Genomic DNA, 104,125 nt, shown 5'->3' with positions numbered 1-104,125 from the left:
CCTCTGCCCTAGTTACATCATGTCATAGGCATTATGAATTGTGATACATTTATATCTAGGACTTTTAATTATATTCATGATACTAATAATAATAATAACTAGACCTCAGGTTTCCATGTATTTGCATCTTTTTTTTAATGTCTTTCACGGTGCTTTTCAAGCTGCAAATGTGTATTCCTATACCTACTTACCTATTATAACTAAAAAATTAACTTAATTGAAATAAAAACATAGAAGGTACCTACTACGCAATATAAATAATTTTATTTTGAACTTTATAACTGGTAATCATCATGGTAATTGTGGTTTTAAATTAGACCAGACTAAAATTTATCTTTATATCACACCAACCAATTCGCCGATTTAATTGAATACAACTTTAATCGAAGTATTACAGTGTAATACTTCAGTAGAACAGGGTAATTTGTCAAATTTAATTTTTACTCATTTGTTTATACTTATAAACGTACCTATACACAATTAGGAGGTATCAAGTCAAAATGGGCTCTTGGGATGAGATTACAAATCTCCAACGTACAAAATGTCATTATTGCTTGTTCGGCTCTTCACAATATTGCAATTGACTGTAATGATGGAATGGCAATGGATGATATGCAATTAGGTACCTGATGAATTAACAGAATTAATCAATACACGTCCACTATTGAAAATCGGCAAGATAATGCTACAGCAAGATTAAAGTTAATGAATATTTCTCACATTTCTAAAAATAATAAATAAAATATAACTCATTATTTTTCAAAGGTAGGTAACGTAAAAGAATAACAATACATTTTAAGCAATTGTAATAATTTTCAATAGTAAAAATAAGAAACGGTAAAATTGTACATTAACAAAAAAATTGAACAGTAAACAAAAAAAATGATACTAATAATTTGGTTTAATCTAATTCATTTTATTTTAATTGTCTTTTTTACGAAGTATATCTAAAAATACCATTTTTGTACCAAGTACTATATTCAACCTGTTGAAGCAGTGCTGTAGACAGGAATTTAATTTGGAGGGATGTATCATAATAATTACATGCTTGATTTATAATAAATACACATTTACATGAATTAAATGTTGTAAAAATGGGTTGCAGCCTCTATCCCCCTTCCCATGTGCTAAAGACGAATTGTCCATATCGGTCAAATTTGTTCACATAGCGAGGTACACAATCCCTGATTTTCCATTATAAGTTATACACTAAAATCACGATACACCTATTATAAATGTTACATTTTATATTTTTTTTTGCACAGGCGCAGTAGGGTTATATATCTAAAAATTGATGTTGGTTTATCTGAAGATATAAAAATTGACTCAAAAAATAAACTGGAATATTCTTAATAAAAGTTATATCAATAGAAGGAATCTTGAGACTTTGAGCGATTTTATGCCTTATTTGTACAACCCATAAAAGTAGCTAAAGGATAGCTCACACATGAATTTTTTTCAGCTGATGGTGGTCAGTGGTCACTATCTGAATGGTACACATTTTATAACTAAGACCATACATGGACTATACAAAGTAAAATATTTATTTGTATAAAAAATTAAAACATTACATTTTCATGAATGCATTTATTATATGAGTGACAACTGACAATCGACCAAGTATTATGCACCCACTCCACCAGACATTTCTGGTCGCACCTCAAATCACCCAACTATGAATACAACAATTAATATAAAATATGGGATGACATTATTTTTCTTTTAACAATTTCAACTATGTCATAAATGTATATTGATTTTTTCCCACAACTCAGAAACTGAGAATAATGAATGGTTATCTAATTTATTTAAACCTGTTCGATTTTATAATAAATAAACTCAATAACTTATGACTTATTTACACTATATTATTGACATAATATCATAGTAATTTTTTTAATAAATATTAAAAATTACAGAATTAAAAATGGGAGTTGTGCACACACAAAGGTCCATGTTTTTTTTATTGTGTTGAGAATTGTCGTTTTTATTAGTTCTTAAATGTATGATAATTAGGGCCCGGATTCATATGCATTTGCATGTTTTTTCTAAACAGTTCAAAAAATAGCTAGGTAAGCTACAAGTTTGAATCATATAACCAATAGATCCGAAATATTAAGTTTTATTTTGCAATATTTTATTGTTTTTTGGCATGTACTGCATATTTATGTATTTTACGATTTTTTAATGCATGTATACGGTTTTTAAATGCATAATATGTAGGTAATATTTAGCTTGTCTTAATTAAAATAAGGTATTTATAGTTAGATTTATGGTCCATGTAATTTGATGAAGTCGCTTTTTATTTTATCTGACTATCTGAGACCTATCGGGACTAGAAGTAATCTGGTATTGTGTAGGTTTTCGTGAACAATACATTAGTCGTGTTTTTCGTGTTCCGTGTGTGCTTAATTTTCATTCAATTTAATTTATTTATACTTAAATATTCATTTTTCAGATTGAAATTATAATATGTTTAAATAACTACAAAATATGAATCGTATAAATATAATATAATTTTATGTAAAATATAAAAAATAGTAAAAATAAGACTTTTTTTGCATATTTTTTATTTAATAGAGTATTCCTACAAAATAATGAAAATAAGAACATAAATGCCTATTTCAAAGTTCATATTTCTGAGGTTTTTAGAGCATATAAAGCTGGGCCCTAATGATAATTAATAATTACATAATTTTTTTGCTACTTTAATTATTTAATTTTTGATTATGAACAGATTGATGTGAGTATGCTAATTTTACAATAACGTGTGTTTTGTTTGTGTATGTATAGTAAATAATGTTGGGGAAAGAGTACCAAAAAATCATCTAAAAATAAAATATAAATCCAATTTATTTTTTAAAAAAATTCTTGTATAAATAAAATATAATATTTATAAATTAATAAAATTTTAATAGGTCATTTCTTGGCTAAAGACAATCAGGATAATAAGTTGATTTAAAAAAACACAATAAAATAACAAAACGAAACAACCAATAATATGTTTTAGCAAATAATTTTTTTTCTTTTATACTTCGATGTAGGATATAATAACATTTGAAACGTATCATTGCTTATTAATGCATAACATATCCCCTCCTCCCCCCCCCCATTAAAAAACCGAAGACATGACATACCTATCAAATATTATATTCAGATCATATAATTAATTTTTATCTTATTATTTTTAATATTAGAGTGAATTTATTACCTATTACAAATTACCTTACCTTTAAGGTAAGAATTTTTTTAATTAAAAAAAAATATTTTTATTAAAAATAAATTAGTTACAATTTATACATGAGTACAATAAGTAATGTTTATTACAAGTTAAAAGTAATGAGAGTAATTGAATTGGGGAGGCACTAATGTAAAATGGCATTAATAGACATTAATGTTGAGTACCTTTTCGTACTAGCTGAGGAAAACTACTCTTTGGTTGTACAGTATTAAATTTTGAAGCAATATAAATAAACGGTTCAAATAAACTAGTCCGGTCTAAAGCATTAACTTCAAAATGCTTCATTTTTTCTCTAATAGACCAATGGGAAGCTCGACTTGAAGGACACTCTAAAGTTGGAGCTTTGATATCCATTTCTCGCATTCTATGGCCAACAATGACATAAAATGCCTAAAAAAATAAACATAAAATGTATTGTTTGGTTAATCTCAAGAATGAGAAGATACACTAGGTATTTAAATTTCTACTATATTTACATCTTTTTTTTCCTTATTCTTATCAATTTCTTTTTTTAATGTTACCAAGCAATCAAATGTTTCTGGTCGACTTGTATCATATACTAGTATAAAGGCATCTGCAATGGACGCATACTGTTTAGCTATTTGACCAAAAGATAACATAAGTGAAGGATCTGGATTTGAATACAATCCAACCTCAGGTAACTGTGTCAAATCTAGGCCGGCAGTATCATAAAAACGAACTTGTTCACGTATCTTTTTGTCAGTTTCTATAGAAGCATGGTATATATCCTCGATAGTAGGCCACAGTTTCTATAACCAAAATTAAACAGCAATAATAAATAATGACAGTCTACTATGTTCTAATAAACTCACATAATTTTTGCTAAAATGTCCATAAATAGCTTGTTCCAATATTGCTGTCTTACCAACACCTTTCACTCCAAATACAACGACACGATAATTTTTAACCATTTTTAATCATTCGGTTTAATTAAAATTAAAAATAGTTACAATAAAGAAAGTTATTGATGTCATAAGTCATAATAGATATATTAGGATAATAAAATCTGGACATAGACATTATATGTGTATATCATCTAAATTATTATTTGATGGTAATTTATAACATTGATTTAAACGTGAAAAAGTACCATTATAGTTATAATCATGACAAATTAAATTTAATTTGTCATGGTTATAATTTCATAAATTTTTTTAAAAATTCAAGTTTACCTACATTTCATTCGTTTGATCAAGACGTAATCTACTAATCTAATCATAAGCAAAGATATATAACAATCCATAGACACAGACTAAGATAATAAACACGTCCGTGTATAATTGTATAATTGTATCATTCTATGATAAAACAAATCTACATTTTAAAACACAAAATATATTATTATACGTTGTTAATACCCAACAATAATAATAATATTTAAATGAATCAAATAGAAATTTAAAATTTATAACATGGTTTTTACTTTAAATTTTTTAGAACAAAATAACAAATCGTAGTCTAAGCCCTAAGGGAAAATCTATCGGCCATCTCGTTCCTAACATCAATTTTTAGCTGATATCATAAACCGATATTTTTGTTTACACTTTTATCTTGCTATGAAAGTTTTTTAAAATAATATGGATGTATAGAATATTATTTTTATAAACACAAATTTGAAATAATCTTGACAGCATGTCGGACGACGAAGAAATTACTTACGTAAAAAAACAAAAAACAATACACTACGGCTCATTAGAAGATCAAGAACGTGCTCGTTTATCTGCTTTGGCTTTCACTGAAGGTGACGGCGAATCAAAAGCTGTAGGAGGAAACATAAACGTATCCAACGGTAATATATTAAATTAATTACAATGAATCTAACTAAAACGAAATGCAATGTAGGTATTTTTATCAAATTATTAATTACACTGTTGTTGTTTACAGAATATTTTGATTTGGAGGATGCTATATCTAAAGACAAACAAGCTTTACTTGAAGAATTTGAACGTAAAAAGAAAGCTCGGCATGTGCAAGTTTCTACTGATGACGATGAAGTTAAAAAAAATCTCAGGAAGCTTGGACAAGCCATATGCTTGTTTGGGGAAGGACCAGCAGAAAGAAGAAATAGATTGAGAGAACTGCTTTCAAGGTATTTACTATTTAACATTAGTTTATGTATTAATTGATGAGTTACTATTTCAATAACATTAGGATTAACATACATTTTTAAATATGTTATAGAGTAGGAGAAGATGTTGTAGCAAAAAAACCAGAAGAAGAAAAAGAGAAACGACAGCAAATCAAAGATCAAGATACAACCTGGTATCATGAAGGGCCACCTTCACTACTAGATGCACGTTTATATATGGCAGGTATGTAATATAGATTATACTATACATGTACATATATTTCTAAATAACATTAAAATTGTATGTAAAATAATATTTTTATAAACAAAGAACTTTTTCTTATATTATTCATTACTATTAATTATTTTAGAGTATTCACTGTTAAGATCACATTTTCGTTTGGAAAAGCTCAGAGAAGAAGCTAGTATACCTGAATCAACACTTACAGCTCGCTTACAGGATTTACACAAATACACAACATCTCTTTCTATTTATTGTAGTCAGATTGGTGATACTAGACCAATTTCATACTGCCGATTTAGTCCTGACTCGCAGTTTATAGCTACGTCATCTTGGTAAATTATTTTTTTTATGATGAACTTTTTTATAAATTTCTATAAGAACTATAGTTTTAAATATTGTTGTAATAAAACATTAACTTATTTCAGGAGTGGTTTGTGTAAATTATGGTCAGTTCCCGATTGTTCTTTAGTTCAAACATTCAGAGGACATAATTGTAATGTCTGCTCTATCACATTTAATCCGCATGCCGGCACTGCCGACAATATCTGTGATCTCGTATCATGTGCCAGTGATGGTTCTGTTAAACTGTGGTCCATGGATAGGTAAGCTATTTTACTGTTTATTCGTGTGAAGTATGTAATGGTCATTCAATGTTCTAATTATGCTTGTTTTTAGTAAAAAAGAGGAACCTGTAGCAGACCTGGAAGGTCATGCACCCTTTAGAGTGTCAAGAGCAGATTTTCATCCGTCTGGTCGATTTTTAGGAACTTGCTGTTTTGATAATTCATGGCGGTTATGGGATTTAGAACAAGGGGAAGAAGTTCTCCATCAGGAAGGACATTGTAAACCAGTTTATTGCATGTCATTTCAATGTGATGGCTCAATCGTTGCGACTGGGTAAGTATCATTGTTTATTAATTTTCTTTAATATTTTAATAAAATCCTTTTTCTAGTATCAATAGGTACCATACTCTAATTCATTATTTCTTATCATATGTTAATAGGGGCTTGGATGCTTTTGGCCGTGTTTGGGATTTGCGTACAGGAAGATGCATTATGTTTATGGAAGGTCATTTGAAGTCTATATATAGTATAGACTTTTCTCCTAATGGGTAATTTTTTATTTAACAAAAACTTATACAAAACAATAATCAACTAAAATTAATTTAATTTGAAGTTACCAAATGGCCACCGGTAGTGAAGATAACACATGTCGTGTTTGGGATGTTAGAAAAAGAGCATGTCTGTACACTATTCCAGCTCACATGAGTCTTGTTTCGGGATTAAGATACCAACCTGAGGGTCATTTTATAGTCACGTCTTCATATGATAACACAATCAAGGTACTAATAATAAATAAATTGTTAATTATTTTGATAAAAATATTTAATTTTTATAGATTTGGGCAAATAAAACATGGCAAATGTTAAAAACACTATCTGGACATGACAACAAAATAATGGGAGTGGACATATCTCCAGATTCTAAATATATAGCATCTTCATCATATGATAGAACATTTAAATTATGGGCTCCTGAATACTCGTCATAATTTTTGAGCTTAACTGATTAAATAATAATTATGTTATTTTATACTTGTTAAAATAATATAGTATTAAATAAATTGCATACTACATTTTTTTTTATCTAATATTTCTAATTTTTGCTATCACTGCCGCTACTTTTGAAGCAGCAACTGATGATGATTTCATTATGTATTCATCACTTTCTAGTCTTAATAAATTCATGATTTGGGTAGTAGTGTCATTGAGTTTTACTCCAAGTTCTTCTAATACATATCCCAAGTATTCTGAAATAATATATGTTTAAGTAAATAAATTAAAAATTGGTAATAACATACAAATCAGCTACTGATTATGTGTTGTATACAAGTGTAATCTAAATGTCCGTATAACATAAGGTTTAAATTTTAAATTAATTTGTTGTAATCTTATAATTAAAAATATATTATTTTATTTAACAAACAATACTTATGTGACAATTTAAAATGCACTGAAAATGTATGAAATTTAATCAAAAAATGTATACAGCTGAAATCCTTGGAACCAGTCGACTACATAGATTAACCAGTTGTATATTTTATAAGCTAACATATTTATATTGAATTAATCCTTAATCATCTTCAACATTTTAATAGCAGTTACTACTAACTTAGAAGGTATTAAAGTAACACTTCCCCATAACATGTAATGAAAATTAATTGCATTAATATAGTAATGATTACCACAATTTATAGATAAATGGTAAGATGAAAAATCAATTAATTTAGTTATTTAACCTATTCAATATTCTATTATTGTGGCATCGTCTAATAGAAAATTAAATTTATTTACAAAAGATTTACCAATATCTGCAGCTAGTTGTTGAGCAGCCAAATTATTTATTTCTCTTAGTGACTGTATCTGTTCTACATATACATCACATGTATTTCTTGCTAGTATCCTTAATAAGACATTTGTAAAACTTTCTTCCAGAGAAGCATCTGTGTAACGTCTATCGGATAAACTTAAAACTACAGTTACTGCTTCATTATCCCGAACTAAAAATGGTTCAACATGCTGTGGAAGTGTTATTAAATACTGTCCAATCTATTAAAAAAACAAAAAAAAAATGGTTTATTTAATATTATTTATTTTAGAAACATATGAACATAATTATTTATTATCATATATAAATATCAAATGTATTACTTGGGTAATATATTCTCTAGGAGAAAGTCTATGAGCATCAGATGTTTCCTTATTAAATTTTACTTTTTCCAGTTGCTCTAAGTAAAACGATATTGGCTTAAATGATATTTTATAAAATGTTTGATATATATGAGAACACAATTTTTCTGTGGCTTGAATTGATTCTTTAAACAATTTCCAATCACTATCTATAAATAAAATTATACCTTTTATACAAAAAATTAAATACAAAAGGTATATGAAACAAAAAAAAATGTAATAAATTAACAAAGCATTGTGTATGTAAAAAAATTAAGGTCCATTGATAGAAGAACTCCATGTAATAATAGATAATACAAACACTTAATCAATATTTTTAAACTATTAAAGCTTACTAATGCATAACTAATAATAAAATAATTTATAAATTGAAAAAAACATACCACTTTTTAATAAATCAATAACATTTTTCAATTCAATTTGCCTATCTTCAACTAATAAATATTTTGAAACATTTAATGCTCGTTGTTCATTTGTTAAAATGCAACTTTTAAATTCGGATTCTATAAAATATAATTCTCGTAAAAATTCTCCTAAAACACAAAAACAATAATTTTAAGTATTAAATATATAGCAATAATTCTAGGTATTTTGAATAATCACCAGAAGATTGTAAAAACTTTAAACATATTTGAAATAAATTCCAGTTTTCTCCGGGTTTCATGTTAACTAATATTTTTTTTAATACTTCTTTCCCTCCTTCAATAACGTTAGAAAATATCCTCTATAAATCAAATTATATCTCAATAAAAAAATTTAAATGTGGTGTGTTAAGAAAATTATTTTTATTACATTAATAGCAAAGATCATTTCAGGAAAAACACAGTGGCTAAAAACAGCACTTCGACGTTTTGCTTCTTCTGATGCTCTAAAAACAGTTAACTGAGCCTGACCAAAAGCTTGAACTACATCTACTAAATCATCTTTATTTAATGCAAAATTGGTGATTTTTTTGGAATGCTCATATTCAAATTCTTTGTAAGAAACAATTTGTGGAATCAATGGTCTGTATATACTTGTTAATATGTTATCCCAATTGAATGAATCACCTACACAAATGTTATGTTCAATAAAATGTAAACCAAAATATAAATAAAATTCTTACCAATTTTTGAATCATTTTTAATATTTTTAATAAATACGTCAGTAGCCAAAAATAAATCTAATATTAAAATAAGTGGTTCTTGATGGTTTTTGATAGAAACGTCGACCAATTCAAACATTGGAAGTTCTAATATATTAAACAAATCTCCATATGATAAAATTAATTGACATTCTATTTCAAGTTGTACTTCACTAGTAAATAATTTTTTGTACAAAATCATCTGTATAATAATTTAAACTAATTAAAATTAAAATATTCAAAAATAATAAATAATAATTTTATTATGTATAACTTAAGAACATTCATACAAGTTTTGCTTATAATAATAATTCACACTATACTAGTATCACAGATACTCTGTCCAGCAAGATAACATACTAATTCTGCACACATGAACTGATGGAGTGATAGCCGAAGCCTAATATTAAACTCCAAATAACTCAACTATTTTGAAGCTTATTTTAGCTGGGTTTAGTATGGGGCTTGGTATGGAATTGAGGATAAGCAGAATGAAACAATTTGTGCGTTTTCTCACTAGACAGTAAAAAGTTCCCAAATAAATGTTTTAATATGATATTTAAAGGTATAAAACTTTTGCAAATACATTCGTATATTTTAACAGCAGTGATGAATTTTAAAGTAGTTTTTAGGCATGTGACACAACCATTATAATATAACCCGGCCATTGTATATAATTTACAGTTGATGAATTGAATAAACTTAAATTTATATAATTAGTAACTTACCTGCTGCTTTTTACATTCTATTAATGCTTCATAAAATGCTTCAAAAAACATTAAAGGATTTTTAGAATACTCATTGGCATACATTTTTGACGACCACTCTTTACGTAATCTGTTTTTATTACACTTTAAATAATATTTAATAATCTGATCATGTTTTTCTAGATTGGTAAATATAGTTACATAATGCTTTGATTCATCTGTAACATGCGTTACAAAATATATTTTATACATATATCTATATATTACATGAATATATCAAATTATTTTAGAAACTAATTTTTCATACCAATTTTTTCATTTTCAAAAGCCACATTAACCATTGGAATCAATATTACTTCAAATTTACTTTTTAGCTCTTCTAACTGATTTTTTCTTTCTTCATAATCAGAATTATTTTCCAAGACTGCTAAAGAACGTTGCATTCTAATCAACCTATTTGTTACTTGGTCTATTTCTCCATTATCCATTAACTAAATATAACACATTGCCAATATATTTTTTCTGGTTAAAAATGAGTTATTAATTCTAATTACAATCTCAATATCAGTAATAAGTTTGGTCCAATTATCCGCTTCTTCCAAAGCATTTTTGGTAACTTCCATATTACATTTGATTCCATCATACAATTGAAGTTTCAATAATGATTCACCAGTGTTACTTTTTACCTATTCAAAAAATTAAAAAAAAATACAATTAAAAATATTGTTTTATCTTGAATATTAAATTTGGTTGATTACTGTATTGATTTCTTGTTTTAAATCAATAATTTTTTGTTGGATATTTGAAGCTTGATTTTCAAATTGCTCAATGTCATTGACAACTTTTGGTAGAGAAGAAAGAACTTGTATTGTTGTTTCATCAAGTACCTCATGTACCTGTTCTACACATAATTGTAACTTTTTCAACATAGATGGGATTGCCTATTATAAAAACAAATATTTAAACGCATATCATATATAAGTATTTTATTTTATTTTACGGCTGTGATATGGACATCAGTATCCATAATCATAAGTACATAAAATATTCAGTTAACATATAACACTCTAACATATAATTCACGTCTAATGTGTAGACAATAAATAATACATAATAATGTACTTTATATACTTTATACACACCTCACGACATTGATCTGGGGGTTTATCCTTTAATGTATTATTAATCCAATCTACAACACTAAAATCTTTTTCTGAAAATGATGAAATATTCTGTAAAAATAAAATGAGATAAACATATCTTACAAGCTATTTATTAAAAAACTTTTATTTTTTTTTGAAATCAAAATTACCATTGTAATTAAATACTAATGATCCCAATTCCAAAATTATGTACCAATACAATCGAATAGCGTCTAAACCCTAAAATATAATTAGATATTATAGGAATATTATACTTGAAAATAACGTCTATAAAATTAATATTAAATCACCGTTGTAGTATGGTACACTAAATTGTACCGCGGAATAAATTAAATGTTTGTACTGTAGTAGTATTGTAGTAGCACAGATTATATTATAATAGTCGTATAGTGTAGTTGACAGTAGTTGTAAACGGTTGATGGATGGAAAAATAAATAACAATCGCTAGATATTATAAAAAATGTCAAACCAATCCCAAAAACAACCACGGAATAAATTGAATCTAAATATATTAAAAGAACTAATAATATTCATCACGGTGGCACACAGATAAGGATTATTATATTTATTATTATCTATGGGGGTACTTATCTTCACCAGCTGCAGCTTCCGTGCTATTTACTGACTGATAAGCGATAACGGTGTACTGTTGACGCCATCTACACCCACAGTCTGACATTAATATTCAAGACAACTGTTATCTTGCGACGGCCGTTATCGCCTATCGGACATCCAGTTGGAACTTACTTGGGTCTTGGTAGTAAGTTGGTGACTAAATTGATATTTTCAATATTGTTATTATGCTTAAAAAATTAGAATACGCCGCCGCGGTGATGCAACGATTGAACTATACCACCACCGCTGCGATTCTATGTAAATTGCAAATAGCTGATTGAATCGGTTCGACTATATTGTTGTACACGCACACCAAATTATTCCACCGCAATAACCCCGCGTCGGGCAACAGTTTTCGTCCCGGTCCGTCGTCGCCGACACTGATGGTCGCCTCCGCCCGTTACAGGTTAACATGATCAAGAGGTCCAACGCCAAAGAAATGTTCATCATACGCGCGTTGGAGAAGATTCTCGGGGACAAGGATGTCAAGAAGTCGTATCACGCCGAGCTGCGGAAGGAATGCGAAGCCGCACTGCGTGAGTGATATTTTTTGAAATGTGAATGTTTGTAACTACAAAATTGATCTATCCATATTTTTCCTGCGTTTTCTAGAGAGCATAAAATCTGAGTGTCAAGCCGAAGAGAAGACGGATGCATCATCCGCCTTGCCCTTGCCCAAAGATGGCAGCTCGGCCATATCAGCAGAAAAATACTTCAGACCATTTGAATTAGCTTGTCAAAGTAAGTCGCCCAGAATTGTCGTAACTTCATTGGACTGCTTACAAGTAAGTCTATTTATTTCTTATTTTGTGAGTACTTACATAACGATTAGTGAGTTGTTAATGTTTCACTAATCGATTGTTTCAGAAACTCATTGCATATGGTCACTTAACAGGCAACTGTACCAATGACACGGGCAAGCCACTGATTGATAAGATTGTAGAAACCATCTGTGATTGTTTCACAGGTTGTCAAACAGATGAAGGAATTTTATTACAAATCATTAAAGTAAAAATATTCACCATTTTACTTTTGTTAAATTGGGTTTTTTTTAAAATAATGTTTTTCCAGGCCCTGTTAACTGTAGTTACAAGTCAACACGTTGAAGTCCATGAAGCAACAATCTTAAAAGCAGTTAAAACATGTTATAATATTTATTTAGCCAGTAGAAATTTAGTTAATCAAACAACAGCTCGAGCAACTCTCACCCAAATGTTGAATGTAATCTTTACTCGCATGGAAATGCAAGCAATGGAAGTAGATGTACCAAAATATGAGTCCGAAATTGTAGAGTTGTGTGAAGTTGATGAAACAGTACAGAGTGATGACTCACTTAATATAGATATCGATGAAAGCATTATTTATGATATTGTAAATGATATATGTGATGCTGCTATACAAAGTATTGATCAAGGTAACAAAACAAAAGAACTAGCCCAAGATATTGTAAGATCCATGTCGCAAGTAAGTAATTAATTGTTGTTGAATTTATGGTAAATATTTTTCATTTCCTTAATATTTGTTTAGGAGAGTTTGGAAACTACAAATGAAGCTGAATGTAAAACAGTTGCATCTTTTAATCATATTTTACAAAAAGATGCCTTTCTAGTTTTCCGATCTTTATGTAAATTATCAATGAAACCTTTGCCTGAGGGAACACCAGATCCAAAGTAAGAATATTTATTTAATGCCTAGTTCAATAATTTGGATAGTTTGTTTTTAATAACTTATTTTAAGGTCTCATGAACTACGTTCAAAAATCCTGTCTTTACATCTTTTGCTATCCATTTTACAAAATGCGGGACCTGTGTTTCGCACCAATCCGATGTTTATAACAGCAATCAAACAGTTTTTATGTGTTGCTTTATCTAATAATGGTACATCATCTGTACCTGAAGTATTTGAACTTTCACTAGCTATATTTTTATCTCTGCTATCACGATTTAAAACACATTTAAAAATGCAAATTGAGGTAAGTAAAAATGGAACTCATGTTAATTTAATATAATTACTAAGTTAATAATTTTTTTTAATAGGTGTTCTTCAAAGAAATATTTTTAAATATTTTGGAAACTTCAAGTTCAACCTTTGAACACAAATGGATGGTGATTCAAGCATTAACACGTATTTGTGCTGATGCTCAAAGTGTAGTCGATATGTATGTTAATTATGATTGCGATTTGTCTGCAGCAAATCTCTTTCAAAGGTAAATAATAACTAATAATGAATTAAAGTTCTTTTATATATATAATCATGATAAATATTATTGTGTTATAGGTTAGTTGACGATCTTTCTAAAATTGCCCAAGGTCGTCAAGCTATTGAACTAGGTGCGACTCTAAATCAAGAAAAATCTATGCGTATTCGTGGACTCGAATGTTTAGTGTCAATATTGAAGTGCATGGTAGAATGGAGTAAAGATTTATATGTCAATCCTAATTCCCAGACTAACCTGGGTCCAGAAAGAAATGTACGCGAATATGATGCCAATGAGTCAGCTATTACTCAAGACAGTCTTAACTCACTCGATGGTAGTGAATCTAGTTTAACATCAAATAGTTCGGGTAACAAGGAAGCTCCTGATATGCCACAACAATTGCAAGTGCTTAAACACCAGAAAGAAGTCTGGGAAACAGGCATACTTATGTAAGTTTTTATAATAGTCATATTAAAATCAGTTGCGCTTTTGAAGGTTAAGCAACGGCGCAAAACAAAAAATTTAATTGAATAGTACTTCATATGTATGCTGTTAAGCTCGCCATATGTCCAAATCTTTTAAATAATTTTAGATTCATTCATGACTTAGTTAAAGTTCCCCTTTTTTAAATACATAAATGATTAAGAGAATATCAATGAATTTAAGTTTTTCTGCCCGTGGTCAACAAAGCCAAATCAAGTTAAGCAGATTCAATCTTATGTAGTTAGCTTTTTTAACATTGAATGAATTGACTACTATTATCAAATTTAAAAGTAAAAACTATCTGTGTTCTCTCATTGATTTTTTGATAATTTAAGTAAATGCTCAGCCTTGGTAATCCTACTGTTTTGTTGGTTATCCCTTAACGACAATGTACATGTTAATGTTTTCTTGATGTTGGGGCTTATACACATAAGTTGTCTTGATAGAAAAATAAAGACGGAACCACCACTGATTTAAATGTAAAATATTTGCTGATAAGTGATAACTAATAATATTTTAGGTTTAATCGCAAGCCTAAACATGGTATAAATTTTCTTCAAGAACAAAAGCTTCTTGGAACTAGTCCTTCTGACATAGCTGAATGGTTTCATGTTGATGAAAGATTAGATAAAACAGCTATTGGAGATTTCCTTGGAGAAAATGAAGACTTTAACAAAGAAGTAATATAATAATAATTTATTGTTTATATATCTTAGATCATATTATGCAATGGATAGAATCCTGTACAGCATACTACATAGTTAATGCCAAAGTGATCAACAAATCTTGCTGAATGTTTAATTATAACAAAGGGTTATCACTTGTCTCTAATTCATCACAACATATAATATGTACCAGTAGGCAGTTGATAACCTGATTGAATTGTTGTATGAGCTTCAGCTTTAACTTAGGAATGTAATGATAGTGTCAAATATTTAGGCTACAGCTTTATTTAATTTTTGTCGTCTCCTGCATTTCTCCTTAGGGGACCTAGAATGACGCATTTGTCTGATAGTAAACGTTAATTTTCTTTATTACCAAAATATACTACTCAATGAAAAAATAAAAATAAAATATTGTACCTAGATATTATTATAATAGTAGATACATGAAATTTAACTTTAAAAAAGTATAATCATTGAATCAATTATAAATCATTAATTATGTCACTAATTTACCCAATTTCAGTAAAATATACATATTTTAATTTATTTATAATTTATACATAAATATTTAAAAGTAATCATCTTAATTACTTAATACAAAAATTAATTCACCTGTGAATTTTTTTGAACTTAAAAAAATTTGAATGAGTCAAAATATGGGTAGGATATTTTACAATGTTTAAATTAGTAAACCCAATATTAGTAGTATTATTTTATTCTTGCCATCTATAGAAAATTTACTTGATAAAGACACATTTTATTCCGAGTAACTTTTCAATTGAATAATGTCTAAAAAAGGTTTCTAATTTCTAACCCTATAATATAAGTAGGTAGTAGGTCACAACACTAAAAATGAACAATATATGTTGATTTAAAATTTTAATAGTTGCCAGTCGGCCTATGCATCCACCTGAAGAAATATGATGCCCTATGGTGAGGGGGCATGATATCCGTGTCCCCTGGCTACAACCACTGATCTATTTATTGTATATTATAATTCAAGATGTATTAAATAGAAATTTATAATTAACAATTATTACTATCATTATTATTAATAAATTTATTTTAGGTTATGTACTATTATGTAGATCAAATGAATTTTGTTGGCAAAGATGTTGTGACAGCATTGCGATTTTTCCTTGATGGATTTCGGTTGCCGGGTGAAGCTCAAAAAATTGATAGATTATTAGAAAAATTTGCCAGTAGATGGTTTGAGTGCAATCCAAAGTAATTGTTTTATGATAAAACATTTTTTAGCAATCATAATATGATACAAAAAAAATTACATTTATGTTATGTTTATTCTCAGCAATGGGCTCTTTGACAGTGCTGATACGTTGTATGTGCTTTCCTATTCAATCATTATGTTAACTACAGATTTGCATTCTCCACAAGTCAAAACCAAAATGACCAAAGAGCAGTATATAAAAATGAATAGAGGTAGTTGTATATCTGATAACAAAGATTTACCAGAAGAATATTTAAGTAAAATATATGATGACATTGCTGGTCATGAGATTAAGATGAAATCAACAGTAAAACCAGGAAAACAATGTATGTATTTTGGATGATTAAATCTATGTTAATATTCATATTTAATTATTTATTACATATATTAGTAATACCAAATGAAAAGAGACGGAAAGTATTATGGAACATGGAAATGGAAGCTATAGCAGTAGCGGCTAAAAATCTTATGGAATCTGTTAGTCATGTTCGAGCACCATTTACTGAAGCTAAACATTTGGAGCATGTTAAACCCATGTTTAAGGTTTGATCTATTAGTCAATGTTTGTTTAAAATTATTGTAATCAAAGTTCGGCACTTCAAACAATTTTATTTTCGGCTTTATATATTATATCATGTCATTACAAGTTCAAATATAACATATTTTGTAAAATCTTAATTTTGCTTATCTTAAAAGATTTTTCTAGCTCTATGTACTAGTTTTTACCATATTAAGATTATACAGACTGTAAAATTAGTTTGGCTCTTATTAATGGTTTTCAATTGATTATTTTAGTACTTATTATGAAGTTTTAAGTGCTTATTTTAATACATTTTAAGGCTGTACGTCTCAACCCTGATTTTTGTACAACTTTTATTTAATTTATAGATGACATGGACACCATTTTTGGCAGCATTCAGTGTTGGTTTACAAGATTGTGATGATCTAGAAATAGCTATGTTGTGTTTGGATGGCATACGTTGTGCTATAAGAATCGCCTGTATTTTTCACATGACCGTAAGTTTGCATGTCATGCTTTTTTTGTAAAAATTAAAAATGTATTTATTTTAGTTGGAGCGAGATGCATATGTCCAGGCTTTAGCACGTTTTACTCTATTAACGGCTAATTCACCAGTGACTGAAATGAAAGCTAAGAACATTGAGACAATAAAAACTTTAATAACTGTTGCATATACTGATGGCAATTATCTAGGTACTTCTTGGCTTGATATTATCAAGTGTATCTCACAATTGGAACTTGCTCAGATGGTTGGCACTGGAGTTCGACCACAATTTTTATCACAAGTTATTAGCAAAACTTATCCTCCTATTGAAGCCCTTAGTCAAAAGTTAAACTTTACTACATTAGACTGTAAGTTTTATAATAATTATTTTTAATATATAAAGTACTTATGTTTTTTGGTCTTTAGCTAGTGGAAAAGGATCAATAGGCGAGACGAGTAGTCAGAGTGTTGTAGTTGCTGTAGATCGTATATTTACTGGTTCTACGAGACTTGACGGAGATGCCATTGTGGAATTTGTCAAAGCATTATGTCAAGTGTGTAGATTTTTTGTTAAATTATAACATTGAATTTGCATTAACAAATTTTGTCTTTTAGGTTTCCATCAACGAATTAGCCAACTCCACAAATCCCCGTATGTTCAGCTTGCAAAAAATTGTTGAAATTTCTTACTATAATATGGGGCGTATTCGACTTCAATGGTCAAGAATGTGGCAAGTACTAGGTGAACACTTCAACCGTGTAGGCTGTTATCCAAATGAAGATATTGCAACTTTTGCTCTGGACTCGTTACGCCAGTTATCCATGAAATTTATTGAAAAAGGAGAGTTTGCTAACTTTAAATTTCAAAAAGATTTTTTGCGTCCATTTGAAATAATTATGAAGAAGAATCATTCCCCAACCATTAGGGATATGGTAGTTAGATGTATTACTCAAATGGTCAATTCACAAGCAGCTAACATTAGATCTGGGTGGAAAAACATATTTGGTGTATTTCATTTGGCGGCTTCTGATCATGATGGGGCTATTGTTGATATGTCATTTCGTACAACACAGCATGTAATCAGTAAGTAACTAAAAAATGGCTAAATAAATGTTGCAGCATTTATATTTTTATTTTATTTTAATAGACTTGTTTTATAAACAAAATTGTATAATTATGATGGAATCATTCCAAGATGCTGTAAAATGTTTGTCTGAGTTTGCATGTAATGTTGGTTTCCCAGAAATCAGCATGGAAGCAATACATTTATTGCGTACATGTGCAGATTGTGTTCATGATAAACCTCAAGTAAGTTTACTATCGAACAAAATCGAATAAGTCCTAAATCATATTGCATATGTTCAGTGGTTGTGGCGTGGTGAATGGGGTTATGATGCCTAAGCGTCATGGTACACATTTTTTGGGGGAGATAGAGTGATTGGATATATTATGGTAAGCAATAACATAAAACAAAAATTTTCATAAATATTTTAATCACATAATCATTATATATTATATCAAGGGGATAAAGAGTGGGTAGGTATTGAAATATATTCCGTGCATCATGACTTATAAATGTTCACCATGCCACTGCATTTTTTGTGGTAATGTACTTAATATTTTGATATTATTTTGTTTTAGATATTTGCAGAACATTTTTCTGAAGAACCGTCTTCTCTAGAAGAAGATGGTGTATGGGTACGAGGATGGTTCCCATTGTTGTTTGAATTGTCATGTATTGTTAGTCGATGTAAACTTGACATACGAACACGTGCCTTAACTGTACTTTTTGAGTTGGTTAAAACTCATGGAACTGTGTTTAAATTAAACTGGTGGAAAGACCTTTTCAATGTGTTATTCCGTATATTTGATAATGTGAAACATCAAGAACACAGTGTTGAGGTAATAAATTTTTAGGTATATCATAATATATGTATCAATTATAACACTCATTTAACAATTAAAATAATGTGTATAGAGGATCGAATGGATGACAATCACTTGCAATCATGCCCTGACATCAATTGTAGATGTTTTTACACAGTACTTTGACATATTGTGTGCTATACTGTTGCAAGATTTATATGCACAACTTCAGTGGTGTATTCAACAAGGTATAATGTGTAAATCTATTTATTCCAGTTTTAAATTATTTTATTGATTTATTATTTTATATCATAGACAATGATCAGTTAGCTCAGTCAAGTACATACTGTTTAGAAAATTTAATAACATCTAATGGTTCAAAATTTGATAAAGTAAATTGGGATTGTACTTGTCAGACAATTGTATCTATGTTTGACAGTATGATGCCAAAACCATTACAAGAACAAAATCTAAGGTCCGAGGTATGTATATTAAATGTTATTAATTATCATGATAACTGCATTGATGCATTATTAATTGAATTATTATTTATTAGCATGTCAAACCTGACACCTTAATAACCGCAAAATGTGCTATTCGCCTTGAGCTTATCCGCACTGTGGACAATATTGTGTTCTTCCCCTCCACATCACGTAAAGAAGATCAAGAGTATTTAGCATTAGCTCAAAATACTACAATCAATCAGAATACTGAAATACTTGAACAACAACAAGAGGAGCAAGGAATGTATAGTAACTTGAGTTCTGAACATTTGTTTATGTTAACTGATTGTCTATTGCGCGTTCATAATTATACCAAGCAATATAACTACACATTATTGCAAAACATTCCACAGCGAAGTTACGGTTAGTGATAAATTACAAAAATGAATTCTTATTTGTCATATTTTATTTATCTTTATACTTCTATAGTCAATGACGATATATCAAATATGTTGACACAAGAAACTCAGAGTGTAGCTTGTGTACTGAGAATAGCACTGAAAGCTATATGTGATGAGTCACGGCGTGTGCACTGGACACATGCACAAAATGTGGCTAGTACCGTTGTAAATGATTCTTTTCAGTATTATTTATCATTGAACAATCATTACCACAAAACTTCGTGGAATCCTATTTTATTGCTCATATTTACAAAACTATACAAATTACCTGAAGACAAGGTACATTCAAATTATTTTAGCTCAATAATATGATTGTATTTATAAAATTAAATGTTAATTATTTACAGTTTGCTGTACAATCTTCTACACACTATCCTCTGTTATGTGAAATGATCAGCATTGATTTAAAACCTGAATTGAAGACTGTCCTTGGTAGAATATTTTCACGAATTGGACCAGTTTTTAAAATCACGTAACAATACATTAGCCACAGAACTGTTACATATTTTATTATATTATTATCATCAATACGAGGTTATTGCTCACTAATTTATTATAGTCTTGTAATACAAAGATTATGATCACCAGAGCAATTTAACAGCCAATAGCATACACCCATTGATTACAACTATAAATAAATAAATAATAAAGAACTCTGTGTTTGTTTTTACTTGTATTACTATTTTCAATTATTATTGTTAACTTTGCACATTATAAATCTATAAACATTGTGTCGAAGTGTATTATTATTTATTGTGTCACTTGTTTTTTCTAATGAATGTGATTATATTAAATGTAGGTATAGTTAAATCCTTATGAGTTATTTTAATATCTTTAGTTTTTAATTATTGTATTATCTAAACTATTAGAATGTGCTGATAAAACCGTCCCAAAATATAATATAATATATTTTTTATCTTGTGAATTTTATTTTATGAGAATTTCACTTTGTGAAAGTCACTGATTGTTTACTATGTGTCTTATTAAATGTTTGTTATATTTTATATGTTATCGTATAATTTTATTTAAAATATTATCTACAATATAAAATTTGAATTTTTTTTTAAATTTCTGACAGTTCGCTCATCGAGCATAGCTATTATTTTAAGTTATACATAGTCAGACTATGGAAGAAAGCCAAAACGATAATTTAATATATTTCCTAAAATAACTTATAAAGAAACCGGGTAAGTGGATCTCGCTCTTCTATACATTGAGTGTCAAGGAAGTCGCTGTTATGGATGGTGTTAAATTTGAATTCAATGATATAATATCATAGTATACGAAAAACGGTGCTGAACAGAGACAGTATGTCAGCCTAGGATATTTTTTATTGTTATCACTTACTATTAATACAGTAAAATGTTAAATATACTGTACAATATTTAAAGCTTACTTTTTTCGATTTGTCGCAAAAATTAAAACAACAAATATCCACTTAATCAAAAATCCTCACACAAACTTTCAAGTTGGTTTGTTGTATATCAAAACAAAAAAAACACTATTAGACAATGAAGGGCAAACGGATACCAATCTGCTTTACAGTATAATTAAAGAGATTCAATGTAAGTAACAGATTATGGTCTGTGAATGTATTCAATTTGAATTTAACTTGTACCATTTCAAACTATTCTGAGAGGTCGGTTAGCCCATATTAAGGGTATTTTAAAAAATAATAAATAAAAACACATTGTTTGAGTATCATTTCATGATACGATTTATGATATAACTATTTAAGTAACTTATTTTACCATCACCATAAAACGTTTATTTAATCTGATAACTTATGAGCCACAAAATTATAAATCACTCATCAAATCTAATCATATCGCTCTGCTTTAAATTAGGTGTCTATTAGGTCGATATGATGTATTATCTATAAACCTCGAGGGGGATTGGCATAAAAAATGCGAACTTTTGAAGGCAACTGTAGTACACGCAATCTGAGATTGGTGTCAAGGTTATTATCAGAGGCTTGTTTGCGGGGCTAAGGGGGCCATGGCACCCCCGTATAAATTTCTGGCTAAGACGCTGGCTATGATTAATTCAAATGACTTCTTCCACCGTCATTACTATAAAAAAAAAACGTTTTACTGTGTAAACAAATTTCTTTATTATTGAACAATTTACAATAATTGTATGTTTAAATAACATTATATGAGAGTAAAGCACTCTACGAAAGTATATTAAAATTTTGAATGGTTGTAAGCCGAAAATTGAAAAAAAAACACAGTAGAGGTGCAAATTTTATATTTTTTTATATTTTTATTTTTAATTTTTTTATAATTTTTTTATTTTTTTTATTTTTCTTTTCTTATTTTTTTTTGGTGTTTGTTTTTTTTTTATTTTTTTTTATTTTTTTTGTTATTTATATTTTTTTTTTTTTTTTATACATTTTTCTTCTGTCTTGTTCTTTTTTTTTTATTTGTTTTTTTGTTTTTTTTTTTTTTGACTTTTACTTTCATTTTATTTTTTTAATTTCTTTTATGTCTGTTTCTTTTTTTACTTTTACTTTTTTTGTTGTCGTTGTTTTTTTATTTTGCTTTTTTATGTTCTTTATTTTTTTTTATTTTCTTATGATGTTTATTTTTTTTTTTGTTTTTGTTTTTTTCTTTGTTTTTTTGTTTTTCTTTGTTCTTTTTTTTTTTCTTTTTTATTCGTTTTTGTTCTTTTTTGTTGTCGTTTTTTTTTTTTTTTTTCTTTTTCTTTTCTTTTTTTTTTTTTTTTTTCCGTCTTTGTTGTTTATTTTATTTTTTTTTTTTTTTTTTCTTTTTTATTTGTTATCGTTTTTTTCTGTTTTTCGTTTTGTTGCTTTTGGTTTTTTTTTTTCGTTGTTTTCTTTTTTTTGATTTTTTTTTTTTTTTTTTTTCTTTTTTTTTGTCCTGTTTTCTTTTATTTCTACTTTCTTTCCTTCTTTCTTGTTGTTTACTTTTTTTTTCTTTTTCTCTTTTTTATTTTTTTTTGTTTTTTTTTTTGCTCTTTGCTTTTGTTTTTTTTTTTGTATGCTTTCTTTTTTTTTTTCTTTTGCTTAGTGCTTTTTTTTTTTCTTTTATATTTTTTTTTGTGTTTTTGTTTTTTTTTGTTTTCTTCTTGTTTGTTGGTTTGTTTGTTGTTTTTTTTGTTTTCTGGTCTTTTTTTTTGTTTTTTTTTTTTATTTTATTTCTTTTTTTTGTTTTCTTCGTTTTTTTATTTCCTTTTGCTTCTTTTCGTTTTTCTGTTTTTTTCGTTTTCTTTTTTATTTGTTTTTTATTTTTATTTTTTTTTTTTATCTTCTTTGTCGGTTTTTTATTTTATTTTTTGTTTTGTTTTTGTTTTTTTTTTTTTTTTTCGTCTTCATTTTTGTACTTTTTCGTTTATTTTTGTTTTTTTTTTTGATCTTTGATTTTCTTTTTTTCTTTGTTTTTTTCTTTTTCTTTTATTTTTTTTTTCTTCTTTTGTTTTTTTATTTTTTTTTTGTTCTTAATTTTGCTTTTTATTTTTTCTTCGTCTTCTTTTTTTGTTTTTGTTTTTTTTGTTTCTGTCTTTTTTGTTTTTTTTTTTTTTTTTTGTTTGTTTTTGTCTTTATTATATTTTTCTTTTTTTCTTTTTTTTTTTTTTGTTCTTGTCTGTTGTTTTTTGTTTTTTTTATTATTTTTTTTTTTTTTTTCTATTTTTTTTTTTTATTTTTTTTTTTTTTCTTTCTCCTTTTTTTTTTTTGTTTTGTTTTTTTTTTTTTTTTTTATTTTTATTTTTTTATTTTTTTTATTTTTTTTTTTAATTTTTTTTTTTGCACCTCTACTGTGTTTTTTTTTCAATTTTCGGCTTACAACCATTCAAAATTTTAATTTACTTTCGTAGAGTGCTTTACTCTCATATAATGTTATTTAAACATACAATTATTGTAAATTGTTCAATAATAAAGAAATTTGTTTACACAGTAAAACGTTTTTTTTTTTTTTTTTTCGTATTAAAGAGTACGATTTTATTTGTTTCAACAGAATAATGGACTTTAAAAAATATTAACCAACAATATTGTTATATTACGTACCAAATATCAATAAAATATATCTTGGCTACATGAAAGTAAGTTTATAGGTGTAATGAGATTTATTCTGCCTCAAAACATGATGATACCAGACACAAAAATCAATACATTAATCGCTTGACTCAGGATCTTATATAAGAATACTAATAAGTAATAACACTAATAACTATTGTTTGTGTTTTTTTTTAATCAACACCACGAGGTACCTATACTGTTTTTGTAAAAGTGTAGGTACTTAGAGTAAAGCTACTAGAAACTGACGAGAGACGATCGAATCTGTACATGTTGTCCATTGACTGCAATATTGCATTAAGCTATCATAACCTTTGTTGAAGAAAATTGATTAATAAAAAAAAATGTCCATAAACAGCTCAAAACGAGTTAAAATATTTTGAAAAGTATATGCGGACCATAAAAAACCACAAAATAAACATATATTGCAAAATGTCAAGATTCTGCTGTCATTAGTTTTAAAATTATAACTTCGAATATATAAGAAAATCACTCCATGATAAATCGAGTAAATTACCCAATGTTGTAAAAATCTGAACTCATAAATATTTAATTTAACTTTCCGGTAGACAATTTTTTTTTTTTTGATAAAAGTAGACAAACTATGGAGAAATCATATAATCTGTAGGTATATCTAAAACCTATAATAATTTTATGGTCATCTTGGCTCTCACAATATATTGTATTAAATGCATAATCGTGAATCTTATCAATACCTATATAGGTACTCACGTCATGACGTATAGTCACTTATAATATTAAACGTATCTAGTTTACAAAAACCAACGCTACAGTGGTCTGTTTCAAGGGTCGCTCGATAACTATAACTATATGATAGTGCAATTTTATATCGCCGACGTAATATATTTTAAGGAAATGTATGTAATTGTATAATATAACATTTCTGCAATATATATAATAATTATTTTTATAATTTAATTTTATAAAAGTAACATTGTTGCTCTGTGTATATAGATAAGTGACGTCTGTATATATTATACACTATAACAGTAAAAGCACAAAGATAAATCCATAATAAATATGCATTATATTAAATATTAATTATGTATAACAATATGAAAGATCTTGTCTAGTAAAGTAAGAATTCACTCACATTTAACTATCAGAAATAAATTTAGATAACTTTATTATGATAAGTGTATTATTAACTGATTTCATGCAACGTTGCACAAAACTCTAAAGGCTTAATTTTATCTGCAATCTGCACCTATAAAATACAAAAAATTAGAATTAAATACATTTTTTTTCAATTGAATATAATCATAGAACCAATAATTGTTACTTATTTTAATTTTATATGTGTGTATTATAACTATTTTAATAATTAATACCTTCTTTGGTTTTCTTATTACAGCTCACTATAAACTGGTACATATAACCTGAAATAACATGCATTAGATTCGGGTGGGTATTTATTATTATTTTATAAGCAAACCATTTGCTTTAAATGTATACAGCAATAAGTAACAAGAATTGTAAACGCTTTACAATTAAAATATTTATTACATTAAAAAACAATATTATTTTAAACAATGATTATCAATTATCATAATGTGTTTCAATGAGCTAAAAAACAGTCATGTTTGAGCTAACCTTAAGCTACATATAGGGGTTGAAAAAATAAGATATAAATACACTCTAAGTCAAAAGGAATCTATTGATATAACTTTTACTATGAAAATGGTAAAGTAGGTTTAGAGTCTATAAACTTCGGTTGAACTAACATACTTTTTAGCTGTAAAGTGTGAACGAAGACTCACCAATGATAAGATATAAAATACCTATAGTACTATCTAGTCATCTTGGTATTTGTGGTTTTAGTGTATCTTAGTTCACGGGCAAATCAGCGTTGTTAGTATTCTCTGTGTGAACTAATGTAGCCCTGATGAACATTTGACTGTGGCACAAATATATTATGTATTGTTTTTATATTTTACTGCACCAACTATGTAGACATGTAGTAGAATATAAGAGTAGTAAATATAAACAATGAATAATATATTATCAAAAATAGTTTTTATATACAACAATCTAAATTCGAAATGAAATACTTGCTGCTTTTGGCATGTCCATCTATCAAATTATTTTTCCACAATTTAATTGTAATGAATAATGATAATATGAGTTTTCAAAGAACAACGAATGTTTATAACATTTTTTAAATCCACATAAGAAGAATAGCAGGCTACCTGCTGAGAGATAACACTTCTTACATGTTTATACACCAATAAAAGGTGCAAAACCATTCAATTAAAATTTTAAAATTATTGTGATACATAATCTATTTTAAATACTTGCATTTTGCATATAATGTAAACTGTAAAGTAAATATTCAACTTACTTTTATACATATAAATAATAATTGTACAGTAGAAAAGTGATCACATTATTGTTAATTTAGAAGTAACTGAATATTATTATATTATTATCTATAAACCTTGAACCCCCCTCCCCTAAAACATATACATAGAGGAAAATGCACCAGTTGCCCTCACATATTACCAACACTATTATAATGACAAGTGCCAACCCTTAAAATAATGCTGATAAATATGTAAATAGATGAAAATCAAAAGAGTACATAGTAGATACCTTGATACCTATAATATATAAATATATAATATATATATTATATTCATTATAAGCGGCATACAGGGTAATTTGCCACAAAAACAGTATACAATTTGAGATTTTTTCAATTATATAGGTAATGAATGTTGTGTTAAAATTGTTTTTTTTTTCGACAAATTACATTGTATGTCATTTATAATATTCTATAATTATATTATGTATTATATTTATTCTTTTTTATATAAATTATTTATTGTTTACATATTTACCTCTACTATTTTGCGGGTTGATACTTGGTATTATTAAAATTGTGTACATTATGCTTAGGTGCATCGGCGTATTTACAACTTTTTACAGGGGGTTTTTTAATTCTAACATTTTATAGGTATTAATATTGATCTATATTAGAAAATTGTTATTTATTTACTGTATACTTCGGTACGCCTTTGCATAAACATCATCTTCGTGGAGCGCGGAAAAAAAGCCCAAAAAAGTAATCACATACCACGGAAATAAAAGTCCACGCGAGAGCCATACAATTGTACCAAGTATTTTATATTTTGTAAATATTTCGTTGTTTAATGATTATAATTCGAAAAAGCATTATACAATAATACTTAATAGTAGGTACATAATGACCATAATGTAGACATCAGATAATAATCATAACTAATGTCTAATAATAACTAATTGTCTAGTAACTGACGTCTGACACTACTAAGATGAATTAAAAAACCAAAAAAACCCCTTGTATTATAAACAAACTAATATTATTGGTACTAGCGCCTGTTTTGTATTGACTTGTTATATTATTATCTTTAGAGTTGTGTAATTTTTGTATAAATGTAGTAGTACAACTACATAAGTCTACATTTACGATTTACCTAAGGATATTTCATTGTATGTTCTGTATTGGGTATATCATTAATTAGGTACCTAATGACTCGATACGAAACAATTTATAATTATAAATTATAACTTAAAACACAATATGAACATTAATATTTCAAATTTGTTCCATGGATTTTTTTCGGTGGTGTATTTATTTTGTTAGGGCTTTTTTTGGTTAGATCTTTTTCCGCGATTCCGTCTACATTGTATTATAATATAATACAAAATTAAAATTTTAATATTATTAGTTATCTTTTTGTTGCAGGGACCAATACCCCTGGACCTCTTCCCACATAATTACGCCATTGTGTAAGTGCAACTGGTACATTTTTTAAATGCCGAAAACAGCCGCTGGAGGGCAACTGGTCAACACCTATTTCAGATAATAATATTATACAACAATCCTGTTAATATCTGTATTCTGTATGCCATAATATCAGATTGTCTAGTTATAAATTTATAATTCATTAGAATATTTAATTCACTATCCTAATTATTTTTTTATATTTATTCTATATTGTTATAATTATTGGGCCCATGATTATAATATAAAATTATTATCATTGTTGAGTGATAAGTGCGATAAATGTTCGTTTTCCAATTTCCAGCAATTGTCGGTGGAAATGTGGAATTGAGAAATGTGAACAGTGAATACAGAAACAATGAATTTAGTAAATTCAAAATTGTGATCAAATAATTTCAATAGTGTAACGCGGATATCGGAAGCAGCTCCACTTTGATCACCACATGGCTAAAACCGATCATCGACTGAGGCAGTGAGGCGCCATTCTTTGGATCGTTAATCTGGATTGCGGTTTATTGATTTATTATCTTCGAAGTTTTATCGGATATAGAATGTCGTATCGGCCGCCCAATATTCCAATAATTCGATTTTTAATGAATGTTACAATACAATAGTTTGGATATTGGTATCACGAATTCATGACTTCACAACACTTGATAAAAAATAAAGATTCAGTCCATTTTATCAATCCTAGTCCGTGGTAACTACTAATTTACAGTAAATAAAATATCTTTAACATGAGCTGAGCTTTCCCACTTTGTAACTATTTGCTGTCCGTTAGGTACTTACATAAATATATTATCTTTGTGTGTATTGTATTGTGTTTACCATTGATGTGTGTTGACTTATATTTGCTACTGACTAACTGCAGTTAACGTCGTGGACAGAATGATACGATTGTTGTACAAGATGTCAATCACACCCCCTAGTGAGGGATGCTGATATGCTATGACGTCGAGTGAGATTCTCTGAAAAAAAGTACGACTATATTAATACCTAGTACTTACGATAATTTATTATATAGGTACGTTTTATAAGCAATACAATATCCTTAATTATTTTAGTATTGTACCATTATTGCGAATTATGATGCAGTACAATGTCAATTGTAAAATAATGCTATCTATATCACACTTTTGGATTCCTAAGGAGAAATGAGCATTGTTATATTAGATATATAATTGTATCTGAGCTTTCCAAATTTCCAATATTATAATGTTATGCACAGATACTCACACAATTGTCATAACTCATTAGTACTTATTATTTTGTAAAAATGTTTTTAAAAATAACTGGTTACGTTCTGTGTTATTTGGATGGTCTTAATATGGTTACAATAAATATCGGGGTAAACTTCCAAACTGAATTAGATTTTAGATGACTTAACTAAAATTATTGTCATATTTGATAACTTTGACTTTGTAATTTAACTTGTTAATATTGCTACAACCATATTTGTTGCTATATTTAATAAATATTTTTACAATATAGTAATATGTAACAGTAATAATTGTTCAAAGTGTGTTATTTAATTTATGGTCATCTAATTTGTTAAAACCAGAGAGGGATTTAAATGTTTAAATAAAAATCTAACTTACAACATTTGCTGGTTAGTAACAGAGCTTCAAAACATTATTTATAATGTTTTAACAGAAAATAATGAAAACAAATAAACAAGAACATGAAAACAAAAAAAAAATCAAAATCATTAATCATAATTAATGATTCAAAATAAACAATAAACGTATCTGTAACATAAAAGAATTGCAAATACCTAACGTTATTCAAAATAAAGTTAGTGCTTTTTTCTTATGTCAAACTTATTATAACTTTTGTTTTTTAGATATGTAATTTTATTTAGATACTTTATCCCTATTTGATGTATTAATATTGAATTTAATAGAATATTAGTTTATTTCTGTGTTTTTTAATTTAAATTAGGTACAGAACTGCAAGCTTGTGGTTTATAGTATAGGTACACCATACTATATAATAACATTATTTATTATGCTATTTCAAGTTTTATTATTGCTATAAATATTTTTTTTAATAAAATCTATTGTTTCATCTTTTATGCCATAATATTTAAGTAATATTTGATACCTAAACTAAAACTGAATTGCCGGTTATACCTACTTACTATAAAGTAAAAACTCTAGGATGGTTGAAAATAACCTATCCCAGACAAAAAAATTCTACTATTTTGATAGTCATAGTATGGTTAATTACCTATGTATATCTCAATACCATTATTAAGGTGCCTAATAATTATTTGAATGTCAATTTTAGTCTATTCTACATTAAATAAATTTCATTTATGATTATTCCATAGTCTTTTTAGATTCCATCATCACAATGACATCATTGGAATATAGATTCAAACATTTGGTGTTCGACATATACCCTAAGAACCCACCAGAATGGCACCGTCCTCTTTGTGTAATTGATCAGGGGATTGCATGTAATGATGACTACTTGTTTAAATACAATCGCTATCGAAAGCATAAGTCTGAGGTCTTTATTTAAAATATTTATATTACTACTGTTATATAATATGTAAACAGTTATTTCTTACATTTTAGGTACTTGCTGTTGAGGCTCTGAAAAAATATAATTTTATTGCTGATCGTTGGGAAACAATAAAATGCATGAATTTGCCAACATATTTTAATTTAACTAGGATTTTGATGTCTGGTAATTTAATTATTGTTCATGGTGGAAAAAACTTTGAGTACATTAATGAATACACTTTTCGACTTTTCATCGGTATTTAATTCGTTTTTAAACATTTTAAATTTAAATTTATTATTTAATTCTAACTGTTTATAATTTATCCTGTAATATTTTTTACTTAGGAAACTTATCAAAAAAAAATCATTTCAACTGTGTACAATTCGAAGAAATTTATTCTGCAGACGGAATTCCCATTATTACTGAGTATGGTCAACCAGTTCATATAGAAGGAAAATTTGTATACTTTCTCAATGGGACATCAGAATACCAAAATGAAATGGATGTTTATAGGCTTGATTTGTGTACTAAAAAATGGCAGTTATTATGTCAAGCTTGTGGTCAACACCCAAGAACTGATGAGAGTCTTAGACGTGAAGTGGCCTATTATGACGACCATTTATACACGTTTGGTGGTGTGCATGTGATGATTCAACATAAAAATATGTTTCTAGACACATTTGAAGTAAGTTCTACTTGATTAACCTATTTCCAAATTACTGTTAATCTACCAAAAAAAAAATATTTATTTTTAGATTTTAAAGTTCTGTCATAAATCATAATATATAGACTTAATTTTAGCTTATCAATAAAATAAATTTCCAAAACGTATTATCTTCTATCAGTTTTGACAAGAATTTATTTCCAAAAGTTATTATTTACACTGATAAACGTATTGTTTGTTAAATCATAATTTAATATCTACTTAAGTGTTTTCATATAATATGTTATAAAAAAATCTCAATTATTTAGGTAATATTTAAGTTTAAAACCATTTTAAATTTAAAAAATAAAAATGTATGCTTATGTATACAATTGTAGGCATTTTTTTAGAAATAATCAAATATTCAAATTAAATCCAAAACATATTACATCATATTTTTCTTATTTAGTTCAGTGTTGTTTAAGGTTTTGATGTAACTATGTAAGACATAATATGTAAGAAGGAAATTCAAAGTAATCCCCGTTTTAATTAGATATTCATTTATATATTTTAATACATTTTTGATACTTAGTTTATTGTATACCTTGAATAATTAATTTTTTTTCTAGAAAATACAAGTGTTTGACATATCAACTAATAAATGGCAATATTTTAAAACTTTGCCTGATATCAAGAATTTATCATCACCTTATCCTGCAAATCGCTGTTATTATGGATGGGCACAATGTGTGACCCAACCAGAATATGTATATATGAGTGGTGGATCTGATAATCTTAACTTTTTCTCAGATATTTGGCGATTAAATCTTAATACTCTTCAGTGGTGTAACCTTATGCCATGTAAGCTGCCTAAATCAATGTTTCTACATTCGTCTACTGTTGTACCGTCAGGTCGCATCTACTTCCATAATGGAATAGTTAGTACTGATTCAATTAATGTACATCAGAAAGATGACATATTATGTGCTTGGGTTAAAATCCCAAAGTTAATTGACATATGTTGGGATGCCATGTTATACTATTTCAAAAACCAATTGTTTAAGTTGTCTATAGAAGACTTAGAGAATTTGGGGTTACCATCAGAGTATTATGAGAGAATAATTAAAGCCAAAACTTTAGTATAAATACTATGTATATTTTATATGTTTTATTCATTTTCATCCTATTTTAATTGTAAATATCTAATTTAATACTTTATTGTTTAAGATATTAATATTTGAGTATTATGTATATATATTTATGTTTTTATATTACTAAATGTGTTCTGTTATGTCAAATTAAAAATTTGCATTCATCAAATATGTTTCTATTTTTTAAACATTATGGTATTATAATATTGTTTGGTATTTATAATTTATATTCATAGTTAGTATAAATTCATAGGTACCTACTACCTAGTTCATAGAGTAACTGCATAATCTATTATAAAATATAAATATAATAATATAACATTAATATTAGTAAGTATGTGTCAAAGAGCCTAAAATATTCCCTAGCATATTATGAGGATAGAACTGCATCTGGTATTTATTAGTTGTTAGATTATCGTAATGTTTACTATTAAAAGACAACAGTAGAGAGAGCATTCTTCTGGATCAATGAACAACATCCTTAATATCAATGGTTAACTTCTTAATTAAGTTTTTTTTAGTGATAAGTCTACTGAAGTTATACAATTACTCAGTCTCCAGTCACTAATTCCTTGTGACACATCATTAAGCGCTATCCATTTCCTGTCCATTCCTCTCAGTTACTCTTATGCTAGATACCTGACATTAATTTCATTATTTCTGATTTTATTCGGCTTAAAGAACTGGTTTTGTGAATTGTGAGTATTGTTGATAATTTAAGAAAAATTAAATGGGACATCTTAACACACTTAATAGCTAACAGCTAAAAACTGAAAAATCAGAGAAATTACTTCAGGAAACACTTATAGAAACTATAATTTATGATGAATTTTAAGAATGAAATAGTAGACCCATAAAACCTAAGTACAAAACTCAATGTGGTCCTAATCAATATTTTGATTTTTCTTTATTGCAAGAGTGCTGAAAATTTGAGTCGAAATGTCTGTACAAAAATGATAAGTATTATTTTCTAAAGAAGTTGGGTGAAAGTTTTCTAGTATTGATTATTGTACAATTGTAACTTGTAAAATCATGTAATTTATACAAAAGCAATGCCCTCCGCGGATCTGTGACATTAGCACCCTACTTTTCAAATGGTAATTGTAAATGTGCTTATTTTATGGGCCAATGGGCGATGGCCAGCTTTTTCAAGGTGGTTAGAGGCTCCCTCATATGTATAGTTAGATTATAATTTAACTGTATTTGGCGAAAAACGATACGGGACCGAGTAGCAGTATTGTGCTAAACAGTTCCCACCCGTTTCCAGTTTTTTTAACGGAAAAAAACGGTATAGTTGCGCATGTATATAGGACGGTTAGCCAACTAAAGCTCTATCAGTCTATCAACATTCAACCTCTTCAATCTCGTCGTACCTGTGGTTTTTCAATCATACGACAAACAATGGACTCCCACCCTCATAGGCCGGAGACCGGAGTCACCCGTGAACAGTCCTTTTCAGGACTATTGGACGCGCACTTGAAATGTTAGGCTTCAACTCTATATTAACAATATTAACATATATTTAAGTATTAAATCATATCGGTTTAACTTAAGCTAATTTTCAAATAATATATATAATATATATTATAATATGATAATGTTTAATATTAAAAATATAATTGTAGCAAATAGCTCAATTAAAAAAGATGTGGAAGATGAGTTAAAAATGTGATAATGAACAATATTGAACAATGCAGTAATGCACCTATTTTGCCTATACAATACGCCGGACAACACAGCGATTGTTCCTAAATGCTAAAGATATTCATAGGTAATAATTGTTTAATTGAAGATATTATGCCAAAGCTTTCTGTAACTTGGCAACTGAAAACATAAAATTGTCCATAGACTTTATTTTTCAACATATTATGTTGCATCAGATTATATTGTACATTCTCACCTAGTATTTTATATTTCTGCTGAATTTTCCGCAACATAATAAATACAACAAATACCTAGTATTAGTTGTGAATAATTTCACCCAAAGTTAATGGTTTATTTAATACCGCACGTCCAAACATTTATATTTTTATTGGTGCGTTTAAAGAAATAGCCAAATATTGAATCAAAAACATACATTCAAGCATAGACCTTATACTAACTATGTTATACTAAGTATACTTATTTTGGTACTCGTCCAATATGCTATCTACCGCACGTTTGTTGGTTTAGTATGCTATCTACCGTAAATATTTTATATTTTTATCTACCGTAATTTTTTTGTTGATGAAGTATGATATCAACACGTATTTAAATGTAAATTAGGATGCAGAATTTCTTCTCTGTCATTTTTGTATACTGTGTAGTTATGTATACGTATTTCTGATCGCTCTGAGGAATGATTCGAAGAGGTCTTCATTTGGTTTTTGTAACGAGCGCCACCACCCTTCTTAAAGTTGTGATGGTAATATGTTAGTCGCTCCCCGGGTTTTAATGTTAAATTTATTTTTGACGTGTCTCCAAAGAGTTTCTATAGTTTGGGTCTCAGCACCAGTTATTGGATTAATGACATTTTCTGAATGATTAACCGTTTTGTGGATGAACCCATGTTCATTTAAACTTTAAAGTAGAATACGCACGCCATTTATCGGAATATATAGTAGTACCTTGTTCAACTTCATTTAATATAATTGGTAGTAAGGTATTTCGATCACGCTTTTCAACTTAAAAAAAAACGTCTCTCTAAAATGCTATCAGCTTACAATAGAAACCAAAAATCCATGGCCCCTGAATTACGGACATTTTGATTATTTATTACTTCGTCTACATCTGAACTCTCTTAATTTTCATCTGACATTTCCTCGGGTTTGCGATCTCCAAGACGTAATCTTCTATGATTATATTTCTTTTTACCTTGGAACAAGGATTCATCTATTTGCACAACGAGGCTAGGACCTCCCAATTTTTTACGTTTTTGAAATTCAGCTACTGCTACGTCTCGACATAAATTATACCACTATACCAGTCAACTATAGTTGATCTTGATATTTTCGTAAACACCTCGGCTTGTGTTACCTTTATTTGAAATACCCAATACCAAATTTAACAAATTTAAACCACTGTTGTCTGTTACACTTCCCATTTTTATCCATATTATACGTAAAAAAGTTGTTGTTCTTGCGTATGGAATAAAATGTTTGGCATCCTTTTTTCGTACATCGATTATAAATTGTTTTCAAAATATTACCTTCCGAATCACGTTTTCGGCTATTTTTCAGAACTTGTATTAACTCACCACCACAAATTGCTTGGTTTTTAATTTTTGTACAAGTTTGGTCGATTGGTAATAAACCGCATATACTTAAACAAATTTCGCACATCTCTTCATTTTGAATTATGTGTCGATATAAATAACTCATAGTTGACAAACTCATAGTAATAATTATTAAATAATATTTAATAATAAATAAATCACAGTAAACCCACGTATATTCGACACGACTCACAAACACACATTAACAGGTATAATATAAAGGTATAAATACTAGCCTACCTAACTTACTAAGGTATAAAATATAATATGATTTGGGGTTTCAATAAAGGCTTAAGAGGACGTGATACCCGCATGTGTTGTCTCCGTCTTACAAGTGCGTACCATAGCAAATTTTACGCTCAGCAGAACACGTGTAGCTCCGTTAGTTTAAAAATTAGTGCGAATTGACCTCTTATAAAATCTAAAGGTAAGATTATTATCTAGTCAACCTCTTAGGTTTTTTATNTAAGATTATTATCTAGTCAACCTCATAGGTTTTTTATTATATTTTAATTTTAACGCGAGTTATGAGTATTTTAAGATGTATAAAAAATTTACAATTTTAAAATACTCATAACTCGCGTTTAAATTAAAATATAATTAAAAACCTATGAGGTTGACTAGATAATAATCTTACCATTAGATTTTATAAGAGGTCAATTCGGATTAATTTTTAAACTAACGGAGCTACACGTTTTCTGCTGAGCGTAAAATTTGCTATGTTACGCACTTGTAAGACGGAGACAACACATGCGGGTATCACGTCCTCTTAATCTCAAATTGTAATTGCAAAATGATAAAGTATTAAAGTATGTATAATATATTAATATACAGCATACGGGCATGCGGTAGATATCATACTAAACTATAATAAAATTACAGTAGATAAAATATTTACGGTAGATAGCATATTGGACGAGTACCCTTATTTCTCTAAGTATAATTATACTTAATGAGAAGTAAAGAAATGAGTTAAAAAGTCAACTAAAAAGTCAAAAAACACAAAATCGAAAAATAGAACAAATGACAAATTATATGAATAATAAAATGATCAGACTTGGCTTTATTACCTAAACTTGTACCTATTAAATATTTACCCCATTTAAAATTGGAATTTTTAAATAATATTCAGGATAATATTATTATTTATTATTAATTTTTAGCAAAATTATTGTTATTATTGACGAAATTTTTATTTTTGTTGACATTATTGACATTATTATATATTTTTAATTAACCGCTTTACCGCATTCAAAATTTTAGACTGGACTTAATTTAAGTACTACTTTTATTTTTTTTAAGTGGAATTGTGTTAACTTAAGAATTATGAAATTGGACTAAATATATCAAATATGATTTTCTTATTGAGTTCCAAATTTCCAATGAGTAGTAAATTGTTAATTGTTTATAACACATTCATTACAGTGACCACCGGTGGCGTAATTACTTACCGGGGTGCACGGCTGCGCACTTCCACTTCTTTGCACAATGTAGAAGGTGGATAGACCTTTGAACCTGCTGAACCTATTTCATTATTTTGTTGAATATTTTTGATAAAATATAATAGAAATTATAAAACTGAACAAATAACCACGGAGAATTAAGCCTTTTCTTATTATTATATCTATGTACATGATAAAAAACGTAGTACCTAATAATCACATAATTTTTGTCTTACATCAATATTGTATTTTATTATATCATATAAATAAAGTGTTTGAAGTATACAAATTATGTAAGAAATAGTTTGTACATGCATTTGTATGTGGTTTCATATTAGGTACTTGCAAAAAAAGTGCAGAAGTAGACGCAACCGACGCAAGTTGCTCTGAATCTAACTAAATTTGTCTTTTTGATGATCGGACCTATGAAAGTCTTGCATCTGCTGAAATATAATGGAATTACGTCAAAGGTGACCAATGTCCACAGACTATACCACGACGAGGTAACCTGTACAGGGTATAGGTTCTCACTTTTAAGACCTAGGTAGTTGGTATGCAGGCAACCCTTCTTAATGTTAGTTTGGCCAGTATTACTGAAAAATGATGAGAAACAAGTTGAATGCGGGCATAAACAGTATAAATATTGTTTTTTTTTGGTAGAGATGTGTAGAACAGCGGCGAGTGAACAAGACCCACCTTCCTAGAGATTACCTAGCCTGCTAGCCATAAACCCATGGAATCATAGACCATAATATATTCTAAAGTATTAACTAATAGCTGGTGCTGGTCTATGCATAAGCCAAAAATGCAGTTCAAATGTTTTTCGGCGCATTTATTTTCTGATTAATCTTTACTTCAAAATTATTATGTATGAATGAACATTGTGACCATTGTGTACAAAATGTTTGGTAGAATAAATCTTGTGGAGTAAAGAAACTATGGAACAAACGTTCATGGAACAAATATGCAATTTGTGGTCCATTTCGTGCATCGATTATCAGCTGGTATAACACAAGGTTGTTGCCAACTTCATGTTTAATCTAACAACAGATATAATTTGATAAGAATTCATTAGGAAAAATTTTTTCGTGATTTCTTAATAAATATTTTTGGTTTAAATTAAATTTCTACCCTGAAACACCAAGATGAAATGCGATACAATTCTAAAGCCCGAAAAATATGGAGCAGGACGTAAGTATTTAAACTAAAAAAACCGTCAAATATTTACAAACATTTTTTTGCAGTCAAGGGCATTTTCCGACAAGCTATGCATGAAATGCCATTGATTACTATATGTTCTCCATTCTGCGTTGTCGGCTTAGGGCTGATTTTGTACCATACTTATAGATATGAACAAAATGATGGAAACAATAAAAAATATAAATTCAAATATACCCGTACGTATAATAAATATTAATCTGTATGCATAGTATTGTTGTTCCTGTTAAATTTAACTTGTGATATTTTTATTATTAACTTATCTTTTCCCCAACTATTCTCTTAACAGCTCTCCATCACTTCTTCAACTTCACATTATTTATATCCAATATATCTTAATTCTTATATAATATATTAATTCTCTTTTCTTCTTTCTCCTGTGTTAAAGCGCCTAAACACTCTCCATCTCTTTACCTTTAGTTTACACTTCCATTGATAACCATATCCAATTCCTTATCTAAATTCTATTGAACTAATTAATATTGTTAAGTTACGTATCCATGTTATATGAATACAAATTTTTTTTTCATAACATCTGGACATTTTCTAACTATACAACAGTTTTCTGTAACAGTGCAATGTTTAATGATATTTTTATTGATTTATGATAGTGAAATATGAAAATAGTAAATACCATTAAATTTATAAAATAAATCCCATTCCATTCCAGTGGCGTCATTTTAGTTTTTGAGAACAGGGGGAAAATGTTGACCTCCCCATTATAATACTGAAAAACAAACCACTCGCTAACAATTACATTACATTTTTATCTTCTTCTGCCTTCTTCTAATATATAAAATTTAAACGTCAAATAATTAACATTTAACACAGAAGGACCTTACCTGTTTAGTATCACAACACACCATAGACTATGGTTGTATATATTATATCTACAACCATATCATTGACTATAATTCTACTATCTAATATACATAAATAATAAATACAGATACCCTATAATTAGTAGAAAGCTAATGAATCATGGTTCAATTTTATTTAGCATTGGCACAAATCATATTTATGAGCTTGTGGACCATAACTAGCCAGAAACCTGCCCATACTCAGTCTGCTAATGATCAGGGAGGGCAAATGCCTATCCTGCCCCCCTCCCCCAAATGATGCCACTGTTTCATTCCACTTATATATATTCAATATATTCAGTTTGTGTTTCTAATTAATTATACATTTTTGTTTTTCAGTTTACCGACCAGATGACCCTAGAGTTCCACACATCAAGAATTGAAAATTAAAAATTGGAATTATTAAGATTGTATGTTGTTGAATTAATAGACATTAGAAATAATTACAAAGAAAATAAAAACAAATTCTTCTAATATTTATGAGAAAAAAACTATGTTAAGTTATAAATACAGTGCATATTAATTATTAACTACTTTGTTGATTTTTGAAAAAACTTGGACTGTATGATGCAATTTTTGTTGTGTCTGATTGAGCAATATTATCTCGACCACCTCTTATTTTTAATTGCAATTTAATATTAGAATCTTTGTTTTCTCGTTCTAATACCAACTATAAAACAAAAAGTACAATGATATTGATTTAGTTAATGGTAGACATAGATAGAAAAGAAATTATACTAACTTTCATAAGTGGTGGTAGCTCAATAGATCCAGGTACAAGCTTCTCTCGTGGTTTGCAATTGGCCAATCGATCCCACCATAACTGTTCTTCATCTTTGGGTATTAATCGATAATCAGGTTTATACGAAACACTATATATTTCAACGGGTTCTTTATAATGTTTACCTCGGAATATTTTCTCAACTTGAACTATTGTCTTTCTTGGTTTGTCTTCCTATAACAAAGTGCATGTCACATAATTTTTAACTTAGGTTGTAATTATTACTTACTATTTGTGCAGTGGGTTCGACTGACAAGATTTTGAAAAAGCTAGGTTCTTCGTATCGATCATAAGAGTTCCTGGTTACCAGACGACCAACACCTGTAGTTCTCAGATTGCCTAAAATTTCCCAGAGCGTCTTACCATACAAATTTGTTGTTCTACCAATTAATTTGACAGACATCTTTGCACAATTTTTTTTTAAGAAATGTGGTAACTACGAATGTTGTGTACCCGTATCCTTAATAAGTGCTGATAGAGTCTATGTCAGTGTCTCGGTGTTAATTTTCAAAAATATTTAAAATAGTAAGGTGTCTAAACTCACAATCCACAGATTCAAATATAATGTACGTATATTATGGCTTTAAGCTTCAACAAAATATTACAAACTACAAACTACTAAGTACCATTAAATAAGAGTATTCAATACATAATATGATAAGACATGTAAACCGGACGATATTGATAACCGGCGGGAGTTTAACGTTTTCTCCTGTAGCCGCACTGTTTGGATCGTCTGTTATCATTCCACTCCGTGTTAGTAGTTACTGTCTAGCCACAGCGTTTCACGTAATTACGTGTTTTTATTTCCTTCCTCAAGCTGAGTCCGCCGCTAAGTACCTATAGTGCCTACTGCCTAGTAAGTAGTAGTAACTACTTCATACCTCTGATATAGTGTCCCTTCGAGCGATATTTGATACGCCTTTTTTTTTTACGCCCCAAAGTGGACTTGTAATGACATTGTGCAACAGGTGTATTTGAACCTCCAAGCTGTTTCCAACGGCCGATGAGTCCATCATCGCGGAGGTGGTGATATAATGACACCGTCACTTAGTAGTTGACACTTAGATGGAACGAGATCGTCCGATGATGACAAAGTTGGAAATCAAAAGCAAAGTATGTGATACAGGGAATGATGAGTTTGTTTACAATCACTACACAGTTTTATATTGTTTTACAGTTTGACGCCGAGTTCCGTCGTATCTCGTTACCCAAAACAGACGTTGGCACTTACGAACAATTCAGAATTCTTATCGAACGTCTACATAAGTTAATTGAGGTGCCATTTGTACTGTCGTATACAGACCCAAAAGATGGAGATTTATTACCAATCAACAATGATGATAATCTTGGAAGAGCAGTTTTAACAGCCAAACCATTGCTAAGGATAATTGTACAGCGTAAAGGTAAGATTTCTTAAAACAAAATTCAACTTAATATTTTGTAGTTTTACATAAGTTATATTGTATTATTAAAAATAAATGGGTAGGATTATGGTGGTGGAACTAGGTTTTATGAAGCCCCTGGATATCGGATACTGTCCCGAGTCGTATAATACAACTAAATAAATCACTTTTTGCACCAAGACCAACACCTCTTGTTTTTAATTGTGTGGCATTGCACCTATACAAAATTTGCATTTCAAAATGATTTCCTTTTGAAGGACTTTTGATCTTAACATAGTTCATCTTAAAACTTTTTACTTTTCTTGTTGACTCATTTCATCTATATTAAGGCATCACATTCCATTGTAATGCTTTAGAATTAGCTTGTCCAATAAAATATAAAAGTTTTCATTGATCTTACCCATATTTTCTTATGAGATTCTTATCAAATGAACAGCCTTTCCAAAATCACTTTCTGGTAATACTTTTAGTTATTTAGATTTTAAATTAATTTTTATTCTCATACACACCTAAAATCCCTCTTGTTGCCTCGTATGCTAGTGTCGTGATCTCTTAGTTCAAATAAAATTAAAATCAAGTTTATCTATTGTTATATATAAGTGTACATGCCATCAAAAGTACTTATTGTATTTTGTAAATACAGATTGTACATTTTCTAAGAAAAAAATTATAAAAAATAAATTGTTGACAATATGTATGTACGTCAATATAAAACTAAGCTAACTGTTTCTTAGCTTCCAAGATATTCCTCGAACATGGATTTGCATTGTGCATCCTCATAACACCCATTTAATGAAATTTTATTTCATATTTTCATGTGCTGTGCTGGCTAATCAAATAACTAAATTTATCGATCCATTCATTTTGAAATCCTTTAATTATCTGTTCTTCCATTGCTTCAGGCGTATTTCTTCTACTTCAGAAAGTCCAATAAAATCTTCTTTTAGGAACTCCACATTGGTTAATCTTGTCTTCCATCTTATGTTGAATATTTAATTAAGGGTAAAAATGGTGAGGAAGTAATATAAAATAGTATAATTTCCTTAATTTTACATTCTACTAATGTAATTATATGATTTTTAACTAGGTCTTTAGCTAAGATGTCTTATGCTTCCTTTGGGTTTCACTAGTAATGTTGCCAATATTGGAACATATTTGGCTTAGAAGTTTTGTTATAGAAATTTCCAATATTTAAGTTTGTATCTTTTATATGGCCCTTGATGGAAATTTGTTGGTTTTTGCATTATGCATTATAATTAATAACTAATATTCTGTTTCACAATCATTATGCTTATTTATTTGACTGTAAATACTTCTGTTTTTAAAATATAAATTGTACGCTTTACATGGTACAAGGTGAATAAAAAATTACCACTCCATTCTGTTAAAAATTAATTAAATTGTAAATAATGTTAAAAATGTTTAAGCCCAATATCATAAATTATTATTAATACATTTGTAAAAAAAAGTTACGAAATAAAAATAAAAGTGACTGCCTCAGTGCTTACTATAGTTTTGTATAGTCAAGAAAAATAAGTGCACAGTTAATATTCTTTCAAGATAAAATTTTTTGAGTAATTATAGGAGTTAGGCGACTTTGTTAAAGTTTTGATTCATTTTTCCAACAGGGCCTTTAGTAATATTGTTGCTACACTTATAGAAGTTTAATATATTATATGTAATTAAAAACTTCATACATTTTTTTCTTATCTGTATTTCCATTTTATTTGGTAGGTATATCAGAACATTTTTCAAATTTATACATAAATAATAATTGGTAATTATATAAATCACTCTGTCTAAAAATTTAACTATTGAATAATTTATAATTTATAATTTAAAATTTAAAAATTCTACTGTTCATTATTTAATTTTAGTATAGGTGCCTTATATCATAGCAAAATTAACATTATAGTGCATGCTTAAAAAAAATTGTCTTTTATTGTCTATTGATCTACATACTCAGGGGTATTCTATTTCAATAACCACAACATTTCGTCTAAATGGTGCCCGTATAATATATGCTCTTTAATCTCCATTGTCTAAAGATAAACAATAATTTATGATCAAGTGACTTCATTGTTCTGAGAACCATTGAAATAAGTTGGCAGGTGTTAGGGCGGAGTTCCTGTCAATTTTCAGTATAAAATCCAAACACAATGATGGTTACACAATGTTTTTCATCTAGTTTAAAATACAATATCTTGAGTAGGTCGACTGTATTATGGTTTTTACTTAAAATAAAAGCAAGTTTAAATCTAAGGTTATATAGATTGTTTATTTGTAATGTAAATTTATTGGTACTAACTTATAACCCTTAGCTCTGTTGAAACCATTTTTGTCCTTAAATTTAAACCATGGATCAAGGACAATCGGTCCTCTTGAAAAAAAAGCATATATTGCACTTAATATAATTAAAATAATAATCAGAAAAAGTCGAGGAAAAAAATATATTAAAATATTCATTGAAGTTATATTTTAGTCAGTAGTGTTTAATCATAATCCTATTCAAGTTCACACACTAATTTTATTTTATTTTTTTCTGTTATTAAAATCAGATATAATGTTTCTTCTTTAATGCTATGATACCTCCCAAATAAATAATTTAATTACATTTTTCTGTTTTTAGTGAGTTGTTTATTTTGCCTTTTATCTCCATCTTTTGTGTACCCTCCTTTTTTGAATATCATTTTCATAGAGGTTTCGCAAAAAAAATATTATTGTTTGGTGTTCCGTGATTTCTAAAAGTTTAAGAAACACTCGTGTACTGGATAGTGATGTTGTTTTTTTATATATTATACAACATAGCAAATATTGTATTGGCTTTTTTTAGATATAAATTATAATCTAAGGTCTAAATGGTTTAACCTAACAAATAATTAAAAAAATATTTTTTTTAAAACCAAATGCTAAAAATAGTTAATATTAACTTTAGAAGTTATAATTTAAAACACATCAAAAATTGTATATCTTATTCAAAAATGTGATTATATTACAACTTTGTTCATTAAAGATATTTAGTTATACCCAACTTAAATGAATGAATTGTGCTGCTGTAAAAAATGGCGAGTACAAATTGTCCGTACATAAAATTATAGAGGGGACTGACTGTCGGCAAGTTGCATTTTTATGAAATGTACTTCTTGTAGAATTATGATAAAACTAGTTACCAATATTCTGAATTTATGTACCCATATAATTAATTTACTGCATACAAATAATGTAATTTATGCTTTGTTAAATAGTATTTATTTAATATGAAATTGATTTAATATTTTATCATTCAACATAAAAAGAAACTTAATTTCATTGAAAATTACTTTCTAAATTTTAATTTGTGATATTTTATTTGTTGTAACTATCGGTATATTGTAATATTCCTTTTATGGTTTAAACCACTTCAAGAAAAGAGTTGTTAAGTGAAAATAGTATGCCATTTATATTATTATCAGTCTAATTTATCTGAGGTGAATATTGAATAGTAATATTATGAACCTTGTACATATAATATATTATACACAAATTTGTTCTTAGTAAGCTATTTCTTCAGAGTTCTAACAAACGTGTGGGTATGGCATCTTAATAAAAAAAGGATGTTTTTTATTTTTTTCTGATGAATACAAACAATTATTTTGATTGTGTTCATATTCTCTGTATAGGTGATTGTTTATTATATAATATTATAATATATCAGATTATGTAAACATTATAATAAACACTAAAGATAAATTGTATATTTGATTAAATTTATTATTATTTGAGTAATAACTTAAACTCAGTTATCAGTAGGGTTCAGGTTTCAGTGCATTTGCATCTTTTTTTCTGGAATGATTAATTTAGGAGTAATTTTCGTAAATATTAAACCTACCGGGGTCTATATTTAGACCGGTATATTGGTACCTTGGTTTGGTTTTTTAAAATTACATTTTTCATTATGTTTATTGCATTTTTGTTTGTTTTGTCATAAATGAATTTTTTTAATGCTCATTTTTCGATCTCTTAGCCCTGTAGATAGTTATCAGCTTTGTTAGTTAACATTTTGATTTTTTACATAGAGTTTATTTAACTAAACAATCTAAATTAATAATATTAGTAATTAGTACAATGATGTTTCTTTTGAAAAAAACGTTATTCGTAGATATTGGTGATACAAGCCTATAAAACATGAGTAATTTATTTTATTTCTCCCATTCAAGTCTATTCAAGGAGCAAACAACAGCGTTCGTGTATGGCAATGATCTGTAATTATTTAGTGGTCGGTGAAGAATTTTAATTAATGTGGAACTACGGGTCGTAGCTAGGAAGAAAGGAAAAACAAACATTTGACAGTTCAAATCCAAGGGAATTTCTCACGCAAACGAGTTTTGTTTCCTAAAGTCATTAAATTAGGTAGAAGGTTTTTTTATGCGCGCGTCGTCGGAAATATTGACCGTCGAAAAACGCAAACGGAACTTGCCATTACGATTTACGGTTAGTTTTCTATTCGGCGATGGTAAATGTCTGGGTGTCTGGCGATAATGAACCGTGATGATCACTAATCAGTGAGTCATGTCTCAAAGCATACCGATCGCCGAGTGCCTACACTAAGAACAGCCTATATGATATTATATTGCATAACAAATTCCTACTTATCTCTCGCTAATTACACAAGGACGCGATGACAGGAACTGTTTTCGAATTTAAAGCACAAGATCGCGGGTATTTTGTTATTTTTATTATATTGTCGCATGTTGTTGTACAACGCGTCGACAGGCACCAGTTTCCGGCCTCCAGATTGACTACTCGCGTCCTATTTCGTACTTTTGTCTCGTTGACCATTGTCCATTGCACGTGTCCTGTCTCCTGTAAACGGCTATCGTATATTGCCAATATATTATTATATAAATGCAAAACTTGTTTACTGTATAGACGACTATACAAATATATACATATTACATACTATTTCACGACGCAGTAAACACAATTTTTTTATATATTTGATATCAGTACGTAAACACTAAACCTACAGCTATGCTTCGCCTGATTCAAAGCACTTGAACTTTCTGGAGCGCTATAATTTTCAAGTCATTATTTAGAAAAATACTAACATTTTATAATAATATATTATTATAAAACATTCTTATAAGACAAGATATAACTTACATACTCTTATATTATGTCTGTACCAATATATTTTACTGTAATGCAAATTTTTACTTTATTTATATATTTTTTAGTTTGGGGAATGAATCCTTGCAGCCATGATCTTTATAGGAACAGTATTTTCTTGTAGGACCTTGGCACTATATGACCATGGGTGTTGGGCATATTAATATTTTCGGTATTTTCCTCATATTTATGTTTAATTTTATGATTTATTATGGAAAGCTCGTTGAACTCCTCTTGAAACTCCTTATTTCACTTTCACTTGTAGTGTTCTTTAATCTCCTATTTTTTTCTGATTCTCCAGTCTCTAGTGTTATTGTCCAAACACGGACCCAATATTTTTTCTAACATTTTTCTCTCATAGATTATTTTTTTATATTTTATGCAATGGCGAGTGGCCATGCCTTTTTAATGTACCTACATAAATACATTTACTATTATTGGCCGCATAAGGATACTGTAAAGCAGTTGGATCCTTCAATTTTTTTAAATCGTTATTGACTTTAGTATTGTTTAATTTATAATAGAACATAATATTTCCTGCTTGTATCCTTGGTCTATTTTCAGTTTCGTCTAAATCTATAAATAGTAAACCACAATTTAGACAATATCTAAGTGTCTAACAATGAAATATGTGATAATATCAAGCTTAAAATATATTTAACAATTATTAGTTGTAAATAACTTTAATAGGTTATATTGTTTGTTTTTTTTTTATTGAAAAAAAGTTATTTTCGGCTAATGGCTCATTAGTACAAGAAAATAAAATAAACATTACAAATGAATTTGTCATGATCACTTATAAATGTATTAAAAATTATGACACATAAAAATTTTTATTTATCATTTTATCAAAAATATTTAATGTGAGTTTCTATAATTATAAAGTTTATTATAACAATAAATAAATAATACTCCTTATACTATGATAAAAGGTACAGAATATTTTTACTCGGCCCCTTTTACATACCATTGTTTAAAAATTATAACTTTGAAATTCCATAATGAACAATTGTCCTTGCATTATAATATGTCAAATGATAACACTACGAAAACGATGTTCTGAATTGAGCTTGGTCTACGATTGTGTTAAAAAAATATCTTGTGTGTAAAATTAATTATTAATTGTATCTCCTTTAGGTTCTGAGTGGAGCGATGAATTGATTTTACAATGATGTGTGTTTTTTTATCTTTGTGTCTTATTATTTTCTTCAACAGTAACTTTTCTGGTAGGAAAGTGAATCTAGTTGGCCTCGAGGTCAAAACTTTAAACTCATGATAGTTTTTAAACGTTACGGGAAAAACGTGAATTTTTACGAAAAACCAGTTTTTGAAAAAATCTATTTTGGTTTTTATTGTAATTCTAGTGTTCTTGTGTTAGAATTTTCTTTACACCATACAATTTTCAAAATATTTTGACTCATGTTGAACTTATTCATAAGCAAATGAAATGTTCGATTACTATTTTTTTTATTTTCGACTAATATCTATAAAACAAAGAATTCATTGTTAGGATGCTTCAAATGGTAAAGAGGAGAATTATGTAGTGGCGGAGAAAAATAACATTTAAGAGAGTGGAATTCTTAAGTTGATATTCGCCAGAAGAGTAGGTGAATCAACAAAATTAGATATAAGTTTTTTAAGAAACATCATGCTAATAGTTAGTAACCGTCTGATGACTATATTGATTTTTAAATAATTTAACATCCTAACATTAATTTATTGTAATTTCAGGTGAAAGTCTTGAAGAACTGAATGGTTATGGTACTTATAGGCCTCGAAATATAATATCATCAATTTTGGGTGGTACACCTAGCAAAGCAAAACATCTTTGGATATCAAACCCTCAGGATTTTCGACAGGTAAAATGAATTATTTGTCATTTATAATTTTTTTTAAATTTTTATGTAATAATTTTTATTTTAGGTGTCCGCTATCATAGATGTAGACGTAGTTCCAGACACATGTCGGCGAGTTCGACTACTTAAACATGGTTCAGAACGGCCATTAGGTTTCTATATTAGAGATGGCACTAGTGTGCGAGTTAGTCCTTCTGGTGTGGAAAAGGTTCCTGGTATTTTTATTTCCAGATTAGTTCCTGGAGGCTTGGCTGAAAGTACTGGGCTTTTAGCCGTCAATGATGAGGTTTTAGAAGTAAATGGCATTGAAGTGGCTGGAAAAACTTTGGACCAGGTACATTTAAACTTAAATATAGGATAAATTTGAAATAATAATTATACTTTAAGTCCATTCTAAGAATAGTTTTTATTTTTTTTATTTATTTAAATTAATATCGAAAGATTACTGGGCCTCGCTGAAAACAACTCGTGTGGAGGCCAGAAAAAGCTGTTTGCTTTTGCCTTAAAATTTAATTGAAACCTTAGAAATAATATTTTAAACCTTTATTATTTGTTTCAAATTTTTAACCCTGCGTCCCTGCATGAAACTTAAGGTTTGAATTAAAAACAGCCTCTTAAGATTTTTTATTGTGCTTAGTAGTGTTTTATAGAGAAGAAAAATATTGTACCACCAATACCTCTTGATATACTCTACAGTATAATACTAGTATTAATATTCATCATATGTTAAAATTCTAGGTAACAGATATGATGGTAGCTAATAGTCATAATCTGATTGTTACTGTAAAACCAGCTAATCAGCGAACCACAATGTCAGCACCTCGGCGAGGTTCTTTATCAAGAACGTCACAATTATCTAGTGGATCACAACAATCAGCGCATAGTGCCGCTACCACAGTTAACACCTCTGAAGAAGACGACCAAGATGAAGTTGTAGATTTGACTGCAGGTTTAGCTTTGCAAGTAGCAAATGAGTCTACTAGTACTGCAGACCCATAAGAATAAAAGGTATTTGTCACTTTTTCTCAAGAAATTAACTATGTGTCTAAAAAATAAATGAGCTTAAGAAATGAGCTTGTTAAATTAATAGGACATTAGCATTCCAAATAAATGAAATGATAAATAATTAGTTTTATTTATGATGTCAGATCATTTGTCTTCCACTTCATGTTTTCAAATGTTTAATTGTTGTAGTTTAGTATGTGTGTTTTATAAAATAGTTAAACTCAAAAAATTAATACTATCAAATGATTACAGGGTGACACTTAATTTAATACTACTCTATGCTACTTGGTTTGCATTACCTAAAATATTTAATAGCCCAAATTACATAAAAATATAAAAAAGTTTCTTTGTGAATGTTTGTTTTATAATGACAATTTAAAACAACATTTAAATCAATTTTTTCCCTGGAGAAAAACTCATTTTTATTAAACAAAATTGCTAAATTTCTGTTTATAACAATATAAGAATCCTCTAGTTCAATAAATTGTTTCATTTCCTTCTGATCTCAAAAAAAAAAATTCATAATATTCACTTTTATGAAATGATAGGTATCCAAAATAATCTGGTTATAACCTTAACATTCCAATATCACACAAAATATGTAGACTGAAAATAGACAAATTTCCTTTTAGTAAATATTTTTTTTTATTTCTTAAATCTGATCTAATTTAATTATTTCTTTATAAAAAAAAAATTATTTATTTATGTCAATATATTATGTACATTTAGTGACTGGTTTTGTGATATTATTACATACTATTTTATAACTTACATATACTCAACATTTTAGTATATTTGATATACTGGTAGTCTACCACTAAAGGTTAAATAGAGAATAAATAAATTTATATAGTTTTTGATTAAATTGATTTGTATTATTTCTAACAGTCTAATATAATTATTTTCAAATAAGTAAAGTTTGCAAATAAATATCCGTCCATTATAGGTACATATTCAGTTCAACTTAATAAACATATTAAACGGTGACCAATTTTTATCAGGGGTTTGCCAAGCAATAATTGTTTGTTACTCACACCATTTCAATCATTTGTGGAACTTCTGTGTAAGTATAGTAAGGTGGCCCAATTTGGTCGCCGAGCATGTTTCTTAAGTTGAACGGAGTATAGATATATTTTTTTTTTAATGTTGAATGTACTTCCTGTATACGTCATTTTGTGTTGATCATCATTATTACTTAGTATTATCATTGTCATTATTATTATTATTATTATTATTATTATTATTATCATCATTATTATTATTATAATTAATATTATTATTATTATTATTATTATTATTATTATTGGAATTATAAATATATTATGTTGATGTCCAAAACTATTGATAAACAATCACACACATAAAAATTACCAAATAATTTTATATTTTTAATCACTGTTAATGTTTTATTTTTTGTATTGAATATGAATAATATAGCTTAATATTTTTTGTATTAACTAGAAAAATAAACAAATGAGCATTAATATTTGTTAAATCAAACGTTGTCAAAAAAGAATTATACTATATTGATAAAATATATTTTGAATGTGAATTTATTTAAAGAAAACATACCAAATTTACAAATATATATTTGTATAAAAATGACTATTATATTAATAATGATAATTAAAAATAAACAGATGTGCAAAATTAAAAATAATTCAGTTGAGTATTTAATAATTAGTATTGAAGTACATTAATAGATATCCATACATACACAGACACACACAGGTATTATTTCAAAATTACAATCTTTATTAAATAAGACTTTTTTTAAAATCTTTTTTACAAAAGTAATATTTAATATAAAGTTATTAATTACTATCATACATAAACAAAACATAATAATGACTAAGTAAAATTATTATTGTTAAATTATTATTTATCTATAGACTTAACAAGTTTCATAAATAGTTGTCAATAAGATTTCTATAATATACTAATAAAGTTCCTTAAAACAGAAAAGCTAAAATTATTTCAATATTAATTGCATATATTATTTTCATTAATTTTATTGGCTTAATAAAAACTGTAATAATATCGTATCAGTATATTTATAAATTTTATAATTGTAACTAACATACCAATTTATTTGTTGAAAAGACATTTAAATGAGCAAACACATTTAAAATATTTTGTATAAAACTAAATTAATAATATTAAATAAGTTAAAAAAAAGCACATAATAGACATTTTAATATTCTTACATTTTCTAGTTTAACAATTTAATTTTGTTTACACTTATAAAAATGTTGTATTTTAAAGTGCAAATTAATTTAAAATATTTACATCTCTATAACAAATAAAATTATATTATTATATTTTACATCATTGTTATTGTACATTTTTGTTTGTTATAGTGTGTATTTAAATTATATAAGAGAAAGTAAAAATGTATTTTATTATACTAAATTAAACAATACAAAAGTTAAGTGGAATAATTGGTATATTGTGTGCAATAGTTTTATTTTTCCGACTTAACCTTTATTTACATTATGTTAGGAATATCATTATGTATTATTTACTTGGTATATTTAAATCTGTATAGAACATTTTTTATTTTAGGTATACTAATATCTATTTCTCTAAGTGTATTAAGTATTTAATTTGTATTACCGAATTCATGTATTATGTGTATTATTATTTATTTTTATTAATTAATTAATTATTGAATATTATTAATATTCATATTATTGTATTTTGATTTTTGATTTATTATAATTTTCGGAGCGTTTGTTGCCCAATATTCTTACATTTGTATTTTTGTATTAAAATTATTTAAAAATGAATCCACTTTAACTAGGATTTATATGGGGTTCTCACAACCTGAACAAAAAATTCACTTTAAACAATGGATTTTGCCAACTGTAATTCCTTATTACAAACTTACCTCAAGGCACCTTAACTTTAATAACAAAATATTCATGTACCCTTCTCAAACCCATATGGACCAACGGAATCCAGTTCTTGCATTCAATCAAACCATACAATATAAACTGTATCCAAACATTCCAGGCCAGCTGTTTCCAACTAATAATTTAATTCTCATATACTATGTATCTAACATTCTAATCACACACTTCTATTACTCTTGTCTAAAAAGTGACCAACAATCTTACATAAAAGATTTCATTTCCTTCAACAAAACCATTGCAATCCACTAGTAACTGAGCTATTAGCTTTTGACATTCCTAGTGACCCTGTAAGGAGCTTAGGCTGCTTAGCAGCAAGTGGGCCAATCTCAGTATCATCTTAATGTAATAAATACATTATTGATTGTATTTACATAGTTCTAATCAAAGACATATGATAGAAATATATTATATTATGCCTATGCTCGTATCTATGGTTCTAACTATTATAGTACATACGGTAATAATTATAAAAACAATTTGAGAAATAATATATCTGAGGAGCTGAATCCGCCCCTGCTTTGACCTACTATTAGCCAACTGAATTACAACCTCTGTAATACTTACATCCATAATTAACAAGAATTTGCCAAACAGGTTTTAAAATTGAAGGGGTCCTTGCAAGAACCAGACACTAGACGGCTCCATTTTTCAAAACTTTTCAAGAAACATAACATTACATAACATAACATCTCCGGTGTTATAAGAAGCCATCTGGGTTTTCAACTGAAGAAAAAAACCCAGACAGTTCCCAGTTACATTACATTTCTTATACGAGTGGTCGAATTTGTTTTATTATTACACAGACATACTCTTCAAATTTTTCTTAATTAAAAATGGAGAGGTATTCTTGAAAATTCCATTTTTCAAAATTAAAAAAACTTCCGGAGCTATCAGGTTTTTCAACGGAGGAAAACACCAGACAGCTCCCGGTCACTCTATATTTCCTATACGGGCGGTTGGATTTGTCTCGTTCTTGTACAGACAAACTCCTAATTTTTTGCTGTATCAAATTTAATTAAAACCAGATTTTAGCAAAAATAGGAGTTGCCTGGTTGTTTGCCCAGACCTCTTAAACGACTCACGACTTTGCTAGTCATTATTTTCAGTTGAACGGAATAAAAATAAAAAAAGCGGGGGCAACTTTACGTAGCTCACCTTTTTTCATCTATTCGTTCGAAAATGATACAAATCTATTCCTTTTAATTGGCAAGTAATTTATTGTAAGACCCAACTCGGCTAACTTTTAAAATGTTGGTTGTGGTTGCATAGGTGTAACTAGGGGGGGGATTAGCCCCTAAAATTTGATTTCAGCCCCCCGTCATAGTTCCTCTACTCCTACCAACGGTAGCTACATTAATAAGTTTTAATTTCAAATATTGTTTTATTTTTCTATTTTAACTACATAATATAATTTTTATGTGATGAGTCTGTGTAGTTGTCATTAAAGTAAACACAAAAATTGTCTTCGCCTAAAAGAATAGACTCAAGATTTTATTTTTGTTACCTACATTAATGTATAAAACAGCGATAACGAGTAACGATGACCGGACGGTCCGGGTGACGATCGCAGCGCCAGTCGTTCGCCTAGGTTAACCTCGAGGTCCTTTGCTAAGAGCAGAATAGGATTTTATATTATTTTATTATTTTATCATCGTCCTTTGATCTCCAAAAGTACAACGGTTGTGTGCTTGAGTCTGATAGTTCGAATTCTGGTCTAAATCATTTTTATTATTAAATTGGTCAAATTTTGTTTTCTTATGTTTTCAGGCTTTAATAAATATAAAAAAAATGAAACCGAATAAAAATCAAAAATGTTGGTTAGATGATTTTAATAAAGAGGCCAAAAGTGTTGTTCAAAAATCTGTTTTTCCAAATTTCTATGAAATCCTGCATTTATGATTTATCCCTTTCTGCTCCAACCATGGTTTATTAGTATCAGGTTTTCGAATTTCATCGTAAAGTATTTCTAAAATGTAATCAAATGTGTCGGTACTCATTCGTGTAAAATTTCTAAATGTACATTCGTCATTTCGAAGTTCACGAACAAAACATTTAATTGTATTATTTTTAGTTCTTTTCAAGTTTAGATGATGAACCCAAAGTTTTTTTTTATTTTCTTCCTGTTCAATTTCTTTATGTAGAAATTATAAATTAGGAATAGTAACGTCCTCCGACGGACGACTGGTTTTACTTTGATAACTACACACGCTGTAGGTAATAATAAAATAAAATATTGATTGAATTTTATTTACATTTAGTAACAATTAATGTAACATGTTCTGGGGGTGTGGATTGCAGAGCCACACAATTTTTTTACTAATTATAAAGATGCTAGGGTCAAAACTTAAGGTCTAGTTACGACTATGTGTGATTGACTCGAGCTATTAAAATATAACAGATGAACCACCAAGCTTTGAAAAATCCTTACTGGTGGACTTGCAAGATTTTTAATGGACTTTCAATTAGTTGCCAACTGCAAGGACTGCGGAATCGAATTGAACCAGTAAACCGTATGAAACGTGTGGGTGAAAAAAGGTGGGCTACATGAACTGTGAAGCGAATGAACAACCTACTAAATAGTTAATAATAAAATGTAGTAAATGTACACATAATTGGTTGTGGAAGGTCGAAGGTGGGACATGAACAATTGGTCGTAGAACAAACATTTCCCCGAACAGTTGTACATTTTGGATACTAATTTGAAACCGGTGCAACACGATTGCGGACTTTTTACCTTTTTACCTGAAAAAAACATAACACGATTGCGGACTTTTTACCTTTTTATATTTGAGAAAAAACAACACGATTGCGGACTTTTTACCTTTTTATATTTGAGGAAAAACAACACGATTTTTATTTTGAGCAAACACAAATATTTAAATAATTTTACCAACATTAATAGTAACTCAATAAGTATGTAAAAAAAAATCATATAATATAAAGAATTAAGATGTACTCATAACGATGATAATAATAATAATTAATAAAATTAAAAATAGTAAATTAGTAAAATAAGTAAAAAAAATAAGTAAAAATAGTAGTAAAAATTAGTAAATTAGTAAAAATATATGTATATAAATCACAGTAACTTATTATTACGTGTCAAAAAAAAAAAATATACCTATATACATAACAAAAATCAAGTTCTTATAACTTTTTTGCACAAAAACGTGGTCCTAATGTCAGCAAATAATTATTTAAAGATATTTCTTTTTTTTATATTTTTGCCAAGTATTTATTATATATGCAATATTCTCTTCTTGATCTTTACGAGGCTTGTTAATATTATTTTGTTTTAAACTATATATTTTTAAATAAGTTTCACTTTGGATATCTAATTAAATATGTAGAACTTGGTGAATAGATGGATGAGACGTATAAAACTGAGAATTATAGTGACTATGGAATGATTCTGGCTCATTGGTCGTTCTTGCCTCTGTTGAAGGTTCAGTTGCCCATAAAATCGGTGGGAAAACGGCATCAGATGATATATAATTGTTCAGTTTATAATCAGTGAATTCAAAATTATCAGTAGGGCTATTTTCAATTAAATAAGTAAAAGCATCTTCTACATCTTCCGAAGGTAAAAATCCAAGTGCAAAAAATTGTTTCAACCAAACACCTAGTTCAGAATTTGAATTATAATTTTTTAATAAATTACTGTCACTTTGAATTTTCCTGAACCAAGATTGGCCTAAATGAAATTTGCAGGCCATAATTTTGCAGTTTGGAAAAAAATGTCTAACAGCGTTGTGAGCACTTTTTTCAAAATCAAAATGAAAATTTGAATACTTTAACGATTTTTGTATATCTATGTCTAATCTTAAACATAAATTAATAATTGTGTGCCACATTTGTATATAAGTTTCAGTTGATTTTGAAATTAAAAAACAATAAATTACAGGAACATAAAAATTGTGTTTTCTCAAAATAAAAATATTTAACACGCAATCGTGTTGTTTTTCCTCAAATATAAAAAGGTAAAAAGTCCGCAATCGTGTTATGTTTTTTTCAGGTAAAAAGGTAAAAAGTCCGCAATCGTGTTACGCCCGTAACGTAGTAGGTACCACAGATTAAATACAATTTTGAAATTTTATTTTATCTGTGGTAGTACGTACGATCACAGAATAAATGATTTTTTCTGTGGTACGTCGGTACGATTAAAAATGGTACTAGCGTGGTGTAAAATGATCCCTAATTGGCCAATTGCCACTATCAGCTGTGTGCTATCTTATCAATGAACTTGGTGCTTAAAATTGGAGCAATTAGTATTGAGCCTTGTTACCGTGAGTTACGGCCGTTATGTCTAGGCAATTTTAAAGTCCCTTAAATACTTAACAATAAATATAATAATATACTCGATACTCTGCGGGTACTAAGTTTCCGTTTTATGATATCGCGACGAATCACGAGTTTTATGCATTTCAGTGGTTGTAAATACCGTAATCTATTATCGATTAAACGAATATTTTGTCATTTCTTTAAGATGCCATTTTACTCCGTGATTTTCAGGACTTCAAAATCCGGTGCAATAGCCGAAAACTGGTAAATTAATCTTGGTACTTGATTAACGCGGGGCATAATACTGAAGAAATTCGTTTGACTAAAGATATAACAAATTGCTTACCTACCTTGTCAATCCACGTTTTGTGACGGTTCAATTCTAATTAGGAATTACAGTCCGAATACTGTTTTTTATTTTTATTTTTTTGATTGTCTACGTTAAATACATTATCTGGCTGCCCCTGATTTTTAATTATTGTAATATTGATTTATAGGGAGTTGGCTCGTGGGTTGAGAGATGCTACTCCTAATTCGTATGCCAAGAAATTTGATACAAGAATAGAGGCTGAAAAATATATTAAAGATTTCAAATTCAAGATTGTGCAAAATACACAAAACACTAATGATCACTTCAAAGGAGTGAAAAGAAAAAGACCCGATACTCCATATCACCCAATCAGCTCAGTGAAAGACCACATAAAAAAAGTATTTTCCGCATTTATATTTTAATATGTTAAACAAGTTGCTAATTTTTGGCTATTTTCTTCAGATTAAAACGGCATTCAGTGATTTACAAGTTGCAGTATCATCATTTTCAGGATTATCGGTGACCTGTGTAGACCAATTGAAGATTTTAAACGATGAAGTTATTAGTAAACTTCATGAAATATTGAATGTGAATGAAACTGAATCCATAGAAGATTTGTCCTTAGTTACTACAACAAAGTAATGTTGACTGTCTACTATAAAATAAAGTAAAATAATTATCTTGAGCACCATAGAAGAAAAGATTTATAAGAATGATTTATTTTGTTCCTGTGAATTTTTCTGGACTCTTGTTAACAAATTCTCTTATACACTTCAACTGAAATATTATTTTGGTAGTACAATTTGTTATAATTGTTTTAAGCAAATATCTTTAAATCTATAGAATTAACTATTTCATAGACTGCATTTAAATACCTGGATTGTATTAAATTCATAAAAATAATTGTATTTTTTAAATTCTTTAATGTTTCATTAGTACTCCATTAAATAAAAACCTGACATTTTCTGATGAAAAAGATTCATATTCTTCAAATATTGATGCTATTGATGGTACCGACTTACTCCCGTCTGAACTAGAATCAGCAAGTAATTATAACCGTTCTTAAATGTAGCATAATTTAAATAAATAGTTGTTAGCTTATTTCAAAGCTTGATTTTTGACTTCTTTAGTAATAACTTATAAGTAAAATATATTTGTACAAAAGAATGTTGAAAATTCAAAACTTAACAAATCATATTAAGTAAGGTTAATTTAAACACAACATACTTTAGCACTATTTACATTTTAGAAAAATCTTTCACATTCAATGAAAAAAATGAAGTTGTTGTTTATACGGATGGTGCTTGTTCAAACAATGGCTATAAAGGAGCATCTGCAGGGGCAGGAGTATGGTTTGGAAATCATCATCCTCTGTAAGTGTTTTTTGTGATAAATTATGTCTTAGCTTAATTTTGATATTCATACTTTTATTAGGAATTTATCAATAAAAGTACCTGGAACACAAACTAATAACAATGCAGAGATATTTTCTACTATTAAAGCAATTGAACGTGTTAATTCTACTGGTAATTTCCGTGTATGTTGTTTAAATATTATTTTTGCAAATTTTCCAAACATTATTATATGTTTAGGTCTCACTAGAATAAGTATACACACAGATTCGGATTTTGTCATTAAAAGTGTCAATGAATGGATGCCACGTTGGCAGGCTAAAGGATGGAAAACCAGTGCAGGGGCTGAAGTAAAAAACAAAGAAATGTTTATGATATTAAATAAAAGAATACAGTCTATGGATTCTGTTAGCTGGGTAATATAAATATAATTTTTTTTAAACATTGTTTCAAGTTTGATATAGATTTTCTTTTTAGACATATGTGCCTGGCCATAAAGGGATTATTGGTAATGAAGAGGCTGATAAGTTAGCCAGATTAGGTGCTAAGATGTAAGGGGTAAAGTTTTAAAGTTATAAAACTTCACTTTTGTTACTAACCAGTTAAGTTTGTATACGTTTTTTAATTCATATTAACGAGAAAAAAATGTAGATATTTTGTCTTACTTGGATTTTTCATCCATTTATTCATAGCAATAATGTCAGACAAGCAAGATTCAGTCTATGTATATATATTTTAAACAATAAAAGTAAACATTTTGTACTTGGAAGAATGGGAGTACATTATTTCTAATATCAGTCATAACAAAATACATTTTTATACCCAATGAAATGTTAGTTGTGAATTAATTATATTTAATATATAATTATATAAAAAAATATGTGCTGACAGTCTCTGCTCATAATCGATTGTTATACCCATTGATTGAAACCTTTATTTGGATTATTGGATTCAATTTTAATGTATCCATTACAGTGGCCTATTAATTTAAGATGTTTACTCAAACATAAGTCAAAAACAAAGTTCTATCAACATTTGTTGTGCTGACCAAATCTTAAAGTTTTAAAATCTAAGTTCAGTTTATGATATAAACAACATAGTATGATTGGAACGTTTTTAGTCAGATTCTTCGGTTGGGACGTGTCATAATGGCATATGAGTTAGCAAGTGGCGTGTGCTAGGACTTAAACTGAATCTGGACTTTAGCCATCATGTCATATTGTTTTTATCACAAGTTTACTAGTATAATATTATATTATATTAGTAATTATTACCAATTGATACAATATTATATAATATATTGGTTATTAATATTAATGATGAAGCAATCACATCATATTTTAGAATCTGAACAGATCTATGAATGTATTGATTTTACACTGTTGTATGTTTATTTATTTATTTTTGTGTCTGTCATCACGTTTTGGGACTGTAATGTGCTTCGATTTTCTTCAAAAGCATATTTAATGGCAGGAAAGTGAATCTAGTGGTACTTTGAGGGGTCAAAAGTAAAAAACTCTTAATAGTTTTTAAAAACGGCAGGAAAAACAAACAAAAAGTTAAGGAAAACTGGGAATGTTTAAGCAAAACCAGTTTTTGACAAAATCGATTTTGTTTTTTGTTGGAACTCATAAAATGACTGTAGAAACATGCCATTTTCACTGAATGTTTATATCCTCGTTTTCTATACACACACAATTTTTTGACTTCTGTTAAACTATTTACAGGCATATGAAATTTTCGATAATTATTAGTTTTTTTTTTTTAAATTAACGACGATAATAGTTTTTTTGCTAAGTAAAAAAACTTTAAAATGTAAATCAAGGTTTCTCATAAGTTGTTGTTAGTGGAAATTAAAAAAAAAGTTGAGCTTAACTTCGCAATAATTTTTTATAAGCGTTTGAATTTAGAATTTCACAAAAATCATGAAAATAATGTTGAATTATGAATTCATAAAGTTTTTCTTTTTATATCTAAGATTTTATAATTAATACAAGATTCTTTATAAGTTTGTCTACATCTATAAAAAAAAAAAATTTTATCGGGGAGACAAATTGAATTTTTATGAGCGTTTGAAGTTTTTACAACATTGAATATTCACTAAATTTCTCTTACAACGATATTCTTATTTTATTGTAATTAAAAAACGAATAACTGCAGATACTTGAAATTTACTGAATTTGTTTATTTCATCAATTCATATACTTGATCAAATTTCCAAAATATTTCGACTCGTTATTTATTGGTTCGAAAAGCTTGAAAATTTAATATCAGTTAAAAATTAATTAGAATACATAGACAGGATTTTTTTATAAGCATTTAAGTTAAAATGTTGACAAAATTCATATCATTCAACATTTATAAATTATTTTATAGTTAAATATTTATAAAATGTTGAACTTTTATAGGCTTATAGCTAAGGGTTGAATATTTATAACACCCAAGTATGTTATTCTGTAACCAAAAAATCTAAAAATATATATCGTTTTTTATTTTAAAATATGGATGAAGTTACATATAACCAAGAAAGAATAATGATTTATGTTATTTTGTTGTAAATTAAAAATATTATTTGTGGGTACTTGAAACTTTTAAAGTATATTATTATATTTTAGGCAAGAATGAATTTAATCTACCGCGTAGTCCTAATGCTTACTAGTTAAATACATTACTTTAATCACAATAAATTTATCAAACATACAAAGTAATAATAAAGATTGGCAGACCACCTATGCTTATTGTTTTTCGCATACAATGACTTTATATCATTACATTCAAATTTAACACCATTCATTACAGTGACTCACTTAAAACCTATTGTACAGCAGAGTGACATTCGCTTACCCTCTTTTATATTTATTATTCTAGTCATTGATTAAATTGTATTTATAGTCAATGGTTTGTTCTTTGGTTTAATATATATTAATGTTATCACCAGTGTTCGGAATAGGAGGATTCGTATATCCTATTTAGCATAAATTATTTTATAATTTTTAGTTTGCAAAATTGTATCAAATACAATGTTCAAATTCAATGTGATTAAATATACAAATTATTATTATTATGATACTGTATCATTAAACCATATACCTACAACCTACTTTTTATTAATTTAGCTATGAAAAAAAATAGTAATAACTGACAAAAAAAATGACAACCAAAGTTTTGAAATATATTTGAATTTATTTTAAAATAAATGAATGTTTTTATCCTAAACATTCATTATGTCATCAGCAGAGTATATATTTTTACATGTTGTAAACAGACTATTTTAAATGTTGAGTACAAAAATTATCATCTATCCAGCATAAATCTTAGTAAGTATTGAGTAACTATTTGGATAATTTTAGAATAGAAGGATTTATTTTACAATATAATTTTCAAATTGTATAAAATAATAACTTCAAATAATAAATATTTAAAATTTAGTTATATTGAGTATATATATATATATATTGTATAAATAAGTGTATTCATATTTTAATTTATCAATAATTTACTAAAAGTAATATTACACAGGTATAATTTTATATTATTTTTTCCTTTACTAAACACACCATTGTTATCTAATAAAATTGGGTTTGAAAATAAAGTGCTTTATAATTAATACAAATATAAAAGAAAAAATTCAAAGTCATAAATTAAAAACCTCCTCTAAAGTTACTATTAGGTTGAGGCGCTTGGAATCCATAACTGCTCGCATAACCAGGGGGTGGATTGCTCATATTAGGTATTTGAACGGGAGGCTGCGACACAAATGCTGGTTGATGCTGACTAGTAGGTTGGTGCTGCGTTACTTGACTATTATTACTATCTCCCCATCTGCTTGCTCTTTCACGACCCGGAGCAGTTCCATTATTATTATTACTCATAATACTGTTAACAGGAGTAGCTCCTGTAAACCCACTACGACCTCCCTGATTTCCGCTTGTATAGCTATCACGACTAGAACTATGACTTCCACCCAAGTAACCACCACGACTTCCTCCTCTATATGTACCTCGGCCACCACTATTATAGTTTCCACGACTACCACGGTCATGATTACCACGGCCTCGACTATTTTGTCCACCACGATCACGGCTACGATTGGAACGGTCCACTAAAACATTTAGGACATAATTATTATTCAAACACTAGACTTTTAACAATTTTCCAGAACATACTCTTTCCAAACACTCCAGCAGCAGCCATTTCTGCAAGTTCAAAAAGCTTAGGATTAACCACTTGTTTAGCTTCTTGTAAGACAGATATGAGATCTTTGGCTTGACGAGCATTGCTAGGGGTAACAAATGTGAATGCTGTTCCAGTACGGCTAGAACGACCAGTTCTACCAATACGATGTACATAATCTTCAGATGAATTTGGGTAATCAAAATTTATTACATATTTGACATCATCAACATCTAATTAAGAATAAAATATTCAATTATTAATATTTAACGAATCAAAATAAAACTGCAGAAGATAGGCAATATAATATATATAGTAGAACAAACTAAATTAAAAATAATCAATAAATAACAACAATTTTAAATAAATTAAATTTAAAAAAAAATTTACAATGTAAAAAAAATTATTCATTAACCATGTACGTTTTAATGAATATTCAGTTATAAATAAGTATTTATATGCAATATCATTAATAAGTAGGTATTTAAAATTAATTATATTTGTACATGTTTAAACTTCTTAAAATGATGTAATTTATGTAAATAGATTATTAAAAGAACTTAAGTCAAAATAAACAATGCAGACTTAATGAATATAAAAAAGTCATTTTTTAGAATTAATCCAGATAGTGTATGCATTGTGTTACGTTTTACATTTTCACAAATAACTCATACAATCAAAACACCAATAGAAATATATCAGTGACCCTAGTATATCATTTGAAAAGTGTATTGTAATATGATTATACCCAACTGTAATGCATTAAATTGACTTTATTGGAAATACCTTTGGAGATTTCCTTTCTATATGCTGTTGTTGATAAAAAAAGGGTATACATGACAGCAGCTGCAGGATATCAGTTGTGTTTGGGGCATACTGTTGTATAAATGCAACAGCAGTAGTCAAAAGTAGATAAGTATTTTTAAGAATCACTTATATTCTATATGATTAAAATGAGAAAAAATATATCTTATAACACTAGTTATGTTGAAAACTTATATTATAAATTGTAATATTTGTAAAACAAAATTTTAAGTTATTGTTTGTCAATAAAAGAAACATTTTTCCTAGTGAAGGTTATTACATTCTACGTCACCAAGTAGAATACATCGGTTCTGCACACTTTTTCCTTCCACCGGTCATTACTCATGCCATTGTATTCTACTTTGAGACAGAGAATAGTCAATATATTAGCACTTAGTTACTTGTTCCAGGCAAATACCTAAGACTTAAAACAACATGAAGGCACATTAAGTCTCGCAAATGCTAATACTTTTTTCTAATCCAGTGAATGGCACTTTTTAGAGGATTTATAATGTACATATACAATATAAACAATATAATTGCAACAAATTTATATATAAATAGGATACCTACACAATTAAAATATATAACAATTAACTGCTTAAAAATAAAATAATATGGTTAAATATTATTCAACTGTGGCAATGTAAACAATAACTGCTAAGAGTATAATATTAGAACAAAATCACATAATTTAATAAGTTTGATTTTATCCTGTAATACATTTTTAAATAATATAATAAAATTACCAGACTGATTGACATAATATTAAATATTTCAGATGCCTTTTTTTAACATGAAGGAGCATTATTTGCTGCATAATATTATACAACATTACAACATAAATCTGTATAATGATTATTATTGATTAGTATTATGTCATGTTTTATCTTCTAACTTCTTATGATGAGTCTTAACCGTTTCTGAAGGCCAAATTATACTTTCTTTTATAACTAAATAACTAACATCATTAGGAAATATTAGCACATAATATAGCATCAATATATCTTTGAAACTCAAAAAATAATCTCGGAAATATTTAAATTTTATCCAATAAATTACAATTTTTTTCTTCAAAAGTACTTAGTGATGTTGAACTGAACTAGTTATACAAACAACACACATTATGCACTTCACAAATGTTAATAATAATTACATATTTTTAAAACTATTATATAAACCTCTAACTATCTGTTATTATTTGTTGCTGCCATAACAAAATTTAAGCAAGCAGCACCTATAATAAAATGGTCAATTTGTATAGATTGTAATCTTGAACACATTTTGAAAATCATATTTAAGTAATAAATATTATCTAAATAATATATTTTAATTATTATATACATAATATAATATACAACATATTAATACCACTTTTCATCAGGTATAGTATTTCTAACTAAGTTTATTTGTCTGAAATTATGTAACTGGTGAAGTATAATTATATTAATGAAATGGCTCATACCCAGTTTTAACTATTTTAATATTTCCTTTTAATTATTCAAACTAATTTAATTTATTTTTATTTGGAAAATAAAGCTACCTGTTAAATAAAATATAAACTTTTTATATAATATTTTATAAAATCAGTACTTAAATTAAAATTAAAAAAATGATTGTAATTATATTTTAAAATGCAAAACATATAAGAAATAAATAACTGTTTTATTTACATAAAAATAGTGAAATGTCCACATAGTGCCAAATTATTTTTTATGAAATTTGAGTTTTTTTGTTTCTCTTGTAATTTACTTTATTATTATATTAGTCTTATGACTTTTTGATTGGTATATTCATTCAATTTTGTGTTTAGCATTAATGATATATTCCTGCTTCATGTTTAATGTAGTATTTTAAAAGATTAATGAACCCTTCTTAAGGAGGCATGGTTGACAATTAGTATATAAATCAGTACAAATTGACCTGTTGTATTACCAGGAAAGAGGAAAACAAGTACTATGCTTTGCCGTTGCATTATGCTCCAGCAGGAGACCAATATAAAACATTGAACTGAACCATTAACGGTTCTTTATAACCATGGTTAGGTTAATTCAGTGCCAGCTATCCTAATCAACCACGTCATTTCACTAAATGTTGATTTTTAATTTGTATTTAAATGTTTCTTCAATGTTGCTTTAACATTATAACACATTTAAGTAATGTATACTATTTACAAGAATATATAATGCTTACCTACATTGCCTGATACAAATATAATCTTATCAAGGATCATAAATATTTTTCAAGCAGATATACATTTTTAATTCTTTACTTATTATTGTAATGTAAGCTGTTATTAAAATCAGTTAGATCTTCGATATTCAACATGTATTAACTATAATAACATTAAACTATATATTTTTTGAACATCAAACATACACTACAATATAACTAGTATAAATATTGTTGCAAATTTGTCCAAGAATTGATTAAGCTCATCAATATTAAAAGCTAAGAATAAAACTTTAAAAAAATTCCTAAAAAATAAATATACATATAAAAAGTATATTGCTCCTTCACATTTATATTTGAATTACTCCTCTATGCCTATCGAGAATGTCTCTTTTAACAGATATACATTTGCAGTAGAATTTAGGCATTTGATTAGTGTATGACCTACTGGGCATTTTATGGTTTAATATGTGAACTACCGGAAAAAAAATACAATTAATGAAGGGAAAAAATGGGTACTCGAGTAGTATGCTACCGACTAACTGTAAAATGTTACTTACAAAAAAACTTTAAGGGTATTTCCACTTTCCCCTATTTAACCTACTGATTATTGATTAATAATAATTTATTCAACTAAAATTTAATTAATGTATAGTCGACCATCACTAAGTATTTTAATATTTATAAATTGTCATGTTGTTTATGTGGCAAACCAGATAACTTCAAATTAATTGTCGTGTTGTGTTTTATATTTAAATAGATCTCAATTTCTATTTAGTTAATGGTCAAATAAATCTGTTGTTTAACACAGTGAAGTGGAAGGACGCAGGTTAAAATAATATAATATCTAACAGTAATAACTACAGGACTTGGTAGAAGCTTACAAGTTATTACGATAGTTACTTAGCTAACATTAGTATTGTATCAGTATCACTGTTACAATGTGTTATTTATCTTAATAACTCAAGTCACAGGTACTTTCTCTTAATAAAATGAAAATGTAAGATATATTAGAGTAAGTTCTGAGAGGTAGGTTTGTCATATTTTTTGGTATGCTACCTACATGAGTACAGATTTAAATTTTTTTGAATGATTTTCAGTTAAAAATTGAATGGGGTTAAATAAATACAGCCAATATCCATCACATATGTATGGCTTTTATTTATCAGATACTAAAGTAGTCTCAGCAAAACTTCTTAATTGGACACTAGGAATTAATATATTTTTTATCTCAATATATTCTATAAAATTACGGTAGATTATTTTGGCCCAGTAGATGACACTTAACAAATGCCCAAACTTAATTATCTGAAAATTTTTTAGTTAGGTATCTTATGTTTAATACATAATTTACTAATAATTATAAACATGTAGTAAACTTGATAGATAGTCAATAAACATCAAAATCTTTAAAGTTTCAGACAATTAAGCTTCTACTGCACTAATATTAGCCTAATTAAGGTCAATTGGTATAACATAGCCTCCTTTTAAGTTTTGGGCTGATGTAATTACTGATCAAATGATTGAGAATCTAAGCGGATCAGAATCAATTTTAAATGAGCTTTAAATTATTACAGAATAATCTGAATCCGCTTATATATTCACATTTCATTTTTGACCAGACTTATATAACCACACACATAGCGCGATTAAAACACCAGCCCTACACATTGTATGTGTATTGTTTTTTCTTGATTTGGTTATCAAGAATAAAAAAAAAAAGAAAAAAGAAAAATAGGCTATATTATATTACGTGCCTTGAAAATCATCCGACGTGCTCTCTGTTTTCTTTGACATTAACCCGACCGGCTGAGCGAGTAGATACAAGACCATCGAAGGCATCGATACAATAACAACCAGTCTGGAATCTGGGTTCCACGGTCTGATTCGCTTTCTTTACCGCAACTTACCCAAACCACGAGCAGCTACATCAGTTGCCACCAGAATATTTGCTTGGCCAGAACGAAATTGATTCAATGTGTGATCGCGTTCATTTTGAGACTTATTACCATGTATTCCAATGGATCTCCATCTTGAGATTACATAATGATAAGTATAATTAACATATATTTATGACATATAATATAATTTATCCAAGGTGATTATTTGAAACAAAACACACTCATTATTTCAGTCGATTGTTGTAATGTTTACCATAATGATAAAATATTTTTTTTTTTTAATAACAAGAAACTATTATTGAATATTTTGAATATTCATACATTTTTTATTAATGTAGAATAAAATAAACACTAGTGTAATAAATATGTAATAATTCGTAAACACAGACACTAAAAAAATGAACTACAATTTAGAAGTAGATAATATTCTACTACATATTAGGATTTGCTTGTAGGCATTTTAGATAAAGTCAATTCAGCTTTACAATGAAAAAAAAATAAGTTAAGAACATTTATGTTCCAATGGCAAAAACGAAGATCTCATTGAAGACAATAGGGAAGCAACTATTTGGAATTCCGAGTTCACATCCAGGTAGGATAGCTTACATCAACAATGCATATACTGAAGGGAAAATCAAACAAGTAATTTAAAGTGGTAGACTATAAATGCCAACCTGAAAAGAGAACAATTGATGATAATACAAAGACATTTCAACTAACTCTTTTCAAGGGATACAAAAATAACAATAGTTAAGAGTTCTATATGAGTGGATATTAAAGAAATGGTGGTATATATTTTATGTTGTTGCTTAATAAATAAAAGAAAAAGAAAAATTAACAACACTGGTCTTGCACTAGGTCATCGGTTTAAAAAAATGAAGTGCTCTTGCACTTAGTTTAGATGTTATTTAAAATTATTAATCAAATATTGAGAAATCTTTTTTATTTTTTAATTATGATACTGCCTGTTATCTATTAAATTGAACTAACACAGGTCTTGACTCATTGTTGATTGGCTGTATTTAAGTTCTAGAAATCATCATTTAACTATTTACATTCTTTAACTAGCAAAAATTGAGTGTCTTAAGTTTAAAAAAACCACCAAATTGATATCCTTAGGAAATACAAATATTTTACCCATTCCGATTTACTAATTTCACAATATTATCAACAGAACGTTTAGTTTCTACAAAAATGATAGTTTTGTTATCTGGTTGTGAAAAGATGTCTGTTAGCAAAGCATAAAGTCTGAAAAAAATAAAAATAACATTATTTTCCAATAATATTTTAAAACTCTTATAAAACTTACTTTTGTTCTTTTTCATAATCGTCACACACATCGACTACTTGAGAGATATTATGATTAGCAGACAAATTTAAAGATCCTACATTCACTTGTATGTAATCATCCAAAAACTCTTCTGCTAAATTTTTAACTTCAGGAGGCCATGTTGCTGACCACATCAAAACTTGACGATCCGGCTGTTAAAAATATATTGGTTTATAATTTTTATATAATTGTATTATAAGATGTAAATACAAATTAAAAGTTAAATTTTTTTTACCCTGATCTGTTCAATTATTTTACGTATTTGGGGCTCAAAACCCATATCCAACATACGATCAGCTTCATCTAGTACTAAATAGGTGCATCGTTTTAAATTAGTTGTATTCCTTTCCAAGAAATCAATAAGTCTTCCAGGTGTTGCAATTACAATTTCTACACCCCGTTCTAAATCATCAACTTGAGGACCTTTGGGAGCACCACCAAATACACAAGTGTTTCTAACAAATGTAGAGGTGCCAAATGAAACAGCTACTTGTTGAATTTGCTGAGCAAGTTCACGAGTAGGTGCCAATACTAAAACTATGGGACCATCATAACGTAAGAGACGAGGCTGATGATTGATGTGTAATATTGCCGGCAACATATACTAAAAATATAAATATGAACAATAATTAGTATATTATATGAGCCTAAACTATTTTTTAACTTTATTATTTATCAATTTAATGTCAGAATTTTTAATTTTAAAAATAAATAGTGGAAATCATTACTATGCTTATTTTAAATTGTAATTCTATTTGAATGAATTGTATCAGTAATAGAATCAGTATCTTTTATACAAAAAAACTAATTTTATTCTAAAGAATAAACATAAACCTATAAAATAAAATTATTAAAGAAATATAAAATATTTAAGAAAACAGAGTCTTCAACTTACAGCAAGAGTTTTTCCAGAACCGGTTTGAGCTATTCCAACCATATTTCTTCCACTCAACGCAATTGGCCAACTAACTGCTTGAATTGGAGTTGGATTGTTAAATCCTTGTTTTCTAATTATTGTACAAATATTTATTATTTGCAACATTCTTAATAGCTTCATACCCAAGTACTTACTTTACTTCATTGAAAACATAGTCTGGAAGAATGACTTCGTTGAAATTCATTATAGGATCTGGGATATTAGTACCAACATAAGAAATTTCTTTCTCCCTAACATAATTTTCCACTTCTAGCCTAGGACTAAATATAAAGACATTTTAGAAACAGATTAAACTATTTATTTTTGTATTATAAATATTGAATACATACCGGTTTAAAACCAATGAATGAGGAGTATAAAAATTTTTTTGGAAAGGTTGAAGAGTTTCATTTTCCCATTTAGGTTTACGCAGAGCACCGCCAGGTTGCTTACTCTTTAAGCTATTAAAACTATTGCCTCCACCTCCTCCTGGCCCCCCTCGTCTGTATCCATCACTATCTCCACCACCACGGCTACCGAAACCTGAGCCACGGCTGCTATAACTATCACTTCTGTTCATACTGCCACCTCTCGGCGCTCCTCGACTGCCACCACCATAACTTGCTCGTCTCATTGAACTGTCAATCAATTTGCTGCCAGCTATACGTGATAAGATTTCTTTATCCTGGATACTGCAATTTCCTAGTCTATTAAATCAAATAAATAATTATTTTAGGGCACATTTTATAAACAATTTTGGTAGAATTTATTATGGAAGTCACAGCTATCACATCACGAATTAAAATTTAAATATAAAATAAATAAAATAATATTTTAAATTTTAAACTATAGACTTTAAACTAGGTTAAAGAAAATACTGAAATATTAACAAAACAATTAAGTTGAATGCATTCTTTCATAAAATAGGTATAGCAACTAAAAAGATGTATTACTTCAAAAATAAATATTAAATGCAAATTTTTGCTTTACATTATATCATATAATTAACTAACATTGCTATAACAATTTAAATTGTCAACTAACCATCAAAAAATTTATATTTTATTAACATATTAAAAAAATTTATATTTTATTAACATATTAAAAAAATACATATTTTTACTCGAAAAATTAATATTGTACGTATTTTAACAAATGTAAATTACATCCAAAATATTGGTTCTTACTGAAGTGGTAATAACATAATAATATATTCTAAAATCCAAATATCTATACTTTCCTAATTAGTTAAGTATTGTACATCAAATACAAGTAAGGTAAACTCTTAATTATCTGAGGGCAGATTATCCGTGGACCTCCGCAGTACTATATACAGTACTAAAAACAGTGTTTATGGACAATATATGTTTTATTTAATAATAAACATGATATGTCTGCAAGACTATCTAAAATTTTAAAGCAGATTTTCTCTTCCCAAAAATATATATTTTACAGCGTTTTACCAAGTATATTATTATTACTATTATTACTGTTCTCATTTTACTCAAAAAATAATATGAAAAATAAAAAAGTCTAAGTTTTTCGAGTACAATTTACATGCATCCTGCTCCGAGGAGAAAATACTATGATCTCATTATGTATACATCATATTTTTTTTGAGCCCAATTATCTCTATTAAGAATAAATTAAAATCAAAATTAAAATCAACAATACATGGTATGCAGCAAATAGTAAATACAAATACAGAGTTGAATGATTTATGGATAAGCCGCATTGCAAATTTATATTAATAGTTTATAATTAACAACAAAATTAATTGTAATTTAACTTTATCTTCATGTAATGTGTTTAGTTTTCTCGATGAATTCATATATTTTTCCATAAAATAAGCAACATTTATAAATGATAATGTTGAATGTTTTATGCTGAAGATACTATAATTCCTAATTAAATATCTATTGGCTTTGATTTTGGCCCCACCCAAAATAACATTAAACAAATAAAATGGATTTATAAATATTATTTAAAAACCAAAATTATAAAATAATTGAAGTAGAGATTTAATTATATTTTAAAACAAATAAAATCCTTACAGTTAAATATTATTGTTAGATTTTGCTAGTTACAAATAGTAAGAGTCTATCTGTAGAAAATTGTTCACGTTTGCCTCAATATTAGGTATTTATATATTCATATAGTCTTTAAACATTTCTTTACACACAAATACCGTAGGCAACTGTGTACTTATTTGACTAGGTACACTATTTTGTGGAAGATTCATTGCATTAACTTAATGGTGGACTGACAAATGACGAATAAAAACATAAATCTATACTTACGTGTAAGGTACTTTCTATGCGAAACTATTTTAACGAGTAAATAATAACATATAACAATGTACGGAGAAATTAAATATTTTATATGATATACCTATACGAAATTGTAAAAAACAAAACGATCGAAAAGCAATTCTAGCTTGTGGAACAACAAAAACTGTAGATTTACTAGATTTGTTACGTTCGGCGTTCGTCGCTGTGTTGCTGTTGCACTAAAAAAGAAAATTATCAATTATTTCGACGAATGGAAAAAACAATGTTCGACTTCAAACGACGCCAACTATATTTTACAGAATATATTACACATATATACCTATAATTTGGTAAACACTGTTGACGTAATTGTTTTTATAGAAACTCCTTGAAGCATGACACGCGTGACCAACATAGACATAATAATATTATGGTGACCGATTATTATTATTTACATTCGCGCGATTTTGGCTTTGAACTTTCAGCCACGAACTGAAACAGTTTTAACTTAGTTCGTGCTTTTGCGGCTATTTTCTGTACCGCACGACACACATCACAGAACTTGTACTAACTTTAAGGATAAGATATTATATTTTAATTCGTGCCGCAAAATAAATAAAGTAAATCTGTATAACATAGAATTGAAGATTGAACATAATAAATGGCGAAGTAAGGATCTAAGTATTAAAACAAATAGAACAAATACCGACATTCACTGCCAAGGGCACCCACATAAATTCTATCTTAACCCGTGCTAATTGGTCTGGTCTCGTAAATCATAATATGCAGGGCTGAATAAAGGGGAGGAGGGAAACGGGGCCCCCACAATATTTATAATTATTAAGAGCCACCCACAAAAATTCTTAAAGCATGTAAGTCAATTAAAAATTCTTCAGTTGTGAAGGCCTTGAACTTATAATAGCCTACAACCCTAAATCCGGCACTGACAATATGTGTATTATACGCACTAAAAGTAATGTAAAAATAGTATGAATGGTTAACACATTATGTCTACTTACATGCCTACATGGCGATGCCTACATGTATTTATTTGTTTAATCATATATATATAATTATTATTATTATTATTATTATTTATATATAATTATTATTATAATATGTGCCATATTTTAGTGAGCAAACCTTAAAGTAATAAAACTGCACCTTCTCTCCTCCATGGCATACCTAATTAATGAGTTTATATATATAAGATATGACATTATACTTTATACCTTATGTATAATATGTGTACTAATAAATAAATATTTTTTTTCATCACTTTTTAGAGCATTAAGAATGCTCCGATTTTAAACTTTAAGGGTAGTTTCTGGTAACAAATTAAACATAGTAAACCGTAATAGTTTGTATTGTAATTGGAATAATTAATTCCGTAATTGAATAAATGATTGGTACATTAAAAAAAGGTAAAAAAATCTTAGTACCCACTTACTTTTCTAAATAATCGGGAAAACACCAAACAGGGGCCCACGGAGATTTAAAAGGCTCACAAAAAACGAGTATATTTTTTTTGTTAGCATAGACCACGATGCAGAGAAGATCTTTTCTACATCGTGGTATAGATTATAGGCTACATAATTACCATTGGTTACATCAAGTTATTAATATACAATCATTTTTAGACCTGTATTTCATATTTTATTCACCCACATAACTAATTTTTAAACACACTACTTACCACGCCACTGTGGTAAAGATGCCAGATGGTACAAAAAGTAAAATATGTTGATGAAATAAGAAATAAAAATATCTAATAATTGTATTTAAAATGTTACATCATGGTGAATAGTGATTAGGGGTTACTGGTACCTGCTGGATAATATTTGCGTGATTTACGAATATTTCATTTAAGACATATTAAACAGGTAGGCACTTAAAAATATGGACTGTTTAAAGTGTAAGTTCTGTGCAGGTTTAGATTCCGTGTTTCTTAAACTTTTTGAAATCATGGAACACTAAACAATATTATTTTGTTTTAAGAGGAACCCGAACCCTTATGAAAATTAATATAAATAACTAATTTAAAAAGGAGGGTAGAAGTTTTGAGTAATTTTAGAACCCCTATGAATTATTTGTGGAATCCCGGGGGTGGAACACAGCTTAAGACACACTGGACTTTAGAAGATACTCCATTAATGTGATAATTCTTATCAGTATATTTGTTTATTTCAATCAAAAACACTGTATTTCATTTAATAACTTTTATTTGAATGTATGCATCTTATTTTTAATTAATGTAACTTTATCTTGACTATTCTTAAGTACTAGTTATTCATTACAAATTTAAATCATGGGGAGGCGTTCAATAAACACCACTAAAAGTGGTAAATACATGAATCCCACTGATCAAGCGAGTAAGTATTGTGTATATTCTACTAAATATGATTAATTTTCAAGTAGATAAACTATTAAAATATATTGTGTATACAAAACAGGAAAAGAAGCCAGGAAAAAAGAATTGAAAAAAAATAAAAAACAGCGTATGATTGTAAGAACTGCTGTACTGAAGGGAAAAGATCCATTACAAATACTTGCAGAAATGGAAAAAATTGATCAAATGGGTAATGTAAAATTTAGTTATATATTAATAATATATAAATGGGAATTAATGCATATTACAATAAAGCTATTCTTGAAATAATGTGATTAATAATTGATAATACATTTCGTATTTACATGATATTATATTATAAGCTTATATTATAGTGTTATAGTTATAACATTTTATATTAAATTCAATCTTAATAAGATTGTTTTCATCTGAATTGACCATAAGTTTATGATAACTAATTAAATTCTTATTTTTCTTAAAATGGTTGAGTCTTAATGGATAATTGTAATAACTTTAGTATTTAGATTAAGTTGATCGCAAAATATTTTAAATAAATATTATTATTTGGAGTTATTTTACCAAGTGTTTTTATTGTATAGGCTAAACAAATTTTTAACTTATAATTATTCAATCTTTCAAGTTATTTTGTGTATAGCTAACAGTTGAAATCACAAAAAAAATGTAGATGAAGGTTAATAAAGAGAATAGATCTATGATCTATAAACAAAAGTGTAATAATATTTATAGTAAATGATAATTATTATTTCTGTTTAACTAAATCTTCCAGGTACAAAAAAAAATCAAATGTATAACGTAACATTTAATATAATTTATAGAATACAACGTTGTTCAGCCATCTCCTCTTAATGAAAAAGTATTAAGAGAAAAAAGAAGAAAACTCAAAGAAACATTTGATCGAGTTATGAAAATGTATGTAAGTACCATGCTCAACCTATCCTAAAGGAATATTTTTGTTATTAAGGTTTTCAGTATTTTAATTAAAATTTATATTTGATTAATTTATTATATAAGATTTTCAGATACTAAATATTTACTAAAAATTAATTTAGAAAATATACTTGACTATTTTTAGGTAAAAGATGAGCTTGATAAATATCATGAAATCAAACGAGCAGAATCGGAATATGAGAAACGTCGTTTCAAGCTAATATCATATTTTGATGCAGTAAAAACAGCTCAACAAGTATCAGTTGATGAAATTCCATTACCTGTTATGACATCAAATATTCCATTACCTGCTTCTGACACAGGATATAATTCTAATGAATTACCATTAGGAATATTGAAAAAGCCCCCATTATACACGTTAGTAATTATTTATATTATATACTATTACAACTTTGTTTTTTGTATTAAAACCTACAAGTATAGTATTGTCATTTTCAGTAGTCCACCAATGTCCCCAATATCAGGTACTAAAAAACGACCACCGGGCGTACCCCCTGGTGTACCTCCTATATTAACAGACGAAGAAAGGGATGATGATGATTATGAAGATGATTCAAGTGATGGAGAAACTGGTTAGCTGATGAGATAATTAACTTTTATTTTTAGTATCATACATTAATATTTTTTTCTACTTAGCTCCAAAACGTTCCCGCACATTAAGGTTTGCTGAACCAGAGGATTCTGGTAAAGAAAATAAAACTACTGATGATATAGAGACTTTCATGAGAGAGGTAAGGAGTAACTTGGATACTAAATACTAGATACTAAATCAATGTTATACAACCTTTACTACATAATTCAAACAATTTGACTTATTTTTAGATTGATGAAGTTCAAAAGATGAGTTCAACAGGAAAACACGAAGACTCCAATGAAATTCCTTTACCATTACCTGCTCCATCGGGACGTTTACCTCCAGGATTACCACCAAGTATGATAAATATGAATATTAAAGTATATAATTAAGACTCAATATTTACACTGATTTTTAAAAATAATTATTTATAAAGGTTTACCAGTGGGTGTTCCTCCTCCTATGCCATATCGTGGACCTGCTGGTAGAATGCCTCCAGGTCCACCTCCCGGCCGACCACCAATGTTACCTCCTGGACCTCCGCCTGGTTTACCACCACGTATGCATGTACGATTACCTCCTGGACCCCCTCCTGGAATGCCGCCAAGAATGATGAGGTATAACTCTAGTATGCATAACAATATGAATACAGCTGCAGCAGCTGCTGCTGCCGCTGCTGCTGTAACACCAAATATTGTGAGTGCCGAACCTCAACTTATTAATCGTGACGAAGCTCAACACAATACTGGGTCTACAATTGAAGCAAAACCAAAAATGAGGTATATTTAAAATTGTATATTTATTCTATATTATCTAACTAATGGTGTAATTTGTATTGTCTGTAATAGAAATCTTGCAGCTGATATCACACGGTTCTTGCCTACATCCATCCGAGTGAAAAGAGATGATGGTAGACCAAACAAGCGAGATAATGCATGGGAACAACATAAAGCTGCAGAATACAAATCTAATATTGCTGCCAGTAACCAACAAGCTGGGCAACAGACTAAAGATGATGCATACATGCAATTTATGCAAGAAATGGAAGGGCTTCTTTAAAGTAGTTCTTATTATTATATTTTTTTTTTTTTATTTACAAAATTATAAAACTAGTACATTTTTATACTCAGATATTCATTTATTTCAACACAATACTTTTCCAATTAATTTCTTTAAAACAATAATGCAGATTACTGTTACTTAGAAGATCAAGAATTTGAATACAAAATAAACTATTTATTATTCTAAGCATAACTAAAAGGTCTTCAAAATAATCTTTTTTATAAATAATTAATTTTTTTTTCATCATAACAAAATTGGTTACTGAACTTAAATGCTACTATATTAATAATTGTTTGCTTGTTATTTATTTTAATGACATTTTGGTTAGTATTTTATAGTTTTGTGTCTTCATTTTTTCTAAAATAACGCATTTTTAATGAAATAATATACTAAAAATATTTGAATGTTACAATATGTGTAATTCGTCATTTTTCAAATTAATATGGTTAGCCTATTATGATAAGTATTAAATACAATTTTAAGATCTCAAAAGATAAAATTAAGAAGTTTTATTTTAAAAAAACAAATTCTTGTTATTCAATTTTGTAAAAGCACTTATTGAAAAAATTAATTATTTAAGAGATTTTTTAGTTGTAATTAGAATATATATGCATAAAATGAATCTTGTAAATAATTTAAAATTTTAAAAATAATAAAAATGTCAAATTATGTACTTACCTCATAAATGATTCAAAAATGTTCATATCCGTGCAATTCAATAATAATTAAATGGTGAAAATTTAATCTTTGAACTAAATAAATAAACTCTTTATTTAAAAGAAAAACCAAAACCAATTAAATCCTGCTTATCACAATGTATGAACAAATTTAAAAATGATTTCTTGAAAAGTAATGAGTTGGTAAATGTTCAAAAGATTGATAAGCCAAGTTACTATCATATTTAGAACATAAGAACAGTATTTTTACTTAAAAGATAAAGTCCAACCCCAACTAACTAGGAGTCATTGCACTGAGTATCCCTGAATAATTGGTTGTCATTAATACAAATGTTTTATTATTGGTTTTATATTATATTTTTATATTATTTAATTAAAGCTGTTGAAAGTGGATCGTTTTTTTCATGCATGTAGACCATTAAGCAGAAAAGCAGAAGAAAAAAATATGCTTCCATAAGTCTAATTTTAAAATTCAATTTTTTTTCTCTCTTTTTTGACACTAAAGTAAAGGTGAATTTTGAAAAAAAAATCCATTTCCTACATAGCCTAGAAATAAATAAGGAATTCAAGTATGTTTTAAAAATAAAATCGGGCTTTTGTTATTGGGTGAATTTTTCTTCTACTTTTTGATACTTTCATGTTGATACTTTTTTGATAGTAAAGTATAATGACCTGTGATTGTGTTCGTCTACTTTACTGATTTCCAAGAATCTTAGAGGTAGTTTATCTTTAACTACACAAAGAGTTCGGGTAACCCACCCACACTAAAGATCAATCACTACACACACAGTCACGCATCAGTTACAATGGATATAGATTATTGCTTAAATCTGACCCCTTAAAAATGGTTAGCTTTCAACAGCCTGAACTTTTAACTATATTTGTAGTATATTATAATAATTCACTTAAGTAGGATATAATCATTTAATTGAATAATATCAGACATGTTAAGTACTTAAGAAGATATTGTTTATTTCATACTTTAGTAATATAATCAACTTTTATACAGGGGTGACTCGCCAAACATGCTTACAACAATTTATTAAATAACTCATAAACTACTAGTTTGAAATTTTAACTTTGATACTTCAAAATTTTCAGCAAAAATTACTATATTTAGAATAACTGCATTCTAAAAGAAAAATGAGGAGAGCTAGGTGAATCACGCTGTATAATATAATATAACAACATAATTGTTTAATTGTAGTCATAGGCGTGTTCAGACTTTGGTGGCCGAGGGGGCACAACAATTTTTTTAATTGTGAGACCTATTTTTTTATTTTTAGACATGAAGAAACATTCATTATTTATGTTACAAAATTCACAATGGTAGGAATATTTTTTAATTATGATCAAAAAGTATAACCATTGTCAAAACAATAAAAAAACATTTAAAACTAAATTAAAAACAATTACATAATAAAGAAAAATGTATTCTGGCATGATTTTTTTAGAGGCACAGTCTGCCGGGGGGCCACTGCCCTCCCGGCCACTCCCGTAAACACGCCTATGATTGTAGTATAATAAAACATTTGTTGAAAATAAACAAATTTTTATGGAAATACTGATTGTAAGGTTTATTATCTGCTTCTCTGTATCAAATTTTGGTAGTTGTAAATTTCTTAATTTCTATAACATAAGAAAATATGGTTAGTTTTAAATTTTAATACATAAAATCAAACTGTTGATTAAATATTTACCTGCTTTTTTACACTAATTAGAAAAATGACCCCATTGCATAAAAGTTTTATAGAATCTTCAAAAGTTTTCTTACAATATTCTACTTTCATCAAATATAAAAACCTCCAATGCCGATACCTGTAGGAAATTTAAAAAAAAATAATAAATACCAGATTACCCATGTAAAATTAAAAAATATCATAAACTAAAATTAATTTGGCTGGATTATGAAGTCTTACAGATGGCCTAAGATTTGTGTATCTTAACTCCAAACTAAGAATGTAATATTTATATAATGTATTAATATAATATTGATCTATGTAAAACAAGCATAATTAATAATAACTACTAATTATTACTTTATACTAAAATTATTATTTTTTTGTTTTGTTAGAAAAATCATGAATCTTGCAAACATATAGTATCAATATTTTTATATTAAATTCTAATAGTAGAATGATGATTATTTTATAAATATTATCAGAACTTAAAATACTAACTTTAAGCCTACAAATAACCCATGTATTATTTACTTTTTGATGTTGTGTTTAATTTAGTTTACTTTAATAGTTATTAACAGATATGGCTTTGTCCATAATTGTCTGATAATATTGTATTAGCATCAGGTTTAGTCTTAACTGACATATTTATACTAATTTATGTTTACAAAAATTACGTAGAACACAATATTTTAGTTACTTAGTAAATAGTAGTTAGTAATTAGTATATATACTCAGTTCAGTTTAACTTGACCCACCTTCACATATGCATACTGATCCGCCCAAACGGTCAGACCCCTCAATGGTCAGTCAGGTTCTCTGGTTAGTCGCCATTAATTGGCAATTCATACCACACCTCGCCTCCAACGGTCCCAGAAGTTTATTGGTAGGATGGGGGGCCTGCACAACGGCAACCGTTTTACGTTGGTTAGGTGGATTAACTTAAACTGAACAGAGTATAGAAGTTAAAAAAAAATGCTAGTTTGAAAATACTGAATAGCTTCCACCAATAGACTATATAGCAATTAAATTGTAAAATAAATCTTTAATTAATTAAAACTTACCTAAATAGTTTTCATTTAATAAGATGAATGTAAATTGGTTCCATAATTATTCATAACATCAAATTCATTATTTTTACTTGGTGCACCTAAAGGTGTTATATTTGGTTCCTAAAAATGTATTTATATTGATTATAAACATACATATTATATAATAAGCATCAGTGTGCGCAGATATTATCGGCAGGGTAGTCTTGGATAATAATTAATAAGTATTCACGTTTAAATTTATTGAATTCTGGTCCAACAATTATTCAAAATTTCAGGAGAAACCAAAGGGGAACATTATTATTTACAAATTTAAAATTATGATACTAAATTATACTAGTAACTAGTATTATTACTCTACTCACTGGTCATACTCCTGTATGTAGGAATAAGGATAAAAATAAGATAAATTATAATTTATAACCGTTATACTAAGTATTAACTCTTAACATCTACTACTCATATTATCAATAACCGTTCACAAAACAAGAAAAATTCACTGCTGCAGAGAAGTCAAGATTGAGAGCCTACTTTAACTGCCTTATACGCACACTTATGCCATTAAGTAATAAACAAATTTTACCTTATCAATCATTTCTGGAAATATAGTACTTAAATTGAAGTTTGTTAAAGTATTCACATTACTACTGCTGTTATAATAGTTATTTGTGTTCTGGGCAAAATGTTGAACTGGCTTATTGTAACTCGAACTTGTCATACTAAATGTTGTTGGAATAGGTATATAATTTGAAATATTATGCTTCGTAGTTGTCGGAGGAGTATAGAAATTAGTTGGTATTTGATATGAAGATGGTTGTTTGTCTAAATCATTTCTATTCTCATATAAATAATTACTATTGGGTTGGTTATAATAATTGCCAAAATTTTCATTGTTATTATAACTTGGTTTTTGACTTGTTCTATAACAAGTAGTTTGTTTATTAGTTAAATTTTGGTTTTTTGAACTTGATTTTATAATAGAACCATGTTTTTGTTGATGCCTAATTAAAGATTCAGCACTGTGATTTGTTGATCTACTAGAATCATGTGAATATTTTGATCGTACCCAAGATTGATCTTGTTCAAATGTATTAATCTCAGGGTAATATTGTTTGGTTTGATTTTGATAATAATCTTTATCTGTCTTCTGATTTTGGTATACACAACAATAATCCTTAGCACAACTTCTTCCTTTTCGTTTATCATTTGACTTGGGTTGTTCTACTAGCTGACTGACAGATAGGAAATTTGAATTAACAGAACGAGATTTATAATTGAGCATATTTTGCTCACTACTTGTAACAGGATTTATTATATTATCACTTTTTTTGTTGCATTCATAAACTCTTTGATCAAATGGAGTATTAGAGCCAGTATTAATATTCAAAGCTAAATCTCCTACAAGAGTTGGTAATGTTGAAGGCATATTAGTATCCAAATGAGGTAATAAAGGCATTGTTTTTGATGGGGACCATGAATATGCTTGTTTAGGTTCGGACTGTAAATCAAAAGACATATCAAAGTTGTTTTTCTTTTGATAGCTAAAGTCATCTTTTTTTGCATAAGAATTTTGACAGCCTTTATCTGTCATCCAGTTAACTGGAACACTCTTTTCATTTTGTTTCTTTTTCTGTTTAGGTTTGTGTGGCCAAACTTCTTGATAATTTTCAGTATCAATATATGTAGTTGTATTAGTTGAATTAACTGAATTTAAGTCATATGGTACTACATAAGGAACATTATTTGCAAATGCTGTAGATGTAGATTTATCAGTTTTTTTAATATTTTTATTAAGATTTTTATCAAATGAATTATTATAACTTGTATACCTCCAAAGATCAGAATTTGATTGGGTTGTTTTATAATAAGAAGAAATATCATTATACGATGTCTTATGGTAAGTGGTAGCAGTTGGTTGAGGTGGAGGTATAGCCTTTAATTTTTTAACTTCTTTATAACCATAATGTTGATCATTCTTTTTATTAATGTCTATATATCCATCATTATAAAATGGTTTGACGTTAAAACCAAATTGATCTTTCATTTTATCTTTATTTTGATCTTTTTCACAATCATCATCATTTTTCTGGAATAATTCTGTAGCTGGAGATTCTAAGTTACCAATTTGCAATATTGTTGTGGGAGTAGCTGAATGCATTTCAGTTTGTTCAGATTCATTTAATATATTAGTGTTTTTTGAAGTTGAAACCAGGGGAAATGAAAGAAGAAAAGCTTCTGTGGGAGACATGGAGTCTGCGTGATGTCCTCCAACTGGACCCTGAAGAGAGCTAAACAAATCTGTAGAAAAATCTGTATTTGGTATTGGTAACCGTATGTCATCAAAACAAGAAATAATGTTTTTTGCAGATTCTATAGATTTTCTTTGATTTTCTTCTGTTAATATACTTAATGGATTAACAACAGTTGATGTAGATTGAGCCGTTGATAAACACTCTGAAGAATTAGTTGTTATTTTATTATTATCTGTTTCAATTGATTTTAATGTGTTTTTATTTCCATCACAAATTGTCATACTTGATACAATTTCTTCTCTTTCGATAGATTTTTCATTTTTATCTTGATTGATGTCCTTAACTATAGCTTCAATTGTGTGACTTGTTGTACCTCTATTATCATTTGATTTTACTGGTTCTGTACAAATAAGTTTATCACTATCTTCTATTTTATTTTTTTCAACTTTTTGTAAATTATTGGATTCATTTTTATTTTCAGATTTATTATTTAGTTTTTTATTGTTAGCTAGTTTTACTTTATTCTCCTTCAAAAAATTAGTTTCTTTTAATAATCTGTTGTATGTTACTAATGATGGTATAGGTCTTTTGTTTATAGATGTAGTAATGGTTGCATCATTTTTTTTGGGAGCAATTAATACTTCTGAATTTTTGTAATCGGGTAACAAAAGTATTTTGGGTATATCAAAAATGATTTGTGACTGAGGTATAATAGGAGCAGTATCAATTTTGATTAAATGTCCATTGGGTAAAATGAATGTAGGCTTAGTTGAAGCTAAAACTGGTATATTAACAGGTTTAGTAGCTAAAGTAATAGGCCTTACTTTTTGAGCTAATTTTTGTTTATTTTTAAACTTTTTTATACTACTATTTCTGACAACCAGGTCTTTTTTATGTTTGGTTTTTAATCTATTTTGTATACACGTCTTTTTAACAGACCTATCTTTTGGTACTTTAATATTTGATTCTTTTAAAATGGATACTAGGTGTTTGATTCTTGTACATAAATGGGATACTTTATTTTGTAAGCGAATTAATTCCTTTCCTAAGATAAGAAAATATAATTTAGATTTTAAATAAATTATATATTTACAAATATAGTTCCAAAACAGTTTTACTTACTATGCATACTTGATGTCTTCAGTTTTTCATTTTGCAAGACACGAATTAAATCAATTGCGTGGTTTATAATATCAGCTTTGCCTAATGATGCATTAGAGTCTGATGGTGGAAGAACAGTTCGCAATTCTTCAAAACTGACATTTAAACGATCTCTGCGTTCTTTTTCATATACTCGATTTTTACTAGAAAGAAAAAACACTTGAATTAATAATTCCAATAAAAGATGAATAATAAATACATACGATGGTGCTTTTTTACCACCCATTATAAAGTAAAAAATCCTTGAAACTAAACTAAAACTTATTTATAAAATAGAAAACATTAATTATCAGTTAACACTCAAAAACTTAAGTCTTGACCAGTTATGCATGAAACAAAAATAAGCTTTACTATTCAATAATTTATAATTTTGTGACTTCAATACATAACTAATATTATAATTATTCAAAACTTTAAAATTAATAAAATGTAAAAACATAAACAATAAACATATTATGTACACTAGAACAGAGTAATAAATAATTAACTACCTATAACTACTATAGCCTAAACTGAGTAAACTCTATTATTATAGGATAAATAATAAATAATAATTATTAAGTATAATAGTGATAAGTTCTATCTACAATCGTAAAGGCGTAGAATGTAGATAGCACTTATCACTTTGATAATTATTATTTACGAATCGCGGCAAGTCTTAGGAAAAAAAGTCAGAAGTAGATAAGTCCTAAACCTAAAGGTCCGGTATATAAATGTCCAAGGTAAGAAAGTTCGGTACATAATATATGTAACAATGCTTAAAATAATAAATTTTAAAAAAAAATTCAATGATTATAATTAGGTATACTTTCTATCATTACCATCATATACATAATATATTATAATAATTTCTCAGTGTAATTAAGTATTGACTAATAATTATCTAGTAAATTATCTTAACTAAATAAAATCCGTTATTTATGTGTTTATAACAATATTCAAAATAATTTTACTGAAATATTTTGCCAATATTGGTACCTACAAAATTATTTATTAATTTTGTCATGCAAATCATTTAGTTACGATTTATATTAATACTAATCGGAAGTTAATTGTGCATAAAATCATATTTTTCCTATTGTCTAATTATACGTACCGGACTTTTTCACCACGGGCTTTTTATGCCTCATTCTGTTCAACCACGGACTTTCACGGTTGTATAATATTTCAACTTTTATATTTTTAATTTTGTGGTGGACTGGTTGTTGTACGTCCTATACATAAAGATAAATAAAAAATAAATACAGGCCCTTTTCCTGAAGTTTCATAGAAGAATAACATTAACTCGACAAGATCCAAAATGTTGGTAAAGGTACTCGGCAAAACGTAAAACTAAATCGAAATTTTTTTAAAATATTGAAATTGTCGATTGCAAATAGTAAAACATTTCTTAAAAAAGGTAAGAGATAGTACAACAGTTTCAAAATATGATTCTCGTTACAACTATCGAGTTTCAGAAGAACTTACCGTAGTAAGACATAATACGATATAACTTTGTACCAATTGACCTAGGTACTGTATATGTATTTGTAGTTCATTTGTATACTAAAGAATTAAAAAATGTGCATCATCCTTGCACTAAAAGCACTTTATTTCTCTCTTATTAGGTCTAACTCAGAGTTTGGAGTTTGGATCATTGATATGTGGTCAAAATTCAACTGATAACCTGGTTGACAATGTTCAGTACAAATTTCTAAAGTGAATTGTTTTCCGTTTAAATGTATCTATTTCCGGAGACTCAATGACATTAATAGCGGACTCTATTTATATTCAGCCATGTATCGTTAGACGTAAGATATCTGACTACTTGATCATCTATCATCTTCTTAACCATATTGAATGTCCTGATTTATTAAGTAAACTCTGTATTTGTATGTACAATTTATTATTCGATTAGAAATTCAAATTAATATTTGTACCTTTTTTAAAAAAAAATAACATCAAATTTGCACAGATTCTTTTTTTCCCGATAGCATCATTATATGTACTTATAATCTAATAAATTGTAATGATGTCGATTTCTTTAATATATTCCATGAATGTTTTATTTATATTTTTAAAAGTAACCAAAATTCATTAGTATGTTTCAGTACTTATTTTTTCCTTTTTGGTTGTTCTAGACATCATTATTATATCTTTTTGTATTTAAAGGGCTTGTCCCATAAAAAAATGTTAATAAAAACATTTGTAACTATTGTTTAGGGGCAAATAAAATAATTATTGGTAGGTTCATAAGTAGGCATTAATTGAAGTCTGAAGAAATTTTTTAAACTAAAAGAAAACAGGGGAACACCCTCTGTTATACAGTAGCAGTTGTCGATAGTGCCTCGAGGCATTGAGTATAGGTAGATCACAGTAATAGTGCAATGACTAACAAATATGTTAAATAATTTTTATTCTGAAAGGAGACGGTGGTCTGTCAGCCTAAATATTATTTAGTATATTTCATTATATTAGGTATATATATATATATATAGCTTTAAGTAGGTAATTTATTTTTCGATCAATTTTACGGTAATTTGAATTAATTGTTACAATGTTACCAAAAACTTCGCACAATATATTATATTATTATCTCATTATTATGATTACCGATGTATCTACCTACCTACCCATAGGCCGTACTAAACCCTCTTGGCAAGGGGCAGAAAATATTTTAACTATTTAAGTTACGAAATTATTCCACATTTTTAGGGTAGTACCTAATACCTACTATTAAAAAAAATGACATGAATTTTATTCATAGCAATTGTTGTATCTAAATTGTATTTAAAAAAAATAACATGAATTTATTTATTTTTTTAATTATCTTATACTCCATGCGTCCTTGATCATCTGGATCATTGTCACCTAAATTATTTGAACAATTAATTTTAAAAAAAAAAACTTCTTTTAATAGAAAAAAAATTTTAATTTTAATTTTAACTTGTCTATACATAATATACAGTGTTTAATTTATAAGTCAAAAACCATCAGGGGTATAAGTATAACATATTAGGTATATAAACACTACATTTAAACAAAAATTACACATGATAATAATATTTATTATATTACTTTATATATTATATTAATTTTATTAATATATATTATATTTAATATTTATGATATTATTTTCATTATAAAATAATATTATATTACTTTGTTATAGGTACAGTAGGTACACGCTACACGTTAAATACTAATTAGGAGTATGAGACATGACTACATGAGTATATAGGTACATGTGTTCACATGATTATTTAATATTTTTCTGGGCTATTTTTCCGTGGTCTTATTTTCCGCGATTCATTATCTATGCTTCTGAGCCTGTATATATTACAGCAACAAATTTCGTATTGAAAATATAATAAAAAAATATTTTTTTAGAGTTAGAAAGCCGAAATTCAAAGAACTATATATTAATACAGGTACGATCCGCACAGGGACGGATCCATGGGTCCCCCCTCCCCCCAGCATATAATTTCGCAATTTTTTTAATAATTCTACAGATCCTGCAGATATTACTATATTTCAAATTACATGTATGTCTGATAATATAATATATTATTATATGTATCATTCTGGGGTGCAAAAACTAAGATAGTACAAAATTCATGGTGGACAATGGTTCAAATATTGTAATTTCACATTGACAAAAAATTGTGCCCCCTCCCCAAGTTTCAAGTACCTAAGAATAATATTTTTTTAAATATTATAAATAAAAAAAGAACATAATATATAATTCTGAAACCAATACTTTCACCGCTCCGCTCAGAATCTAATAGGTTAGTGTGGCCCCTTCAAATTATATTTTCCATCCAGGAAATTTCACGAATTCACCTATGGAGGCGTGGCTCACAAAATTTCTTACTACAAGTTGAAAAGGTGTTGTTTTTACTTGTTAGTTGCTACCCAGAAAATAATATTTCATGATATAATAAATTAATGACGCCAAATTGCCTACACAATACGCCGTCTAAGATTTATATAATTAAATTAAGAACGTAAAAATACAAAATTTATATAAGTTTTGACAGATAGAGGAATAACAGATTATATTATAAGGAACATTTCATTAAATGTTTATAGATTTTGATTGAGAAACAAAAATGTTTCCAAAATTATTAAGTGATAAACAAGTTATAAAATGTACTATACTCTAATCATTAAAAAATAATGAAAATAATAAATCTAACTATATAGATGTGAAATAAAAATCTTTGTACAGGGTAAACTCAGGAACTACTTATCATATCTTATTGATTTTTTTTTTAACAAAAGAGTATATCACAGAGAAGGTTTCTATCACAATACCATTTTTCTAAGTTAATAAGCAGTTGAGTAATCTATTAATTAAAATAAATGTGTAAATTGTATAGCTATACCTGTTTTAGTAAAAAATAAATAAATAACAATCAAACTCGGCAGCCACAGAAGCTTCCAGGCGGGTTGGCATGGAATAAACAATTATTATAATTATTTAATTTAGACAAAAAAAACCAATTAGTTTTACCTGAATATCAAAGCGAATGTGTTACATTATTTATTGTTAAAACATAACTAGTAACTAATCGAATTTTCACACATTGTCTACTAAGATAGCTGAGTTACAATTATAGCCGCTCATCAGCGTATCCACAATCAAAATAAAAAATAAAATAAAAAATATTACTCACATAGAATATGCACCTAGCGCGGTAAGATAATAAGATTACAATAATAATTTCATAATACAATATAATAAAATATTCTACCGGCTACTTGATAATATACTGCTCGCATTATAACAAGAGAGTATCATTGGTATTTTTAACGGGCAACGGAGTGCACAGGATCAGCTAGTATGATATCGTATAAAAAATCGGCTACAAAATATAAAAATAATATTCTGGTTTTAAATTATCAAAATATTTTTGTATACAAATAATAAATATTGCTGGATATTGGTATTGAGTGAGCTTATCGATGGAAATTCTAATATTTACAATTTATAGCTGATTATTCAGGAAGAGATAGGTATTATAATACCTAACCACCTAGGCAACAATATATTTAATATTTTAGAGTACTTAATTTTAGTTACTACCTAAACTATACCGGGTTATTTATTTAGCGTAGGACGTTCATTAATCAAAAAGTATTAATTATTTTTAAAATATTTTTGTTCCATGGTTTCAAGTCATAACAAACAACTTTATTTTAAATAAAAATCGTATATTTATTTATTTTTTTTGTTTTTATTTATAAAATTTACAATCTGTTACAGAATAGAACAATGAGTAAGTGATGAAAGTATAATGGCTTGAGTGAAATACAGATTAAAGAAACCTTTCAGTAAAGGCACTTTGACAGTTACTGCTTTTAAATAAAAATTGTTTAACTTGTTTGAATAATAACATGTAGTTTTAATTTCATCTTCGACAGCAGAATATATTTTTTTTTTTTTTGGTATTTTGATAGATAAAAATCGAATTTAGGATGAGTAGTTTATGAGTTATAACTACTTATAAGTATTTAAGGTTTGAAGACCGGAATAGTGGACAAACATATTATGGAGTAACCCAAGTACCACTACAATCCTCTGCTCATTTACATTTTAAATGCTTATAAAATTATCTTATAAGTTACTTGTTATAAAATCGATTTTTATGTATCGAAATACTTAGAAAAATATTGTCCTTTGGAATATGAAAATAAATTAAAACTGTATGTAGTCAAAAAGAAAAAACTTAAAAATATTTAAAAATGTTTTTTAACGATTAGAAACCACGTGAACATTTTTTTTTTCAAAAACATTTATACTTTTTTAGCTAACATTATTTATTATGTTTCTAAGTAGTTAATTTTGTGTCCGGACATAATTTTACCCCTCGCCATTTTTGTTTGTGGACATTTTCACCCATAGTCAAACCTATAATGTAAGCTTTAAAGCTTGTAAGAAAAATGGTAATCTTAAAGGTTTCGAGATTCTCTGTAATTTATAACACATATACAATATATAATATATATATATACATATATTATAATACAAATACTTTCGATTTATCTTGTATGTGCATACCTAGTTTAAATCATCAATTAAAGATATAGTTATTTAGCTATAACTTATAACCTTATATTTATTTTATATATTATTCTTGTTGGGAACTTTGAGTAAATTATATTAGTTTAACATATATATACCTAACGTATATTATTAAAAGCGCAAGAGTGCGAGATTACCAGAATCTTTTAAAATGTTGATATAATGATAAATATAAAAATTTTAAATAAGTGTTTTGACTATTTTGGGAAATTTTTAAATGTTTATATGCAATCAATTCCTTACTTAATGGTTCAAGCAGACACTTCTTTTATTTCACGACCATATATTCATAATTTAAGAACATTTTCTTGTTTACTTTAGGTATAATTAAATAAATTATAAATTATAATTATTAAACCTAAATGTATTTATCATTAATAATATATTATATTTAAATATACTTATGAATCGTGAACTTTTTAACCAACCAAAATCCCGGGAGTCCTTGTTACTTGAATGAAATATTGGTCATTTTTGAAAAAATCTCCCAGATTAATGTATTTTATAAACGGAAGCCAGCAGGAATGAGCGGTGCTGTTTAATAAAGTCAATATAATAGTTGTAGCCCGTATGGCTCCCCACCCTATGCTTATTTAGACAGCTTGTTCATTTATTATTATGTTTCAACGCATGTGTTCGCCATAGCATTCATGAGAGTTAGTTACTATAGTACTCTCGCTATACGTACTCTCGCTTTTCAACGTATTTTTTCTTATTAGGTTTTTGTTTATTTTTTGTCTACCAATTGAAGTCCTGAAATGCTGGTATTTTATTTAAATTGGCGATTAGTATAATATATAAGTGATGTCTGCAGACAGCAGTGTTGTGAATTCATATAAAAGGGGTGCTATTAATAATAACAATAGGGATCATCAATTTAGTGTTCTTCAAAAATAATTTTATTAGGTTTACATAGCAATTATTTTAAACGACATTGTGTTACACTATAGTCTATATAGGTATATACGTATAATGTATATTATAAACTATGGAGTATAATTTTTTTTTATTCCTAAAATAATGTTATGTGAAGTATATGTACATTAGAAATATCAGGATACTAGTTTTTATCAGGTTTCAAATTTAGTATACAACTTATATCGGTATATTACTTATCTAAATGTACAGACAGAATTGTTGCTGACGATTCACTGACTTCTTTTCCACGATATGTCGATAAACAAGTCAAAATTTGTAATCAAAATAATTTAGTTTTATATATTTTTAAATCTCAACAAACTGATGTTTTTTGACTATTTGATAATAAACAACTAATATGGACAACTTAATTTAGTATTTACGCTATACATATATTTTAGTCTGTTATGACATTAATACATTTTTCTTTTGTAAGCTAATAGGTAAGTAATAACTAAAGCATTTAAAGCTCTGACATGAATAGGAAGAAAAATTGTTACGTAAATATATTTATAATGTTACATAAAAGTAGCCGCTATCACATTTTTTTTTATATGATCTATAGAAAAATATTTTTTTGAGTATCCAGAAAATCGTACAATTTTATTTTTACTAATAATCAAAATAAATAACGAATTCGTCGTGATACAAAAAGGAAAATAATTTATATTGTCCACACACTATTTAACAATAAAATATAAATAAGTATCTCTAAGCTGAACTGCTTTCGCTGGTTGGTTCTTCTCTCGAGGTATTCAAGCTTCTACATATATACTATAATTTATAAAAACATCATTTATGCTTATTGTACTTATTTTTATGTACAGATGTCAGATTGTATAAATTCTAGATCAATTTTTCTAGAAAAAAAAAGTATCTATAAATTAAACTAAATAATTTTTATTGTATTTCCTATGTATAACTATAAAACGTCATTTTTTTTTTTAGTATTAAAAATAATACATGTGTTAATTTAGGTAGATATTAAAACGCTAATATTAGTTTTAGCATACCTAATATCTACAATAGAATCTCAATAATTCGAAGCCCAAGAGATTTCACGTGGAATGATTTTCTCCGAGTTATCGAGAATTTCAACTTATCGAGATTCTACTATATAATTTTAAAATATACATATTATACTTTTAGTTGTATAGCCTAATAATATTCTATTAATTTGTATACTTTTGAAAATTATTTTATTACCATGAATAGTAATGAATTTAAATTTTAAAAGTGCATATAAAAAAAAATAATAATAATGTAGTTATAATTTTATAAAATATTTCTCTTACTAAGCTCGCCGATTATTTACATTTTAAACAATAATTATAGCTCATTACATAATAGTTAATAGTATGTATATAACATATTTAATTCAATTCAATTAATATTTAATGCTTGTTATTAATTAATTATATATTTAAAACTGGATACTTACAAAAAGTCATTACTATATCGAAAATTTTAAGTAAAAAACTTACGACTTAAAAAAAAAAAATAATATATAAGTATTTATGATTATTTTGTACTTTGATAGTAATTGCAATAACAAATATCTATGACTACTAAGTAAGGTGGTTAAAGGACATTTAAAATTTGAGTACATGACTATACGAAATTAATGAAGTTGAATTCTGACTACATATGTAAAATTATATATTAACATTAAGCTTGTATGAATTTTTATATCATGTTATAGATTTATCACTTGCTAGTCATTGTTGTAATGGGAATACAGTCCTACAAACTATACAGTATTTTGTTTTTGTTATACTTATGTTGATATTTAAATTTTAAATTATAAGACAATGCTGTACCTAATAGTGATGCACCGATGAGAAATACACATACGAAGCAACGTATAATATTTAATATATGTATATATTAAATGTATGAATGCTACATGTCTAACGTCTGTATTATTATTATTATAATTCATATTATTCTGCTTAGTTTAAGAAGCTGTTTACATTTTACTGGTTGTAGATCAATTGATAGTATTTGCTATAAGCTATATTATTCGAACAATATAACATAACAACCAACATTATTTATAATGTTCAGTAAATTTGTTTTCCATGAATAATTTAAATCAACTACACGTATTAAACGTGATATGTGTAATATTGTACAGTATATTATTATATATATTTTAATTTTACTATATTACAACTGTAATAATAATTCAATACTATACCTATTATAGGTATATTATACGTATATGATATAATGTTAATTGATTAAATATCAGCAATATTTTCGGAAAATAAAATATTTTATTAACGAAGTAGGTATAAATTAAACACATTAATTAATTGAAAAAGTATTTTAATTTAGTCAATACTCTGTGAAAACGATTTACAGAGATCAATACTAGAATATAAAATTTTGAGAATGAAAAAGTATTAAATAATGTTATAGGATAGTTTAAATATATTTAAAGTCCACAGGTCATTAATTTCATTATTTAAACAAAAACCTATTCGTTTTATCATAATCGAACTATACATATACATAATATCTAGGTATGTACGGTGATGAGACTGTTTATTAAATATTATAATTATTAATTTGTTACATTATGTTTGGTTACTTATATTTGATGATGTGTCAAATTTGTCTGGCCAGGAGGTATTTCGAAGTCATTCATAAATCTTTCGATGACACTAATATCTGGCTCGCACATGTTTCCACCAGCCGCCTCTTGATTTTAGCCTACTAAACAAAACATTCCTAAACATAATTTTGTGTCAGACGTTTCACCAACACTGATGTCTGCATACCATTAGCATTTGAAAAAAATTATAAAATATAATACATAACATTTTAATATTATAAAAGGTAAATAAATAAAAATATACAACTGGATTTATAACTATTTATGAAATCATTCAATTATTCCTAATATGATTTAGTTGTTTTATTGACATTTGTAAATCCTAAATATAATATAATTAATTTGGTTTTTATAATCGATAAAAATGTATACTGTTAAGAGGATCCGATATGTGATGACTCAAATTCTTTATATCATATGACAAACGTACAAGTATAATGTACATCATAACAAATTTACGTTTAGCTGAACCAATTGTGTGTTCTTAACTTAAATATTAGAATGCATAAGCAAACTTAAAGGTAAGAACAATATATGCTTTTTTATTATATTTTAATTTTCAAGTTATGAGAATTTTTAAATTTCAATATGCTCATAAGTTACTTAAAAAATTTAAATATTGTAAAAAAACCCATGTAGAAACACAGATTATATTTTTATCTTCAAGTTTGATAATAGGTTATTTCACTCAAATATTAAAACTATAACAACACAAAATTGGTTCTGCTAAACTCAAATTTGGTATGTATTTTATATTTGTAAAACGAATTCAATAATATACGAGGACGCGGGTGTGACATCCTCTTGAAAATAATCTATAATAATAACGATTAAAAGAAAAAATACTCAAAAATAAAATCATTACATATTAAGTTAGAGCTTCTAAACATTTTATCTATTTAATAATATGAAGTTTGTATTATTTTATTTGACACGTACAAAAAATATATTTTACATACCAACATATTATTTAATATTCTAAAAGTGTTTTTTAGACATAGATACATAGTTGATTTTCTTAAAAGCTTTATATTAAAAAATTAATAAACACTGCCTCATAAAATTATAATAGTGTACACATAATTTAAGTTTAAGTGAATGTTTCCATTTGATATTGTATTATAACTTTAAAAAATTCAATTGGACAACAAATTATATGTACACCTCTACACTTTTCGTTCATATCTAGCTTATAATAACACTTGTAAAAAAAAAACAAACCTATATGCATTAAAATATATTTACAATATGAATTTTATGAAATAAATTAGTTTACAATATATAGATTTTCTTCATAAATTACCTGTATGTTTAATAGGCACTGGCCTCTGCATTTTCGATGATTTATGGGTAACTGAGGACATCATTACCTGACAGTATTAGACATATAAATTGTCACTCTAATCCTGCCCAAGTAAGACGTTAACAGATCCAAATTATATACTGCAGGAAATACGGTAACTATTTCAGAGTGTTAAAGTTATTTAAAATATAAGCCAACAAATCTTAATTTAACATTAAAACTACAAAAATAGATGTATAGTTACATAAAAATTAAAATTAATTACTTATACAAAATAATCAAAAATCCACCAAGAAAATTTTTTAACATACATTATAGAATAGTTATAAACCTGTTATTATAGTTTATTTAAAGTAATTTATGACACTGTTCTAAAAAAATTTAAAAGCAATCTGCAGTAATAAAATTAAAACTGATAATGACAGCGAATAAGGAATTAAAGTTAAACGGATATCAGAATTGTTTAAATTATTTTAATTTAAAATAAATAAATACGTAGGTTATAAATGAAATAATTAATTTCAATAATTTATACAAGGCTTGGACAAATTATATATACATTGAAAAAAAAAATTAGAAATTAATAAGATAACATAAGTAATTGTCTATTATACTTTAAATAATTTAATTATTTCGGGGTATATAATAAACGAACTAACCTGTGACGAACCGCAGTTGTCTATTGTGAATGACGTCTTTAAGGGTCCGCCGAGGGATGCCTCCTACGTGTAAAAATGTAAAAATAAATAATAATAAAAGTAATAATATTACCAAAAGTCATGAGCCATCCAGTGACTTTACAGATGTAATTTAAAATTAAAATATAATGAATAGTGGTGAACACGGGCTGCCCCAGATCGTTCGGCTATCTGTCCGGCGAAGAACTGACGCGCTGAGTACGTCGGCTCTTACATAAATATATCGGTTGCGCGCGCAAAGGTCGACGAGCGCTAACGGATGACCTAAGCTGTACCGAGATAACGCGCAAACATGATCTTTGGCCTTTTAGTTAGGGCATACATTCTTATCTAATATGATAAAAACAGCGTGAGGTTTCATAGACGTTTAAGTCAATATAACAAGAAACTTACTAACATAATATGCATGTATATTTTCATTAATAATAATATTTTAAACCGTCTTTAATTTATGAGATAAAAAACACACAGGGGTCCAAACATTTGTTACTTATTTTATAGACGCTCTTTGTACATAGATTATCAGTTTATTTGTATGAAAAAAAATGATGAAAAATATTTAAAAAAAAAAATAATTATAAGTACATAGAATTAAAGTGCACGTTTGTTTTGTTAACATGTATTATTTGACTTGCTATTCATACAAATCAACATACTTTATTTTAACGACTAATCGTAACTATATAATCATTTTTTATTTCTTAAAATATATCTGAATTTAATATAAAAAATGTATCTATTGCAATGGAATTTTTCTGGATACAAGCAACTATAAATTATTTTGTTTTTACTGATAATTCTATATAAAAAATATCTAAAACGTTTCAATTATGTCATAAAGTTAATGAAAAAAATTCTGGTGCAAAGATGAATTAATGCAATATATTAAAAGTTGAGCAATTAATTTGATATGAGTTTACTGAGAATATAATAATTAAACATAAATCTTCTGAGAAATATTTATAGAGTGCTTCAAATTTATAATTGAACAACACACAACTATGGTACAATAAATAATTTATATTGAAATTATAAGTGTTAAGTTAAAATGAATTGTATTGATTTTAAAAATGTAACTAAACATTTTTAATATAAAATAAGATTAATATTATTTATATACTTATTCTAGTGCGCTACCTAGATGTTCAGCAGGATAACGGAAAACGTTTGTAAGTATTTTAACACTTCAATGAATTGTACTAGGTATATACAAGCAGAGAAAAAAATGAATAAATACGCACGTGAAATATACAGAATATTACATTGTTGGAACAAATATTAAAAATCGAACTTGGATCCCGGGTAACTCATTAGTAACGTTGCCACTTGATGATATCCTTTGACCTTTAAGTTGAATATTTACGCAACAGGAAACACCACGGTGCGGAGCCGATACGTACTGCCATGTATGAAACCGTTTCGACTCATGAACCATTTAAATAATATTATAATTTTTATAAACGAAAACAGTATTATTTTTTTTCGTCATGAATATTATTATAATGAAAAAACAAAATCATTCGATACAATAACAGCCAACATGTATATAGGTATAGGTGCAACATTATAAACCATATTATACGAAATGATTAATTGTAAATAAATTCGGATTGAGTAAACGGTACACGCATATGTATATACGGTATGTACGCTAGAAAAAAATTATAACATCATGTAATGTGTTTTAATACATATACATATTTTTTACAACATTATATTATTGTGCGGTAAACTCGTAATAATAACGTGCACTTGAAAAAAAAACCGAATAAACGCACGTCGATAATATTTGACACAGAAAACCAAAACCAGAACGTGCGGTTGACAGACGCGAACTGAAAAAGGCGTGGCCGTCGTCAAAAGTGCCTTTGCATCGCGCAAACGGTTCAAATATAATACGCATACATACATATAGCGTTGCGTATCTACAAAAGCTTTACCCATAATAATATATACACCACGCTCCCCGCCACAATACATCATACTATTATTATTATGTATTTTACTCATCGCATTTTCGTTACACACGTCTGGGAATGCGGTTTCAGCGTTATTTATTATTAATATAATTTTTTTTTAGCGGGCCTTCTAATCTTATCAACTGCGTACCGAGATAAGATGTGAGTTCTATATATTATATTACTCTACACCGCCACGATAGAATACAATATTCTGTTTTATGCGGTTGACATTATTTTATTATTATAAATTATAATATATATATATATAGCATACTTGTGACCGATTTGCGGAAGTTATTGATAAAATGAGGAATCATTATTATTATGATAGCAGTTTTATTTTATTTTTTCGTTTTTAACGTACAATATTATCATGCAACCAATTGGTTATTACTTTTGCTACATATACTGTATGGTTTTAATGTAATGAAATATTCGAAATTTGTTTTCTTATATGAAAAATCTTTTATTTAAACAAACAAACAAAACATGTAATCCATTAAGAATTATATTGTTATGTACTATTGGTACTTACAGTTCGAATTTTAACTAGAGTATTAAAAAAAATCTAATGTCAGAAACATTTTATTTATTTCAAAACCACGTCAGTAGTTGTATGGATATTATGAAAAAAAATTGTCTGAATATAATCAATGCGTATATAAGGTCAAAGACCAAAGAAAAAAAACCATCAAATCGCGTGTTAAATGAATTACGTGTGTTCATGGTCTTTACTTAAGGTTTTGGTGTTATATTATTTAAATAGGATTTAATATTGTTCACTCACGAGCACTTTAACCTATATAGAAAAGTATTTCATAAGCTTGAGGTATAATAATTATTAGTTTTTAAATAATTAATCAATCGTATGTACAAATAAGAATAATATTTATTTAATATTATTATTATTATATAATTTTAAAACTAGCTGTTAATATTTAATTTATAAAATAATGTTAAAAGTTAGAATATTCTGGTGGAAAAAACATTCAGTTATTGAATTAGGTACCTGTGTAATTACTTTGTAAAATATATATATATGTTTATAAGAAAATGAACGTCTTATAATCTGGTTTAATGTATATTTAATAGATGTTAATTGGTTCATAAAATATGCCATTGAAAATTGACAACGGTGTAGGATTGATAAAACATTTTTTAAATTTAACTATAGTTAATTCTCAAGAAAAAATAATACTTTCGGGTAAAAACAGATAATACACAGATATTTTAAACATCACTCTGTATACAATGTACGTACTTTAATATTCGTTTTAATAATCTAAGAGTTAAAGTAATAACATATTACTAGTTCAATTTGATTTGTAATAAGGCGCGTCCTTATCGTTTTGCATAATTCTTTCTAATGTTTATCTATACGTCGGTTATAAGAGTATATTATGTATAGTGTCTCTCGAAGAGAAATTTTGATTATTACAGTTTTTCTTTCAATTTTAGAAAGTTTCATAATTTAATTTTGTCAGCTACATAATTATATATTTTAGAATTATACAATATGTAAACTAATATTTATATTTACCATAGAAAATTCGTACTTAAAGAAAATCACAACTTATACTATAAATACTTAAGCAATTCTCGAAATTCCTGTACAGTAGGTACCTACTCTAGTTGTATTATGTACAAGGCATAATAGGTTTTTGGCCTTTTTGGCCTTGTCAATATTATAATTGTTTTTAAATATGCACACTGCACAACCTGTAGCAAGGCGATTTGCCCTATACTTAAACATTCAATACAAAACACCAAGTGTTAGAATAAAACAGGTACTTAGCTTTAATTTATATACAAAAATAATTATTAAATATTGATATAGTTGGTAGTTAATTTATAATTAATTTGTAAAGAGGTTAAAACTGGATATATAGGTACATAAACAAATTGAAACTCATTTATTTGTAATATTCAGTATTTTAATTTGAGTGCCGAACAATATTCTTAGAAGACATGCAGGTACCAACCTATATCGGCTGTATCTACAAACGTGTTATAATTTTGAAAGTACAAAATTAATTTAATCAGCTTATAAGTATCAGCTGGTATGTCATATAAACAGTATATATATATATTATATACTGTATAATTTATATTTATTTCGAAGGTAATTAATTACTCCTTGGTTAACTTATCAGTTTTAGTTAGGTTAAAATGCTATATCTATAATAATTTGTATTTATTATTCGTATAATATTAACCATTTTAAATTTGGCATTTTACGAATATCTTCTTCTGTAGTTTATACAGTACATAATATTTCGTAGTCAAGTATAAAAACTTTTGAGCTACATACCTCACTCATACCAGTAATACCAAATTTTATATTTTGAACGTACATAAAACATTCATATATAGATTGTTACAATATTCAATTCACGAATATGTGTCGAGTGCACAGATAATCTGAAACGTATGCAACAATTATTTTTAGGTACATGGCAATGATAAATCAGTGCTATACAATTAATAATTGGAATAAAAAATAATAATTAAATTTTAGTTTTGATAATTATGAATTATTATTATAATTAAAGTATATATTTGATTGTGAAAACTAAGACTGAAAGTAATGTTTTTCGTATGTACCAAAGTTCACGCTTGTGTATAATATACATATGTGTATTTCTATTGGATCATCTTTTTTTAAACTGATTAAATATTTTTCAACTAATATAAACTCATCCAACGATGACGGCATACGGTAAAGAAAAATACTGATAATTTGTGCTCCAAATTAATGGTTCTTTGTCAGGAAAAAAAATTAATTCATATCGAAAATAGTTTACAATCGGTTGAAAAATATTACATAATAATATTATAATTTTTTATACTTTTGTGTTAAAATATTATAATAGCGCTCCGACATGATGTCAAAACGTATGCATTTATGCTTAATAACAGCTGTGGATAATCTATAAACAACTGATGTGTATAATGACTAATAAACGTGATTAACAATCTGAATTAAATAACTTCTGACAGATTTATATTTTACATTTTAATTGATATACAACCATATAAAAAGGCAATAGCGTTCTAGCCCACGGTGAACGCTGCCTGTCGTTACATTGGCGTGGGTCGTTCAGTCGCCAAGTTACAGAAGACTGTAAAATGAAACTAAGGGCTCACGTTCGTCCTTGCCCTGTGCATATGTCTGAATGTATCTCTGATATTATACAAAATGTGTTTTAATAATGTCCACATTGAGTGGGGTTGTATACATGGTGCGTTTTGTAATAATATCTTCACTATACGTGTAGTGCGATATAAACTAATAGGTAACGTGTTCATTGTATTTTTCATACTTATGTATCTAATTAATTCGTCAGACATTCACCACATTACGTATTTATGTCGCTGGTATGAGTAAAATGTATTTCACTAGTTTATAATTGTTTTTAAATGATCTTACGATATTTGTGTTAAAAAAAACAATGAAATATTAAAAAAATGCTTAGATACTGCCATGTAAAAAAAATAATATAAATAACAATAATTATATCAAATACTGAAATACCTACGTGTGATGTAATATTTTATAATCAGTTTTATAAATAATAATACATTATAACTTTAACTTTAAACATGCACAAAGATCATAAATGTATAGGTAATATTATATATAATTCATATTATACCATAATGGCGGATGACCAATGGGTATTATCATTATCTATATAATTGTTGTACACTTTGTTCTACGGTTCTAGAGCTCTATGTCTCTATGTATATTGTATATATTTTTATGTATGTAGTAGGTAGTACTTTAGTAGGTACCGAGTGTGTGTCAGATAAATAAAATATTGTTTCTAACAGTAAAATAGACCCTCACCAAATTTACAATTTATTATTCTGTAGCTTATATTTATACATATACACAAATACGATCGTAAAAAAAACTATTAGGTACGTTTGTAAATTGAGGATAACTAAATTGCCTTCAATATTGCTATAGTATCTACAATCTACATTCTACACGCAGTCCCCAACTGTTATATGTTGTCAACCATTTTAATAGGCCCGTTTATTCCAACTATGAACGTTGATGACCCTGATTTCGACCCCTATAAATATACTTGTAGAAACTAATATGATATTTTTATATGGACGATCGGTGGCTTCCTTTAAACAGACAATTGTTGGAACGGAATATCGTGAAGAAATTTAAAAATCCTTATTGGAGTTTATTATGTTTCTAAAAATCTACACGTCGTTTGATGAAAGCAGTCTGAGTAGCAGCACGCCGTAACTAATAAATATTTAATATAGTTATTAATAATATTATATGTTATAAGGCCGTGAATCAACAATGTTTAAAAAAGAAGTGGTAAACTATTAATTATTAGGTTAGTTAAATTTGTAGCCAAAGAACTAATTCAGTAATAATATATGTAAATCAGTAACAATATTCCTTATAATAGTTGCGCACTGCATACAGAAACAATGTGGCTAATATGCGGTATTGCGGTATATTATATGTGATGCCCGGCAATGGTTTATAATAAGTATCGATGGCTGTTTAGATTATAATATTATACAAGCAACGTATATTTTAATAAATGATTTATGATTTTTTTTTTCATTTGATACAATAATTGTATACAAATTTATTCTCGGAAAAAATTGAAATTACCCGTTTATATCCAAATTATATGCGATCAAACACGTTCAAAACATATCTTGAACTGCCACTCGCATCGGAAGATAATATACTTTATATACAGAATACCTTTACGAATTCCAGACGATTGTATTTTCAGATAACATCAATAACGATATACAAAATGAATTTGCTTCACCCAAATTTTTGTCAACCGTTTAGCACCGCGACGGTTCGGTTCGTTTTTTAAGCAAATATTTACCGGCGAAACCGGACTGAACTATACTTGTAGCGAAGGCGACGAACAATAACAAAGACATGCGAAATTTAGGAACGATGAATAATATTTTCGCTATAAATACGATGCCAAGACAAACCTTCGCCCCCGCCTGTGTCACAATAATAGATGATGGCACTCGGTGGCAATTATAGTCTTCTATTAATACGCAGCGTTTGAACGGCGTGCGCCCGCTATCCAAATGTTTCTTCATTAAATGTGATGAAAAAAAAAATCGAATAACTAAAATGAATCCCCAATGTAGTATCGTAGGGGTTCTCGAGATCGGACCTCATTATGTGTAGGTATATGTATAATTTATGCTTACTTATTCATTATTGTCGTAATTTTGAAACCACCTGATAGATCACACATCATTGCTGAATCATTGGTTAAAAAATAAAATAGGTACTCAAATACAATAGATACCTATCTTATAATACACTCGTAATTAATGAAATTCCGTCCATGACGGGAAAATGCTAAACCGACAACAATAAAATATTGTGTTGTTGTTTTTTTCTGACTAAACAGGTCAAAGATCGCGAACGGTCGATATTCACTGTGAACACCGATGGTAGTAAGGATACATTACTACTTTTTAGATTGTTTTATTACTTATGTACTATATACATAAAATTGTACACATACAATGTAGTCCATATGCATACGATAGGAATATAAAATAAACATTACAAATATGTATATGCTTTTACATACATGCATGGTGACCGGTCGTCGGCGTTGTGTCATTTCCGTCGTCCCTGCAGGTCACCGCCGTGTAATGTGTGTACTTGTATAGTGTGTGTGATACAACATAAGTAACAGTTAAAAATTGTTCGAGTATACGATCCGATATAGAATCTACAATACAATATATAATACATTCAGCAAGCAGTGTGTGCAGCAAGAGGCGGTGGGTGACATTTTCCCAGGGCGGAGTCTGAAATCGTGGACCCGGTTCGGAGGGTTGCGAATGGCTTTCGTTCGAGATTGCGCGTTCGAGAAAAATATTCTACTGTTTAACTACTACCACCAACGGGAAATCTGATCATGCGCCGGAAAACGATGCGGAGTGAAATTTATGCGACGACTGATACATGCATATTGCACATGACACATTGGATATAATTTTATAATATAGCCATGATATAAAGATCGAAGTAACAAACCCGACGCAATCATACACACTTACATAAATATATACTACATACATGCATGCACAGTTCACACATACATAGGTACTTATTTAAAAATAAATAACCATAATCATTTTCCTGTTACCTAATGGCTAATATAACCTAACACTTGTAATTGTAATTTATTTCCATGCCTAATAAAGAAATTATACTACTTATACGAATTAAATGTATGTAATGTAATAAGTTGAATTTTTAAACGCAAAGCCCCTAGTAGATTTTAAATGTATACCTGTATATTAAATATAGATATAATGCGATATTATTATCTATAAGTTATCATTTGAATTTAATGAAATGATTATTTTTAACAAGCCTAGAATAATAAATATACGAGTAGGTGCATAGTACACGTATCAACTACCTTCAAAACAGATGCATTGAATTTTGGCCATCTTGGTTACCTAAAATAAACGTTTGTAATTGTTAGGATTGCATACAGTTTACGGTTATCACTGGCATTAAGCCAAATGGCAATTCAATGTCTTTATTACACCTAAATGTAATAAAATATACTGATAAAGTTAGTAATGTTAGTAAGTTTATTACGTATTTATTGAGTAAAATTCAATTTGATAATTAGGGATTTATGTTTTCCTGCTATTCAGTATGAGAGTAAATAAACTTATCATAAACGTATTTACTGTAATGAATAATAATTAGAAAAATATAGACAAAAAAACACGAAATTCTGTAATTTATTAATTTTACCGTTTACATTAAGATGATGCCATAGCATGTGTTATTGTGTCTGTCTAACAACCGTGGTACAACATAACAAATTTGAGTACAGCACTACAGAAGATTGCATAATCAATTTTGTACAGTTAACTTTAATAGAGTGAATTCACTTATTATCAAACTTAAAGGTAAGAATATAATCTGGGTTG

General features: G+C 27.7%; 12 protein-coding genes and 1 long non-coding RNA gene across 19 annotated transcripts; 7 read left to right on the top strand and 6 right to left on the bottom strand.

The window, feature by feature from the left end:
* Positions 1-3,026: 3,026 nt before the first annotated feature.
* Positions 3,027-4,555, bottom strand: LOC111039919 (NF-kappa-B inhibitor-interacting Ras-like protein 2). The gene is made up of 3 exons (XM_022323581.1): positions 4,075-4,555; positions 3,718-4,011; positions 3,027-3,631 (listed from the first exon to the last, which is right to left on the bottom strand). Exons 1-3 carry the CDS (start codon positions 4,171-4,173, stop codon positions 3,392-3,394), a joined length of 633 nt encoding a protein of 210 aa, XP_022179273.1. The 5' UTR covers positions 4,174-4,555; the 3' UTR covers positions 3,027-3,391.
* Positions 4,556-4,781: 226 nt separating this feature from the next.
* LOC111039934 (U4/U6 small nuclear ribonucleoprotein Prp4) lies at positions 4,782-7,203 on the top strand. The gene is made up of 9 exons (XM_022323604.1): positions 4,782-5,051; positions 5,147-5,351; positions 5,444-5,574; positions 5,702-5,906; positions 6,000-6,176; positions 6,250-6,471; positions 6,579-6,686; positions 6,752-6,917; positions 6,974-7,203. Exons 1-9 carry the CDS (start codon positions 4,895-4,897, stop codon positions 7,124-7,126), a joined length of 1,524 nt encoding a protein of 507 aa, XP_022179296.1. The 5' UTR covers positions 4,782-4,894; the 3' UTR covers positions 7,127-7,203.
* LOC111039933 (conserved oligomeric Golgi complex subunit 7) lies at positions 7,186-11,892 on the bottom strand. 2 transcript variants are annotated; one of them, XM_022323601.1, is made up of 14 exons: positions 11,608-11,892; positions 11,467-11,536; positions 11,297-11,386; positions 10,913-11,095; positions 10,709-10,840; positions 10,462-10,645; positions 10,176-10,372; positions 9,430-9,649; positions 9,117-9,373; positions 8,928-9,048; positions 8,708-8,857; positions 8,286-8,473; positions 7,940-8,183; positions 7,186-7,384 (listed from the first exon to the last, which is right to left on the bottom strand). In XM_022323601.1, the coding sequence occupies exons 2-14, from the start codon at positions 11,467-11,469 to the stop codon at positions 7,218-7,220; spliced, it is 2,136 nt and encodes a 711-aa protein (XP_022179293.1). In that variant the 5' UTR covers positions 11,470-11,536; positions 11,608-11,892; the 3' UTR covers positions 7,186-7,217. The 2 variants fall into 2 exon arrangements, with proteins under 2 accessions (XP_022179293.1, XP_022179295.1); XM_022323603.1 differs by having other exon boundaries at positions 11,297-11,367.
* Positions 11,893-12,047: 155 nt separating this feature from the next.
* LOC111039932 (brefeldin A-inhibited guanine nucleotide-exchange protein 1) lies at positions 12,048-20,781 on the top strand. Its single transcript, XM_022323600.1, has 23 exons — positions 12,048-12,468; positions 12,545-12,717; positions 12,800-12,940; positions 13,004-13,396; positions 13,460-13,602; positions 13,670-13,904; positions 13,969-14,138; positions 14,210-14,578; positions 15,133-15,292; positions 16,347-16,504; positions 16,587-16,831; positions 16,897-17,048; positions 17,394-17,522; positions 17,577-17,877; positions 17,936-18,063; positions 18,125-18,593; positions 18,658-18,818; positions 19,152-19,412; positions 19,489-19,624; positions 19,692-19,858; positions 19,933-20,242; positions 20,309-20,559; positions 20,628-20,781. Exons 1-23 carry the CDS (start codon positions 12,345-12,347, stop codon positions 20,754-20,756), a joined length of 4,905 nt encoding a protein of 1,634 aa, XP_022179292.1. The 5' UTR covers positions 12,048-12,344; the 3' UTR covers positions 20,757-20,781.
* A 4,463-nt stretch (positions 20,782-25,244) lies between these two features.
* On the bottom strand, positions 25,245-26,603 carry LOC111039911. Its single transcript, XR_002605153.1, has 3 exons — positions 26,098-26,603; positions 25,669-25,716; positions 25,245-25,544 (listed from the first exon to the last, which is right to left on the bottom strand). It is a non-coding gene; the product is annotated as an uncharacterized LOC111039911 (long non-coding RNA).
* A 1,611-nt stretch (positions 26,604-28,214) lies between these two features.
* On the top strand, positions 28,215-32,467 carry LOC111039913 (kelch domain-containing protein 10-like). Of its 4 annotated transcripts, XM_022323573.1 has the most exons (6): positions 28,215-28,803; positions 28,975-29,081; positions 30,436-30,617; positions 30,686-30,869; positions 30,959-31,299; positions 31,887-32,467. In XM_022323573.1, exons 3-6 carry the CDS (start codon positions 30,459-30,461, stop codon positions 32,400-32,402), a joined length of 1,200 nt encoding a protein of 399 aa, XP_022179265.1. In that variant the 5' UTR covers positions 28,215-28,803; positions 28,975-29,081; positions 30,436-30,458; the 3' UTR covers positions 32,403-32,467. The 4 variants fall into 4 exon arrangements, with proteins under 4 accessions (XP_022179265.1, XP_022179266.1, XP_022179264.1 ...); XM_022323574.1 differs by lacking the exon at positions 28,975-29,081 and having other exon boundaries at positions 30,445-30,617; XM_022323572.1 differs by having other exon boundaries at positions 28,215-29,081; positions 30,445-30,617.
* Positions 32,468-38,155: 5,688 nt separating this feature from the next.
* On the top strand, positions 38,156-39,711 carry LOC111039903. The gene is made up of 3 exons (XM_022323555.1): positions 38,156-38,294; positions 38,348-38,500; positions 39,521-39,711. The coding sequence occupies exons 1-3, from the start codon at positions 38,249-38,251 to the stop codon at positions 39,562-39,564; spliced, it is 243 nt and encodes an 80-aa protein (XP_022179247.1). The 5' UTR covers positions 38,156-38,248; the 3' UTR covers positions 39,565-39,711.
* On the bottom strand, positions 39,574-40,618 carry LOC111039902. Its single transcript, XM_022323554.1, has 3 exons — positions 40,192-40,618; positions 39,924-40,136; positions 39,574-39,851 (listed from the first exon to the last, which is right to left on the bottom strand). Exons 1-3 carry the CDS (start codon positions 40,363-40,365, stop codon positions 39,708-39,710), a joined length of 531 nt encoding a protein of 176 aa, XP_022179246.1. The 5' UTR covers positions 40,366-40,618; the 3' UTR covers positions 39,574-39,707.
* Positions 40,619-40,729: 111 nt separating this feature from the next.
* LOC111039901 (partitioning defective protein 6) lies at positions 40,730-49,429 on the top strand. The gene is made up of 5 exons (XM_022323552.1): positions 40,730-41,078; positions 41,143-41,368; positions 48,248-48,375; positions 48,440-48,706; positions 49,111-49,429. The coding sequence occupies exons 1-5, from the start codon at positions 41,031-41,033 to the stop codon at positions 49,369-49,371; spliced, it is 930 nt and encodes a 309-aa protein (XP_022179244.1). The 5' UTR covers positions 40,730-41,030; the 3' UTR covers positions 49,372-49,429.
* A 7,110-nt stretch (positions 49,430-56,539) lies between these two features.
* Positions 56,540-59,004, top strand: LOC111039921. The gene is made up of 8 exons (XM_022323583.1): positions 56,540-56,837; positions 57,071-57,281; positions 57,346-57,521; positions 57,820-57,929; positions 58,133-58,256; positions 58,318-58,409; positions 58,476-58,651; positions 58,713-59,004. The coding sequence occupies exons 1-8, from the start codon at positions 56,683-56,685 to the stop codon at positions 58,788-58,790; spliced, it is 1,122 nt and encodes a 373-aa protein (XP_022179275.1). The 5' UTR covers positions 56,540-56,682; the 3' UTR covers positions 58,791-59,004.
* Positions 59,005-61,755: 2,751 nt separating this feature from the next.
* LOC111039881 (ATP-dependent RNA helicase dbp2-like) lies at positions 61,756-72,064 on the bottom strand. Its single transcript, XM_022323531.1, has 10 exons — positions 71,832-72,064; positions 69,882-70,238; positions 69,687-69,812; positions 69,511-69,622; positions 68,851-69,219; positions 68,595-68,767; positions 68,423-68,533; positions 67,295-67,416; positions 62,402-62,641; positions 61,756-62,337 (listed from the first exon to the last, which is right to left on the bottom strand). The coding sequence occupies exons 2-10, from the start codon at positions 70,163-70,165 to the stop codon at positions 61,877-61,879; spliced, it is 1,998 nt and encodes a 665-aa protein (XP_022179223.1). The 5' UTR covers positions 70,166-70,238; positions 71,832-72,064; the 3' UTR covers positions 61,756-61,876.
* Positions 72,065-73,971: 1,907 nt separating this feature from the next.
* Positions 73,972-76,817, top strand: LOC111039920 (WW domain-binding protein 11). Its single transcript, XM_022323582.1, has 9 exons — positions 73,972-74,173; positions 74,255-74,380; positions 74,988-75,085; positions 75,245-75,477; positions 75,559-75,692; positions 75,757-75,851; positions 75,943-76,051; positions 76,131-76,473; positions 76,543-76,817. Exons 1-9 carry the CDS (start codon positions 74,110-74,112, stop codon positions 76,751-76,753), a joined length of 1,413 nt encoding a protein of 470 aa, XP_022179274.1. The 5' UTR covers positions 73,972-74,109; the 3' UTR covers positions 76,754-76,817.
* Positions 76,818-78,970: 2,153 nt separating this feature from the next.
* LOC111039878 (probable serine/threonine-protein kinase DDB_G0282963) lies at positions 78,971-84,786 on the bottom strand. 3 transcript variants are annotated; one of them, XM_022323527.1, is made up of 7 exons: positions 83,778-84,123; positions 83,536-83,717; positions 80,745-83,458; positions 80,177-80,284; positions 79,871-80,059; positions 79,134-79,251; positions 78,971-79,062 (listed from the first exon to the last, which is right to left on the bottom strand). In XM_022323527.1, exons 1-4 carry the CDS (start codon positions 83,798-83,800, stop codon positions 80,192-80,194), a joined length of 3,012 nt encoding a protein of 1,003 aa, XP_022179219.1. In that variant the 5' UTR covers positions 83,801-84,123; the 3' UTR covers positions 78,971-79,062; positions 79,134-79,251; positions 79,871-80,059; positions 80,177-80,191. The 3 variants fall into 3 exon arrangements, with proteins under 3 accessions (XP_022179219.1, XP_022179220.1, XP_022179218.1); XM_022323528.1 differs by lacking the exons at positions 79,871-80,059; positions 83,778-84,123 and adding an exon at positions 84,671-84,786; XM_022323526.1 differs by lacking the exon at positions 79,871-80,059.
* Between the last annotated feature and the right edge of the window lie 19,339 nt (positions 84,787-104,125).

The sequence above is a fragment of the Myzus persicae genome, unplaced genomic scaffold, assembly GCF_001856785.1.
Source record: "Myzus persicae strain clone G006 unplaced genomic scaffold, MPER_G0061.0, whole genome shotgun sequence".
Classification (NCBI taxonomy): domain Eukaryota; kingdom Metazoa; phylum Arthropoda; class Insecta; order Hemiptera; family Aphididae; genus Myzus; species Myzus persicae.
Note: the sequence above shows the minus strand (reverse complement) of the source record. Positions and strands in the feature narration are given on the sequence as shown.

Bases quoted from the DNA above. Each gene is read 5' to 3' on its own strand.
- LOC111039919 (XM_022323581.1), bottom strand. From the start codon at position 4,173: ATGGTTAAAAATTATCGTGTCGTTGTATTTGGAGTGAAAGGTGTTGGT. The intron at 4,012-4,074 runs GTGAGTTTATTA...TTTTGGTTATAG, and splicing joins GACATTTTAGCAAAAATTAT to AAACTGTGGCCTACTATCGA. The intron at 3,632-3,717 runs GTAAATATAGTA...TTATTTTTTTAG, and splicing joins AGAATAAGGAAAAAAAAGAT to GCATTTTATGTCATTGTTGG.
- LOC111039934 (XM_022323604.1), top strand. From the start codon at position 4,895: ATGTCGGACGACGAAGAAATTACTTACGTAAAAAAACAAAAAACAATA. The intron at 5,052-5,146 runs GTAATATATTAA...TGTTGTTTACAG, and splicing joins AAACATAAACGTATCCAACG to AATATTTTGATTTGGAGGAT. The intron at 6,472-6,578 runs GTAAGTATCATT...ATATGTTAATAG, and splicing joins GGCTCAATCGTTGCGACTGG to GGGCTTGGATGCTTTTGGCC.
- LOC111039933 (XM_022323601.1), bottom strand. The intron at 11,096-11,296 runs GTGTGTATAAAG...TTTTTATAATAG, and splicing joins CCCCAGATCAATGTCGTGAG to GCAATCCCATCTATGTTGAA. The intron at 9,650-10,175 runs GTAAGTTACTAA...ATTATTATACAG, and splicing joins TAGAATGTAAAAAGCAGCAG to ATGATTTTGTACAAAAAATT.
- LOC111039932 (XM_022323600.1), top strand. From the start codon at position 12,345: ATGATCAAGAGGTCCAACGCCAAAGAAATGTTCATCATACGCGCGTTG. The intron at 13,397-13,459 runs GTAAGTAATTAA...ATATTTGTTTAG, and splicing joins TTGTAAGATCCATGTCGCAA to GAGAGTTTGGAAACTACAAA. The intron at 16,505-16,586 runs GTAATTGTTTTA...GTTTATTCTCAG, and splicing joins TGGTTTGAGTGCAATCCAAA to CAATGGGCTCTTTGACAGTG.
- LOC111039913 (XM_022323574.1), top strand. From the start codon at position 30,459: ATGACATCATTGGAATATAGATTCAAACATTTGGTGTTCGACATATAC. The intron at 30,618-30,685 runs GTCTTTATTTAA...CTTACATTTTAG, and splicing joins ATCGAAAGCATAAGTCTGAG to GTACTTGCTGTTGAGGCTCT. The intron at 30,870-30,958 runs GTATTTAATTCG...TTTTTTACTTAG, and splicing joins CACTTTTCGACTTTTCATCG to GAAACTTATCAAAAAAAAAT.
- LOC111039903 (XM_022323555.1), top strand. From the start codon at position 38,249: ATGAAATGCGATACAATTCTAAAGCCCGAAAAATATGGAGCAGGAC. The intron at 38,295-38,347 runs GTAAGTATTTAA...ATTTTTTTGCAG, and splicing joins CGAAAAATATGGAGCAGGAC to TCAAGGGCATTTTCCGACAA. The intron at 38,501-39,520 runs GTACGTATAATA...TTTGTTTTTCAG, and splicing joins ATATAAATTCAAATATACCC to TTTACCGACCAGATGACCCT.
- LOC111039902 (XM_022323554.1), bottom strand. From the start codon at position 40,365: ATGTCTGTCAAATTAATTGGTAGAACAACAAATTTGTATGGTAAGACG. The intron at 40,137-40,191 runs GTAAGTAATAAT...ACTTTGTTATAG, and splicing joins TCGAACCCACTGCACAAATA to GAAGACAAACCAAGAAAGAC. The intron at 39,852-39,923 runs GTTAGTATAATT...TTTGTTTTATAG, and splicing joins AGCTACCACCACTTATGAAA to TTGGTATTAGAACGAGAAAA.
- LOC111039901 (XM_022323552.1), top strand. From the start codon at position 41,031: ATGGAACGAGATCGTCCGATGATGACAAAGTTGGAAATCAAAAGCAAA. The intron at 41,079-41,142 runs GTATGTGATACA...ATTGTTTTACAG, and splicing joins AGTTGGAAATCAAAAGCAAA to TTTGACGCCGAGTTCCGTCG. The intron at 48,707-49,110 runs GTACATTTAAAC...TTAAAATTCTAG, and splicing joins CTGGAAAAACTTTGGACCAG to GTAACAGATATGATGGTAGC.
- LOC111039921 (XM_022323583.1), top strand. From the start codon at position 56,683: ATGATATCGCGACGAATCACGAGTTTTATGCATTTCAGTGGTTGTAAA. The intron at 57,282-57,345 runs GTATTTTCCGCA...TATTTTCTTCAG, and splicing joins TGAAAGACCACATAAAAAAA to ATTAAAACGGCATTCAGTGA. The intron at 57,522-57,819 runs GTAATGTTGACT...ATGTTTCATTAG, and splicing joins TCCTTAGTTACTACAACAAA to TACTCCATTAAATAAAAACC.
- LOC111039881 (XM_022323531.1), bottom strand. From the start codon at position 70,165: ATGAGACGAGCAAGTTATGGTGGTGGCAGTCGAGGAGCGCCGAGAGGT. The intron at 69,220-69,510 runs GTAAGTTGAAGA...TTATATTTTTAG, and splicing joins GTTCTGGAAAAACTCTTGCT to TATATGTTGCCGGCAATATT. The intron at 68,768-68,850 runs GTAAAAAAAATT...TATTTTTAACAG, and splicing joins AAATAATTGAACAGATCAGG to CCGGATCGTCAAGTTTTGAT.
- LOC111039920 (XM_022323582.1), top strand. From the start codon at position 74,110: ATGGGGAGGCGTTCAATAAACACCACTAAAAGTGGTAAATACATGAAT. The intron at 74,174-74,254 runs GTAAGTATTGTG...TATACAAAACAG, and splicing joins GAATCCCACTGATCAAGCGA to GAAAAGAAGCCAGGAAAAAA. The intron at 76,474-76,542 runs GTATATTTAAAA...TGTCTGTAATAG, and splicing joins GAAGCAAAACCAAAAATGAG to AAATCTTGCAGCTGATATCA.
- LOC111039878 (XM_022323527.1), bottom strand. From the start codon at position 83,800: ATGGGTGGTAAAAAAGCACCATC. The intron at 83,718-83,777 runs GTATGTATTTAT...TTTTCTTTCTAG, and splicing joins GGTGGTAAAAAAGCACCATC to TAAAAATCGAGTATATGAAA. The intron at 80,285-80,744 runs GTAAAATTTGTT...ATACATTTTTAG, and splicing joins TTCCAGAAATGATTGATAAG to GAACCAAATATAACACCTTT.